This window comes from Cervus elaphus, chromosome 14 (assembly GCF_910594005.1).
Source record: "Cervus elaphus chromosome 14, mCerEla1.1, whole genome shotgun sequence".
Classification (NCBI taxonomy): domain Eukaryota; kingdom Metazoa; phylum Chordata; class Mammalia; order Artiodactyla; family Cervidae; genus Cervus; species Cervus elaphus.
This window is the reverse complement of record NC_057828.1, coordinates 10,791,312-10,935,490: the sequence shown is the minus strand read 5'-3', so window position 1 is coordinate 10,935,490 and position 144,179 is coordinate 10,791,312. Positions and strand designations below refer to the sequence as shown.

General features: G+C 37.7%; 1 long non-coding RNA gene across 1 annotated transcript; it reads right to left on the bottom strand.

The window, feature by feature from the left end:
* Nucleotides 1–56,683: 56,683 nt before the first annotated feature.
* LOC122707927 lies at nucleotides 56,684–119,380 on the bottom strand. Its single transcript, XR_006344960.1, has 4 exons — nucleotides 119,241–119,380; nucleotides 108,717–108,867; nucleotides 89,088–89,123; nucleotides 56,684–56,814 (listed from the first exon to the last, which is right to left on the bottom strand). It is a non-coding gene; the product is annotated as an uncharacterized LOC122707927 (long non-coding RNA).
* Between the last annotated feature and the right edge of the window lie 24,799 nt (nucleotides 119,381–144,179).

Sequence of the window (144,179 nt, the reverse complement as noted above, 5' to 3'; positions counted from 1 at the left end):
TCATCTTGGGGGCTCATCCAGGATCTTCAGGACAAGGTAGGTAAAGACACTCAGGGCTCTAGCTGGTAACTTCTTTTACTCTACAGATGCTTCTCCTTTTACTCTACTAACTGTAAGGTGTGTTTGTGTGAATTAAAGTTGCAAGTTTGAGATGTGCTCTCTGCAAAGCAAGTGATGAGCCCAGCTTTGAGGTTTTGTGGTGCCTTGTAATGACTGAAGGCAACCCAAAAGTGGGAGCCTTGTCAGGGGTTTATACCAACCTACCAATGTCAAGAGACACCCAATATCCCTGTGAGCAGAGTGGCCAGAAATGGGTGAAGCATGTGAACTAAATGTTCCTTTTTTGGTCATCTTTTCCTGGTCTCTTTAACCATTCCATAACTGCCTGGGGAGTTAGAATTACTAACCTAATTGTCAGGTCATAGACTTTCAAGGGATTTGTGATTCATGCCATTGCTGTGCACTTCTACTTAGACCCCAAGCTTGGTAGTCACAGGGAACCCAGACTTGATGGAGCACGTTTGGGAATGAAGAAAAACTCTAGCTCTAGAAGCACATTTGGGATCGAGGTAGAACTCTAGCTTCAGCAGTGTCTGTCTTAGCTACTTCCACATTGGGTCAGAGTCCCAAAAGTGAATCCTTGTCATAGCTGTGCCTCCAAACTAAATGGATGGAAACACTGCTGGTGAGCCTGAGGGTTCTAAGAACATAGGTCAGGAATCCCAGTTTGGAAGTACAGTGGGATTCTTCCTTTGGTAGTGCTAGCTCTTATTGGACTAGATAAAGCTCTCCAGTGGCTTACTGATGGGGTGATTATGCACCACTTTTACTCCAGTCAGCACTGTACTCAGGAATGTGCATGGGCACGTGGAAGATTGGTGCTTCCCCTAGTAGTCCTAGCTTGTGAAGCATTCTGGGAAACTACTCTGTTACACCCCAGGGGGCATCAGAGGAAAGGGGAAAATCAAACAAACGTTTTGGTGGTGAGTAACTAGAAATCAATTTGGGATGTCGTCAGGTCTACCCCTGTGCATCTCCACCCCACCTTGATAGTAGAACGAGTGCGGAAGGGAATGAATAAGGTGCCTGCATCTGTAAGGGAAAGACTAAGTCCAACCAGGGAAGGAAAGCTTCAGTGGAAAGTCTGTCTCCACCACATCTAGAGCGGGGAGGGACACCTCTGGTGGAAAAAAACAGGGTGCTAAACCGCTTTTTTTCTCTTACAGATGGTGCTGCTGCAGCTAAGTCGCTTCAGTTGTGTCTGACTCTGTGCGACCCCATAGACGGCAGCCCACCACGCTTCACCGTCCCTGGGATTCTCCAGGCAAGGACACTGGAGTGGGTTGCCATTTCCTTCTCCAATGCATGAAAGTGAAAACTGAAAGTGAAGTCGCTCAGTCGTGTCCAACTCTTCGCGACCCCATGGACTGCAGCCTACCAGGCTCCTCCGTCCATGGGATTTTCCAGGCAAGAGTACTGGAGTGGGGTGCTATTGCCTTCTCTGTCTTACAGATGGGAGCTACTCAAAGTTCCAGACCCACACCCTTGGATTGTGTCCTAAAAAAAACTGGGGTAAGTTTGATTCCCAGAGCTTAAAGTAGACACACCTGACTTTGTTTTGCAAACCTGCATGGCCACAATATCCGTTGGATGGTGGCAAACAATGGCCGCTTAAAGATTCTCTTAATTATGATACTGTTTTACCACTAGGCTGCTGCAGTCCATGGGGTCGGAAAGAGTCGGACACGACTGAGCGACTGAACTGAATTGAACTTTACCACTAGACTGGTTCTGTATAAAACAAGGGAAATGGGTAGCAGTGCCATATGTGTTAGTCTTTTTCTCTCTGCAAGATATGCCAGACTTATGTCCTACAGGCACAGATTTGGATGTAAAGCCTTCAGCTTCCTCCTGTCTTCTTACTCTGCCCATGTATCTGGGGCTTCCAACTGAGCAAGCTGAGGGTAAAGACATCCTTCAAGAAGAGTTGCTTAATCGCGAGAGAAGTTCAAACAACCACAGTTCCAATGCAGCCTTAACTACATTGGTTTCAATGGGAACTCAGTCAAATTAGAGAAGGCTCTGACAACCAAAACTAAGGGTAAAATGCAAGACAGAGAAGAAGATGAGACAGAGGATGAGATACAGGATGAGGATGAGAAAAAAAAAAACAGGTTTCTCTAATCTATTCCTGGAAAGTATGCAAGGGTAACTAGAGAGGCTGAGGAACAGCCACACAAGTTACTGCCTCTTCAGGAGGCCCCCACTGGGAAAAATAACCCATCCATAAAAATCCTAAAGCTCTTTTCTTACCCAGAGGTACAAGAGATAAAGAGAGATCTGACAGATTATCTAGAGGATCCAGAAGCCTTTACAAGACTATCTTTATGAGCTTACTTTGAGTGATGCCATGTATGTCTTTGGACAGCTGCTGACTCCTAACTCAAGAACTCGAGTTTTGGGGAAACTACTACTTTTGGAGATGAATGGCTTGAATGTGAGGCAAGGAGAAAGCAGGAGCACAGAATAGCTCTCCTCCCTACTGGGAGCCGAGCAGTCCCCAAAACAGAGCCAGACTAAGATTATCACAAAGAGGACTGGAGACAATAGCAGACCCACTTTGTCAATTACATTATTGAAGGACTTAAAAGAGCTCAGACTAAGCGTCTAAATTATGATAAGTTGGCTGACAGAACAAGGAAAGAAGGAAGTCCCTGGCAGATTCTAAAAAGACTTCAAGAAGGCCTTCGAAAGTTCATTAATATTTCTCCTGAGAGTGCAGAGGGAGAGAAAATCTTAAAAGATAAATTCCTCACACAGTCAGCCCCAGATATCGATCGTAAGTTACAAAAACAGTCATTTGGACCGAACCAGCCTTTAGAAAAACTGCTGCAGCTGACTCAGACAGTATATTACAGTAGAGAATATGAAGAGAAACAAAAACAGAAAAGAACCAAAGAAAAGGCCCAGGCCCTGGTGATGGCAGTGAAAACTGTTATGAATCAGCCTGAGAGAAAAATGCCCAGAGGGACCCAGGTGAAAAGGGATGGGCTTGCAATTACTGTGAAAAGGAGGGGCATCTCAAGCAAGGTTGTTCTCAGATATTTGAGCCACCCCCAGCTCCCTCTCCAGTCTATAAAGTACCACATGGGAGGAGAGACTGCTCTCAACGGCATACGCCCCAGGGGTTGGACTCTCAGGATAATCAGGACTGAAGGTGCCTGGGGGTCCCCACACAAGCTCCCATCCTAACAACACCGGAGGAACACAGTATTAATAACTGTGGGAGGCCAATCAGTCGATTTTCTTTTGAACACTGGGGAAACTTTCTCTGTACTCACTGAAGCCCCTGTTCCACTTTCCTCCTCATCCTCTACTGTAATGGAACTGTCTGGATGAGCCAAAAAAGTATTATTACAGTCATCCTTTAAGCAGCAACTGGGACTCTGCTGTTCTCGCACTAGTTTCTGATTGTGCCTGAGTCTCCCTCATCCCCTTCTGGGGAGGGATATACTGAGCAAAGTCCAGGCCTCTGTTTTAATGAATATGGAGCCTGCTTTTTCTCTCCCATTAACTGAACAAAATGTAAATCCTAGAGTGTGGGCTGATGGAAAACTGTGAGTTGAGCACAAAATGTTATTCCTGTCATTATTAAGCTTAAAGACCCTAACCCATTTCCACATCAAAAGCAGTATCCACTAAAGCCCAATGTTAAGAAAGGTTAAAAACTCATCATTGGAAATTTAAAGAAACAGGGGCTATTAATTCCCTATAACAGTCCAGGCAACAGTCCTATTTTGGGTGTAAAAAAGTCAAATAATAAATGAAGACTAGTTCAAGACTTACAAATAATAAATGAGGCTGTGGTTCCTTTACACCCTGTGGTGCCTAATCCTTATACTTTATTGTCTGAAATTCCTGAACAAGCCAAATATTTTTCAGTTACTGACTTGAAGGCTGCTTTCTTTACTATACCATTGTTGGAGGAAAGCCAATTTTCATTCGCCTTTGAAGATCCTACCCACCAAGCTTCTCAGTTAACCTGGACAGTTTTTCCTCAAGGGTTTTGTGATCACCCTCACTTATTTGGGCAGAGCCTATCACAGGACCTACAAAACTTGAATAGCCCCAAGGCAGTGGTGCTATAAAACGTAGAAGATATTCTGCTCTGTGCTGAAACAGAGGAAACTTGCTCACAAACCTCAGAAGATTTCTCAAACTTTCTCACCAGACGTGGTTATAAGGCATCAAGGGAAAAGGCTCAGCTCTGTCAACAATTTGTTTAATATCTGAGCCTAATCATATCAGAAGGGAAGGGTCATAGGCCCCAAGAGAATTAAACCTATACTAAATCATCCCCTAACTATGACTTTGAGACAAGTGAAAGGATTCTTGGGTATCACAAGTTACTGCCTCATTTGGATTATGGGGAACTTGCCCGGCCTTTATCTAAATGTATAACTGAGACTCAGCAGGCCAAAACCCACAAGCTGGTTTGGTCCCCAGAGACTCAAAAGGCTTTTCAGTCTCTTCAAACTGCTCTTCTGCACGCTCCTGCCTTAAGCCTGCCCGTGGGACCAGAGTTTAATCTGTTTGTTACCAAAAGGGAAGGTATGGCCTTGGGAGTGATGACACAACCCCAAAGCCCTCACCAGCAACCTTTAGCTTACCTAAATAGAGAATTAGATGTAGTTGCCCAGGGGCTGGCCACACTGTTTAAGAGTAACTGCTGCTATTGCTTTGTTAGTGCCTGAAGCTCTAAGTTTACTAATGGGCAAAATCTTCCTGTACTGACTTCTCATAATGTGAGTGGAATCTTAAAGTTAAAGGATGACAGACAGTGGGCTTCTTAAATATTAGTCATTGTGTTAGAAGGATCAATAACTAAGCTCTAAGTTTGTGGAAACTAAATCCTGACACTTTCCTTCTTGAAATGGAAGATAAAACACCCGATTGAAACTGTTCCCAATTTCTAACTCTACACACGCAGCTTGGGAGGATTTAATGGCTACTCCATTAGACAATTCTGACATGGATATGTTTACAGATGGCAGTTCTTTTGTTAGGAATGGGAAGCAGGAAGCAGGTTACACTATGGTTATATCTGAACAGGTTTTAGAGGCAAAGTCTCTTCCCCCCAGTACAAGTGCCCAGTTGGCTGAGCTTGTTGCTTTGACTCAAGCCTTAGAGTTAAGCAAGTAAATATCTACACTGATTCTAAGTATGCTTCTTTGACTTCATATGCTCATGTTGTAATATATCTGAACAGATTTTAGGAAGTCTCTTCTCCCTGGTACAAGTGACCAGTTGGCTGAGCTTGTTGTTTTGACCCAAGCCCTAGAAATAAGCAAAGGGCAGCAAGTAAATATCTACACTGATTCTACAAATGCTTATTTGACTTTACATGTTCATGTTGCAATATGGAATGAAAGCCAATTTAAAACAGCAAAAGGGGAACCTATTAAACATTTCAAAGAGATTGAGAGACCTTTAACTGATGTATATTGTCCTAAAGAAGTAGTTGTTATGCATTTCAAAGGGCATAGTAGGGAGGGGAGTAAAGTGGCCAAGGGAAATCAGTTGGCCAACTTCCAAGCCAGAAAAGTGGCACTTTACAAATCCCCTGTCCTATAAACACATCTAGTCTGGATAGGTCCTGCTGGACAGGAAAAACCACAATATACTGAGCAAGAATTAGGAAGATATGAGAAAAGAGGAGCAAAAATTACTGATAAAGGATGCTTATAGTCTGAGAATGGACGATTAACAATTCCCGAAAATGGTCAAAGGAAATTCTTAAGGGGTTACACCAGAGTTTTCATTTATGTGTTAAGAGCACTTACAGATGGCTTCTGACCTATTTAAGAGTAAAAATGTAATGAAAACTTTAAAGCTCATTATCAAGAGATGTGAGGTTTGTCTGAAAAATAATCCAAAGACTGAAAAGGTAGCAAAAACTGGGTTACAATGAAGTGGAAAGTATCCTTCAGAGAATTGGGAAATTGATTTTACTCATATACCAAAATCAAACTGATTTTCTTACTTACAGGTTTTCGTAGACTCATTTACTTACTGAATGGATTGAGGCTTTTCTCTGCTGTAGTGAACAGGCTCAGAAAGTTATAAAAATTTTAATCCATGAAATTACTCCCAGGTTTGGGCTACCTCAGAGCCTCCAGAGCGACAATGGCTCCTCCTTTAAAGCTGTTGTAACTCAAGGGGTGTCAAAAGCTTTAGGAATAGAATATCACCTGGGGCTCCCAATCTTCAGGAAAGTTAGAAAAGGCTAAAGACATTTATTAAGAGACATCTATATAAACTAATTCAAGAGACTCAGGAAAATTGGCTTAAACTTCTACCCATAGCTTTAATGAGGGCTCAAACTGCCCCTAAAAAGGAGGGACTGTCCTCTGAATGTATCTGTGTAAGACCCTTCTTACACCCAGACACTGTAATAGACCCTGAAGCCTTGGGATTAACTAACTATGTGACTCAGGTTTCAGCCCTTCAACAGACACTAGGAGAACTTCTGGGTGTGACTACTCACCCAGCCTCTGAGTCAAACAAACTGCTGTTTGAGCCAGGAATCGAGGTCCTAATAAAGACACTGGGATCTGGGGGGCAATCACTCAAGCCCCAATGGGAAGGCCATTACCAGGTTACTTTTTCTTCTCCCACAGCTGTCAAGCTGCCAGGAATTGATTCGTGGGTGCACAACACTTGAGTTAAAAAGTGGCACCCTGACTGAAACTAAACAAAGTCATTTTATGTCTTTATCCTCTGTACTTTCACCTTTTACTTTTCAGATGGGCTTGATAATCTATGTGGGCCTGCTTCTGCTGATTCCAAAAGTCTTGAGTCTGCCTTCCTGTTCTGAGCTCATTCATATGCTGCATTCCACAATTGGTCTAATTGCTGAGTCTGTGGAGCACTCCCCTCTTCATCAGTTGAAGGCTTCCCATGGTTGGGTTTTCAACTTCTAGGAAAAGACCTTCTTCATTTCTGTGAATACCTTCAGCAACAACAGCCACATATGATGCCTCTTTTTAATCTGATGATATCTAGCAATCCTAAAATGGACTGGTGTAACACTTTGTACCTTAGCTATGGACACAACGTGACTTTCAACTTTGATTATACATGATCTTAGTTTAATGACTATTTTGCTGCACTTAAGAAGGTAAATCCATCTAGATCTGGTGATTTTCTTCCTGATGTTTATCAAATATGGGATGAGGTCATATAGCTAACTCTTGAAAAGGGACACCTACTATCTAATGCTCCCATATGCTGGGAACAATAGAGCCACCCTCAGAAGTTAGCCGACAACTTAATTACAATGCTAGGAAACAATTGGGATTTATCCTCAAGAAATAGTGTGACTGAGGGATTCAATCACAGTTCCTTTGCCTATCCAGGCACTGACTGAATCCCTCAGTCACACTGGCTTGCTCCAAATGGGACCTACTGGATATGTGGCTCTTACCTATGGGTGTGGCTTCCCCTGGCTGGATAGGAAGATATACCCTATGTCTAGCTTTTACTCATGGCTTCATATTTTCAGAGCTTCCAGAGAAGCCTGCTAATCTTTCACACCTTAAAACTAGTTGGGCAAGGTCTATATTTCACTGGTATGATTATCTGGCCGCAATATTTGTTCCCTCTCTGAGAACCAGAGATGTTATGCTATGAGTTGAATAATTTTACTCAACAAGCTTTACAAGATTCGCAAAAAGCTATTTCAGCCCTTAGTGCTGAACAAATACAAATTAGAAAGTTGGTTTTACAAATCAGATTGCCCTTAGATATTCTAACGGCTGCACAAGGAAGAATTTGTGCCATTATTCATACCCAATGTTGTACATATATACCAGATATGAGCACTAATGTTACTCACTTTACTAAACACATGAACATGATAATTGAGGCTATGGATACTCCTGAAATCTCAGTCACCTCACTTTGGGAAACGTTAACTAGCTCCCCATGGTGGAAAACTATCATAATAATTCTAATTGTTCTGTTTTTACTGTTTTCTCCCTGTATCTGTAACTGTGTAACTGGATTCATTTCTAACCATCTGAAAGTGTTTAAGTTACAAATGGTTGTCCAAGCTCCTACGAGTGCCACAGCCTCTGCCAACTATTACTTGGGGTCCCTATATCAGAGACCCTCACTATGAGGGTTAGAGAATATGTTGCCTCAAAAATTTAGGGACAATGCCCCATCCAAGCACAAAGGAGTTATGAAATGAAAATGATGCCCCTTTCCTTTGGCAACATAATTCTCCTAAAAGTAAAGGGGAGAATGAGAGAGTTAATTCTTAGGTAGGTTGATAAGAAGTCTGGGGACCCAAGGAGGAGAAAGGGGTCTGGGACTCTCAAGGAGAAGATAGGGGACTGGGGTTCTCAAGGAGGAAAAAAGGACAAATACTTATTTTCTACATTCCTTAGTTTTAGTCACATAAAGTCCAGAGCTGATGATTACACACACACACACACACAAACTCAGCTTAAACTCTATACTAAGGATCATGTAACAGCAATGTATCCGGCTTCAGGACATGTTTCTCCTTCTTGAGAACCTTCTGACTGATCCTGTCATCTTAAAATGTATATTGTGAGAGTGAGTCTGGTAAGATCTTTCTATTGTTATTTCTAATCCCATCATTTTAAAATGTTTGTTATGGGAGTGGGTCTGGTGATTTACTGATAACCAACTGAAAAAGTATACAGCTCCCTTGCTGAGACTAGTGAGGGGGCACTCTCCATCCCCTTCTCTGTTCCTTTTCACTGTAATAAAACTTCAGCCACACAAGAGCCCTGAGCAGTCAAGTCTGGTCCCTGATCCTGAAGCTAAATCTTCGTCTTCAGAGATCACGAATCCGACACTGTTCACCATAAGCCATCAGAGCTGACACAGAAATATGCCCACAAATATACATTCAAGTGATCTTTGACAAGGCATCAAGAACACACCCTGTCAAAGGTATGGGGGAGGACAATTTCTTAAAAAAAAAAAGTGTTGGGAAAGCTGGATATTTATATGTAAAAGATTAAATTTGGATGGTTAGCTTAAACTATACACAAAAATCAACTCAAAATGTATTACAGACTTCAATGCAAGTTGCAAAACTCCGAGAAGAAAAATCACAGGGAAGGTTTCTTGACATTAGTCTCAGCAATTATTTCTTGGAAATGACATCAAAAACACAGGCAAGAAATATTAAAATAGGCAAGTAGGACTATATCAAACCAAAAAACTTTTGCACAACATATGGAACAAGAAACACAATGAAAAGGCAATCTACAAAACAGGAGAAAATATTTGCAAATCATGTATTTGATAAGAGTCTAATATCCCTAATATGTAAGAAATTTCTACAACTCAAGAGTAAAGGAAAAATACTATTTGAATACACATTTGTCCAAAAACAACATACAAATGTCCCCAAATGCATGAAAATGTGTTCAACATCACTACTTATCAGAGAAATGCAAATCAAAACCACAATGAGGCATCAATACACATCAATTTGGGGAGGACTAATATTTTCATTATAGAAAATATTTCTATGAATATCATTTCACTGGTTATGTTTTCTTAATGCTGTTAAATGAATTTTTGTAATTTTCTCCATAAAGATATTACTACCTATTGTTACATTCATCCCTAGGTATGTTATATATTTGTATTTGTATTGAAACTATATTTGTATTAACTATAATAAATGTCTTTTTAAAAGTCATGTTTGTAAATATTTGCAGTCAGTGAGTAGATAATTACTTTTATATTTTGCTCCTAATATAAACCTACCTAGTAATTCCTTTTTTTCCTAAGAAAACTTTTTTTTTACTGTCCTATAGTTTTTTTTTAATTAATTTATTTTAAATGGAGTATATTTATTTTACAATATTGTATGGTTTTTGCCATACATCAACATGAATTTTCATGGGTATCCTATGTATATTGATTGGTTTTTATATTATGTCTCCTATACATGAGTTCGTTTTTGTACTTTCAGTCCTTATATCTCCATTCTAGTGTGTGCATGATATGTCACTTCAGTCGTGTCTGACTATTTGTGGCCCTATGCACTGTAGCAGCCAGGCTCCTCTGTCCTTGGGATTTTCCAGGCAAGAATACTGGAGTGGGTTGTCAATCCTTTCTCCAGTGGATCTTCCCAACCCAGGGATCAAACCCATATCTTTCATGTCTCCTGTACTCAGTCGTCTTTATAGTCCATATCTCACATTCGTATATTACTACTGGAAAAACCATAGCTTTGACTATAATGACCTTTGTCAACAAAGGAATGTCTCTGCATTTTAATATGCTAGGATTGGCATTGCCTTTCTTCCAAGGAGGAAGCATCTTTTAATTTCATGGCTGCAGTCACCATCCACAGTGATTTTGGAGCCCCCCAAAATAAAGTTTCCATTGTTTTCCATCTACTTTCCATGAAATGATGGGACTGGATGCCATCCATGATCTATTTTTTTTTCAATGTTTTCTTTTAAGCCAGCTTTTTCCCTCTTCTCTTTCACCTTCATCAAGAGGCTCTTTTTAGTTTCTCTTCACTTTATGCCATCAGGGTGATATCATCTGCTTATCTGAGGTTATTGATATTTCCCCCCGAAATCGTGATTTTAGCTTGATCTACATTCAGCCCATTTCCAGTGATGAAACAGAATTTGATAGTCATAGCAAACACACTCTTCCAGCAACACAAGAGCTAACTCTACACATGAACTTCACCAGATGGTCAACACTGAAATCAGATGATTATATTCTTTGCAGCTGAAAATGGAGAAGCTCTGTAACATCAGCAAAAGCAAGACCGGAGATGACTGTGGCTCAGATCATGAATGTGAGATTGCAAAATTCAGACTTAAATTGAAGAACATAGGGAAAACCACTAGACCATTCAGGTATGACCTTAATCAAACCCTTTATGATAATGCAGTGGAAGTAACAAATAGATTCAAGGGATTAGATCCGATAGACAGAGTACCTGAACAACTATGGATGTAGGTTCTTAACATTATATACAGGAGATGGTGATCAAAACCGACCCAAGAATAATAAATAAAAAAGAGCAAAATAGTTGCCTGAAGAGACCTTACAAATAGCAGAGAGAAGAAAAGAGGCTAAAGCCAAAGGAGAAAAGTAAAGATATACCCATCTGAATGCAGAGTTCCAGAGAATGCAAGGTGATATAAGAAAGTATGTTTAAGTGATCAATGCATAGACAGAGGAAAACAAAAGAAGGGAAAGACTAGACACATCCTCAAGAAAATCAGAGATACCAAGGGAAGAGTTCATGCAAACATAGGCACAATAAAGGACAGTAACGGGATGGATCTAATAGAAGTGGAAGATATCAAGAAGAGGACAAAAAGATACAGAAGAAGTAAACAAAAAATATCTTAATAACCTGGATAATCATGACGGTGTGATCACTCACATAGAGCCAGACATCCTGGAAAGCAAAGTCAAGTGGGCCTCAGGAAGCATCACTACGAACAAAGCAAGTGGAGCTGATGGAGTTCCATCTGAGCTAACTTAAATCCTAAAAGATGCTGCTAACGTGCTGCACTCAACATGACAACAAATTTGGAAAATTCAGCAGTGGTGACAGGACTGGAAAAGATCAGCTTTTTTCGAATACCAAAGAATGTTCAAACTACTGCACAATTGCACTCATTTCACAGGCTAACAAAGCAGAGCTCAAAATCCTTAAAGCTAGGCTTCAACAGTACATGAGCCGAGAACTTCCAGATGTTCAAGCTGGATTTAGAAAAGGCAGAGGAGCCAGTGATCAATTTTCCAAGATCCACTGAGTCATAGAAAAAGCTAGAGAATTCCAGAAAAATATCCACTTTTGATTCATTGACTACACTAAAGCTTTTGACTGTATGGATCACAACAAATGGTGGAAAATTCTTAAAAAGATGGGACTATCAGACGACCTTACCTGCCTCCTGAGAAACCTGTATGCAGCTCAAGTAGTAACAGTTGGAACCGAACATGGAACAATGGACTTATTCCAAGTTGGAAAAGGAATACATCAAAGCTATATATTATCACCCTGCTTATTTAACTTCTATGCACAGTACATCATGGGAAATGCTGGGCTGGATGAAGCACAGCTGGAATCAAGATTGTGGAAAGAAATATCAATAACCTCAGATATGCAGATGACAGCACCCTAATGGCAGAAAGTGAAGAGGAATGAAAAAGCCTCCAGATGAAGGTGAAAGAGGAGTGTAAAAAAGCTGGCTTAAAACTCAACATTCAAAAAACTAACATCATGGCATCTGGTCCCATCACTTCATGGCAAATAGAAGGGAAAAAGTAGAAATAGTGACAGATTTTATTATCTCGGGCTTCAAAATCACTGTTGACGATAACCACAGCCCTGAAATTAAAAGATGCTTGCTCCTTGGGAAAAAAAAACAAACAAAGTATGACCAACCTAGACAGCATATTAAAAAGCAGAGACATTACTTTGCTGACAAGGTCTGTCTAGTCAAAGCTATGGTTTTTCCAGTAGTCATGTATGAAAGTGAAAGTTGGGCCATAAAGAGAGATGAACACCAAAGAACTGATGTTTTTGAACTGTGGTGTTCGACAAGATTCTTAGGAGTCCTTTGGACTGCAAGGAGATCAAAGCAGTCAATCCTAAAGGAAATCAGTCCTGAATATTCATTGGAAGGACTCAATCTGAAGCTGAAACTCCAATACTTTGGCCACCTGATGTGAAGCACTGACTTACTGAAAAGACTCTGATGCTGGGAAAGATTGAAGGCAGGAGGAGAAGGGGATGATAGAGGATGAGATGGTTGGATGGCATCACCAACTCAATGAACACGAGTTTGCACAAACCGCAGGAGATAGAGAAGGACAAGGAAGCCTGGCATGCTGCAGTCCATGGGGTTACAAAGAGCTGGATACTACTGAGAGACTGAACAACAAATCAAACAAGGACATGAAACCTAATTTTCCTTTACAGTCTGTAGACTGTCAGACTATTCTTTATAAACTTGAGAGGAAGTCTATTTTGGTAGCAGGGTGATCCAAGGGCAGCAGTACTTAACATTGAGTGAAAATCTTCAATAACATTTATTGTAGAAAATTTTAGTTGAGATTGTTCATTAAAATAAATACTAAAATAATTTTATATTCAAGTAAATCCCCTTTTCAAATATTATGTTTCTCTTATTTCCTTAGAGTATTAAAGTATAAGGACATGGATATACTACATTTTATCTGTAAACTTTAACAGATTTGTGAAAGCACAATATTATAAACACACAAGAGAACCCCAAAGAGCTTTCTTTCTGATGATCACTGATATGTAATTCAACTGCTTGGAAATCTTTACCAGGTTTTTCTAGGCATTTAAAACAAATATATGGGAATATATTTGATTTGCAATTTGTCTTAGTTTCAGGTGTTCAGCAAACTGATTCTGGTGTACATATATCCATTCTTTTTAGAAGATCCTTTTCCCATAAAGATTGTTACAGAGTGTTGAGTAGTGTTCCTTGTGCTATGTCATAGGTTCTTACATTTTTATTATTATCATGTATTATTATATACCTATTATATATATATAGCAGTGTATACATGTCAATCCCAGTCTCCCAATTTATCCCTCCCTGGTTACTCTTTGCTAACTGTAAGCTTATTTTCTATATCTGTGACTCTTTTTCTGTGTTGTAGATAACTTCACTCATATCCTGATGTTCTACATCTATACACTTTTCTTCTTTTAGTTTTTCATTATATTTCCTTTAATTTCTTAAATGAGAACACTCAACATACCTCATGACCACAGCCTACTCTACTTACTTCATATCATGACTGCTCCCCTTGCTCCTCACACTCCAGACTCAGTGGATATTTTTTCTCAGGTCTTGAATGTGTCAAATTCTTTTCTGCTTTATAGCTTTTAAATAAGTAGTGCTCTCTGCCTGGAATTCTCTTTCCATAAAACTAATATTATTTCTTTCTAGACAGCCTTCAGTTTTTGCATTAAATACATTTTTTTTTAGAGAAAGCCATCTTTGATCTAGCAATCACCCATATTTTCATGAATTTTCCTGTATCATATTAAGAACGATGTTTTTAAATATTTACTTTTGTGATTATTCGTGTAAATTCTGTCTCTTGCATTAGATTTTAAATTTTAAGAGGGAAATCTGAACTTAACTTTCCTCACTGTTGAATTCTTAGACCTAGTACTGTGGCTGTCAGATGGGAAAAATAATTTTTTCTAAATGTGACGCATAGAAGAATCTGTGAATGAGTGCATGGATTAGTGAAGAAGAGAGAGTTCCTAATGACTCCCAGTATTCTGATCTTACTACCTCATCAGTTTTATGCCTACCTGAAACTTCATTATCTATCTATCATATTCGTGCTCAAATACAGGTGAAAAAAATACTTGTGAAACAAACATAACTTTGTTTTGATGGGAGTGAGGCTGATCAAAACTTCAGCAGTTTCTATTTTTCAATCATTCTTACTCTGAAATTTTTTTCTGACTAAGAAATAAGAAGCAATCTACATTGTCCAGAGCAATGTTAAATTTAAGTCATACTTTACTGAGTTTTATAAATCTTAAATTTATAACATATGCCTTACTTACTTAAAATGTACTATGCTCATTTATACATTAGTATAAATATAATACTAATATAAATAATATTATACCATTATAAACGCATTGGACAATTCAGGTTTTGTAATTTTGAAGGTGCAAGTATTATTACAAATAAATGGGTGACGATACAGACAATAGTTGCTTTCATAAGAAAAAGATTGCAAACTTTATTTAAATGAAGTACAGCATTATATGCATCAACAGCTTTTAAAAACAATAACGCTGTGTTAATCAAAGTGACCTTCAATAAGAAAACATAAATGTCTCAACATTTGTGCAGAAAATGGAGCACAGTCCTTTAAGAAACTGAATAAAAGTTTTGGAGTTTGGATAAAATAATTTGGGTAGAAATTTAGGCAGAAAAGATCTCAAACACAATTTCCTCAAAATGTTATTTAATTAGTAAGTGGTCATACTCTCTAAGAAAAAAGTCTGTGTGGGAATTATGTTACTTTGTTTTTAAAGAAATGCATCAGTCATAAAGTTTTCAACCCACTTCAGGTTGGAAATGCCACAAAATTAAAGTTAAGACCATATAATAGCTTGCAGACTTTAAGTCAGTTCTTATAGGTGACTGAAGAACTTTAGTTAGTTCTTTTAGGTAGGTAGGTAGTTCTTTTAGCAAGAGTTTCAAAGGAAAATAATACAACTTTTTTGGAAAGGAGATACATGTAGCTCCTTTGACTATGACGCTAAACACTCACTAAACAAAAATCAATCCGACTACTGGGCATATACCCTGAGAAAACCACAATTCAAAAAGACACAAGTAGCCCAGTGTTCACTGCAGCAATATTTACAACAGCCAGGATATGGAAGCAACCTATATTTCCATTGACAGATGAATAGATAAACAAGATATGGTACATATACATACAATGGACTATTACTCAGCCATAGAAAGGACTAAACTTGAGTCAGCTGCAGTGAGCTGGAAGAATGGAGAGCCTGTTATACGGAGTGAGGTGAGTCACAAACAGAAAAACAAATATTATATATTAATGAACATAGACGGAATCTTAGAAAAATAGTACAGATGAATCTATTACAGAGAAAAATGGAGATGCAGACGCAGAGAACATACTTGTGAACCCAGCAGGAGATGGGGAGTGTAGAACAAATTGAGAAATTAGCACTGACCCATACACACTACGGTGAGTAAAATAGATAATGGGCAAGAAGCTGTTCTACAGCACAGGGGGCCCAGCCTGATGCTCTGTGAGAGCCTACAGGGGTGGGGTGGGGCGGGCTCAGGAGGGAGAGGAGATATATGTATACACACACACACACACACACACACACACACACACACACACACACACACATATATATATATATATATATATATATATATATATATACATATATATCTCAGTTCAGTTGCTCAGTCATGTCTGGCTCTGCGACCCCACAGACTGCAGCATGCCAGGCTTCCCTGTCCACCACCAATTTCCATACCCTATTCAAACCCATGTCCATCGTGCCTGTTATGCCATCCAACCATCTCATTTTCTGTCGTCCGCTTCTCCTCCCGCCTTCATTCTTTCCCAGCATCAGGGTCTTTTCAAATGTGTCGGTTCTTCACATCAGGTGGCCAAAGTATTGGAGCTTCAGTTTCAGCATCAGTCCTCCCAATGAATATTCAGGACTGATTTCCTTTAGGATGGACTGGCTGGATCTCCTTGCAGTCCAACTGACTCTCAAGAGTCTTCTACCAATACCACAGTTCAAAAACATCAATTCTTTGGCACTCAGGTTTCTTTGTAGTTCAACCCTCACATCCATATATGACTATATGACTACTGGAAAAACCATAACCTTGACTAGACGGACCTTTGTTGGCAAAGTAATGTCTCTGCTTTTTAATATGCTGTCTAGGTTGGTCATAACTTTTCTTCCAATAAGTAAGCGTTTTTAATTTTCATGGCTGCAGTTACCATATGCAGTGCTTTTGGAGTTCCCCCACCCCCACCCCAAGATAAATTCTCTTACTGTTTCCACTTTTTCCCCATCTATTTGCCATGAACTGATGGGACCAGATGCCATGATCTTAGTTTTTTGAATGCTGAGTTTTAAGCCAACTTTTTCACTCTCCTCTTTCACTTTCATCAAGAGGCTCTTTGGTTCTTCTTTGCTTTCTGCAATAAGGGTGGGGTCATCTGCGTATCTGACGTTATTGATATTTCTCCCAGCAATCTTGATTGCAGCTTATGCTTCATCCAACCTGGCATTCTGCATGATGTATGCTGCATATAACTTAAATAAGCAGGGTGACAATATACAGCCTTGATGTACTCCTTTCCTGATTTGGAACCAGTCTGTTGTTCCATGTCCAGTTCTAACTGTTGCTTCTTGACCTGCATACAGATTTCTCAGGAGGAGGTCAGGTGGCCTGATATTACCGTCTCTTAAGAATTTTGCACAGTTTGTTGTGATCCACACAGCCAAAGGCTTTGGCATAATCAATAGAGCAAAAGTTTTTCTGGGGCTCTTGCTTTTTTGATGATCCAGAGGATGTTGGCAATTTGATCTCTGGTTCCTCCGCCTTTTCTAAATCCAGCTTGAACATCTGGAAGTTCACAGATCATGCACTGTTGAAACCTGGCTTGGGGAATTTTGTGCTTTATTTTGCTAGCATGTGAGACAACTGCAATTGTGCAGCAGTTTGAGCATCCTTTGGCATTGCCTTTCTTTGGGATTGGAATGAAAACTGACTTTTCCAGTTCTGTGGACAGTGCTGAGTTTTATAAATTTGCCGGCATATTGAAAGCAGCACTTTCACAGCATCATCTTTCAGGATTTGAAATAGCTCAACTGAAATTTCATCAGCTCCACTAGCTTTGTTCATAGTGATGCTTCCTAAGGCCCACTTGACTTCGCATTCCAGGCTGTCTGGCTCTAGCCCAGTGATCACACCATCATGGTTATCTGGGTCATGAAGATCTTTTTTGTACAGCTCTTCTATGTATTCTTGCCACCTCCTTAATATTTTCTGCTTCTTGTTAGGTTCATACCATTTCTGTGCCCATCTTTGCATGAAATGTTCCCTTGGTATCTCTAATTTTCTTTAAGAGATCTCTAGTCTTTCCCATTCTATTGTTTTCCTGTATTTCTTTTCATTGATCTCTGAGGAAAGCTTTCTTCTCTCTCCTTGCTATTCTTTGGAACTCTGCATTCAAATGGGTATATCTTTCCTTTTCTCCTTGGGCTTTAGCTTCTCTTCTTTTCTCATCTATTTGTAAGACCTTCTCAGTCAACCATTTTGTCTTTTTGCAGTTCTTTTTCTTGGAGATGATCTTGATCACTGCTTCCTGCACAGTGTCATGAGCCTCCATCCATAGTGTTCAGGCACTCTGTCTATCAGATCTAACCCCTTGAACTTATTTGTCACTTCTACTGTATAATCATTACAGATTTGATTTAGGTCATACCTGAATGGTATGACCTAAATCATTTACCCTACTTTCTTCAATTTAAGTCTGAATTTGGCAATAAAGAGTTCATGATTTGAGTCATAGTCACCTCCCGATCTTGTTTTTGCTGACTGTATAGAGCTTCTCCATCTTTGCCTCAAAGAATAAAATCAGTCTGATTTCGGTGTTGACCATCTGGTGATGTCCATATGTAGAGTCTTGTGTTGTTGGGAGAGGGTGTTTGCTATAACCATTGCTTTCTCTGGGCAAAACTCTTTTAACCTTTGACCTGCTTAGTTGGTTTTGCCAAGAGTACAACACACACATATATATAATTATGACTGATTTGCTTTGTTGTATGGCAGAGACCAGCACAGCATTTTAAAGCAATTATTCTCCAGTTTAAAAAAAAAAAAGAAAGAAAGAAAAAGTTAATAGAACTTAACTTCTTGATGTTTTCCTAATTGTCCAGATGGGATCATATGCCCTTTTGTGTGTTTCACACACCTTATCCCTACCTCATCCTAGCCCTATCACAGCCCTATGACTACATCCCCTTTCTACTTTTTCTCACATAATAAGCTCAGTATGTCTCGAATACCTCTTTATCCCCAGGCACGCAGTCAGCCATCAATAAATATTTGTCAACTGAACACATGGATGAGCTTTTGGCTGGACATGTTAGAATATCCTAAAGAATTTTTCATTAAGTTTTGAGTCATGCAAAGTTTCAGCAAATCACTACAGGAATAACCTGCTGTTTCTTCTGACATATCTCCATTTGTTTGTTTATTAACCTGACAAATTTTATTAATCATTAAAGACACCTCCAATAGACCTACCCCAGTGCTCCCAAATGTATTCTGTTCCTCATGTACCTTCGCAAAACATTTTCTTCAAAATGGAATCCATAAATGTCTTACTGTGTACTCAACAGGAAGCTAGAAACCCAGGATGAAAGTCTGACAATCTTTCCACTGTAGGAACTTAGTGCCCTATAGTTGTGCTATTATGATATTGTATTTATGTGCATTATATATATATATTTTTTCCCAATGAAGATGAGCAGCTCCAGAATCATATTCTTCATCTTTGGGGTCCTATGTATTATGTTCCTTTCTGTGTATGTTTTCACCATGTTATAGGGCATGAATAGACTCCTAAGTGATTTCTCTTCCTCAATGAAGATATTTTTATTCAGTATCAAAACAATTTTAATCATAGTAACAATGTATCTATATAAAATAAGTTGGTAAAACTGATTTTAGCAGTTAAATATATGAGTCAGGATTCTATACAAAATAGTCTTTGTAGGAATTAAATTATGGAGGTATGTTGAATTTTGTCTAGGATTCTTAAGTGGAAGCAAACAAGAACCTGAGTAACCTTATGGAGTGAGAAAGTGGTCTTAATGGATTTAATTGACTTACACTAGAAGAAATGAAAATTAAGGCATCATTCTTGTCTGAACTGAATTATTTGCAGTTTGAACTGCAGTCTTTATGGCCAGAAAGTCTTAGAGCAGATGGCAAATTTATATACCTTTTGCCCCTATGGAGAAGAAAGAAGGAGAAAATATAGTGCAGGAACTGTGTTTCATGAATAAACACAGAATGCACGGAGCTGGAACCATTTCTAAATGGTGTATAAAACTTACCATCATTTACCCTAAAACCATAAAAACAACATATATTTTTATGCTTTGACAAAATTTTCCATAAACAAGTAAAAGGAAATTGTTCTCTGAAATACTATCAATGGTTTTATCAGAATAACTGGAATAAGGAAACTGTGTATACTTTTTTTTCTAACTAATTTTAAATATATAAGCATGTATATATATAGACATACATATATATATATGTCTATATATATATATATATATGCATTCTGTACATAAGCATGAAATATATTTTCCTGAGCTATTATTTCACCACATCCAAAATGAGAACTATGTTTTGAAAGTGTAATACATGCCAAGAAATTTGCTAAAACCCATGTATATGTATATAATGACTCATTAAATTTTAAGTGAGTATTTTTTGGAGTACAGTTGATTCACAGTGTTACGAGTTTCTGCTCTACAGCAGAGTGACTCAGTTACACATATGCACAGACCTATTCTTTCTCAGAGTCTTTTCCTGCCGGGAGCCATTACGGGAGAGCCCGCCCATGACGAGGTCATGAAGAAAATACCGGACAGGCAAGGCCGTCCGGGACCCCATCCATGACGAGGTCATGAGGAAAAAACCTGACAGGCAAGGCCGTCCAGGATATAAGGGACCCTCCAGGTTGGCTTCGGCCTCTACCCCACCCTGTATCCTCCCCCCTTTTCCGCTGCTGTTCTTGTTTGCCCTGTTGCAGATTCTTGTGTTGCCTGCCAAGAGTTCTCCTGCTCCTCTTTCATTGAATGAGGACCAACTTAAAACCCTAATTAATAAATCTCCTGGACACTGGTACCCTATGAAGGGGCCAGGAATGAAGGAAATGCTTCCATTCTAACCCTTTTGCCGGCATTCTGGCTTGTTTGATAAATGTGTGCTCTCATTGCAAAAAATGTTCATGATTGTTCTAAACATCCTAAGTACAGTACGCTAACAAAAGAAACTATTAAGCATAGGCCCCTTCGCGGGGTGAGAAAATCTCCACAAATATAATCGCCACAAATGTGCCTAGTAGAAAATACTTTAGATAGAGATTAGCTGGCGACTTCTTGCAGGTAGTTAGCTTTTAGACTAAGAGCCTGTTCTGTGCCATATCTGCTGTTTTTGCAATCCTTTGCATTTCTGTTCTGTAAAAATGTAATCCTATCTAGTTCCCTTAGAGATTGACGCCTAATAGAAAGAAAATAGATTAACCACAAAAAAGACAGGGTCGGTTACTGAAGTTGCTTAAAGTTATACCAGGTGCAAGCCATAAATTGTGAACAGGCCTGAAAGCCAAAAGATATTATACATAGCAATTAACCATAAAAAAAGGCCCTAATAGGCCACAGAGCCCTTTGCGGAGTGAGGAAGCCCTATTAGAGAATACAAAAAATATTGTTTTAAAAGTGGTTATTGGATCAACGTTTGATTGATGTTAATGTGCTGAGGTTGTGCAGTGGAAACTATTGTTAATATAGTTGGAGATCTAGAAAAATAAGAGTTTAGCCCTAGTGTAAAAACAATAAGATAATTGTTAATTTTAACCAGGAGTGCTAAACAGGGGCTGCCTCACCAGAGCCACAGAGTCTTTGTGTGTTAAACTTTTTAGATAAATTTGGCTGAGAACTTCTGCAAAAAGAATGACCTTTGTGTTAACAGGATTGTATTTTTACTATGTTACAACCTGCAGTACCATGAGACTGCCACTTTTCTGTTTTCTGCTAAGCTCAAGGCCAGAAGATAATGTACCAAAAAATCTATGGGAAAAGACTCTCATAAACAAAAATATACAGAGAACAGCTGGTTTCGTGAAGGACAAGCTGATGTAATGTTAAACTTAGTCTGTATGCTTATCTCCCCCTTAGAAATGTACCAGCTTAGGGTATAAAGGCTACGGTGAAAAATAAAGCAACTGCCAGACTCTGCTGCACACTCCGGTTTGGTCTCTTTCTTTCTGTTTTTTCTCTCATTCGCCAACACCGTTCATCCTGAGGGTTCCCCTGGATCCTGCTGGGGCTGGACCCCAACATTTTCCCACATAGGTTACAACAGAATATTGACTGGAGGTCTCTGTGCTATATAACAGATCCTGGTTGGTTATCTACTTTTTATACAGTAGTATGTAAATGTTAATCCCAATATCTTTATTCCCCACTCACTTTTCCCTTTAGGTAACCATAAATTTGTTTTCTAAATCTGTGAGTCTGTTTCTGCTTTATAAATTAGTTTATTTGTATCATTTTTTTAGATTCTACATATAAGTGATATCATATGATTATCTGACTTTGTCTGACTTACTTCATTTAGTATGATAATCTTTAGGTCCATCCATGTTGCTGCAAATGGCATAATTTCATCTTTTTTCTTAATGGAATTTTGTTCTTATAATAAATTTATTTCATTAAAATTTTAGACATTTCTAATGTAATATAAGTATTTTAAACTATATTTTTCTCCATGTATTACTGTTTTCATTTTAATTCCATTATAATTTTATTTGAATTATTTAGATATTGGAAATATCACAGCTGTTGCACTGACTTTACCTGAGCACATAACTGAGACAGGTATTACATATGAATGGAGCAAGTCACATGCACTCTTTCCACAGGAATACTGACCAACAGCCCCTTCACTCATTGCAAGCTACATTTAGATTTGCTTGCTAAATGTGAAAGTTAGAGCTGCCTAATCTCTCTGTTAGTTAATATTAAAGCAACTTAGAATTCCAGTAAGGTGACAAAAGACCCTTATTCTAATTAAAGAAATAGTTGAGGGAAGAAATTCAATTCCCACTAATTAACTTTTAAAATGCTCTATCTGGCCAGTTTGTATGGTTTCCCATCTTCTAGAATGGGGGTTGCCCAACCTCCAGGATCTAATGCTTGATGATCTGAGGTGGAGCTGATACAATAATAGAAATAACGTGCACAATAAATGTAATATGCTTGAATCATTTTGAAGCCAGCCCCCTACCCCCTGGTCTGTGAAAAAAATGTCTTCCATGAAACAGGTCTCTGGTGCCATAAAGGTTGGGGATGACTGCCCTAGGAAATATTTGTTCTTGGAGGTTAACAGTAGACTATTCAGAAATAGTATACTGTTAGACTATTTTGATTTTTCCAAGTGTTTTAATTGTATTTATATAGTGAAGACTTACAGGATGGGCAACAAACCAAGGTGAATGGGCATAGAATCACAAATAAAATTAACAGTTAGTGGCCAATAGCAACGGTTACTATACTAAGTCTTATGATCTAACTCCTTATTGATACTAGAAATACCAGAACCCATAGATGAGAGCCTATGACTGAAATCCGCAGGTCTTCTCAGTGAACATGTTTTGGGGTTTCAAACAGGAAATCCACCCGAAGCAGCTACTAAGATCTAATTAAAGATAATGTCTTTCTTGCTCATACTGCACTTTTATCAAAGTCATCCCTAAGGAACACAATGACTTTTAGACTTGGAACTCTGACCTAGTCTTAAGTGGTGTCAGAGAGACCATCAAAAAGACAGTGAACCTTGTAACAAAGTTCGGTCAAGAAGTAGAGTGACTCAGGTATACTCCCCAGGGAAGAAGCTAAGGAGAACTTACTTATCCATCCATAGCATAAAACACAGAGGCCTTATGAGACCACCCTACAGTATCAGCAGTGTAGCATAAAGTACTCGGTCTCTCCCAGCCAAGGCAAGGCAAGCTGTCTGGTTTACCAATGGGAGAGCCTGGAAGGAGTGCTGTGCTGCTATTCGGAAACCAGCAAACATATGCTTTCAGTACAATAAAACCTTAATGGGAAAGGCAGGGCAAGATGCTTTCTAACTGTGGTGCTAGAGAAACTCTTGAGAGTCCCTTGGACAATAAGGAGATCAAACCAGTCAAACCTAAAGGAAATCAATCTTGAATTACTCATTAGAAGGACTGATGCTGAAGATGACACTCCAATACTTTGGCCACATGATGCAAAGAGCTGACTCACTGGAAAAGATGTGACTCATGGGAAAAGACCCTGATGCTGGGACAGACTGAGGGCAGAAGGAGAAGGGGACAACCTTCTCCTTTTGAGTATGAGATGGTTAGATGACATCAATGACTCAATGGACTCGAACTTGAGCAACCTCCAGAGATAGTGGAGGACAGAGAACCTGGCATACTGCAGTCCATGGTGGTAGCAAATATTCAGGCATGACTCAGTAACTGAACAACAATGAAGGTGCAAGGTGACAACTGAATAATTATCAGTGAAATAGGAGGTCTCATCCTTTAGAAAATATTTAGATATTTATAGTCTCAGTCTTTAGCCAATAGCTTTGCTGTACAGTTACATAAATCAGCTCTGTGTGATTGGAGTAAAGGTTATCCCTAAATTGATCTATTATGAAAAAAATATCCTGCTTGGCACACTCAGTTACAGTTAAAAAATCAACACAATATGTTAGATTCAGTTATGGACGTATTTGGGGGAATTTAGAAGTATTCAAGTGGACCACACATATGTCCACCAAAAGGTAACAAGGAAGAGGAGAAGACAAAAGAGAGATGCTGCTGGTAACTGCAAGCTCAGTGGGGACTAGAATCCTCTTTCTATAGCCAGCTTCCTAAATTGATAAGACGAACAAGTATTTGAGTTTTCAGGCGATCCATCGTAGGGCCATAAAGCTGCACATTCCCCTTGTACTGACCAAATGACCAGTGTAACAAAGAACTGCACCCAATGACAATGAGAAATAAATCCTATGAAGGTGGCTGTGGGTAAAATTCTCTAGGGACAAATGCTGGAATAGAGCTGGTAAGTGAATTACATCTGACCTCTTACCAGTAGACTAAGGACACTATAAGCTGGTGTAATACTTATTCTACTCTAGGGTCATTTGTTCAGCAACAGAAGTAACCTACATTTGAAGCTCTGGAAAAGTGACTTCTCTAGCCATTAAGCTCCTCCTTGAAATATTTCTTCTGATTAAAATGTACACAATATACATTAAAGAAGTAATTAGAAGGGAATTTCTGGGTGCTTTGAAAGCACTCTTATACAAGTTAGGGCATAATCATTATCAAGTAATTGAATACATTCAAAAAAGTCGGTATTTTCCCTTATGAATACCTTGAAGTGTAAATCGCTTGGATGAGACAAAAGGAAAAATAAGGTCCTTTTTTTTTCTTTTTTCCAATGAAAGTGATGTTCATCTCTTGGTTATGTATCTTAATGGGGAGGAGCAGCAGTGTGAAACATCCAGGATGCCTGATAATCATAAAGTCACAATGCTTGCAAAAAAAATTAGATGCTATCTATTTGAGTAGCTTCACCTTCTTGGTAATATTTTGCTTCAGTGCACGTTATGATGAGTTTACATTCTCTGTGTACACACCATCTATGTGACAAGGGAACATATCCAGGAAGGTGCAGTACGGTTAGCAGTAGCCTACCAATAGGTAATACACAGAGCAGACAACATGCTTCCTTAACACACAACTGGCACTAAATCTACATGAATCTGCTGATGTGACTGCAGGCCAGGCAAGAATGTTATCTTTATTACTATCAGGTACATGTATCTTCTCTTAACCACATTTAACAGAATCTAAAGCAACTTACCTCTGAAAGCATACTGCAAAATTTTGTTTATTGCTCAAACAGAAATAAAACTTATCTAAGGAAAAGTATCAGGCCAGACATAAAGAGTTTACTGAACTAGGTCATTTAGTTTTCTCTAAGTTTTCTGATTTAGGAAAAAAAGAAAGCAATTTTAGCTAAATTTGGTTGTGACAATGTCCTGCTTTCATTTCTGAAATTAAAAATAATGACTATTTTAGAAAAATTTTAAATGCTAAATTGTTGAAGAAAAATCACAAAAATTCACAGTAACCCCATCAACAGAGAATAGGGTTATTAGTGAAGTCTTATGAAACTATTTTCTTTTATAACAAATTTGGTCTTACTGAGCATTTGGTTTTCTAATTTGTTTTCTTATATGTCATACTCTTTGAACATAGTTTTAATGCTATCATATTATATACCAAAATAAGAAGTTTGCTTGCACATTTCTAAAGAACAAGCAAATATTGTCTAGTAGTTATGAGTTTGAGTTGTAAAAGCAAAATGCCCAGGTTTAAATTCTACTTTTATATCTTCCTGTTATTCATTAATAATTTGTTTCCCAGTTTTGACTTTTCTATGTAAATTATTAAAAAGTTAATAATATATTTCTTTATTATCTGGGGACTATTTATATTTAATTAAATACAAGAGTAGAAGGTAAAATCAAAAAAAGTAGTTAAAATGGAGAGGCATATTCAGTATGGCCCATTAGGAAGCTGAATGGACTCAAAACTAATGTCCTGGTTTTCATTAAAAGAGGAAATTATTTGAATTATAATTTTAAAGGATCATCTTGAAAGAGATGGTAGGGAGGCAAAGGCAAAAACAGGAAAACCACTAGGAAACTGTCACAATTCTAGACACAGTGGAGACGCGCTGTGGAGGCAGAGATGCTGAGCAGTGACTAAGATAGAAATGTATATATATTTGTAAGTAGAACTGACAGAATTTGCCCGGAAATTATAGTGGTGTTGCAAGGGAGAACAAAGAGGAAGTTGAAAACAATTCCAACACTGTTGTTGTGAGCTACTGGAGAAGATACTGTTTGCATTTACTATACTGGAAGAAAGAAAGAGGAAAAAGCAATTTTGGCAGAGACAGATGAGTGTTCTGGACAGATAAGTTCTAGAAGCTTTTCATCTAGGTGGAATTGTGTTGGAGGCAGGTGGACCTTTCACTTTAGAAGACGTCTGAGTAGGAGATATAAATAAGACAGCCGTTACAACAGACAGGTTTTAAATATGAAATCATCAAGCATGGGCGTATAGGGAGATAAGAGTTATGAGTGCTTAAAGCATCTACAGGAAAAGAAGAGTTTTCTAAAAGGCAAGCATTTTGTTGTTCAGTTGCTCAGTCATGTCTGACTCTTTGCAACCCCATAGACTGCAACACTCCAGGCTTCCCTGTCCTTCACTATCTCCTGGAGTTTGCTCAAATTCATGTCCATTGAGTCAATGATGCCATCCAATCATCTCATCCTCTGTTGTCCCCTTCTCCTCCTGCCTTCAGTCTTTCCCAGCATCAGGGTCTTTTCCAATCAGTCAGCTCTACCAGTAAGGTGGTCAAAGAATTGGAGCTTCGACTTCAGAGTCAGTTCTTCCAATGAATATTCAGGATTGATTTCTTTTAGGATTGACGGTTTGATCTTCTTACAGTCCAAGGGACTCTCAAGAGTCTTCTCCAACACCACAGTTCAAAAACATCAATTTCTCAGTACTCAGCTTTCTTCACAATCCAACTCTCACACTCATACACGACTACTGGAGAAACCATAGCTTTGACTGTATGGACCTTTGTTGGCAAAGTAATGTCTCTGCTTTTTAATATGATGTCAAGGTTTGTTACAGCTTTTCTTCGAAGGATCATGAGTCTTTTAATTTTATGGGTGCAGCTACCATCTGCAGTGATTTTGGAGCCAAAGTAAACAAAGTCTGTTACTATTTCCAATTTTTTCTCATCTATCTGCCATGAAGCGATGGGAACAGAGTATTTCAATGAACAGGGGTGACTCAGCTATGATGATGGTGGCAGACAAGACAAATAAATTCAGGACTGGGAACGATCATTGGATTTAACAACATGGAAGTAGTTTATGACTTTTTTTTTTTGGTATAGTGAAACCAAAGTCTATTTTAAAAGAATTTAAGAGAGAATGAAGAGGAGAAATGAGGAAAGAATTTAGAGACAGAAAGCAGAAGGTTATAGGGGCAGAGCAGTGGCATGGTGCCTGGAGGATGATGCCAGGAGTGTTAATAAGACAGGAGAAATTATGCCATTCTTATTGTGCACGATTCTAACAGATCATTCATACTAGAGAGAAAAATTTAATGCCACAGAACATAAATAGAAAGCCTGGAGCCATGTTTATGAGTGTGAGAGCTGACATCTGGAGCAGATGTGAAAAACTTTGTCTTTGATCAAAATATAATCAGTTTATACACAGTAATAGAAACAGGAGAAGCATGTAGGGGCCCAGATCATAGTGTCGGGGAGATGGTCGAAAGAGCTTGGAGAAATTTTTTTTGGATTGTCTACATTTTCTGTTGAGGATGAGGCTAGATGAAAAGCTATCAGATTCAAAGAAAGAGCAGAAATGACAAAATAATAATCCAGGAGATTGGGAGAGTAAGTTGGGAACATGGCAGGATTTCCCAGTAAGGTTAAGATGATGTTTGAGGCTACTGGTCATGAATTTGACCCAATTTAATGTGGCTTTCCTCCAGGAGAAGTAGATATGATGAGGCTTGGGCTTTTAAGTGAGAGAGAAGGATGAGAAGTGAGGGTAAATGTTAGGTCAGTAATTATAACAGCAAACCCTGGCTTCTTAAGTGATTAAGTGAAAAGTGAGAGCCAAAGTGAATTGTGGTTAAGACTGGTGGATTGTCGGTTCAGTTAATTTAAAGATGAGTTGGATTCATTGTGCTAGGAACTAGAAAGATACAGCTGGAAATTCAGGAGTTTATGGTCAGAAATTAGGTGGCTTCACAAGGATACTATTGAGGGTTTACAGTTGAAAGTGACAAGGGGGCCGGCCTGACACAGAAGTGACTCACTGTGATAGTGACTCACAGGAACCAGAGAACAAGAGGCAGGGGGATGCAAACATCTCTGGTATTTCAAAATTTAAGTAGTTTAATACAGAGAAACAGAGACATATCAATATGGATGGGGTTGGGAAAGCAAGCTTAGGGAAATAAAAAAGAGTTCAGAATTCACAGACAATTTTCACCAAAATTCTCAGTTGTCTACAGGATGAAACAGTAATTTTAAGGAAAGGAGCTGGGAGCCTCTGGCAAAATCTTATGTCCTTCAAAGGTCAACCATCTGTCTGTTGCAGCCACAGAAGCTCTATTGCTTCTCTTCCATATTCAGCTTCTCACGTGATTCACTCAGTTTGGCAAAAGGTAGTTCTGAAGCTTCCAGATCCTGTGACACATGAGGAAGTATAAAGAATAATTTGTGCTGAATTGCCACTAGAAAAGTAGGCACAGTTTATCCCTCTGGCTATGCTAGTATCATATTCTTTTTCATTTAACTTTTATTTTATATTGAAATATAGTTGATTTTACAATGCTGTGTTAGTTTCAGGTGTAGAGGAAAGCGATTCAGTTACACATATGCACATATCTGTTCTTTTTCAGATTCTTTTCTCACATAGGTTATTACAGAATATTGAATATAGTTCCCTGTGCTATACAGTAGGTCCTTGTTGGCTGTCTGTTTTATATAGACAGTAGTGTGTATATGCTAATCCCAAACATAATGTATCCCTCCCCCACCATGATTCCTCGCTGGTAACCGTAAGTTTGTTTTCTATGTCTGTGAGTCTGTTTCTGTTTGTAAATAAGTTCATTTGTATCAAATTTTTAGATTCTGCATATAAGCGATACAATATGATATTTATCTTTCTCTGTCTTAACTTCACTTAGTAGGTGAAGACTGATCTGATAATCTTGAACCCATGGTTCCACTGAACACCCCGAGCAGCATCAGCCCATGTGCTGGCCACGGAATGGAGAAACCCACTTGGATCTCCTCCACTTCAAGTGTAAACTTGGCTGCCCAGATGCTGGGAGGCCTTTCACGATTGTCTCAGATGCACTGAGTTGTCTCCCTGATCTGTCTGTTCAGGGGCAGGGCGCTCCCTCAGGTTTATTACCGAAATAGAAAGTCCAGGTAATCCAGAGCCAACCTGCAACATGACATGTCTGATAAGCTGTGCATCCACAGCTCACGTTGGGAGCTATCCACTGACCACAGCAACTCAACTTTTCCTTCCAACACAGTTCTGACCTTTCTCCTCCACAGATGTCATTCAAAGAGCATTTCCTAATACATATTCTGAATATCACATTCTGTAATATTAAACCCAAACTGTGGCATCAAGATTGCAGTGTAGTGCAACTAGCTTTGCTCAAAGGAATCTCTTCAGGCACACTTTTCCTTTTAAATATTGTATAAATGTCAGACTTAGTAGTGTCACTATTCACAAACAATATCCTATGGGAACTAGATATGCGAGGAGAAAAGGGGGGAAAAAAAGCAGGTAATTTTGTATAAGTCAGACTAAATGCTTTTTTTTTTTTTAATTTTATTTTATCACAGCAATGCAACTACAAAGGGTGCTGTTTCCCAGCAGGGTTTGTGACTGTCTTTAATATGCTATCCCATAACTCTGTAATGTCAGTTGATTATTAAAAATGGAACATGCATTTGTATCAGAGACTCTCATGGTCATGAATCAAATGCCTTATTTTTATTATTGTATCTATTATCTATCTACTCACCTATTCATCTGTTTTTGCTGCACAATGAATCCTGAGAATAGAGGTACATGCATAGATAACAGGTTTGGAAGCAAAATTTCCAGCTCCTAGGGCCGCCTTCTCTGACTCAGCCCCTTTCTCTCAGCTTACAGTCCCCTGCTCCATCTTCACAAAGCACAGCCTTCAGTCCCTATGAATGACTCTATAATTATATCATGCCCACCCTGCTAGTCTAAGGTACCAGTAATAGTATCTCCTTCTCCAGAGACTTGACTACATCTGCAAAGTCCCTTTTGTCATGCAAGGTAACATATTCACAGGTTCTCAGGTTTTGAATGTGGACATATTTATGGTGAGGACATTATTCTATTTACTATAGCAGTTCACTCTCACCTGATGTGTACTACTTCCCAAATCCAAAGAGATTCAATTGTCATTGCACCTCATGTTCCTTTGTGAAAAAAATATAAGTATCAATATATAAACTCATTTTTCATTTTGAAGGAATATCTTATTATATCACCAACATCAGAATTCTTAAAAGTGTTTACCAATGAGAAAGTCCCTAGTTTTCATGGGCAGGTACATTTCTTTACAAGGCACCTCTCAAAATTGCATTTCATGATCAACATTCCCAATCAGCATGATTCAGTGCAGGAGGTCGATAAAATAGATCAGTGTAATATACCAAGGATGGTGATACAATCAAAGTTGCTTTGGACTAGATTGTAACCAAAGACTGAGGTTTTCAAAGCACTGAGATAAGACACTGATGTGTATCACTGCAAGTGCTGCTGAAAGGGAACCACTTCAGGACAACTTGCCAATTAGTGTAAGGTGAAAAAAGAGCAAACTCAATGGGGAAAAGGTATGGGAATTTATTGCAATCCACTAACGCATACCCACACCTATTACCAAAGTCCCAATACTTGACAATAAGAACCTTAACATTTATACAAAAGCCATGGAAAGATTATGAATTCAATGTGTGTTATAATTTTATATCCTGTAAATCAAATTATAGATTTGGATTACATCAACCCTTTGATAAAATGTTAGATAAATGTTTCATGGCAATTATGGAATTTCTCTAGTTTTCCAACCAGGTTGTAAACTAAGAAAAGAAAAGCATGAGCTTGTTATTGTCTTTGGGTAAGTGCTCTTGCATATAATGAGAAATGTTAGCCCACCCAGAAGTTCTTGCAGTCATTTCCACAATATTTTACTGCAGGAGCTATTGTTTTCCTAAATCCTTGCTTTTAACAGACACTTTATTACAGGTAAATGTAGATAATCATTTAACGAACTATTTTTTATAACATGTCATGGATTATCAATATACATTCCTGAGCTGATGAAGGGATCGTTATTATCTTCAAATATGAACAGACCAGATATCCTTCTCAGATTACATTGTAAAATATTTTCACAAGGACCACTTCAAGTACAAATAACAGTCAAAAGACTCTAACAGAAAAACATCAGTCACTCTAGATATTTCAGGCTGGAGGGGATTTAATACAGAGAATTAGGGACAAACAAAACTGTTGGAAGAGCTACATCCTTCAAGAAGCCTAAAAGTGCTATAATCACAGGGAGCTTTCATCAACAATCTCAGCTGCTGCAGCCCTGAAGCCAGTGACTCACAGAACTCACAAGAGCAAATTATATTTCTGTAATTTTCTAAACCCCAAGAATCTGGTCAGTGTTGCCAATGGAGCAATAATGGTTCCTGCTTCTTTCCCTTTCCAATCTTACATTTCTTTGGCAGATGTTCAGTTAGACTTATCAAAATAAAAGACTAGAAGGAGGCTGTATTTCATTCTGACAGATAAGCACAGATGTTGAAACTGTACCAGCTACGTGAGGAATAACGTAGGCAAGAGGAACTGTGAGTAAGAGACAAGTAAGTAAGTAAGGTAAGATGTTAGTAAGAGAGAAAGAGATAGATGTGTAAGGAGTATAGCTTTAATTCAGTAAACTGGATTGAGCTTTTTAAAACCAATTTTTTTTTTTTCTTAAAGCTTGTGCTATCATCTCTCTGGGCTTCCCAGGTGTCATGAGTGGTAAAGAATCCGCCTGCTAATGCAGGAGACACAAGAGACATGGATTTGATCCCTGAGTCAGGAGATCCCCTGGAATAGGAAACGACAACCCACTCCAGGATTCTTACCTGGAAAATCCCACAGACAGAGGAGCCCAGTGGACTACAGTCCATGGGGTTGCAGAGTCGGACACAACTGAGCACACACACATATATCATCTCTCTTCATGTGAAATACTGTTTGTTATTTTTCTCTCTATCATGAACACATTTGCTGAGTTTCTGAAAAACCAATAAGTTCTCACTTGTCATATTTGTTCTGATAGAGCTTCATTTACATGTGATTTAATTATATCTTGAATGTTCAAACCCCAAGTATTCTAAAGAAACTTCTGCTAAAATTATATCTACTTAGAGAATTTTTAAACATAAAACTAACAGCCATTTTCTTTCTTGTACTGTTATGCTGTTTTTCTACCCTTTTAAAGCAATTAGGTATTTCCTATTTTTTAAATAAAAATTATGAATTTTTGTAATTCATATAATGAATTAGTAATATAATTTTTAGTATATTTCTATATTTGTTAGCATGCATGTCACATGATATAGCTTAATTTTTGGAGAGCCATATCATATAGTTATTATTACTGTGGGTTTTGGGGTGAAAATGCCCAGAAGTGAATGACAGCTCCCACTGGCACTGCTCATGAGCTCTTGTTCGAATGGTTGTGTGTTCTGTTTTCTCACACATACATTGAAAATACTATCAGTACTTATAGAACTCGCTACGACATTAAAATATTAATAGTTCATAGTACCAAGTATGTAGTAAGATCAAAGCTATCAGCTGTCATACTAACTGTCCTTAAGTGAAAGTGCTAATTGCTCAGTGTGTCTGACTCTCTGGGACCCCACGGACTGTAGCCAGGCTCCTCCATCCATGGGATTTCCCAGGCAAGAATACTGGAGGGGTAGCCACTTCCTTCTCCAGGGGATCTTCCTAACCCAGAGATCCAACCCAGGTCTCTTGCATTGCAGGCAGATTCTTTACCATCTGAGTCAACAGGGAAGCCTCAATAACTGTTCATAACAGCAAACTATTAACAGGTTTTCTTTGCTCTTACCTGTAGAGGCAGGGTTTTAAGATCTGCCTTCAATCCTTTAGGAAGAGAAAATAACTTTTGCCTTTTCTTTTTTCCTGTTCCTCGAGAGTTCACACTTTTTCTTTTCATTTGTTTCCTTTTAAGGCTAATCTTAGAGTTGAATGACTTGTGAGACAAGGAAGTCACACACTATACCCACTGTCACCCATGTCCAGCCATGGCCTTGGCCTCCAGAAATGAACAGGTGAACTGCAAAGTGTCTTATGCCAACAAGGCCAAGGATCTCCTAAGCTAATCGATGATCCTGGAACTACATAGCTTTAAAAATTCCTTTTCAGAAAACTATAGAAGATGGGGAACAAAACACAAAAGTCATGGGGAAAAAACACAAAAAAACAAATACACAATAGCTTCGCTTTAAGTGTATACAGACTATATCTTGATCTTCACATATATGAACTATAAAATAGATGTGAACATATATTTTTTTTCATTTATTTTTATTAGTTGGAGGCTAATTACTTTACAATATTGTAGTGGTTTTTGTCATACATTGACATGTGAACATATATTTTAAAAAATTACTATTTATTTGGCTGCATCAGGTCATGGTTGTGGCATACGAGTTCTTCAATGCATTACACAGGATCTCTCTTGAGGCACACAGGTTTTCTAGTTGGGGCTCACAGGCTTAGTTGCTCTGCAGCATGTGGGATCTTAGTTCCCCGGCCAGGGATCAAACTCATAGCCTCTTCATTGGAAGGCAGATTCTTAACCACTGGGGCCACAAGTGAAGTCCTGATGTGAACATATTAATAATACACTTGCCTACACCTGTGTTCTCTTCTTTGCCAATTTTAGTAACATTATATCCATATTTATTAGGATTTTCTTTCTATTCTAATATTAAACTGTGAAAGTATATCTCCTTCCATACATTCAGTTTCATAAAGTAACTAAATTAATTCAGACAGGTACCTATTGAGGGGAACGCATTTTACTCATTTTTTGGCATATGAAAAGTAATTCTATGGGCATATGACGTTATTCTAGCTTAAGGAAGTAAGGGAAAAAAGGTCAATGACTCTTTACCATGCTAACTGCTACCATATTGGGCAATTTGAAACATGACGGGCCTGGTAGAAACTTAGGAGTATGGCATGAACATGGGAAAGAAAAGGATAGCAAGGAAATACTAGATCAGGAAGCAAAAGCTTAGCCTTAGACAGCAGAGGCTTAAGGAAAAAATAGAGTAAAACCTAAATTGGGGGGGCGGGGGGAAGAGATCTCAGTAAAACAGAAGTGCCCGATCAATCTCCTGCTCACTCTTCCAATGAACCGCATAGTTGGGCTCACCTTCACCTTGCCTGGTTGATATCAACTCTATCAATTTTTCCATTAAAGTCTAACATGAGTACTGTCAATAATGGACTATCTGCTTACTATCTGTACCACCTGTGTACCTGTTTAATGCTTGAAATTGAGGGCTTCCTTAATGGGGCATAAGTACTGAATGTCTCCAAGGGTTGTCACAGATCTAAGATTTAAAAGATTCCCATGCACAAACAAAGGAACTTAAGCAGTTGATTGTTTAGTCACAACAGGTAACAGCACAAGTACTGCCCTTCAGAGACCCTCATGATTGCTCTCATAATTTGATGGTTCTTGTTTTATATTAATTTACTCAGTTAAGTTCAGTCACTCAGTCATGTCCAACTCTTTGCTACCTGATGGACTGCAACACGCCGGGCCTCTCTGTCCATCACCAACTCCTGGAGCTTGCTCAAACTCTTGCCCATTGAGTCGCTGATGCCATCCAACCATCTCGTCCTCTCTTGTCCCCTTCTTCTCCTGCCTTCAATCTTCCAGCATCAGGGTCTTTTCCAATGAGTCAAGTTTTTGCATCAGGTAGCCAAAGTATTGGAGTTTCAGCTTCAGCATCAGTCCTTCCAATGAATATTTAGGACTGATTTCCTTGAAGATTGACTGGTTTGATCTGCTTGCAGTCCAAGGGATTCTCAAGAGTCTTCTCCAACACCACAGTTCAAAAGCATCAATTCTTTCTCAGCTTTCTTTATGGTCCAACTTTCACATCCATACATGACTATTGGAAAAACCACAGCTTTGACTAGATGGATTTATTCAGACCAGGACTTTAAGACTCTGGACTATCCCTGGAGTCCCTATCATGTAAATGTCTGAAGGCAGGTATGACATTAAGCCAATGCCAGATGATTATGAAGTCCCTCAGATCTAATTCTCACAAGACAAGGTTCTCTGGCTTCCTTTGACTGGCTTTCTCTATTAATCAATGGGATATGTAATTTAAATTTTTTTTGGCTACACCCCACAGCATGTGTGATCTTAGTCCCCTGAGCAGGGATCAAACCCATGTCTTGTGCAGTGGAAGCATAAAGTCCTAACAACTGAACTACCAGGGAAGTCCCTTTCTTTCTCATTTACTAGTTCATTAAATATGCTGTAGCATAAATTATCTTTCCAGTTACCCATTTGCTCTGTTCTAAATGAACTGAGTGTGCTGAAGTACACTCGCTTCTTGACATTCTTTTGAAAAAGGTATTTTGTCTCATTTTAAAATGTCTTGCAAAATTTCATAAATACCCTCATTAGTGCTCTCATGATTTGATGGTCTTTGTTTTGTATTAATTTACTCAATAAATATTTATTCAATTCATATTACATACTTAATAAGATGTGATCCTGCCCTTAAGACTCACATTGTCACTGAATGAATGCAGTTCTCAGGGGAAGGGTATGGACACATAAAGAAGAAAAGAATGGTTTCTTCCTATTTGGTTGGGAAGGAGAGGGAGGGAAGGCTCAGGTGGTGATGTTTATGTTCATCTTCAAAAATGAGTATGTGCTCGCCCAGCAAATGAGGCATAAAAGATGAGGCGTAAGAAGCAGTGTGAACAAAGGCATGGAGAAGGGAATGTTTCATGAAACAACAGTGTTTGTTCTGTTCAGATAAGCACCAGAAGGTTTTCATAAATCAAATAAGGAAATAACTAAGAAAAGGGTCTGTGCTCTCATATGAGATTCTAGAGAAAGGAGACAGGAGGGATGGTAAAGGGGCTGAAGCTGATTATAAAGTCTGTAAGGAGTTATTAAAAATAGTAAGCAGAGTGGATAATATGATCAGATGAAATTTTAATGTGTGGGCTAAGAATATATAACAGAAAATTCATAAAAAACATATATTTATGGGGTTTTGGTACTTTAAATCTGTGGGAAAAGAAAACTGTTTAAGAAGGCTGAATAGTCTAGGGTCATTCTGCTAGGGTTAGGATCCTGATTCTACCAATTAACATATATATGAATTGTGCAAAATCAATAACCATTTGGTGCCTTACTTGTACCTTCATCTGTATGCTGTGCTTAATCCTTAAATCAACCCCAAGAAAGTGGAATTATATTGAAAGCTTCTGGCACAATTAAGGGTTGTCCAATACTAGTGATTGCTATGATAATCACATACTGGCTATCCATTTAAAAATATTTAGATTAATATTTCACACCATTCATAAGAATGTATTTCAGGTGGATCAAAAACTTTTTTTTAATTATGGAAGTATTAGGACAAAAAACTTATAGACATAAGTTTATAACTTTTGGACAAAGAAAGTCTTTAAATAATTATGCAGGAAACATCAAATAAAAATGTGTAAGTTTGAGAATACTACAATTAAGGATTTCTGTGCAAGATATCCCGTGCTGTAAATGAAGACAAACGACAGACCAGATTTTCCAATACATGTAAGAAGTGGTGGCAAGGTTGTGGGGAGGTAGGTATTTATGTACAGCTCACAGGAGGACAAATAGGTGTAGTCCTTTTTGACAGCAGTGTGGCAGGACTCCTTAAAATAAAAACGAGAGACAAATTCTGTGAACCCATTTCTATTTCTTGGTTATTTATAGGCATCACACAGGTAACTTACTTTAAAATATCTCAGCGTAAAAAGTGATATAAATGTGTAAAGAAGCATTCACACCTATGCTTAAGGAAGTATAGAGAAGGATGTTCAAAGCACTGTTGTTGGTTAAGAGAAAATAAATTTTAACTGCCTAATTGTCCACCAATGGGGTTTTAACTAGACTATGTCTAACCTATGGAATATTATGAACATTTTAAGAGAATGATATAGAGCTAGATTATCTATATAAGAATAAAACTCCATGACATATTGTAAAAAGAAACAAAAATTTTAAAACAGGTAGAGTGTGAGATCTGTTTTAAATCAGAGAAGCATATAACCTTATTTACATAGGAATATGCATATATTAATGCATAGAAGGAGGTTTGAAAACAGTATCTTCCCTTTCCACCCTTGTCTGGCTTTTATTTGCTTTAATTGTAAAACCAAGCCTAATCCTTACTAATACAGGATATATGGTTTTCTTAACCCACAAGGAGAAGAAGTGGAAAAAGAGAAACCCAATTTTTTTTAAAGCACAATTTTAAAAATATTTTAAATTGCATCATCAGAAATCTTGGAGATCTCAATATTTCAATATTTCACCATATGTACACTTAGAATAAATTAAAAGAAACAAATTAAGGGGATAGAAGAAGAAATAATGGTACATATAAAATAAGATAGTAGGAATAAATTCAAACACAAGTTAAACTTCATTTTTAAAAGACAAATCCTAATATTTGATATTTTGAAAGCCACCTGGTTCCATGGCATTTATAAGACACCTTTAAAATAGAATGATATCACAAGATTCAATAATACCACTCAAAATAAAAAACATATGTCCACAAGACTTCACAAACACAAGTATTTATATTATCTTTCTTCATAACAGACAAAAACTGGAAACAAATGATTAAACTGAGCAATGAAGCCAGAAACAAAAGAATATACACTAGATGATTTACCAGAAAATTTTAATCCATGTGATAGAAAACAGTCAACAATCAACCAGATGGGGATGAGGTGGGTGTGATCTGAGGCAATTTGGATGAGAGATGAAAATGTTCTCTGTTTTGATTGTCCCGGTGGTTACTTGATATATTGATTTTTCAAAACTCCTTGAGGTATACACAAAATCAATGTTTTTGTATCCAAATTTAAATTAGTAAATAAAGAGATGAGAAAAGGAAAAATATATAGAAGTACAGAAAAGAAGTACTTACTTTATTTTTTGGAGGCTAAGTGCAGGCTTTTCTCTGTGGAGGAATCAGAGCATGTTTATTTTTTATTTATATTTTTTAAGTGGGATCTTAAGGAATAGCAAGGCTGAACGAAAGAGAAGAAGAAGCATGTTTCAAACAGAGGAAGCCGTAAGCTAGATTCATGGGACAGATGGCAAAATCCGAGGTTCATTTGAGGAACTGGGAGGAGTTCAACTGGACCAGAGAGAAAGGTGTAACAGAAGAATCAAGTGAGGTTAACGGTCCTGAGCTTTGCATAAGTGAGACTGTCTTTACTTTGCCCTTGAACATGAATGTCATTTTGTTCATAGAATTCTTGTCTCATGTTCGTTTTCCTCATAATATTCTGCAGGTTTGCTAATTACCATTTTGAAGGCAGTGTTGCTGAAATGTCTAAGGTTGCCTGGTGCTTTTTCCTCTGCAGGTAAACAAACTTTGCTCCTTTATTGAATATAGTGCCTATGCCTATTTTGATCTTGTTTCATTAATATTATTTTCCTTGATAGTCAATGAGTCTGAAGAACCCACTATTCATGTTATCACTGATGATTCCTTTACCGCAAATTGTCTCCTTTTGGAAATCTTACCACCAGTACATCGGAACTCCCACACATTCCCCATGTTTCATCTTTTCTAATGACGGTATAGTCTGCATTTCCACTTCTAATGACTTTTGAGGGAAAGTTTGTTATGCCTTTTCTTCTCCCTTAATTTGATCTTGGTCATATTAATAATTTAGTGTTTTTACTCCTTTATTATTGTTTTAAATTCAGAAATCGTTTTCCAGTCTTTCCCTTTTCATTACTATCAGAGCTTATTCCATAAGCACAATGTCCTCTGAAATGTTATAAAGGAATTAATGTAAATTTGTATTTATGTTTTGTATCACTCAGGAGTCTTCAGAGCAAGGGAAACAGCAGGAATAACTAATTAGAGAAATAAAGAAAAAGATGGAAAGAGGGAGAGAGAAAGGAATTTTAAGATAGTGGTTCACGCAACTGTCGTCATTGTAGTGGTTGCTAAGTCATGTCCGAGTTTCTCATAACCACATGGACCGTAGCCCGCCAGGTTCCTCTGTCCATGGAATTTTTCAGGCAAAAATATTGGTTTCCTTTCCAGGTCATATAACTGTGGAGGCAGGCAAATATGAAATCTATGTGTCAGGCTTATACCTGGAGACGCGAGCTAGATTTCTATGTCACAGTCTTATCCCTAATCTTTTCCCCATCTCTGTTTTTGATGGGAATCTTTTAAATCAACTGATTGTATATATTACTCACATCTACAGAGCACCTTCACAGCAGCAACTAGAGGAGTGTTTGACCAAATACCTAGGACCATAGTCTAGCCAACATGACACACAAAACTGACCAACATTATAATTTATACCAATTACTGTCATATTGATATAAAACATTATAGTTACTTATGATATGAGAAGTCTTCTGGGTTTGTGTGCTATTCTACTTTTTACCAAACCATGAGTTCTGATTCTTCCATGCAGGTTCCTTTGGATGACACATACCATCTTTTCATTTGCCCACATGTTTGCTTGGTTTTTTTTTTCTTAATTAATACAAAATTTCTGTGAATGCTTGTCCAGATTTTGAGGTTGAAATGAATTCTGTCATATCAGACCCCTTTGGGTATTCTATCTCAGTTTTCCATTTTACAATCTCTTATAAGCAGTAAAAAATACTACTACTAATAATAATCCTTTTAAAAGACATATGCTTGTAATAACCTCTTTGTAGTCTCTGTCAGGCCGAAAACTCATTTCCAACTTAAAGTGATAACTTTGAGTAAAAAGTGTTTGGATCCTCATTCAGAACTGCCCCATAAAATTGAAGCCTAAAAGTCACCATCACAATCAATCAAAATGATTGATTTGGTAAGCTAGATAAAAGCAATTTTGGAACTTTGTTAAAATAGTTAAAAATAAACTATCATTGACATCTTTTGTAAATGTAAAGAAGTGGCCAGTGGTTATTAATAAAACAAAGAGTGCCATCTACTGACTACAGAATTCTCTGGTGAAAGCTGCCTTCAACATCAACGTAATACCACACAACTTCCCAGTGTGATAGTGCTATCATCATTCATTTGATATTCTGAATTTTCCAAGAATTTTTGCTCATTTTAAAAGCTCACATTTAAATCTCTAGTTCTGCTAACTGAAGTGAAATTTACATGTGCTTGAATCAAATGACTGCCACTTTACAAAATCACTGTCATCAAGAAGCAATTTTTTTAAAGTGCCCCTCTGTGCTCAGAACTATGCAATATAAAAGAAATATGACTATATTCCCCTCACACAAGACTCAGCAACAGTGGTGGAGACTGCAGAAATGTAAGAATAATTAGACTCCATTTCTCCCAATGAAACCCTCCTGAGATAATTAAGGAAATGAAAGCACTGATGTAATTTCCTGATAAAGGAGACACTGAAGCATATTTCACACGGAGGATTAGAGTTAGCACCTATCACTTTTTAATTCAGATATGATTTTATAGAGGAAGTAACATTTAGAGTTTTGAAGACAATCAAAACAAGACAGTAATTGGAGGAGAGTATCATGTACTGCATTTAAATTGCTGTTGTTGTTGCTTAGTTGCTCAGTTGTGTCCTGCTCTTTGCAACCCCGTGGACTGTAGCCCACCAGACTCCTCTGTCCATGGGATTTTGCAGGCAAGAATACTGTAGTGGGTTGCCATTTCCTTCTCCAGGGGATCTTTCTGACCCAGGGATGAAACCCATGTCTCCTGCTTGGCAGGCGGATTCTAAATAGGAGTCAATATTTTAAAAGTGCAGAGGATGAGATGGTTGGATGGCATCACTAACTCAATGGACCTGAGTTTGAGCAAACTTCGGGAGACAGTGAAGGACAGAAGCCTGGCATGCTGCAGTCCACAAGGTCGCAAAGAGTCAGACACAACTTAGCAACTGAACAACAACAATTTAAAAAGTGTAGAAACAAAGCTTCCTTGTGGGGTTCACTAGAGACATTGTGAACTTTCTCTAAAGTAGAGCAGGGATAGTAGGGCTGTGCTTCCAGGGCAGGATTATGGTGTTTAAAGGAATAAATCACTCCAGAAACAGAAACATAGAGTCAAGAAGGTTCATCTCCAGGAGACACTTTTCAGTCTCACCACTGGCTTCAGGATCCCAGGTGGGACTAGGTGAACACATGATCCTACACCTTACACCCCTTTATATGTTAACAGATTAGACACCATGACAAGAAACAAGACTGGGACTTCCCTGGTGGTCCAGGGCTTCATCTTCCAATGCAGGGGTGAGGGTTCGATTCCTGGTCAGGCAGCTAGGATCCCATATGCTTTGTGGCCAAAAAACAAACACATAAAACAGAAGCAATACTGCAACAAATTCAATAAATTCTTAAAAATAAAGAAACTAGTCATGTTCCTACAAAAGTGCAAAATGCTAATAATCTCTTCTGTCAACTCTGACATCCTGGGCTCTCCCCCTGATGAAGGCTTCTCCTGGAACATTGCTAGGCTTTCTCAACAAGAGAGTAATCCTGTGAAAGTCTATAATAAAAACAGAATTAGCAGTACATTCCAACTTCATTTCTTTGTTTACTCATTTCATAGAGTACTTCAAAGCAGAATGGATTTGCATAACACATTCATCTGTATAATAATGTTTTGTCCCAGTTAGAATTTTTTTGTTGTTAAATAAATGAAACAACAGCACATGCTTCCAGTCCCAGGGCCCACCAGAAGGACATACAGTATATAGGGTGTAGGCTCCAGGATGTAACCATCAAACCCAAGGTCAACAAACTCTAGTAAAATCTTATATTCTTCAGTGGATGAAGAAGATAAAACCATAGGAGTTTACAAGAAGAAAGTAGATTAAATTCATAGCTATAGGTTATCTCTTGAAAAAAGACATATATTTCATATGCATTTTGTGATGAGGACAGAACTGGTGAGAAACTGATAAAAATTAATTGTAATTTGGGATCTTATAAAGCAAAACCTTCTCTCTCCATCAACTGGACTTTTACCAAAACACTGCTTACCCTCCCTGTAAGGTAGACATGCCATGTGGACAATTAAAACATAAGATTGCTAGAAAGATTACAGGATGACAATATCCATCTTAATACCAGTAGGGCTTCAGGTCAGTTGGAACAGAGTGGTCCCAACAAATTTTATAGGTAAAATTTAGAACTAATTTTATCCCTTTAAAAATTGTAATGATACTCTAATTCCCTAATCATTCATGGTCAGCCAAGTAACAGCCCACACATAAACTAGGTCATAAACTCTGGCACACATATATATTACCTTATGTGGAAAAAGTGGTTTCAAGAAGTGATTAATTTAAGGAGCTTAAAAGGGACATTGTCTCGAATCATCTGAGTAGGTCCTAAACACAATCTCAAGTGTCCTTATAAGTGGGAAGCAGTTGATACACACAAAGAAGGCAACATGAAAACAGAGATCTGAAGAGGCTGATCTTGAAAATTTGAAGATGCTGACTTTGAAGGCTGAAGTGATTTGGCCACAAACCAAGGAATGGGCTTCCCTGGTGAGTCAGATGGTAAAGAATCTGCCTGCAATGCAGGAGACCCAGGTTCAATCCCTGGGTCAGGAAGATCCCCTGGAGAAGGGAATAGCAGCCCACTCCAACATTCTTGCCTGGGAAATCCCATGGACAGAGGCGTTGGTGGGCTACAGTCCATGGGTGGCAAAGAGTCAGACATGACTGAGTGACTAACACTTTCACTTCTTTCAAGGAATAGTAGAGCCACCAGAAGCTGGGAGAGGCTAACACCTTGATTGGAGTCCAGCAATATTGATTCATATGTGGGGGCTGAGAAACAGTGAGAGAATACATTTCTGTTGTTCTAAGCCTCCAATTTTGTAGTAATCTGAAACAACAGCCATGGGAAACCAACATATTCCAGGTGACTTTGTCTTTCTATAATCCATGTTTCATAATATAGGATATCATTTAAATATCTTCGGCATTATTCAGTTCAGTTCATTTCAGTCGCTCAGTTGTGTCAGACTCTTTGCAACCCCATGAATCGCAGCACACCAGGCCTCCCTGTCCATCACCAACTCCCGGAGTTTACTCAAACTCATGTCCATCGAGTTGGTGATGCCATCCAGCCATCTCATCCTCTGTTGTCCCCTTCTCCTCCTGCCCCCAATCCCTCCCAGCATCAGGGTCTTTTCCAATGAGTCAACTCTTCGCATGATGTGGCCAAAGTATTATTAGCGCCATGCTAAATCTTTCACACAAAGTGTCTCCAATCCTTCTCTTTTTCCAGAAATCATACTGCTCCTTGCCTGCTCTCTGCTCCAGCCATACTTCATGCCTTAACACAGAAAGAGTATTTGAGAGTGGGCTGTGGTGGTTTCCTCTGATTGGAATGCTTCTACTCAGACATCCCAACAATGAACTATCTTAACCTTCAAATCTCAGATCAAATTTGCCTTCTCACTGGATCTACTTCCCAACTAGCCTATTCCACACTGCAGCCTCCTTCCCTAACCAGTAATTGCATCTGTTCTCTATTATTTTAATCTCACTTTAATCTCTAAAATACTGAATGAATTATGTAATTGTTGTTTATATCTTCTTTCTGCTTCCTTGAGGATGTAAGCTTTCTATGGTGAAAGATTTTCTCTGTTTCACTAATGTATTCCCAAAGCATAGAACAATATCCAATATCAATCATATATCAGGCACACAATAATTTTTTTTTCTTGACTGAATAAAGTTAAAGGAATGCATTTAAAAGTTTATCAAAGTAAGTTAAAGAGGTTGCAGTCCTACCAAAATGAATTTTAACTGAGTACAACATGACACATCCAATCTTGTGTTTTTGTCATTTTGATGTGTGTTCTATGCTAGTTAAGGGCTCAAAGGTCATTAACAGGGCCACAGACTGGCAACTATTCTTCTGGTTATCAGGAAGGCTGATAATTCTCTATGTACATAAATCTTCAGTGGAGCTCCACTTAAAACTATCCCATGGGTAAGGGAAAAAATGGCAGGGAATGAGTTTCAGCAATAAATTTGGATCTTAAACCTACCACAGAACCTATCAGATAATTCCCTAAGAAGCAGAAACTCACACCAAATGGGTGTAAAGAATGTCTGAACATTTTCCAAGTAAACTGGATAAGAAATGATAGAGGCAAATTCCCTTTGCAGACTACTTATTTAAAATCTCCCTGATCTAATAAGAAGGAAAATCAAGAGGAATTTCCTATTTCCTTAGGGAGAAGGGCTGAAATGCTGAAAGGGTAAATCATTTTACATTTTTAAAAATTTATTTTATTGAGGTTTAGTTGATTTATAAGGTTAGGTTCATTTCTGCTGTACAGCAAAGTGATTCAGTTATTCATATATAAACAATTTTTCATATTCTTTTTCATTATGCTTTATCATTGGATATTGAATACACTTTCCTGTGCTACACAGTAGGACCTTGTTGTTTTTTCATTCTTTTTATATTTGCATATGCTAACCCCAACCCTGCCCCCATCCTCCCCTTAGCAACCATCAGTCTGTTCTCTGTGTATCTGTGAATCTGTTTTGGTTTCATCAATAAATTCATTTGTGTCATATTTTAGATTCCACATATAAATGGTATCATATGACATTTAAACAATAGATAAAAAACAATTTGCACTATGTTATAAACTTGTGAAGCCTTAAGAAGTTCAGCCTGGGGAGCCTGGGGAGGACCTGGGGAGGACCATTCTCTGAAGAGAAGTGTGGGACCAACACTAACAACCTTCAGGAGAGCAAAAGTCAATGCAGATTCTGAGACTGTGAAACTTCAGTGATTGTCAAGCGGTAGATAAGCAACCCAGGGTACATGGCAGCGAAAGAGAATGTCCTAACTAGTTGAATATTGACGCCAGACAAAATGAAGTTTTCAGTACCATTAGCTAATATCCTTTCTTCCTTGATTGCCTTTTCCAGGGTTATTGAAAACTAAACTTTACAAGTGTTTGGGTTTGGCAATCTGGGGCACATTTTTTCCTTTTGTTCTTTAGATAAGCATGTCTACAATAAACAGATCCAATTAAAGAAAATTTGTGTTCTGCTTTTTTAAAATAGTGACATATTTATTCAAATTAGAATTAACACTGTTAACAGGTTTTGAATATAATTTTAAGAAGAGGTGAGAAATTTATCACCCATTTTATTTTGAAAATGTGTTTTAACTTACATATTTAGAATTTAATGATTAAAGAAGATACTCTCGGGGAAAGTTATGGATCATAGAATCCCAGAAGTAATAAATCACAGAACACTGGGAGTAAAAGAGGGAGGAAAAAGACTTAAAATATGAGAAGACTTTAGTCCCAACTAATCTAAGTAATTTAAATATCCAAACAGGGGGAAAAAAAAAAGAAATTTGGAGATAAGTCTGTTCTCAGTGAATTTGAGGTTCTTGATAACTCACTGCTGAAAGAATTCATTTGAGAGACCAAGTGACAGATAAGAAGTAGATTAATTTAGAGAGAAACACTCCACAGAGTCTGGGCCACCTCAGGAGGTGAGACAGCCCTGAAATATAGTGTGGTTAGTTTTTTGGGAGGATTACTCCAATTGTTTCAGGGGAGGGGTGGGGATTTCCAGGAACTGGGCCACCAACCACTTTTTGACCTTTTATGGTTGGCCTCAGAACTGTCAAGTTACGGGAAGGTGTGTCACTTAGCTTATGCTAATATATTACAATGAACGTATGGAAGGCTCAAAGTTTGCTGGAAGTTGACTCCTCTGCCATCTTGGATATATTTGGTTGTAATCAGATAATATTGTGTCTTCAGCCTATATCATTCTTTCAAAGGTTGTGCTCTGCTCCCTTCCCTCCTGTTTCAATAAATATCCAATATCCAACTAATTATATAACAGTAGGTGGTCTGTGGTATCATCATTATAGATATGTCTATTTGAAACAAATTATTTTAGGTACGATTGAACAGAACTGACTCAATGGGCATGGATTTGAGCAAACTCCAGGAGATAGCAGAAGACAGAAGAACCTGGTATGCTATAGCCCATTGGGTCTCAAAGGGTTAGACATGAATCAGAGACTGAACAATATCAACACAGGATATTAACTCCACAAAGCATAATTATCAGATCACTGGTACAATCTAGAATTTGGGTAGGAAAACAAATAATTCAGATAAAATGTTAATAAATCAAATTGTTTATGCATTTGCTTTTAAAACTAAAGGATGGTAAGATCCTATGCTAAACTGCATTCATTCAGGAGTGCAGTCATTGAGGGCAGGTGAAGTCAGTTGTGTCTGACTCTTTGTGACCTCATGGACTGTAGCCTGTGAGGCTCTTCTGTCTATGGAATTTTCTGGGCAAGAATACTAGAGCGGGTTGCCATTTCCTTCTCGAGGGAATCTTCCCAACCCAGGGATCAAATCTGTCTCCTGCACTGTAGACAGATTCTTTACTGCTGAGCCACTTGGGAAGCCCAGATGGTCACTGAGTGAGGCCCCATAAATATAAATATGAGTGAAAACAATCTCTGTCCTAAGCTGCTCCAGGTCAGGAAGAACAAAGGTACATAGACTGACTAACATCAGAATATAATTCAAATTAAGACAATCATGTTGGGACTTCCTTGGAGGGGAAGACTGGTGGCATCAGTTGTGGTATAGTTACAGCTTCTGGAAGACTAACTGGAGAGATGGTCTTACTGAAAAAAAGAATGCAATTGAGTAATGAGATTTAAAAGTCAATAAAGGTTAAGAGAAAGTATTTCTCTCAAAAATGAGTGTTGCAAAGTTTCTACTGTTAGTCAAACCGTCAGTTCAGTCACTCAGTCGTGTCCAACTCTTTGCGACTCCATGAACCGCAGCACGCCAGGCCTTCCTGTCCATCACCAACTCCCGGAGTCCACCCAAACCCGTGTCCATTGAGTCGGTGATGCCATCCAACAATCTTAAGACCATGCAAATTTTATCTTATGTGCTAAGAAAAACCATTGTCTCTGGCTGAACACTGCTGTATAATGCAGATCAAATCAATTAGGATTTTTTAAATCACATTAAGCCAAAAAGCCATAAAAGAATATGAGATGAAAATTCATAAGCCTGTTGTGTTACTTAAAGGAAATATGCTGAGAAGACTTATACTTGCACTAAGAAGTTGACAGCAATGAAAAGCTATCTAATAGAAGACTCCTTTCTCAATCTCAGTCTTCCCTAATGAAAAATTGTGATATACATGTATTTGCCTATGTATGTATTTTCACAAATGAAACAACTTCTAATCAAGGACTTACTGGTTGCTACTTATTCTGAATCCTTTTAAGAGTGGTTCTGATTTTATTTTTTTAATTTAAAAAAATTTTAGCTTTTTAAAAAAAATCCAACAATGAAGTTTTTAAAAATTCAATAATGAAAATTAGTTCATAATTTAAAAACTCTAGAAGAAAAACTGTGAGTAGTTTTCTTGTTGTCTAGCCGCTTCAGTTGTGTTGGACTCCTTTGCAACTCTGACTAAAGCCTGATGGGCTCCTCTGTCCATGGGATTGCCAGGCAAGAATACTGGAGTGGGTAGTCATTTCCTTCTCCAGGGGATCTTCCTGACCCAGGGATTGAACCCATGTCTTCTGCACTGGCAGGCATATTCTTTACCACTGACCCACCAACCTAAATTGAAATGAGATGAAGGTCCTAAAAATTACATAGTCAGAATGAGACTATGAAAAATGAAAAATAATAGTATATTCCACCAACTCTAATTTGTAAGCCTTAAAATAAAGTATCCCTGTATCTGATCTGCAATTTCACTGGTATTTTTGATCAACATTAAAAAATTACTAAGGATTTTCATAGGTTTGCTCTCATACTTAATCCCCCAATAGAATTTTATCCACCATAATTGATTACTTAATTCATCTTCCTAAAAAGAGGAACTTGAGTAATGCCATCTCACTATTACTCACCTCAAAATCTCTTTAGAGCCCAGGGAGCTACAAGGAAATATTTAATGATAGAAAAAAAGAATAACAGGAAGAAAGAAGGAAGGGAAGGAGGAAGGAAAAGAGGGGGGATAAAAAGAGGAAAAAGTCTTAAGACTGAGGAAGTTAAAGTCTTACATAATATGGTGTAGAGGAAATTTCAATAAATGAGGAAAAGCACCAAAAGCCAAACTTCATAGTTCACATTTTAATGAAGGAATAACCTTGACTATATACATTATTCTAGATATACATATATTTTTTCTGTAGGTTGGTATTTTTATATTTTCACTGTATTTTCACATTTTTATTTTTTAAACATAATTTTAGGTGCAGTAGTTAATTTTCTTATTTATGTCACTGCACAGAAAGACAAATATTCATAATGTTAGGGTACAAATGGTTATACATTATAGAAATGAATTAATAACTGGGAAGACCCCCAGGAGAAGGGCATGGCAACCCACTCCAATATTCTTGCCTGGAGAATCCCATGAACAGAGGAGCCTGGCGGGCTACAATTCATGGGGTCACAAAGAGTAAGACATGACTAAAGTGACGTAGCATACATGCATGATGAGAAGAGTAATCATATTTCTGAAATGAGGTTAGAAGCTGCAAAATGAGAATTAGTTTCTAAATCATTCACTAATTAAATAAACAGATTTTTCCACACATCATAATTTCAACCCCAACTAATAAAATGTGTAGAAAGTAAAAATGAAAATTAGCATTCCAATGGTAGGCATAAAAGAAACTGAATCAGTTCAAACCAAGAGCAAACTAACAGTATTTTCAAAATCATAAAATATATTGTCTTTATACTGTAATTCACAGATTATCTAAATTATAGCTATATTTATTCCATTGTTCCCATCCTAAGATCCTTTTGGCAGTTTACTTTACTGGAGATATCATCTACATCTTTAAATATATGTTTTAAATACAATTTATACAGTCATCCAGGAATAGGAATAGCAGTTGCAAACCTATTATTAACACTAAATATGTTTTAATGTGGTCCATTACCAGAGCAAGTGTGCCATGTGTCACACTGTGAGTTATTAATATAATAATAAAACCTTCTCTCCTTATTTCACTCTTCAGGGCAATTATTCTCACAAAGTTGCTTTTATCTGTTGAAATAAGCTGAAAATATTAGATAAAAAATAAACTAATTCAAGCAAAATGGCAAACACATTTATTAATTATAAGCAAAACTGAAAGTTGTTCTCTATCATACTAAGAAATATCAGGCAAGACTGAATTTCACTTATGTGAGAAGACTGTGTAATTGTAGAGAAATAATTTATATGTGTATTTGTGTAAAGATGTAATTTTATTCATCAGACTTATAAGAAGTGCTGTGTTGCTGGGAGCATGAGTTCAATAAACTGCTATGATAAACAGCTAGGTGAGAAGTACATTATCAAGGGCCTACTCAAGAAAAAAGAAAAAAAAAAACCTCTATTAAAATGTTACATAAAACAAAAAGAGAAATATCTTTCTCCAAAAAGTGAAGGGAGGAAACTGTAGGAGGGAGCACCCAAATTACTGATACTGAATTTTTCATTGATTTTGAGACAAATTCAAGACAGACTGAACTTGATTTAAGAAAATACAGAAATATAATATTTCTAGAACCTAGAAAGTCATGAACCTGACCATGTTTGTTATATTTACATAATAAACTTAATTTAGGTGATTCATAGCTTCTTTTTGTTAATTATAAAAATGGTAAATGCCATAGTCTCTTCTATTTATTGCTTACTTATTCATCAATTTATATTCATCCTCCCAAGAACTTTTTAAAAAATCAAGTATGCTATAAAAACACTGCTTAACATTTAAATATAAACAAACTTTACTAAAATATGTCTATGGAAACATCAGAAGACAAATACTGTACTTAAATTATCTCATAATACCACTGAGAAATATTACAAAGAAAAAGACTTCAAGTTCATTGACAATCTTCCCATTTAAAAGTAGGGTCTATTGTTACCATCTTTCTAAATTCCATATATATGCGTTAGTATACTGTATTGGTCTATATGAAAAACAGAAAAAGAGACACAGATGTACAGAACAGACTTTTGGACTCTGTGGGAGAAGGCGAGGGTGGGATGTTTTGAGAGAACAGCATCAAAACATGTATATTATCAAGGGTGAAACAGATCACCAGCCCAGGTTGGATGCATGAGACAAGTGCTTGGGCCTGGTGCACTGGGAAGACCCAGAGGGATTGGGTGGGGAAGGAGGTGGGAGGGGGGATCGGGATGGTGAACACATGTAAATCCATGGCTGATTCATGTCAATGTTTGGCAAAAACCACTACAATATTGTGAAGTAATTAGCCTCCAACTAATAAAAATAAATGGGAAAAAATAAAAAATAAATAAAAGTAGGGTTTATACCCATCCCTTTTATTCTGACTGCTTCAGTCTATAGCACACAGAGGAATGGTAAGAAGCTATGTGACTTGCAAAGTTAGGTCGTAACAAGCCAGTCATCTTCCACAAGCTTCTCCTTGAACACTTGATTTTTGGAAGCCCCCTACTTGCACACTCCTACTGAGAACCCAGATGACATGCTCTGAGACACACAAGCTACATGGAGAGTTCACAGGTAGATACTCAGATCAATACATCCAGCCCAGCAAGTCCAACAGCCCAGCCCAAAGACTTGTGATTAAGAAGCTATCTTGGAAGTCTTTCCAGCTGAGGACCCAGATACTGTGCAGCAGAAAAGATGCATCCTCATTATGTCATAGCCTGATCCTGACAGAACCCATGAGCAAAGTAATTGATTCTTCTTTAAACCTTCACTCTGGGACAGCATATATTAATAACATAGCACATTTACTATGAAGGATAGGAATAAAAGAAATTAAACTAGTTTAAACCAAGAACAGGCTACAAACATTTGCAAAATTACACACACACACAGACATATATGGAGGCTTCTATATTGCAATCCATTAATTTTCCAAATATAGCCATATTTAATCCCCTGTTCCCACATTCTTCAATCAGGTTAACCCAGAGAGAAAGAGTACACTGTATTCAACAGTGTCTAAATTTTTATTAATGTAAGGCTTGATTCATTTTCAATTTTTTACAGTTAAATTTACCTCTTTTTGTAAACCTTAAAATTTCTTTATAAGAGAAGTAAATAAAGTGTCTTATAAAGGGCATTTAAGCTAGTTATTTAATAGTCTAAGCTTCATTCAATGAATATTTAAGAGCCCACTAAAAGCATTCCGTAACAAGTTAGAAATAAAATAAATATAAAATTATAATGGTTATGAATGTGGAAGTGACGTCCAACTGACCTCCAACTCTGGGAACGTGGAAAATCTCAGCATCTAGGTAACTAGACTAACAGAGGGGCATGGAAATAAAAGCTACAAGTTCAATTTAGAGATAGCAAATTAAGCAGCCCTATAAAGTTGAAGAAAAGACAGCGTTTAGGGGCTTTTTTGGTGTGACATGTTTCCAACATTATTTACATTGCACCACATATAGTAATTCAATGAGCCTATCAGCTGTACCGCCTATCAGCTATCAAACATATACAAAAAGGATAATTTTATTACTCCTAATAATTTGTAAAGGAAAAACAGAAAAATGAGAATGATGTGACTTGTAAAACTTACATTATAATGGCTCAGAAGCAACGTTTTGCCTTTATTTTTTCTTTCACATTTAAGATAAATAGGCTATACTAAAAATCCATTTTAAGAATCACTATAAGATCATTCCTCTATGCAAAGAATACATTGAGTCATTGTAATATGATAACTTGATAGGAGAATGAATTGTATACATTAACATAACTAATATATCTGAATTCATAAGATTTTAACATATAGCCAAGAAAAACTCAGAATAGATTCACAGAATAGGCTACTTTAAATATTTAAGACAATAACAAAAGCTTTATGGATCACTGTTATTTATTATTAAATAACTTATTAAAATATGTAATATTTTCATCCCTTCTCTTTTCTCCAAATCATTTTTCCTTAGAATAGATAATCTGAATAAACCATGGCTTACATTGTCCAATATTTATGCAGGGGCTAAATCCAAAATTGGCAGGGTTAAAAGCAAATGTATGACCATATTATAAATGTATATAAGCAGAGCAGTGCTTAGCTACACACAGTACATCCAACAAAAAGTATCATGATCATTCTCTACGGGTATCTCCTTCATACCCTCTCTCTCTCTCTCAAAGTCACTCAGTCATGTCTGACTCCTTGCGAACCCATGGACTGTAGACTACCAGGCTCCTCTGTCCATGGAATTCTCCAGGCAAGAATCCTGGAATGGGTTGCCATGCCCTTCTCCAGGGGATTTTCCCGACCTGGGGATCATACCTGGGTCTCCTGCACTCCAGGCAGATTCATTACCATCTCAGCCAACAGAGGAGTCCATACCCTGCCACCCATCAATTCCACTATGTCACTAGATTTAAAAAAATCACACTCTTAAGTCCTGCATTTAAGCTGCTTTCTCTCTGCCAAGCTATTGTATCATGCAATCCCCTGAAAATATTCTAAATTTTCCTATAAAAAGATATTCTGGACTTGGTAATAAAGTAAAAATCACAAGAAAAAGAAAAATTTTTATAGTAGATTGCTTATTTTTTGAAGAAAAGCAGTATTCTATAAGGCTCCAAACACTAGTGATGACACCCTCAATGATTTGACATTACTTGATTCCAAGAATTCAAGTAGGGGATTGATTGCATGAGTATAGGTTATTGAAAGTCAGTGGGAGGCTATTCACTAACCTTGGTGGGAGAAAATTAACTTGCAGAAATGTTGTCAGATTGAATGTGTTTCTGTAGCACTACAGAATAATCCCTATAGTGTTTTATAATTCTAGAAATTTTATATAATTTTATAATTGAATAAAACAGGATAATTAGCTAAAAAATGTCAGGTGACTTCTTATGAAGGGTGGGTATTTTCATATCAATGTAAAAAAACATTGCTAGACATTTAGATTCACTCATCAGAGAACATACTGCCATTTACATGGACCTATACTCTCTACAGCTTCTAGGAAAGCCTCCAAATTTAAAGGCAAAGATAAAAAGGAGTAAAAATGTAACATCCTTCAAACTCATGATTTATATTCTCACTGTGTCTTGAAACAAATTGAAATCATTATTTGCACACCTAAAGCAAATAATAACAATAATAATCTGTTCCTTAGATTTTATCAAATCTCAACAATTTAAATCCAGTCTGATATGATTTATATCCAAGTGATATGACTTCATTACTGGAAACACACAATTCTGAGTGAACATACAGAGCTACTTGTAATTGATCTATCAAGATTTAATATTCCTGATGTTTGAATAATGACTTCCTTTGGAGAATTTATAAAGTTTGCACCTTTTTTTCCCATTGTTTCTTTCATCAATCACAGAACTACAAATAATTGGATGTCTTTTTGAGGACAGAGGCAATGGGATAAAGCATAACTGTTAATAATTTTAAAACTTTTTCATTTTAAAAATTAAATTACATTTTAAGCAACATATTAAAATTTCCTAGTTTGAAACTCAATTTCGAAGTATCCGTGTTATACCTCTCAGTTGAGTATATATAAGAAATCATAATAACAATTCAATTTAGCACAAATGGCAGCATTTGAAAACATCCAGCCAGTCTCTTATTAGATTTTAATGATGTTGAATTATTATGTAACAAATATTTTTGTATTTTTTGTTTCCAAGATGCAGTTGAAAAATTGTGTTTTTACATAAATATGCTGAAAAAAAAACTGACTTCAATTAAATCATAAATATCTGCTGACAGAATTTATGTAAACAGATTAAGAATAAAAAAGAAACTCAACAATTTTTAAAAGAATATTTACTTTTACAGACTAAACTTGTATTAGTCCACTTTACTGAGAAGGTAGCTAAAATCTTTTCCATGTACAGTCATTTGTAAAATCATTTTAATGTTTGCTTTACAACCTTAAATCTCTGTAGTCCAAATTCAGAATAACATTTAAATATAATTAGTTCAGCTTGTATTGCTAATGAGCTACCATATGAAAAGTGGGAAAATAAACTGTAGATTTATTTATCTACAATTGACCCTGGTTGTATTAAGTAAATGGATGTTTAAATATATGATTCTTAAGACATTGTGCTATTTTGAAGATTTCCCTCATTAAAACTTCTGCTTATGCATTTATATGACTTTAATTTACTTAATATATTGGTCCCTAAAAATTAAACAATTCATATTACTGTAATGAGCAACATGTCACTAAAATATTATCTTTGGTTATATTTGGCTACAGAGACAGCTCATTGTTGAATTCAGTGAAAATAATTTCTCTACACCCTAAAATTTATCTGATAGTAATGACTGATTTTCTATTCATTCAACATCTAATAAACAAGCCAAAAAATTATAGTATTTATTATTTATGCACACAATAAATGCAGGTTACTTATCAAGGTAAAATTCACATAACTTAAAATTAGCCATTTTAAAGCATATTGCTCATTGGCATTTGGTACAATGTTATTCAAACACTATTGATTTTCACTACCTTTATACATACACATACATATTGCATTCGTATACTGCTAAAAGCTAACTTAATTCAGAAAGATTTTAAAAATCTTTCAATTTTTATGATTCCACTCAATTTGTCACATGGGTATACGTTGCCTTAAGTTGTCTCTGTTCAATTAATGGGTGGGTGTCTCACTTTCTTAATCAGGTTGCAAAACACTTCAAGGCAAAATAAAAATGGGTTGGATTTTTCTGTATTCACATAAAGCAAAGTTTTTCATAGTGGTAGGGTGATCCTCTGGAATGTATCTAGATGCTCCTAGGGGTCAGTATCTGGCCCTTAGTGGAACACTGCTAAAAATCAAACTTTTGCAGGATCACTTAATTCTTACATTTTAAATCAAATGCCAACTTGAACACAGATACTGGGTAGCAGTGTTCTTTAATACTGTCATCTCCCAGGAGATCTGAAGGTACAGGTGTGCAATACATTAGACAGTGGCTAAATTAAAAAGAAGTGTAGAATTTCACTACTTTACTTTGTAATTTTTTTGGAGTAAAGACATTTCAAAGCCCATAAGAAATAATTGTCATTGTTGTTTAGTTGCAGTCATGCCCGACTCTGCAAACCCATGGACTGCAGACCACCAGGCTCCTCTTCCCATGGGATTTCCCAGGCAAGAACATTGGAATGGGTTGCCATTTCCTTCTTCAGGGGATCTTCCTAACCCAGGAATTGAATCTGCATCTCCTGCACCGGTAGGTGAATTCTTTACAGATAAACATCATGCAGATGTTAACATCTTATACCAACTAGCAGAAAGGTTAAGTCCCCAGTGCACTGGAGCCTACCTTGCTGAACTAGAGTCTTAACTTAGTCTTGATAGTTATATGGCCTCTAAGAAACTCTTGAACCTTCAAAAAATTCAGTAAAATGGGAAAAATTGCAAAATTCATACACCATAGGCTCATTGTGAGAACTGAGTGAATCTATTTAAAACTGAGAAAGGTTACATTACAAATCCTAGAAGCTCAGTTTGTTGGAAGGCAGACCTGAATTTTGTTAATCTTGCCACAACTATATAGAAATGCATAAGATATTCTCTTAAAAATGAAAAAGGAGGGTTCAAGGAATTTGGTTTGAAGTTCAAATGAGCTAAGGGGAACAATTACAGTCTATCTATAACTAAGAAAATTGTTTAAAAAGTTTAAGATAAATATCCCAGAGATAAATCAGAGTAACAAAATAAGAAACAACTCAAAATTAGGTCTAGATTCAAACACAAAGTACTAGGAAAAAAATCACCAGCAATTTGAGGATTTAGATATATTATAAAAAATTAGGGCAAACACTTTTTTCTACTCTACTCTTAAAATTTGACATACCCTTTTTAAGATTAAAAATACTATAATTTTACAGATCAGGTTTAATAGATTTACATTAATTAGAGACACTACGACAATACTTAACAACATTCTAGAAAATTGCTGCATTAAACTATCTTCTCATTTATTTATAGGACATGCCTCCCATGTGACCCTAGCAAGGATCTCAGGGGATAAAAGGAAGAGAGATGGCTCTTTTTTTCCTCTCTGTCACATTATTTCACCTTCCTTTGGGAGAAGATGTTGATGCAGTTTTTGAAAACGAAGGTCCAGGTCCTATATTACATTAATGAAATAAACACCATTTAAAAATGGAAAGACTCCGAGCAGGAACAAGATGGCGAAGGAGTAGGTGGACATGGAGTACATCTCTCTCCCTGGATATATCAGAATACATCTTCAGAAACAGAGAAGTGCTTGCAGAACACCAGCTGAGAGTGGGCAGGAGTATCCGACCACTGGAAAAGAATATATAGAACCATGCAAAAGTCGGTAAGATGAAGGAACTAAGGGGAGTGTTAGTAGGACTGGACCTGCGCTCAGCAGGTGGGGGAACTGAAGCAGGGGTCCGATCCCCACATCAGAGCAATTGGCTGGGTCAGAGGAGAAACATTTGAGGCTGAGAGTGAAGCAGCTGCTCTGTGGCAGCCTAAACGGAATGAGAATCAGACAGTCCTTGCCGCAGCCATACATACCCCAGACAGGGATGAAGGTCCCCTAGAAGGTGTAGTGGCTGGGAGCTAGAGCACAGGAATTGTGGAGCAATCCCAGGGCAAGAGCTACTGTTGACTGCAGAGAGAGACAGACTGAAGGGACGTGAGGGAGGATACTGTGGTGGGAAACGCCTGTGGAGGAAAGCCAGGCAGCCCTGGAAGCAAAGTGATACCTCTGAGTATCACCTTGGGGTGGAGCCATCACTTTATGTCTCTCTCCCCGCCCCCTCAGCATTGGTAGCTGAACAATAGAGAGGCTGGTCCAGCAAGCACCTGACATGCTGGATGAGTAGAACCCCACCCAGCGGGCCGTTTAAGTGCGTGATATGCCAGGACAATCCAGTACAACCCCACCCAGGTGCCCCATTAAGTGCCTGACACACCAAACAACAGAGTAGGACCCCAGCCAGGGGCCTCCTTATGTGTCTGATGTGACGAACAGCAGAGAAGGACCCCAGGAAAAGTAGTCCTCTCAGCGCATGAAAAGGCAGAACAATGGAGAAAGTCTAGCTAAAGAGGTCTTCTGATCACCAGCTGACAGAGGCTTGGAAAAAAGCCTGATGGGGCCGTAACTCCTGTGGCTGAGGCAGTCCGTGTCCCTGCACTTTGGCACTTCCAAGGTCCCCGCGACCCAAGCAGCTGTGCCCCCTTCACGCTCAACCCTCGCTGGGGCAGAGCTGCCACAGGCAAAAAAAGTCTTGTGTCTAAGTATGCTGGGTCGCTTTGGTCATATCCAACTCTTTGAGACACTGTGGACTATGGCCTAGTCCATAGCCTTGACTATGACAGGCTTCCCTGTCAGTGGGGTTCTCCAGGCAAGAATACTGGAGTGGGTTGCCATATCCTTCTAGAGCTCTATACTTCCTCTGTCCTAGCCGCCAACTTAACCTAAGTACCAGGCGCTGCTATGGCCCCAGCATCCGAGAGTATGCACCACCTCCACACCTAGCCATCACTGGGTCAGTCAGAAGTCCTCCAGGGCAGCCTCAGGAGAAAGCCCTAGTGGACGACCCACACGCAGAGGTGGAGATAAAACCACAATGGAAACCCAGGGGCAGTGTGGCTAAGGAAGAGGACCCAAAACCTTCCCACCAGCTGTATAAGCTGCATATTAAATCCACATGATCAACTAGGCAGACACTGTGTCTATGGAATACATAAAAGGACATTGAGAGCTCCCGCAAAAGAAAGCAGACTAGTTATGGTAGCTGTGGACACTGGAGGTGAGAATACACAGGAGTAGGACCAGATTAGAGTGAGCAGCCTCCAAGAAGGTCCAGAGACCAGTGCAGTGTTGGAGGGCATCTTAGGGAGGCAAGAAAGACTGTGGGGGAAAGGACGCTGACAGCAGAGACTCAAGAAAAACATTCACTATTCTTGTATTTTGACTTGTTCTGTAGTTTCTTATGGACTTTTTTTTTTTCTTTTCTTTGTTCTTTCCTTTTCCCCCCAACTCTGCTGTAGCTGTCAATTTTACTAGCACTATGAAATCGAATTAAACTTTCCATATTTTTTTAATCACACTTTTCATTGCTGTTATAAACCTCTGCCCTACATTGGACTTTTGTAATTCTGTGGAATTTTCCTTTATTTTTATCTTTTTTTTAATTTTAAATTATTTAAACTTATTATTTTTTCTACATTTATTCCTTTGTTATTTTTCTTACTATTCTTTCCCCCTTGCAGTTAATCTTTAATATATATAGATCTTTTTTTATATACCTATATCTAACTTTGCATTTCTATTCTTTCTTTCCTTTATTTTTCTCACCATATTTGTTAGCTTTGTTTTCATTGCTTAATTCCTTAGTTGCCAACTTGCTTTTAGTTCTGTTTTCCAGTTTGTACTTTAGTTACTTTTGTTCTTAACCAGTGGATATCATTTATGGCTTCCTTTGCTCACTGAGTTCAATCTATTGTACTTTATATTTGTTGGACTGTTTTGATTTTGCTTATGGGTATATATGTATATGTGTATATTATGTTACTTTAATTATTATTTGACTGATTTTGTAATTGCCATTCATCTGGGTTTTGTCTTTCAGTTCAGTTCAGTTGCTCAGTCGTGTCCGACTCTTTGCGATTCCATGAACCGCAGCATGCCAGGCCTCACTGTCCATCATCAACTCCCGCAGTTTACCCAAACTCATGTCCATCGAGTTGGTGATGCCATCAAACCATCTCATCCTCTGTCGTCCCCTTCTCCTCCTGCCCTCAATCCCTCCTAGCATCAGGGTCTTTTCAAATGAGTCAGTTCTTCGCATCAGGTGGCCAAAGTATTGAAGTTTCAGCTTCAAAATCAGTCCTTCCAATGAACACCCAAGACTGATCTCCTTCAGGACGGACTGGCTGGACCTCCTTGCAGTCCAAGGGACTCTCAAGAGTCTTCTCCAACACCACAGTTCAAAAGCATCAATTCTTCAGCGCTCAACTTTCTTTATAGTCCAACTCTCACATCCATGCATGACTACTGGAAAAACGATAACCTTCTCTAGACGGACCTTTGTTGGCAAAGTAATCTATCTGCTTTTTAATATGCTGCCTAGGTTGTTCATAACTTTCCTTCCAAGGAGTAAGCATTTTTTTTAATTTCATGGCTGCAGTCACCATCTATAGTGATTTTGGAGCCCAAAAATATAAAGTCTATCACTCCTTCCCCATCTATTTGCCATGAAGTGATGGGACTGAATGCCATAATCTTAGTTTTCTGAATGTTGAGCTTTAAGTCAATTTTTCACTCTCCTCCTTCACTGTCATCAAGAGTCTCTTTAGTTCTTTGCTTTCTGCCATATGGGTGGTGTCATCTGCATATCTGAGGTTATTGATATTTCTTCTGGCAATCGTGATCCCAGCTTGTGCTTCATCCAGTCCAGCCTTTCTCATGATGTACTCTGCATATAAGTTAAATAAGCAGGGTGACAATATACAGCCTTCACGTCCTCCTTTTCCTATTTGGAACCAGTCTGTTGTTTTCAATTTCTCATTTTGGGGCATTTGTTTCAATCCCACTTAATGCAATAACAAACCACCTGTGGAATCTCTGATGTTGGCCAGAGATCAAGCCCTGAACCTTTTGAGTGGGAGCTCTGACCCCAAGACCCCAGACTACAGAGAACTCCTAACCCTAGGGAGTATCAAATAGAACTACCACAAAGGCAACCACTCGTATACAAGACCTGGCATCACCCAACTGCCAGTAGCACCCTGTGCAGGATGCATCATCCAAACAAGACAAAAATACAAACCCAATCAGCAGCAGACAGGATTACCACCTCACTCAGCCTTGCCCATCAGAGGAAAAACAAACAAAAAACAAAACAAACAAACAAACAAAAAAATAACCTCACCTCCCTCCACCAGGACGCAAGCACAAATCTCACCCTACACAAAGCTTACACAAACCACTAGACCAAACAGAAACAAAAAAGGGCAGAAACAAAAAAGAAGAAAGAATTCAACCCCAATGGCTGGGAAGAGAAGACAGCAAACCCAATAAGTTAAAAAAAAAATAATGAAAAGGCAGAGAAATACTGCACAAAAGAAAGAATAAACTAGAAACACAGCAGTCCAAATAAACAAAGAGGAAACAGGCAAATACCTGAAAAAGAATTCAGATAATGATAGAAAAGATGATCAAAATCCTTGAAAACAGAATGGAGAAAATGCAAGAATCAATTAACAAACACCTAGAAGAATTAAAGAATAAACATACAGAGACAAAAAACACAATTATTGAAATTAAACATACTCTAGAAGATCTGAAGCAGAAGAATGGATCAATGAGCTGGAAGATAAAATGGTAGAAATAACTGCTGCAGGGATGAATAAAGTAAAAAGAATGAAAAGAACTGAGGACAGTCTCAGACACCTCTGGGACAATATAAAACACACCAACATTTGAAGAGATTATAGTTGAAAATTTCCCCAACATGGAAAAGGAAACAGTTAATTAAGTCCAAGAAGCACAGAGAGTCCTATATAAGATAAACCCAAGGAGAAATACACAAAGACACATACTAATCAAACTAACAGAGATTAAACACAAAGAAAGAATACTAAAAGCAGTAAGGGGAAAGCAACAAGTAAAACACAAGGGAAACCCCATATGCTTAACAGCTGATCTTTCAGCAGAAACTTTGAAGTCCAGGAGGGAATGGTAGGATATATTTAAAGTACTGAAAGGGTAAATCACAACTAAGATTACTTTACCTGGAAAGGATCTCATTCAAAATTGATGGAGAAGTCAAAAGCTTTATAGAGAAGCAAAACTTACAAGAATTCAGTACCACCAAAACAGCTTTACAACAAATGTTAAAGGATGTGCCTTAGCTGGTAAAGAATCCGCCTGCAATATGGGAGACCTGGGTTCGATCCCTGGTTTAGGAAGATCACTTGGAGAAGGGACAGGCCAACCATTGCAGTATTCTGACTTGGAGAATTTCATGGACTGTATAGTCCACAGGGTCGCAAAGAGTTGGACACGACTGGCCTACTTTCACTTTTATAGTCAGGAAATATAACAGAAAAAAATATCTTCAAAAGCAAACCCAAATTAAGAAAATGGCAATAGGAACATATATATCAATAATTGCTTTACATGTAAATGGATTAAATGCTCCAACCAAAAGACAGACTGGCTGAATGCATACAAAAACAAGACACATATATTAGTGCTGTCTATAAGAAAGCAAATTCAGACCTGAAGACTTATATACAGACTGAAAGTAAGAGGACAGAAAAATATATTCCATGCAAATGGAAATCAAAAGAAAGCTGGAGTAGCAATCCTCATATCAGACAAAACAGACCTTAATATAAGATTACAAGAGATAAGGAAGGATACTACATAATGATCAAAGGATCAATCCAAGAGTAAGACATAACAACTGTAAATATCTATGCACCCAACATAAGAGCATTTCAATAAATAAGACAAACACTAACACACATAAAAGGAGAAATTGTCAGAAACACAATAATAGTAGGACACTTTAACACCACACTAATCATCAAAACAGCAAATAGGTAAGGAAACACGAGTCTTAAATGATACATTATGTGAGAACAATCACACTGATATCTTCAAGACATTCCATCTAAATGCAAAGGAATACACATTTTTCTCAAGCATACATGAAACATTCTCCAGAATAGACACATCATGGGTCACAAATCAAACCTCAGTAAAATTAAAAATACTTGAAATCGTATCAAGCATTTTTTTCTTACCACAGTGCTATGAGACTAGAAATCAATTACAAGAAAAAAAAATACAGGAAAATTAAACACTATGTTTCTAAACAACGAGCAGGTTACTGAAGAAATCAAAAGGGGAATAAAATTCCTAGAGAAGATGGTAGAGGAATAGGACAGGGAGACCACTTTCTCCCCCACAAATTCATTGAAAGAATATTTGAACGCTGTGCAAATTCCACAAAACAACTTCTGAATGCTGGCAGAGGACATCAGGCACCCAGAAAGGCAGCCCATTGTCTTTGAAATGAGGTAGCACAAAATACAAAACATAGAGAGAGACAAAAGAGGTAGGGACAGAGATCTGTCTCAGGAAGTGAGTCTTAAAAAAGAGAGGTTTCCTAACACCAGGAAACCCTCTCTCTGGCGGGTCTGTGTCGAGACTTGGAATCTCAGAGGGCAACGTAACCAGGAGGAAAAATAAATAAATAAATAAATAAAACCCACAGATTACACGCCTAACGGCAACTCCCAGCAGAGAAGCAGCCCAGACGCTCCCATCCGCCAATAGCAAGTGGGGACTGGGCAAGGAGGCACCGACTGCATTGCTTAGGGTAAGGACCGGGCCTGAATGCCCCGAGGGTAATCTGAGGGAACTAACTTGAGATAGCAACCCAGACTGTGGGATAGCTATCCCAGGAAAAGCCCTAACCTAAACACTGCCAGGCCTGTTCACAGAACAAAGGACTGAGCAGAGCTGGCCGGCTGCGGACCAGCCCATCCCCCACTGGAGACAGGCAGGCGAGGGCAGCCAGAGCCGGAAGGGGGCAATCATGGCCCCAGAGAGGCAACCTCTACCAAACTGCAAGCAGGCTTCATTGCTAACCAAGACTCCTTGGGATTCTGGATGGTCAACATCTGCCAGGAGGGTTGCAGCCAGAGGTCAGCTCCCCAGAAGAGACACATGGCACACCTGAGAAGGCGTGCCCGCTGTACACCCAGAAAATGGCGAGGCTGACGGGGGAGGCGATAAGACACAGCCTTCAACTGGGGGCGACTGCACGCACTAAGCACCTGGTCACCTGAGCTGTTCAGACCCGGGAAGGGCACAAAAAGCAGGCCCAGCCAAGTCTGTGCCTTTGTGGAATACCCGAGAACCTGAACCGAGTGGCTTAGACGTGGGACGAGCACACAACCCAGGGCCCGCCTCAGACGGTTCCCGGCAGAGCAACCTAGAGCCTGAGCAGTGTAGACTGGGAAAGCACACACGCCGTGAGCGGGGGCAAACAGCATGGTTCAGACACTGCAAGCACTCCCCACACACGCCAGTGATATTTTTTTGCAGTGTTCCTCCCTCCCCACAGCACAACTGAACAAGTGAGCCTAAAAAAGTGACCACCATCACTCCCTTGTGTCAGGGCAGAAATTGGCCACTGAAGAGACCAGCAAACAGAAGAAGCTAAAATAAACAAACGGAACCCCTTTGGAAGTGACAGGCGCAATAGATTAAAATCCTCTAGTTAGCACCAACTACATAGGAAGGGGCCTATAGATCTTGAGAAGTATAAGCCAGAACAAGGAACTATCTTACAATGAACTGACCCCCACTGTCCACAACAGCTCCAGAGAAAGTCCTAGATATATTTTCACTATTATCATTTTTTTATTTTTTTAAAGTCCTCTATTACTCCTTTAATTTTCATTTTTATGACCTACTATTACCTTGCCAAAAAAAAATACTATTTTTAAAGCAAATTTCAAATACATATATATTTTATAATTTTTGTGACTTTGTGTTTTTAATATTGTATTTTTGAGAATTTAACCTCTACTCTAGATTTCTAATCTTTGCTTTTTGGTAGTTGTTATCAACTTTGGACCATTAAGAACACAATCTTCAGTACCATTTTTACTTGGGAGCGAGATTAGTGGCTCGATTGCTCTCTCCCCCTTTTGATTCTCCTTTTTCTCCACCACGTTGCCTCTATCTCCTCCCTCCCCCTTCTCTTCTTTACCCAAGTCTGCGAATCTCTTTGTGTGTTCCAGGCTGTGGAGAACACTTAGGGAACTGATCACTGATTGAATCTGTCTCTCCCCTTTTGATTCCCCCTTTTATCCTCATGGCCACCTCTGTCTCCTACCTCCTCTTCTCTTCTCTGTGTAACTCTGTGAACATCTCTGGGGGACCCAGACTGTGAAGAGCACATAGGGAAGTGATTACTGGCAAGCTTGCTTCTCCCCTTTAGATTTCCCCTGTTTTCCTCCTGGACACCTCTATCTCCTTCCTCCCTCTCCTCTTCTCCACGTAACTCTGTGTACCTCTCTGAGTGCCCCTCACTGTGGAGAAACTTTTCATCATTAACCTAAATGTTTTATCATCGGTGCTGTATAGATGGAAAACTCTTGAGGGTACTGTAAGAATAAGGCTGAAAACCAGAGGCAGGAGGCTTAAGTCCAAATCCTGAGAACACCAGAGAACTCCTGAATCCAGGGAACATTAATCGATAGGAGCTCATCAAAAGCCTCCATATCTACATTGAAACCAAGAACCACCCAAGGGCCAACAAGTTCCAGAGCAAGACATACCACGCAAATTCTCCAGCAACACAGGAACATAACCCTAAGCCTCAATATACAGGCTGCCCAAAGTCACACCAAACCCACTGATATCTCAAAACACACTACTGGACACTTCAGTGCACTCCACAGAGAAGAATTCAGCTCCACCCACCAGAACACCGACGCAAGGTTCCCTAACCAGGAAACCTTGACAAGCCACCTGTCCAACCCCACCCACAGAGAGGAACCTCCACAATAAAGAGAAACCACAAACTGCCAGAACACAGAAAGGCCACCCCAAACACAGTGATACAAACAAGATGAAAAGGCAGAGAAATACCCAGAAGGTAAAGGAACAGGATGAATGCCCACCAAACCAAACAAAAGGGGAAGAGACCAAACCAAACAAAAGGGGAAGAGATAGGGAATCTACCTATAAAGAATTTCGAATAATGATAGTGAAAATGATCCAAAATCTTGAAAACAAAATGCAGTTACAGATAAATACCCTGGAGACAAGGATTGAGATGGTGCAAGAAAAGTTTAACAAGGACCTAGAAGAAATAAAAAAGAGTCAATATATAATGACTAATGCAATAAATGAGTTAAAAAACACTCTGGAGGGAACCAGCAGTAGAATAATGGAGGCAGAAGACAGGATAAGTGAGGTAGAAGATAGCATGGTAGAAATAAATGAAACAGAGAGAAAAAAAGAAAAAAGAATTAAAAGAAATAAGGACAACCTCAGAGACCTCTGGAACAATGTAAAACATCCCAACATTTGAATCATAGGAGTCCCAGAAGAAGAAGACAAAAAGAAAGGCCATAAGAAAATACTTGAGGAGATAATAGATGAAAACCTCCCTAAAATGGGGAAGGAAACAGTCACCCAAGTCCAAGAAACCCAGAGAGTCCCAAACAGGATAAACCCAAGGTGAAACACCCCAAGACACATATTAATCAAATTAACAAAGATCAAACCCAAAGGACAGATATTAAAAGCAGCGAGGGAAAAACAACAAATAACACACAAGGGGATTCCCATAAGGATAACATCTGATCTTTCAATAGAAACTCTTCAGCCCAGAAGGGAAAGGCAGGACATACTTAAAGTGATGAAAGAAAAAAAAAAAAAAACCTACAGCCCAGATTACTGTACCCAGCAAGGATCTCATTCCAATATGAAGGAGAAATCAAAAGCTTTACAGACAAGCAAAAGCTGAGAGAATTCAGCACCACCAAACCAGCTCTCCAACAAATGATAAAGGATTTTCCCTAGGTAGGAAACACAGAAAGGGTGTACAAACTCAAACCCAAAACAACAAAGTAAATGGCAATGGGATCATACTTATCAATAATTACCTTAAATGCAAATGGGTTGAATGCCTAAACCAAAAGACAAAGACTGGCTTAATGGATACAAAAACAAGACCCCTATATATATGTTGTCCACAAGAAACCCACCTCGAAACAAGGGGCAGACTACAGACTGAAAGTGAAGGGCTGGAAAAAGATATTCCACACAAATAGAGACCAAAAGAAAGCAGGAGTAGCAATACTCATATCAGATAAAATAGACTTTAAAACAAAGGCTGTGAAAAGAGACAAAGAAAGACACTACATAATGATCAAAGGATTAATCCAAGAAGATATAACAATTATAAATATATATGGACCCATCAAAGAAGAACCACAATATGTAAGACAAATGCTAACAAGTATGAAAGGGGAAATTAACAATAATACAATAATAATGGGAGACTTTAATACCCCATTCACACCTATGGATAGATCAACTAAACAGAAAATTAACAAGGAAACACAAACTTTAAATGATACAATAGCCCAGTTAGACCTAATTGATATCTATAGGAAATTTCACCCCAAAACAATGAATTTCACCTTTTTCTCAAGTGCACATGGAACCTTCTCCAGGATAGAGCACATTCTGGGCCATAAATCTAGCTTTGGTAAATTGAAAAAAATTGAAATCATTCCAAGCATCTTTTCTGACCATAATGCTGAAAAATTAGATGTCAATTACAGGAGAAAACCTATTAAAAATTTCAACATATGGAGGCTGAACAACACGCTTCTGAATAACCAACAAATCACAGAAGAAATAAAAAAAGAAATCAAAATATGCATAGAAACAAATGAAAATTAAAACGCAACAGACCCAAAATCTATGGGACACTGTAAATGCAGTATTAAGGGGAAGGTTGATAGCAATACAGGGTTACCTCAAAAAACAAGATAAAAGTCAAATAAATAACCTAACTCTACACCTAAAGCAAAGAAAAGGAAGAAATGAAGAACACCAGGATTAGGAGAAGGAAAGAAATCTTAAAAATTTGTGCAGAAATAAATGTAAAAAAAAAAAAAAAAAAAAAAGACCATAGCAAAAATCAACAAAACCAAAAGCTGGTTCTTTGAGAAGATAAATGAAATTGACAAATCATTAGCCAGACTCATCAAGAAACAAAGGGAGAAGAATCAAATCAAAAAAATTAGAAATGAAAATGGAGAGATCACAACAGACAACACTGAAATACAAAGGATCATAAGGGACTATTAATCAGCAACTATATGCCAATAAAATGGACAACTTGGAAGAAATGGATAAATTCTTAGATAAGTACAACTTTCCAAAACTGAACCAGGAAGAAATTGAAAATCTCAACAGATCATTCACAAGCATAGAAATTGAAACTGTAATCAGAAATCTTCCCAAACATATATATTATCATATGTGAAACAAATCGCCAGTCCAGGTTTGATGCATGAGACAGGGTGCTTGGGGCTGGTGCACTGGGATGACCCAGAGTGATGGGATAGGGAGGGAGGTGGGAGGGGGGTTCAGGATGGGGAACACATGTACACCCATGGCAGATTCATGTCAATGTATGGCCAAATCACTACAATATTGTAAAGTAATTAGCCTCTAATTAAAATAAATACATTTATATTAAAAAAATAAAAAGTACAACATTTTGATTTAAAAAGAAAAATTCCTAGAAACAAATGACAATGAAAAGATGACAACTTAAAACCTATGGAATGCAGCCAAAGCAATTCTAAGAGGAAAGTTTAAAGCAATACAATCCTACCTCAAGAAACAAGAAAAACATCAAATACACGATCTAACTTTATACCAAAAACAACTGGAAAAAAAAGAAAAAAAAAACCTCAGAGTTAGTAGAAGGAAAGAAATCATAAAGTTCAGAGCAATAATAAGTGGAAAAGCAATGAAAGAAACAACAGCAAAGATTAATAAAACTAAAAGCTGGTTCTTTGAGAAGATAAACAAAATTGACAAACCACTAGCCAGACTCATGAAGAAAAACAGAGAGAAGAATCAAATCAACAAAATTGGAAATGAAAAAGGAGAAATTACAACAAACAGTGCAGAAATAGAAAGGAATATAAAAGACTATTATAAACAACTATATGGCAATAAAATGGATAATCTGGAAGAAATAGATTCTCAGAAAAGTTCCATCTTCCAAGATTGAATCAGGAAGAAATAGAAATTGTGAATAACCCAATTATAAGCACTGAAATTGAAGCTGCAATCAAAATTCTCCCAATAAAGCAAAAGCCCAGGAGCATATGGCTTCACAGGAGAATTCTTCCAAACATTTAGAGAAGGACTAATGCCTATCCTTCTAAAACTCTTTCAAACAACTGCAGAGGAAGGAACACTTGCAAACTCATTCTACAAGGCCATCATCACCCTGATACCAAAAACAGACAAAGACAACACAAAAAAGGAAAACTAAGGCCAATATCACTGATGAACATACACGTAAAAATCCTCAACAAAATTTTAGCAAAGAGAATTCAACAACACATTAAAAAGCTCACACACCAAGATCAAGTTGGGTTTATTCCAGGGATGCAAAGATTCTTCTATATACACAAATCAATCTATGTGATATACCATACTAGCAAATTAAAAGATAAAAACCACATGAAAATCTCAATAGATGCAGAAAAACCCTTTCACAAAATTTAGCACTCATTTATGATTAAAACTCTTCAAAAAATGGGCATAGAAGAAACCTACCTCAACATAGTAAAGACCATGTATGATAAATACACAGCAAACATTATTTTCAATGGTGAAAAACTGAAAGCATTCCCCCTAAGATCAGGAACAAGATAAGGGTGTCATTTTTGCCACTATTATTCAACATAGTTTTGGAAGTCCTAGCTTCAGCATTCAGAAAAGAACAAGAAATAAAAATAATCCAGATCAGAAAAGAAGAAATAAACCTCTCACTGGCAGCAGATGACATGATGCTATACATAGAAAGACCTAAAGGTACTATCAGAAAATTATTAGAACTAATCAGTGAATCTAGCAAAGTCACAGGATACAAATCAATACACAGAAATTGCTTGCATTTCTATATACTAACAATGAAATATCAGAAAGAGAAATTAAGGAATCAATGCCATTCACCATGGCAAGAAAAAGAATAAAATATCTAGGGGTAAACTTATCTAAGGAGAAAAAAATAACTGTATAGAGAAAATTATGAGACACTGATGAAAGAAATCAAAGATGACATAAACAGAGAGATATTCGATGTTACTGGGTGGGAAGAACCAATATTGTGGGAATGACTGTACTACCAAAAGCAATATACAGATTCAAAGCGATCCCTATAAAATTACCAATGGCATTTTTCACAGAACTAAAAAAAAAAAAAAAAAAAAATCACAATTCATATGGAAACACAAAAGACTCCAAATAGCCAAAGCAGTCTTGAAAAAGAAGGAAGCAGGAGGAGTCAACCTTCCTAATTTCAGATTATACTACAAAGCTACATTCATCAAGAGAATATGGTGCTGGCAGAAAAAGAGAAATATACACCAACAGAACTGGATAAAAAGTACAAAAATAAACCCATGAACCTTATTTCTGACAAAGGAGGCAAGAATATACAATGGGGCAAAGACAGCCGCTGTAATAAGTAGTGCTGCGAAAACTGGACAGCTACACATAAAAGGAGGAAATTAAAACACTTCCTAACATCATACCCGTTTGAATTCAGAGTTCCAAAGAATAGCAAGGAGAGATAAGAAAGCCTTCTTCAGTGATCAGTGCAAAGAAACAGAAGATAATAATAGAATGGAAAAGACTAGAGATTTCTTCAAGAAAAATAGACATACCAAGGGAACATTACACGCAAAGATGGGCTCAATAAAGGACATAACAGAAGCAGAAGATATTAAGAAGAGGTGGCAAGACTACACAGAAGAACTGTACAAAAATGATCTTCACGACCCAGATAATCACGATGGTGTGATCACTCACCTAGAGCCAGACATCCTGGAATGTGAAGTCAAGTGGGCCTTAGGAAGCATCACAACGAACAAAGCTAGTGGAGGTGATGGAATTCCAGTTGAGCTATTTCAAATCCTAAAAGATGATGCTGTGAAAGTGTTGCACTCAATATGCCAGCAAACATGGAAAACTCAGCGGTGGGCACAGGACTGGAAAAGGTCATGATTTATTCCAATCCCAAAGAAAGGCAATGCCAAAGAATGCTCAAACTGCACAATTGCACTCATTGCACACCCTAGTAAAGTAATGCTCAAAATTCTCTAAGCCAGGCTTCAGCAATATGTGAACTGTGAACTTCCAGATGATCAAGCTGGTTTTAGAAAAGGCAGAAGAACCAGAGATCAAATTGCCAACATCTGCTGTATCACTGAAAAAGCAAGAGAATTCCAGAAAACACACACACACACAAAACTTCTCTCTCTGTTTTATTGACTATACAAACGCCTTTGACTGTGTGGATCACAATAAACTCTGGAAAATTCTGAAAGAGATGGGAATACCAGACCACCTAACCTGCATCTTGAGAAATCTGTATGCAAGTCAGGAAGCAACAGTTAGAACTGGACACTGGACATGGAAAAACAGACTGGTTTCAAATAGGAAAAGGAGTACGTCAAGGCTGTATATTGTCACCCTGCTTATTTAACTTATATGCAGAGTACATCATGAGAAATGCTGGGCTGGATAAAGCACAAGCTGGAATCAAGTTTGCCAGGAGAAATATCAAAAACCTCAGATAGGCAGATGACACCACCCTTATGGCAGAAAGCGAAGAAGAACTAAAGAGCCTCTTGATGAAAGTGAAAGAGAAGAGTGAAAGAGTTGAGTTAATGTTGAGTTAAAGCTCAACATTCAGAAAACTAAGATCATGGCATCTAGTCTCATCACTTCATGGCAAACAGATGGGAAAACAGTGGCAGACTTTATTTCTTCGGGCTCCAAAATCACTGCAGATGGTGATTGCAGACATGGAATTAAAAGATGCTTACTCTTTGGAAGGAAAGTTAAGACCAACCTAGACATCATAGTAAAAAGCAGAGACATTACTTTGCCAACAAAGGTCCATATAGTCAAGGCTATGGTTTTTCCAGTAGTCATGTATGGATGTGAGAGTTGGACTATAAAGAAAGCCGAGTGCCAAAGAATTGATGCTTTTGAACTGTGGTGTTGGAGAAGACCCTTGAGAGTCCCTTGGACTGCAAGGAGATCCAACCAGCCCATCTTAAAGATCAGTCCTGAGTGTTCATTGGAAGGACTGATGTTGATGCAGAAACTCCAATACTTTGGTCACCTGATGCGAAGAACTGACTCATTTGAAAAGTCCCTGATGCTGTGAAAGATTGAGGGCAGGAAGGGAAGGGGAAGACAGAGAATGAGATGTTTGGATGGCATCACTGACTTGATGGACATGAATTTGGGTAAACTCCGGGAGTTGGTGATGGACAGGGAGGCCTGGTGTCTGTGGTCCATAGGGTCGCAAAGAGTTGGACACAACTGAGCGACTGAACTGAACTGAGCTAACACCATACACAAAGATAAATTCAAAATGGATTAAAGACCTATATGTAAGACCAGAAACTATAGAACTCTTAAGAGGAAAACCAAGGCAGAACACTCAATGACATTAAAAAAAAAAAAAAAAAGCAAGATCCTCTATTACCCACATCCTAAAGTAATGGAAATAAAAACAAAAGTAAGTAAATGGGATATGATTAAACTTAAAAGCTTTTGCACAGCAAAGGAAACTAAAAGCAGGTTAAAGACAACCCTCAGAATGGGAGGAAATAATCGCAAACAACTGACAAGGGATTAATTTCCAAAATATACAAGCAGCTCATACAACTCAATACCAGAAAAACAAATAACACCATCACAAAGTGGGGAAATGATCTAAACAGACATTTCTCCAAAGAAGACACAGATGGCTAACAAACATGAAAAAATATTCAACATTGTTCATTACCAGAGAAACACAAATCAAAACTACAATGAGATATCACCTCACGTTGGTCAGAATGGACATCATCAAAAAGTCTACAAACAATAAATTCTGGAAAGGATGTGGAGAAAAGGGAATGCTCTTGCACTTTTGGTGGGACTGTAAATTGAAACAGCCACTATGGGAGATGGTATGTAGATTCCTTAAAAAAAACGAGGAATAAAACCACCATATGACCCAGCAATCCCACTCCTAGGTGTATACCCAGAGGAAACCACAATTGAAAAAGACACACGTATCCCATTGCTCCTTGCAGCAGTATTTACAACAGCTAGAACATGGAAGCAACCTAGATGTCTACCAACAGATGAATGTATAAAGAAGTTGTAGTACATATACACAGTGGAATAGTACTCAGCCATTAAAAGGAACACATTTTAATCAGTTCTAATGAGGTGGAGGAACCTAGAATCTATTATACAGAGTGAAGTTAAGTCAGAAAGAGAAAAGAAATATCATATACTAACGCATGTATATGGAATATAGAAATATGGTACTGAAGAATTTATTTGTAGGGAATAATGGAAAAACAGGCAGAGAACAGATTTATGGACATGGGGAGAGGGGAGGAGAGGACGAGATGTATGGAGAGAATAACATGGAAACTTATATTACCATGTATAAAATAGTCAATGGGATTTTGCTGTCTGGCTCAGGAAACTCAAATAGGGACTCTGTATCAACCTAGAGGGGTGGGATGGGGAGGGAGAGGGGAGGGAGGTTCAAGAGGGAGGGGACATATGCCTGATTCATGCTGAGGTTTGACAGAAAACAACAAAATTCTGTAAAGCAATTACCCTTCAATTAAAAACTAAATAATTTTTTTTTAAAAAGTGGAAAGACTCTATTTATTACCAGAAGCATGTACAAGTCATTCACTTGGAGAAAAGCATAATATAAATAGTCAGTTTGCCTTCAGCATTTGTTTAGATCAAATTGGAATGATGTCTTAGAAAACTAAAAATCTTTTAATGCATAGAAATGGCTACAGAGGATCTATTTTTCTTTCCATAAAAACTAAGCTGTATGTTGCCTTGAAGAAAAGAAAATAATGAATTTGGAAAGTGACACTAATATTTTAAATATTGCCAGGCTTGGTGATTTGTTTTTTTATTTGCTATGTTCTAGCGAAACTTGGAAGAAACTGGAAATGAATACTGATTAGAAATTTAATCAAAGACTAATGAAGGCTTTTTTGCCCTTTATAGACCAATGATATTACATTTTTTCCCCAAAGTTCATGCTTCCTAACAAAAATGAAACTAGGACTGTGATGCAAATTCACAAATGGCCATGGATTTGTAAATGTGCCTAAAATGTGCCAAGAGACTCTGATGTGAACATATTTCAAAATAAGTTTAGATCATATAATAGTTTGCAATACAGAAGATTAACTAGTTGGTAAAAGTCAATGATGTAATTCTAAGATCTAATTAATGAATTTACAATTTTCTGTCTCACTCATGTTCCCACCCTACCTGACATTCAGCCTAGTGGCAGACAGGCAACAGACTAGTCACAATAGTATGTGTACTGACTATGAAAGAAATGTTTTGAAAGTTATAAGGACTCTATTCAATGAACACTGAACCAACCCTTGTGGGTTGAGGGCAGGTTTTCTAGAGAAAATGACATTTATGTTAGAGCCTTAACATCTAACCTTAAATTTTTCCCCAAGGGAACCAGTCATCATTTGATGCTTTCTAACATATAGTCACATTTAATAAAATAGAACTTTAATATGTCAGAGTCTCAATAAATGTTTGACGACTTATTTTTTTCCAACAAATTTCAACCTATTTTGTGCTATTTTTAAAACTGCTTTTGTCAGTGCAACACATCTACACTATTTTAAAAATTATAAAATATTGGCAGCTATATAATGAAAAGTCTACCCCATATCCTAAGAGCAAACTTCAAAAGCAATCATCTCAAACATTTTAACCATTTCTTCACTTCCCTACCTACAAATTCTCAACATTACTTTTATCCTGAGCTCTCTCTTGACTTTTCCATTTTGGACACTATTGTATTCTCTCTATAGAAGATGAAAATTCAGCAATTTTTTCGACACTCCCTTCCCCACATTCACATATAAACAGAACATACTCTCACACACATACTCACAAAAGCATTTTCTTACCTTATTTCCTTACTATGGTTATATCACAATGGCATCACTATTTGTATTATAATGACAATGGTAAATCCTGTAGTAAAGTTCCATTTTCCATTATATTATCATTTTCTACCCAGGATGAATAATTGCTTAAATATTTAAATCTGATTACTCATTAAAATGGGGCTTCGCTGGTGGCTCAGTGGATAGTCTGCCTACAGTGCAGGAGACCCAGGTTCAATTCCTGGGTCAGGAAGATCCCCTGGAGAAGGTAACGGCAACCCACTCTAGTATTCTTGCCTGGAGAATCCCACAGACAGAGGAGCCTGGCGGGCTACAGTCTATGGGACGGCAAAAGTCGGACACGACTGAGTGACTAAGCACACAACACAGTTGTTAATATGGGGCTTCGCTGGTGGCTCAGTGGTAAAGAAGCCGCCTGCCAATGCAGGAGACATGGGTTCAATCCCTGAGCTGGGAAGATCCCCTGGTGATGGAAATGGCAACTCACTCCAGTATTCTTGCCTGGGAAATCCCATGGAAAGAGGAGCCTGGAAAGCTACAGTCCCTGGTGTTGCAAAAGAATCAGACATGACTTAGTCACTAAACAACAATTCTGATAAGTATTCATCCAGTATTTATCTTACTATTCATTTTTTTAGCATTTCTCCACTTCTCTTTACCCTTGTAAAATTGGACTCTTTTAACTATTTTACTTTTATTTTTTTTCTGAAAATTTAGAATGACATGGAGATAAACATATGTATTCAATTTACCATGTTTAATCAGATATATGCCATTATGTACTTGTATAATCTTTAGGTTAAATACATACATGTTACATACACACATATATACAAACATATGTTTGTGGATGGATTTCGTTATGTAAAATATTTCAATGTTGAGTCAGTCCTAAGTCATTACACTGTTATCTATCACAAATCAGCAACAGCACTGACCTTACATCAACACAATTCATCTGAATGTTAGAGTCTGCCTTTCTTGGCCACTAGCGTTTCCCTGGGGCTTGACTCAATATTGTTTGGTGAATATAGATGCCTGACTAACAAGCTTATGTACCATCCAGAAGTCTCCAGTCACTGGATTCTGTGGCTTCTACCTTTGTAAGTATTATGGTGTGATTTTTTTTTTTTTTTAACAGAATAGAATTGCTATAAACCAATTCAGTAAAGCCTATTGAAAGTCAGAATTTCTCTTGATACTGCAAGTATTTATTGTCTAATTTAGTTTCAACTTATCATTATACTATGGATAGGCAAGATGAATAGGCAAGACAGCAGAGCAGAAGGATATGCACACATATTTACCATCTTGGATACGAAAAATGATGGAGTAGAAGGACGTGCACACATCTTCTTCTGTGAGAACTCCAAAACTGCAACTCACTGATGAACAACCATCAGTAGGAGAATGTTGGATCCCACCAAAAAAAGATATGCCAGGTCCAACGGCAAGGAATAGCCCCAGCAAGAAGGTAGGAGGGGCGAAACTGCATTTAGAATCAAATCCCATACCTGCCAGAGACACTTGGAAGGCTCAAACAAAACCTTGTGTGCACAAGGACCCAGAGACACCACAGAGATTTAGCCAGACCAGCCTTTGAACATCTGAGTGTCTCCTGTGGAGGCATGGGTCAGCAGGCTTCAACAGTATGTGAATCGAGAACTTCCAGATAGTCAAGCTGGATTTAGAAAAGGCAGAGGGACCAGAGATCAAATTGCCAACACCTTGGGTCACAGAAAAACCAAGAGTTCCAGAAAAATATCTACTTCTGCTTTATTGACTATGCCAAAGCCTTTGACTGTGTGGATCAAAATAAACTCTGAAACATTCTTAAAGAGATGGGAATACCAGAGCACCTTACCTACCTCCTGAGAAATCTGTATGCAGGTCAAGAAGAAACAGAACCAGAGAAGGAACAATGGACTGGTTCCAAATTGAGAAAGGAGTAGGTCAAAGCTGTCATACTGTCACCCTGCTTATTTAACTTCTATGCAGAGTACATCCTGTGAAATGCTGGGCTGGAGGAAGCACAAGCTGGAATCAAGTTTGCCAGGAGAAATATCAATAACCTTAGATATACAGACTATACTACCCTGATGGCAGAAAGCGAAGAAGAACTAAAAAGCCTCTTGATGAAAGTGAAAGAAGAGAGTGAAAAAGTTGTCTTAAAACTCAACATTCAAAAAACTGAGATCATAGCATTCTGTCCTATCACTTCATGGCAAATAGAAGGGGAAACAATGGAAACAGTGATTGACTTTATTTTTTCGGGCTCCAAAATTACTGCAGATGGTGCTTGCAGTCAGGAAATTAAAAGATGCTTGCTCCTTGGAAGAAAAGCCATAACCAACCCAGACATCATATATAAAAGCAGAGACATTACTTTCCCAACAAAGGTCCATCTAGTCAAAGCTATGGTTTCTCCAGTAATCATGCATCTATGTGAGAGTTAGACTATAAAGTAAGTTGAGTGCTGAAGAATTGATGCTTTTGAACTGTGGTGTTGGAGAAGACTCTTGAGAGTCCCTTGGACTGCAAGGAGATCAAACCAGTCAATCCTAAAGAAAATCAGTCCTGAATATTCATTAGAAGGACTGATGCTGAAGCTGAAACTCTAATACTTTGGCCACCTGATGCTAAGAACTGACTCCTTAGAAAGAACCCTGATGCTGGGAAAGACTGAAGGCAGGAGGAGAACGGGACAACAGAAGATGAGATGGTTGGATGGCATCCCTGACTTGATGGACCTGAATCTGAGCAAGCTTGGGGAGTTAGTGATGGATAGGGAAGCCTGGCGTGCTGCTTTCCATGGGGTCGCAAAGAGTCAGACATAATTAAACAACTGAAATGAACTTGAACTATTATTATACACCAAGCTTTGTGATCTACCCTGTACTCTACCTTCAAGTCCAAAAGTTAAAAAGAGCTTTGCATTAGCATATTTATACTATCATATATAAAATAATCAATGAGGGCCTATTGTACATCACAGAGCACTATACACAATATTTTATAGTAACTTATAAGGGAAAAGGATCTAAAAAATATAGATATAGATACTGGTAAACTGAGTCACTGCTCTATATACCTGAATCTAGAACAACATAGTAAATCAAGAATACTTCAGTAAAAATAAGAAAATGTAATATGTATTTTCAGGCTTGCTTGGTGGCTCTGATCGTAAAGAATCTGACTGCAACGCAGAAGACAGGTTTGTTCCCTGGGTTGGACGATCCCCTGGTGAAGGGAATGACTATCCACTCCAGTATTCTTGCCTGCAGAATCCATGGACAGAGGAACTTGGCAGGCCCATGGGGTCACAAAGAGTCAGACACGAGTGAGCAACTAAGCACATAACACAAAACATATTTTTTTAAAAACAAAACCAAAAATAGCTACTTTATATGATTCATGAAGTCTCATTGCTTTCAGCAGAGTGGGCACAGAATTTGAAACCCTGATTATATATAGACTCTCTTGTGCTCTCTAGACTTACTATAATGTTACTTATCAAGTCCGGTCTGACACATCATCCTATATACCTTGAGCCTATTTCTGAAAACTGTGCTGACGATGCTGGCTCTTGTCTTCAGACAGTTTAAGACTAGATTCCAGCTTGCCATCATCTACCAGGTGACCTCACCTGAACTGCTCTGCCAAGGCCAGACCTCACTTCCATCTTCCCCCTGCCTGCCCAGTAAACAGTAACGTCCTCTAAATCTTCCCCATGTGAGTTCATGTGGTGCCTGCTCAGGGCAGATAGTATTTCATCTAGAATAACTGCCATCCTTTCCTTGTTGGGCTTTAGACTTGACATATCACTTCATTTCTTTCATATCCTTATTTGTGTATTTTACACACATGTTTCAAACAGTTCTAGTCATCTCTAGTCAGATTTTGTTTACCTAAGTCTATGATTAGATGTTTGTGGATTACAGTGATATACAGAGGGCATCGTTATGTCTTTCTAGCAAATAAACTACTTTTATAAGAAATTCTACATTTCTGCTGTGAAAAATAAAATTTATATGATTTCTGTTCCTTTTAACTCCAAATTCTAATTTTTCCTGAGGAAACAGCATCAGCTTTTAATATATTCTGAAAGGCAATGCATACATTTTTTGTGTTTCTGAAAGTAAATAGAATATGGGGGAAGCCTGAATGTAACAGAATTCTGCTTCTGCCTTTAACTGGGGGTGTAACCTTATTCAGGTTACATGAGTTTCTACTTTCCCACCTGAAAAACCAATATTTGCATAGTAACTATCCCTTAGGGATTCTTAACAGATACATATATTAATGTATACAAAGCATGTATAAAATATCCAGTACATAGTATACATTATAGAAGTATTTCTTGTCTTTCTTTGGGGGGAGGGGGCTATCTTTGGAATGAGAGTGATTTTATAAATATGTATAGTTTTTAATTGAATATATAAAACAAATCATTTAGCAGTGGAAAGAACCAACCACCCAATCTGTATAACATCAAAGTTTACTTAACTACATCTCTGAAAAATAAAATGGGCTTCCCTCATAACTCAGTCGGTAAAGAATCTGCCTGAAATGCAGGAGACCCAGGTTCAATTCCTGGGTCTGAAAGATCCCCTGGAGAAGAAATGGCAACCTGCTCCAGTATTCTTGCCTGGAAAATCCCATGGACAGAGGAGCCTGGTGGTCTACAGCCCATGGGGTCGCAAGATCGGACACAACTTAGTGACTAAACCACCACCACCTGAGAAATGAAAGGCTTCTTCAGTGGCTCAGTGGTTAAAGAATCTGCTGGCAATGCCCAAGGTATAGGAGATGTGTGTTTGATCTTTAGGTCAGGAAGATTCCCCTGGAGGAGGACATGGCAACCCACTCCAGTATTCTTGTCTGGAGAATCCCATGGATTGAAGAGCCTGGCAGACTACAGTCCATATGGTTGCAATGAGTCAGACATCCCTGAAGTGACTGAGCATGCACGCCTGCACTGACAAATGAACTTCTACCTAACTCTTCAAATATGGCACGGGCATTCAATTTTATACAACTCCCACTAAATCACTGCACAGTTTGATTTTCTGGAAAATTCTCTTATGTTAGATAAATGTGTTTCACTGTAACTTCCTCCATAATTGCTATCAGTATTTAGATATGGGCGGGGGGGCATTCCCATTACCTCCCTGTCATGAATGTCTCAAGCCCAACAGAGTACCTGTCTCTTGACACACTGGCTGCACAGTATCCTTAAGTTAGCTGGATTTGGTAACTCACTGGCAACAAAAAATTCTTGATCAATATAGGGATATTTATCTTTTAATCACCACACTTCATATATTTTTCTTGACCAACCAGAAAAGCCTCTGTTTTAATGTAGCCTCCAATGCATGTTTTACCATTTTAATTCACAGGAAGTTGTGGTCAAAGATCCTGTTCAAATGAAAATTAATTAGCCTCGGGATCTCCCTGGTAATTCAGTAGTTGAGACTTCACTTTTCAATACAGGAGGTGCAGCTTCAATCACTGGTTGGGGAGCTAAGGTCATATACACCTCATGGCCAAAAAAAAAGAAAACCCAGAAAACAAACAGAAGCAATACTGTAACAGACTCAATAAAGACTTAAAAAAAAAAAAAAAAGGTCCATACCAAAAAAGTCTTCAAATTAGAAAATATCTGCCCTATTTTCAACCTCCTGTAGTCTGTAAGCCCAAGGAAGCCATCAATGAAGTGACCAACAACAGACATTGCTGTATTTATTTATTTATTTATTTTATTCGTGTCCAACTCTTTTTTTTTTCCCATTTATTTTTATTAGTTGGAGGCTAATTACTTTACAATATTGTAGTGGTTTTTGCCATACATTGACATGAATCAGCCATGGGGGAACATGTGTTCCCCATCCTGATCCTCCCTCCCACCTCCCTCCCCACCCCTCTGGGTCTTCCCATTGCACCAGCCCTGAGCACTTGTCTCATGCATCCAACCTGGGCTGGTGATCTGTTTCACCCTTGATAGTATACTTGTTTCAATGCTATTCTCTCAGAACATCCCACCCTCACCTTCTCCCACAGAATCCAAAAGTCTGTTCTGTACATCTGTGTCTCTTTTTCTGTTTTGCATATAGGGTTCTGAATCAGTAAACCTATGGGTCACTTGAAGTAGAGGAATATCTCAAGAAAAACCATTACACACTGATCACACAAGCAAAAATTCTTTTGGAGAAGATCAAGAACATATTGTGAGGGAAAATGAATAACAATGGTCCTTGAGAATTTAGCCAAAACGGGTCCTTTATTATCTCAAAGAGCACATCTCATTTTATGTCTAATTAGGTCACTCTAAACTATGTTGCTATGAAAAGAAAATCATTAGCAAATATTACCAGAACAGAATGCTTCAATTTAAGGGTATTTAACACCACTCTTCTGAGAGCAAACTTAATTCCTTTTGATTAACTTAGTGACTCCTTCACTGCTAATAATACTGTGGGTTTGTTGTTTTATATTATTGCAGCTCATGACTTTCTTTACTTAGATAAAGATGATTTAAAGGGCTCCAAAGGCTTACAATAGAAAGTCAAGTCACATTTCATTTCGTTGTAAAATTAATGCATTCAAAAACCATGCATTTCTAATTAAAATTGAGAGACAGTAAGTGCAAAAATGGCCACACTCATAATTCCAACTATCATCTACTTTTATTGTCTAAATTGGTTCCATTAAAACTTGGTCATCTCAGGGGATATAAACAAATATCAAGGATTTTTTGCAGTATATATGTTCATTTTTTACAAGGTCATAGATCTGGCTCCATCTCAAAATATTTGGACATTATGTTTGTCAATTTGCAAATGCTGTATGGAAATTCAATAGGCATTTGAGTTTTCTTATTTAAGGGTTTTTAATTTTAAAGCTCTCACTGGGGCTAATTTGAATGCATCTAACTGTGAAAACAATGTTATAACATTATTCTTTCATAGTGAGCCAATTCAGGGGATCCAGGTTTCTGAACTACTGAAAGGTTCTTCAAAAGAGATTTAATGTTTTTGCTTTGTTTCAGAAAAAGCCTCAATATAACACCAAGCACCTTACCTCGATTCAAGTTGAATATCTCTGCTTGATGATTAGGTAAGCCATAACAAATACCACTTCCTATTTCTATGTTTCACCTGCTATTTCTACCATATTTTATTCATTTTTCCTCGGTAAAAATTATTCCCCAGGAGTGAGTGAGTTACAAGATTCTAAAGATAAAAAGAACATTGTCAGTTTAGGAATGATGTAATTATAGAAAAGAGACATTATGTTTGTCAAATCATTGCTTAGAACACATTCATACACTATTATAAAATGTAGGTACTGTAAGCATAATAAAAAGGTAAAACAAGTTTTAACTTCATGAAGTAGCACAAAATAAGATTTGGGCTTAAGGACTCTATTTAAGACACACATTTCATAGCCTGTATTTCACTGGCATTTTGTAGAGATCACCTATCTTTCTCATCTTATTTTATACTATTTGTCTTTTGGATATTTATGAATGTGTTATTACATCTTATGACCATGTCATGCAACCATGTTATTGCTAACACTCGTGAATTGACTGCTGAAATACCAATGAGTATTATTATATAAGACTAAAGCATATGATATTTATTTTTTCTAAGAAGTATTTTGGACTCCTATATCCCCCCCTTAAGCAAAGTTTTTTCTGTATAATAACTACCATTGGTTTCTACCCTGCATATTATATTGTGGTGGTGTTAGCTGCTCAGTCATGTCTGACTCTTTGTGACCCCATGAGCTGTGGCATGCCAGGCTTCCCTGTCCTTCACTATCTCTCAGAGTTTGCTCAAACTCATGCCCACTGAATCAGTGATGCCATCCAACCATCTCATCCTCTGTCAACATTAATGTTATTATATGGCTAATATAATATTCTGGGTTAGCTATGAGCACGGATCATTTGATTAAGTTAGCATTTTTGAAATGGTATTGGTATTTTTAGATGGCAGACACACTAAAACCATAATCACAGAAAACTAGCCAATCTGATCACAGGACCACAGTTCTGTCTAACTCAATGAAACTAAACCATGCCGTGTGGGGCCACCCAAGACAGTTGGGTCAGGGTGGAGAGGTCTGAAAGAATGTGGTCCACTGGAGAAGGCAAACCATTTCAGTATTCTTGCCTTGAGAACCCCATGAACAGTATGAGAAGGCAAAATGATAGGATACTGAAAGAAGAACTCCCCAGGTCGATAGGTGCCCAATATGCTAATGGAGATCAATGGAGAAATAACTCCAGAAAGAATGAAGGGATGGAGTCAAGGCAAAAACAATACCCAGTTATGGATGTGACTGGTGATAGAAGCAAGGTCCAATGCTGTAAAGAGCAATATTGCATAGAAACCTGGAATGTTAGGTCCATGAATCAAGGCAAATTGAAAGTGGTCAAACAGGAGATGGCAAGATTGAATGTCAACATTCTAGGAATCAGCAAACTAAAATGGACTGGAATGGGTGAATTTAACTCAGATGACCATTACATCAGCTACTGCGGGCAGGAATCCCTTAGAAGAAATGGAGTAGCCATCATGGTCAACAAAAGAGTCTGAAATGCAGTATTTGGATGCAATCTCAAAAACGACAGAATGATCTCTGTTCGTTTCCAAGGCAAACCATTCAATATCATGGTAATCCAAGTCTATGCCCCAACCAGTAACGCTGAAGAAGCTGAAGTTGAACAGTTCTATGAAGACCTACAAGACCTTTTAGAACTAACACCCAAAAAAGATGTCCTTTTCATTATAGGGGACTGGAATGCAAAAGTAGGAAGTCAAGAAACACCTGGAGTAACAGGCAAATTTGGCCTTGGAGTACGGAATGAAACAGGGCAAAGGCTAATAGAGTTTTGCCAAGAGAACACACTGGTCATAGCAAACACCCTCTGCCAACAACACAAGAGAAGACTCTACACGTGGACATCACCAGATGGTCAACACCGAAATCAGACTGATTATATTCTTTGCAGCCAAAGATGGAGAAGTTTTATTCAGTCAGCAAAAACAAGACCAGGAGCTGACTGTGGCTCAGATCATGAACTCCTTATTGGCAAATTCAGACTTAAACTGAAGAAAGTAGGGAAAACCACTAGACCATTCAGGTATGACCTAAATCAAATCCCTTATGAATATACAGTGGAAGTGAGAAATAGATTTAAGGGACTATATCTGATAGACAGAGAGCCTGATGAACTATGGACGGAGGTTCGTGACATTGTACAGGAGACAGGGATCAAGACCATCCCCATGGAAAAGAAATGCAAAAAGGCAAAATGGTTGTCTGAGGCAGGCTTACAAATAGCTTTGAGAAGAAGAGAAGTGAAAAGCAAGGGAGAAAAGGAAAGATATTCCCATTTGAATGCAGAATTCCAAAGAATAGCCAGGAGAGATAAGAAAGCCTTCCTCAGGGATCAATGCAAAGAAATAGAGGAAAACAACAGAATGGGAAAGATTAGAGAACTCTTCAAGAAAATTAGAGATATCAAGGGAACATTTCAGGTAAAGATGGGCTCGATAAAGGACAGAAATGGTATGGACCTAACAGAAGCAGAAGATATTAAGAGGTGGCAAGAATACACAGAAGAACTATACAAAAAAGATCTTCATGACCCAGATAATCACAATGGTGTGATCACTGACCTAGAGCCAGACATCCAGGAATGTGAAGTCAAGTGGGCCTTAGAAAGCATCACTACAAACAAAGTTAGTGGATGTGATGGAAATCCAGGTGAGCTATATCAAATCCTGAAAGATGATGCTGTGAAAGTGATGCACTCAATATGCCAGCAAATTTGGAAAACTCAGCAGTGGCCACAGAACTGGAAAAAGGTCCATTTTCATTCCAATCCCTAAGAAAGGCAATCCCAAAGAATGCTCAAACTACCGCACAATTGCACTCATCTCTCACGCTAGTAAAGTAATGCTCAAAATTCTCCAAGCCAGGCTTCAGCAATACGTGAACAGAGAACTTCCAGATGTTCAAGCTGGCTTTAGAAAAGGCAGAGGAACCAGATGTCAAATTGCCATTATCTGCTGGATCATCAAAAAAGCAAGAGAGTTCCAGAAAAACATCTATTTCTGCTTTATTGACTACCCCAAAGCCTTCGACTGTGTGGATCACAATAAACTCTGGAAAATTCTGAAGGAGATGGGAATACCAGACCACCTGACCTGCCTCTAGAGAAATCTGTATGCAGGTCATGAAGCAACAGTTAGAACTGGACATGGAACAACAGACTGGTTCCAAATAGGAAAAGGAGTACGTCAAGGCTGTATGTGGTCTGCTTATTTAACTCATATGCAGAGTATATCATGAGAAACGCTGGGCTGGAAGAAGCACAAGCTGGAATCAAGACTATCAGGAGAAATATCAATAACCTCAGATATGCAGATGACAGCACCCTTATGGCAGAAAGTAAAGAAAAACTAAAGAGCCACTTGATGAAAGTGGAAGAGGAGCGAAAAAGTTGGCTTAAAGCTCAACATTCAGAAAACTAGTATCATGGCATCTGGTCCCATCATTTCAAGGCAAATAGATGGGGAAACAGTGGAAACAATGGCAGATTTTATTTTTCTGGGCTCTAAAATCACTGCAGATGGTGATTGCAGCCATGAAATTAAAAGATGCTTACTCCTTGGAATGGCAACCCACTCCAGTAGTCTTGCCTAGAGAATCCTGTGGATGGAGGAGCCTGGTGGGCTGCCGTCTGTGGGGTCACACAGTCGGACACGACTGAAGCGACTTAGCAGACTCCTTGGAAGTAAAGTTATGACCAACATAGACAGCATATTAAAAAGCAAAGACATTACTTTGCTAACAAAGTTCCATCTAGTCAAGGCTATGGTTTTTCCAGTTGTCATGTATGGATGTGAGAGGTGGACTATAAAGAAAGCTGAGCGCCAAAGAATTGATGCTTTTGAACTGCGGTGTTGGAGAAGACTCTTGAGAGTCCCTTGGACTGCAAGGAGATCCAACCATTCAATTGTAAAGGGAATCAGTCCTGAATATTCATTGGAAGAACCGATGATGAAACTGAAACGCCAATACTTCGGCCACCTGATGTGAAGAGTTGATTCATTTGAAAAGACCCCGATGCTGGGAAAGACTGAAGTCAGGAGGAGAAGGGAATGACAGAGGATGCGACGGTTGCGTGGCATCACAGACTCAATGGACATGAGTCTGAGTAAGCTCCAGGAGTCAGTGATGTACAGGGAGGCCTGACGTGCATGGGGTCGCAAAGAGTTGCACACGACTGAGTGACTGAATGGAACTGATGTGTAATATCCTGAAGTAGCAAACAACTCTAATGGCCATCAACACTAATATGAATAAATGAATGGGATTACTAATAAATAACTACATTCATAAGAACAAAAACAAGACTTCAAAAATGTAAATTTGAACAAAAACCAGCATAATAGAATGATTTTTTATTATTTGATTTATACAAATTTCAGGAACATATAATATAGTGGGCTAAAGGTCAGAGCAGCCTTTACTTTTATAAAATAAATGAAAAGCTCATAAATTGAAGGGGGCATGAGAATTTCTTCTAACTTTCTGGAAATACTTTGTTGAACTGGTGGTACTTACATGGTTGTGTTCATGGGTGTGTACTGAAAGTTTACTTAACTGTACGCTCATGATTCATGTACTTCTGTAGGTAAATTAAATTTCAATTATATATATATGTTTTTTTTTCCATTTATTTTTATTAGTTGGAGGCTAATTACTTTACAATATTGTAGTGGTTTTTGCCATACACTGACATGAATCAATCATGGATTTACATGTGTTCCTTATCCTGATCCCCCCTCCCACCTCCCTTCCTATCCCATCCCTCTGGATCATCCCAGTACACCAGCCCTGAGCACATGTCTCATGCATCCAACCTGGACTGGCGATCTGTTTCACACTTGATAATATACATGTTTCGATGCTGTTCTCTCAGATCATCCCACCCTCGCCTTCTCCCATAGAGTCCAAAGTCTGTTCTATACATCCATGTCTCTTTTTCTGTCTTGCATATAGGGTTATCATTAACATCTTTCTAAATTCCATATATATGTGTTAGTGTGCTAGATTGGTGTTTATCTTTCTGGCTTACTTCACTCTGTATAATGGGCTCCAGTTTTATCCATCTCATTAGAACTGATTCATATGAATTCTTTTTAATGGCTGAGTAATATTCCATTGTGTATATGTACCACAGCTTTCTTATCCATTATCTGCTTTTGGGCATCTAGGTTGCTTCCATGTCCTGGCTATTATAAACAGTGCTGCGATAAACATTGGGGTACATGTGTCTCTATCACATCTGGTTTCCTCGGTGTATATGCCGAGGAGTGGGATTTCTGGGTCATATGGCAGTTCTATTTCCAGGTTTTTAAGGAATCTCCACAGTGTTCTCCATAGTGGCTGTACTAGTGTGCATTGCCATCGACAGGGTAAGAGGGTTCCCTTTTCTCCACAACCTCTCCAGCATTTATTGCCTGTAGACTTTTGGATAGCAGCCATTCTAACTGGCATGTAATGGTACCTCACTGTGGTTTTGATTTGCATTTCTCTGATAATGAGTGATATTGAGCATATTTTCATGTGTTTGTTAGCCATCTGTATGTCTTCTTTGGAGAAATGTATGTTTAGATCTTTGGCCCATTTTTTTACTGGGTCATTTATTTTTGTGGAATTGAGCTGTAGGAGTTGCTTATATATTTTTGAGATTAATCCTTTGTCTGTTTCTTCATTTGCTATCATTTTCTCCCATTCTGAAGGCTATCTTTTCACCTTGCTTATAGTTTCCTTTGTTGTGCAAAAGCTTTTAAGTTTAATTAGGTCCCATTTGTTTATTTTTGCTTTTATTTCCAATATTCTGGGAGGTAGGTCCATAGTTTCGGTAGTTTTGGCCACAGCAATCAGAGCAGAAAAAGAAATAAAAGGGATCCAGACAGGAATAGAAGAAGTGAAACTCTCACTGTTTGCAGGTGACATGATCCTCTACATAGAAAACCCTAAAGACTCTACCAGAAAATTACTAGAGCTAATCAATGAATATAGTAAAGTTGCAGGATTATAAAATTAACACACAGAAATCCCTTGCATTCCTATACACTAACAATGAGAAAACAGAAAGAGAAATTAAGGAAACAATACCACTCACCACTGCAACAAAAAGAATGAAATACTTAGGAGTATATCCACCTAAAGAAACAAAAGACCTATACATAGAAAACTATAAAACACTGATGAAAGAAATCAAAGGGGACATAAACAGATGGAGAAATATATTGTGTTCATGGATTGGAAGAATCAATATTGTGAAAATGAGTATACTACCCAATCTATAGATTCAATGCAATCCCTATCAAGCTACCAACGGTATTCTTCACAGAACTAGAACAAAGAATTTCACAATTTGTATGGAAATCCAAAAAGCTCGAATAGCCAAAGCAATCTTGAGAAAGAAGAATGGAACTGGAGGAATCAATCTGCCTGACTTCAGGCTCTACTACCAAGTCACAGTCATCAAGACAGTATGGTACTGGCACAAAGACAGAAATATAGATCAATGGAACAAAATAGAAAGCCCAGAGATAAATCCATGTACCTATGGACACCTTATCTTCAACAAAGGAAGCAAGAATATACAATTGAAAAAAGACAACCTCTTTAACAAGTGGTGCTGGGAAAACTGGTCAACCACTTGTAAAAGAATGAAACTAGAACACTTTCTAACACCATACACAAAAATAAACTCAAAATGGATTAAAGATCTAAATGTAAGACCAGAAACTATAAAACTCCTAGAGGAGAACATAGGCAAAACACTCTCTGACATAAATCACAGCAATTATATATTTTAAAATTATGAATGCTGTTTATGTAGATGGTTTTAAGAATATGTCTTAGGTTTTTGAAGAGTAATCTTACAAAAGTCCAACTTTTTAAGAACAATTTTTTCTAGCTTCTTAAACTGTTTTGTGTCCTGGAATATGAGAATGATCACAATTTTTCATTTTATGTATAATTCATTCAAAATTACTACATTCAATGTAAGTGAAGAAGAAGTGCAAAACATCATTTTATATGTGAAACACCATTGGGTGACTAGCCCTATATGCATCTTATATCACATAATCATATTTTATATTTTGGGATGGATATAGAAGAGCTCAAACAGACAACAAAAATGCTTTCACAGTGAATACCTGACTGACTGTAGCCGTTAATCTATTCCACAGTGTAGTTTCGAATGTCATATTAAGTTGTAAGTTATTATTCCTATAAAACTGTAAGCTGCTACAACACCAAAACTACTGGTGAATAACTGATCAGGATACAATAATTTATTTACAAATTTAAGAATATTTTCTGTGCTTTCATGCCTGCTGATACAGCACATTCGATCTTAGCAAACTGTCTTGTAAAACATCTTCTAAGGTTCTGAAATAAATTCTAAATATCATTGGAAATAAAACAGCAAAATAGGAACAGAGCCAGTAAGTTTCCTTTAAAAAAGAAACGTCAGGTTTCACGTTAGAAAAATAAAAGTTCTAGCTAAATGGCAACTCACAGCAGTCATTATCATATAACTCTGGATGCAATATGGAAATGCAGGCTAAAATATTCCTGGTCACTGAGTAATGCCATAGGCCTTGTATGAGAAGCAGCAGGAAAGCAAGAGGATGAGCCTGAGGTCACAGTCTGTCACTCACCAGATGTGTTGCCGTGAGACCATTTAGCTTCTATATCTAAAAAAAAGAAAGAATAATTTTGAACTCCAAGGTGTTTGATAAGCATGCTTTAAAATTGTTGCTTTCTTTCTCTAAGGCACTTCCAGAAGCAGACAGAAAACTATGTGACTTGATTAAAGATCTCTAATGATTTTTGAAATGTCTTTACATTTTATTAACTGATAGATTAAAATATAGTTATGTGTCTGATTCTTGAAATGCTCTATTTTTGTTTCTGGCTACCCTAATTATAAGTATTATTCTGTGCAAATAATACATGTTCCATGCAAATGACACATTTATTTACTTCCCCAGTTTCTTATTATTACTTTGATTTAAGCATGTCTTGTCTGAATATATCCCCCTGCATAAATGATAATTTTATTATCAAATTGTAGCTCCAATTATAAGTGGTATTAAATTTATTCATCCATAGACTTCTTTTGCTACAAGTACATTAATCAGTATAATAAATGCAAAACTGTAAATATGCAAGAGAAAAATGAAAGGAAGATGCTTGAGTAATTATATTATACAGTATTAACTATTTCATACTTTTGTATATTAACCAAGAATAACAATTAATGGAAAACCTTCTGGGAGAAAATATGATTTTCTGTAGCAAGCTACAGATGCTTGCTCCTTGGAAGAAAAGGCTATGACAAACTTACACGGTGTACTAAAAAGCAGAGACATCAGTTTACCAACAAATTTCCCTATATTCGAAGCTATGGTGTTTTCAGTACTCATGCATGGATGTGAGAACTGGATCATAAAGAAGGCTGGGTACCAATGAACTGACACTTTTGAATTCTGATGCTGGAGAAGACCCTTTTGAGAGTCCCTTGGACAGTAAGGAGATCAAACCACTCAATCCTAAAGGAAATCAACCCTAAATATTCATAGGAAGGACTGATGCTGAAGCTGAAACTCCAGTATTTTGGCCACCTGATGCGAAGAGTTGACTCATTAGAAAAGACCCTGATGCTGGGAAAGAATGAGGGCGGGAGCAGAAAGGGATGACAGAGGATGAGGTGGTTAGATAGCATCACCGACTCAATGGACATGAGTTTGAGCAAACTCTGGGAAATAGTGAAGGACAGGGAAGCCTGGCATGCTGCACTTCATGGGGTCACAAAGAGTCAAACAGGACTTAGTGACTGAACAACATTCCTTCAGTAAAACATTTACTGACCACCTACTTCGTGATAGTAACTGCAACCTATAAAGTAGGAATATAAAAGGAACTAGAGATAAGAATCTGTTTTAACAAAACTTAAATTTGTGGGAAGGAGAGAAAGGGCAAATTGTAAGCAAATGAACAGATGACCTATATTCAGACAGTGATAAATGTCATCAAGAAAATGAAACTGAATGACCGAAGATGGTGATATCCAGCAGGACCCTGGGGGGCTCTTCAGCACAAAACCTTTCTGTGTTCCCATTTCTTGATTTCAGGAAATAGGCTTCATTTAGCCTCCATAACCTTCCTCAGTTCCAAAGGGGAGATCCAAGCAGTTGTTCATTAGGTAAGGAGGCGATAGAGACAAAGGAGAAAGTGACAGTCAAGAGAAATAACAGTGCAGCCTTGGGGCAGCATCCTGGCTCCCTACCAAGGGATACATACAACAATACCTGAGCTGTTTTACAGACATCAAGACCCCTACCAGGTGGGAGAAGTTAACTGTATGCTGCCCAAAAGCACATAGACCCCAGATTGGTTAGAACAAGTAGATTGATGATGTTGACTCCCACTTACCTCACCACCAATTAATCAGAAGAATGTCCACAAGTTGATCATGGCCTGTTTGAACCATGATTATAAGACTTCTCACTATCCCTTCCAAGTCGGGACACACAGTTTTGAGGGCGTTAATCCAGCGTGGCCCCCTTTGCTTGGCAAAGCAATAAAACTATTCTTTTCTACTTCAATCGACAATCTGTCTCTGAGATTGAATTAGATGCTGCGGTACAGAGGCTGAACTTCCAGTTCAATGGTAAGCAGAGAAATAAACTAGAGTGGTGGCTTACCTAGGTCGCTTATCCTAGGTAAGATATCCTAGGCATATCTTGGTTGAGCTATGCCAGACCTAAAAGATTGATGTAGATTTGAGAATTAGAGAAAAGCATGACATGAAATCAGTTGTATTGGTCTTAACTTAGTTTTACTATTCAGTCCAGTTCAGTTCAGTTGCTCAGTCGTGTCCGACTCTTTGAGACCCCATGAGTCACAGCACACCAGGCCTCCCTGTCCACCACCAACTCCCGGAGTTTACTCAGACCTATGTCCATCGAGTCGGTGATGCCATCCAACAATCTCATCCTCTGTTGCCCCCTTCTCCCCCTGCCCCCAATCCCTCCCAGCATCAGGGCCTTTTCCAATGAGTCAGCTCTTCGCATCAAGTGGCCAAAGAATGGGAATTTCAGCTTCAGCATCAGACATTCCAATGAACACCCAGGACTGATCTCCTTTAGGAGGGCCTGGTTGGATCTCCTTGCAGTCCAAGGGACTCTCAAGAGTCTTCTCCAACACCACAGTTCAAAAGCATCAATTCTTTGGTGCTCAGCTTTCTTTATAGTCCAACTCTCACATTCTTACATGACCACTGGAAAAACCACAGCCTTTATTAGGTGGACCTTTGTTGGCAAAGTAATGTCTCTGCTTTATAATATGCTGTCTAGGTTGGTCATAACTTTCCTTCCAAGGAGTAAGCGTCTTTTAATTTCATGGTTACAATCACCATTTGCAGTGATTTTGGAGCCCAGAAAAATAAAGTCAGCCACTGTTTCCATTGTTTCCCCATCTATTTGCCATGAAGTGATGGGACCAGATGCCATGATCTTAGTTTTCTGAATGTTGAGCTTTAAGCCAACTTATTCACTCTCCTCTTTCACTTTCATCCAGAGGCTCTTTAGTTCTTCTTCACTTTCTGCCATAAGGGTGGTATCATCTGCATATCTGAGGTAATTGATATTAGTAGTCTGTTCTTTATGTCTGCTAATTATTCAATTTCCATATTTGAATTATCACATTGGCATTAAAAAGGAGATGCACTATCAGGTCACATCGGGAAGCACTGAGTCCAGCCGGGAAAGATGAGATAATCCTTCTCTAGAAATGACAGAATGGTCCCTCCCACTGGAAATGGAGAGAATACGGAGAGAATGTGGTAAAGCCAAGTTTCATTTTGGAAAGAAAGGTGATATTCTATTACCAATGGAATAGATATGCAGATGAAGGACATGGGAATAATTAACGATGCTCCTAATATTAAGTGATTTAGTATCAAAGTAGAAGATGGTGCCATTTACTAAAATGTGGGTAACTTGGGGTACACAGATATAGAGCAGGTTACATGGAGAATGCAAAGCTACCTTATTAAGCTTAGATGCCTGGAGAACATATCCAATTTGAGATACCTGTATTCTATTCATGTGCCTGAAATTTAGGAATTTTCATCACAAAAATGATATTTAATATTCATGAGGCTAGAGATCACCAAAATATGGCATATTAAAAATATAGTGGGCAAAAGAACTAAACAGATATTTCTCCAAAGAAGACATATGGATGGCTAATAAACACATGAAAATATGTTCAGTATCACTCATTATTCAGTTCAGTTCAGTCTCTCAGTTGTGTCTGACTCTTTGCAACCCCATGAATCACAGCACACCAGGCCTCCCTGTCCATCACCAACACCCGGAGTTCACTCAAACTCATGTCCATCGAGTCAGTGATGCCATCCAGCCATCTCATTCTCTGTCATCCCCTTCTCCTCCTGCCCCCAATCCTTCCCAGTATCAGGGTCTTTTCCAATGAGTCAACTCTTCGCATAAGGTGGCGAAAGTACTGGAGTTTCAGCTTCAGCATCAGTCCTTCCAATGAACACTCAGGACTGATCTGCTTTAGGATGGACTGGTTGTATCTCCTTGCAGTACAAGGGACTCTCAAGAGTCTTCTCCAACACCATAGTTCAAAAGTATAAAGTTTCCGGCACTCAGCTTTCTTCACAGTCCAACTCTCACATCCATACATGACCACTGGATAAACCTTAGCCTTGACCAGAGGGACCTTTGTTGGCAAAGTAATATCTCTGCTTTTTAACATGCTATCTAGGTTGGTCATAACTTTCCTTCCAAGCAGTAAGGGTCTTTTAATTTCATGGCTGCAGTCACCATCTGCAGTGATTTTGGAGCCCAAAATAATAAAGTCTGACACTGCTTCCACTGTCTCCCCATCTATTTCCCAAGAGGTGATGGGACCTCAAAACCACAATGAAATATCATGTCATGCCTTCAGAATGGCTGCCATCAAAAAGTCTACAAACAATAAATGCTGGAGAGGGTGTGGAGAAAAGGGAACCCTCTTACACTGCTGGTGGGAATGCAAACTAGAACAGCCACTATGGAGAACAGTGTGGTGATTCCTTAAAAAAACTGGAAATAAACTGCCATACGACCCAGTAATCCCACTGCTGGCCATATACACTAAGGAAACCAGAATTGAAAGATACATGTGTACCCCAATGTTCATCACAGCACTGTTTACAATAGCTAGGACATGGAAGCAACCTAGATGTCCATCAGCAGATGAATGGATAAGGAATTTTTGGTACATACACACAATGGAATATTACTCAGCTATAAAAAGGAATACATCAGAGTTAGTTCTAGTGAGGTAGATGAAATAAGTCAGAAAAAGAAACACCAATGCAGTATATTAATGCATATATGTAGAATTCAGAAAGACAGTAATGATAATCCTATATGCAAGGCAGCAAAAGAGACACATATGTAAAGAACAGACCTTTGGAATATGTGGTGAAGGCTACTGAGAGAATAGCATTGAAACACATATATTACCATATGTAAAATAGATGACCAGAGCAAGTTTGATGCATGAAGCAGGGCACTCAAAGCCAGTGCTCTGGGACAACGCAGAGGGATGAGGTAAAGGGGGAAGTGGGGGGAGGGTTCAGGATGAGGGGTGACACATGCACCCGTGGCTGTTTCAAATCAATATATGGCAAAAACCATCACACACACTGTAAAGTAATTATCCTCCGATTAAATAAATAAATTTTTTAAAAAAGAAAAATATATGTATTTGGTTTTATTAATGTGAAGCTTAACTATATGATTTGCAAGTATGTTTGCCAGTGTGTAAATTTAAGCCTGAAACTCATTTCTATTAAAAGTGAAAATGGAAAACTTGAAAAAGTTTGTAGGAGTGGTGAAATAAATGATTAATTTTTCAAAATAAATAAATACAAATATAAATATAGCAGAGAGAGACTTAAATCAAGCTCTCTGGATTCCTGCATTAAAAATACACGTGAGGAGAAAGCACCACTAAAGGGATGCTGACAGCAAGTGAGAAAATTATTTCATATCTGCGAGCAAGGCAAGTTTGTGTTTCAGGGAGACTGCTAAATACTGAGATCAGACAACAACATTTAATGTGAATTCACTATGACTTAAAGAGAACAGTTCCAGGGAACTATTATTCTCTGCTTATTCTCACTCAGTATGTATTTGAAAAAACCTGTAAGGTGCTATCTATAAGTAGTTAGCATCTTTGCCTTATCTGTGCATAATGTTCTTTCAATTTGTTTTTGACAAAGTCATGAACTTGGAATTGCTTTGTGGCATTTTAATTTATTGTGATGCAATGAGGTTTTTTTTTTTAATGTTCATTTATTTAATATGGGGTGTTACTAGCTTTGCATGAAAGAAAGCACATTTCTACAAGTTACAACTGAAATGCAATTGGAGTGAACTGGCTAGAGAATAGGTGGTAAGGACCGGAGTCAATATCATAGAATACACTTTCAAAAATGCTCACTGTGAAAGAGAGGAAAAAGTAGGGTGATAAACATGAGCAAAGACAGATTTAAGATTTTATAAATGCCTTTTTTGCTTGATTTTTTAGGGCTATATTTCTTTTACTTTTATGTTAATGAAGATGATTTAGTACCACAGGAGAAATTTAGGATCCTGTATGAAGGTTATTTCAGGAATGAATTCCTTAAGAGGCCTAGAGGTTATGAGAATTTGAGAAAAAATGGAGGATCTGGACAAGACTTTGATAGGAACAGGAATTATCTTTTTTTCCTTTTAAGAAGCTCAAAGGCAGGAATTACAAGTGGAGAAGAAAGTAGTGTAGGATTGCAAATATGAAGCATTTTAGGAGTCTTGCTTATGTTCATTTTTTAAATGAACTATGAGGCAAATCTTGGGGAAGAAGAAGATTCAATTATTCAAAGTGTATAAAAAGGAAAGAGGGTCTGAACTATTCTCGTTAGCTAACAACATAAATTTTCTTAAAAATGAAGAAAGACTTAAAGTGACATGTTTTATTTATTTGATTATTTTATACTCCAACCATATTTAAAGGATTTAACTATAAATATTCATGATTTCTGGAATTCTGAGAAATCTAATGCATATTTCACCACAGAAAATTATTATTAACCTAAGATTTTGAAGTGAGTTTACTTCTTTTTGAATATAATATAAAGACTTAGGTTGAGTTTGCCTAACCCCAGCTATATTTAAAGTGAGATGTTTAAAATTTCTTTAAAATTAAGTACAGACAGGTTTTAATTCAGCAATTTTCTCCCATGAAAGGAACAATGTGATTTTGTATCTTCCTGGACTGGATTCATGTTGGGTCAGAGCTTGACTGCCTCTGCCCTCACCTCTAGGCAGGCATAGGCTCCCAGAGATTTCATATATTTTAGTCTAATATTTTGCCTTTCAAGTATACATTAATTTTGAAAATATATACACTGGTCTAATACTAAACTGACCTCTTTCTTGCTTTTCAATATCCTCTACTCTCTTTTTCTAATATCAGTCTACCTAAACTAAGTTATAAACTTTATACATAATGATGTTAATCACATAATTATTTTAATAACTGTGTGGAAATGCATTCAATCAACTAGAAGGAAGTGATAAAGTAAATCATGAAGGAATGCAATCTCATGTAGTCACTGAAATATGATATTTATGAAAAGTTCTAATAAAAAGATTTGTGTTACAATGTTAAATGAAAAAACATGAATTACACTGAATTACTTTTCATATTATCTACTTTATTGCAAAAATTTTAAGCTAGCTTACAAAATCCTATACTATTCAACATGACAAAAATATGTTATACTGGGTAAATGACTGAAAAGGAAAAATTATTAGGGAAAATAAAGTGAAACATTATTCAACGTTACTTCTGAAAATCTGCCAAAGGATGTTTTACACACTTACTGTATTTGGACACAAAATTTACTGTAAGCATCCTCAAAACCAGCTTTTCCTAATAATAAAAACCAAGTTCAGTTATATGATTTAGAGTATCTGCAAGAAAAGGCAAACCGGCTGTTCTAGGAAGAGCCAGCTAAACTTGACATATCACCTACTAGAATTTTCTATGCTGTCTCAGACTCCTCAGCACTTTATGAGCAAATTTAGTTCTCTTCAGCAGGAAGGGAGATGAAACAGAAGAGAAACATTCAACCAGTTTTCTTAAAAACACCACTGTTATAAATGGACAAATAAAAAGAGTTGAATTATTCTCTGGCTCATCGAGAGACAATCCCAAAGATCCCAACTCATTTATTTGCAATTAAGTGAAAATTCCCCCTGCTGTTGCTGTTAATGATGGTGATTAATTATTGTGTCTACACTATTGTTTAAGCAGAAAGAATAAGCCACTGATATGCTGGCCTATAATCATATTCTCTCCCTGATGTGGGAGGGACACGGCCCCACAATTCTGTGATTCCAAATCCTTGGGGCCAGATATATGTTTGAATCTATTTTTAAAACAGTTTGATAAGTATTACATTACACAGATTGCAAGCTACGTTACACCTCATAAACAAACCTATTAATAATTTGGAGGGAAGCAACTGCATATTCTCACTTGGTCAGATGAAAAAATGACTATGAATAACATTAACAGCCTGACAATTTAAAGCATGATTTGCTACCAAATACATTTATAAATGCTTATAATAAAAACAAACTCAGTTTTTACCTTTTTTTTTTTTGGTTGTTTTTAGGAATGGTTGGACGCAGAATCTTGACATGAGCATTCTGTGTGGGGTTGTTGTGAAGGTTAAATGTGGGGATTTAAAACATTTGATTGACACTTGCTGAACGCTCATATACATTACTTATTTTGCCTGCCTTTCTGGCAGACCCTAGGTCCTACCCAGCTTGCTGTTTTATAGGCCTGTGTTGTTGCAAACAGGGAGTGTAAGACAAGTATACATGCATACGCAGCTGTTTTTCTATCATCTATCATTCATCTATTATCTACCCACATACATACATAAAATATAAACATTTGATAGAATCTGTTCCCCATCTCTCTCCGTCTTTCTGCATGTTTTAGGTATCTTTAGAAACTCTTCTATTCCAGGAATAAAACTTTTGATAAACTACTTGTAACAGATTATTAGATTTCTAACTCCCAATGATAGCATTTATTTCTTACTATTTTAATTTAATCACAAGATTTCCAGCTGACCTGCACTAGAAACACAGTTATAAAACTAGAGTGGGATGAACTGAGAGTGTAGCACTGGCACATTTACACTCCCATGTGTAAACAGAGAGCTAGTGGGATGCTGCCATAGGGCACAGAGAGCGCAGCTCAGCGCTCTGTGATGGCCTGGAGGGTGGGATGGGGGCGGGCAGAGGCTCACGAGGGAGAGAATATATGTATACTTGACAACTCATTCACTTCACTGTACACGAGAAATTAACACAACGTTATAAAGCAATTACACTCCAATACAAATAAAAAGTAAAATTAATTAGTCACCATTATCAACCTCAAGTGGTGCTTCTCAATGAATGGAGTGTTAGTCACTCAGTTGTGCTCGACTCTTTGCAACCCCATGGACTGCAGTCCACCAGGCTCCTCTGTCCATGGGATTTTCCAGGTAAGAGTACTGGAGTGGGTTGTCATTTCCTTCTCCAGGGGATCTTCCAGGCCCAGGGACTGAACTCAGGTCTCCTGCACTGCAGGCAGATTCTTTACTGACTGAACTATGAGAGAGGCCCACTTGTCAGTATCTCTATTAAAAATGATTTGACTTCATCAATTATACACATCGATTGAACATCTACCCACAGTAAAAGATCCACTGCTGAGTTTTTGTTGCATTGCTCTCTCTGTAGAGAAATCTAACTGCACATGTTTATGAATTGCTTAAATCATTATTATTCTTTATAAATCCACAGACGTACTAAGATAGATTTGCCAAGGAACAATAGGTCTTCTTTCACTATAATAGAACCCACTCCATTAAGGCAAATGTTCATTAGTAACGTGTTTGTGCCTTGAGTGAGGACTACGTTATGAATCATTATTTCATTTTGGAGCAGACGATGTATGAAAAAATTCCAGGAAAACATCAAGCCGTCATCATTTGGGCTAATCTAAGTGATTCCAGAAAGCACTTTAACATCACAATTTTATACATAATGGACCAAGAAGGGAGAAATCTTATTTCTGATTTGCAAGCTTGCTGTGATCAGCTCCCTGAAGTCGCAGGAACCAAGGAAAATTGGCCAAAAATGACCTTTTGAAGGTGATGAAGTGAGGCTGGTCACCATGAAGGACATTGCCTCCTACAGGGTAATTATTATGATGGCTCTTGCAAAAATAAGCTCTGACGCCACTGGAATAGATGGAACTTTAGACTAACCAGATAATATGTTTAGTGCACCTACTCTTATACAGTTTTAGAAAATAAACATTTGAAACATTGTAAAATTGAATACATTTGTCTCTAAATGTTACTGAAATTATTTTGAAATGGTTTTATGAGTAATGCTGATTTTTTTTTTCTGTTTTCTTTATTGTGATTTACTAAACTGAACTTCACACAACCCCAGAAAGTAAGCACATTGCATATCACTGTATTGCTGTGGAGGGAAAAGAGCTTGGGAAGATTAAATACCTTGCCCAATACCTCAACCAGAATTAAAATTCTAAAGGTCATCTTCATAAATACTAAAGAGTAGATATACTTGCTCATCTCAAAAAAATAAAAATCAAACTTAAAAGTATGGAGCAGATTTTAATAAGCTAGAGACACTTTTTTAAGCCTTTTATTTTATTTTCAGTCATGCAACACAGCATGTGGGGTCTTAGTTCCCTGACCTGGGATTGAATCAATGCCCCGCACCCCACATTGGAAGTTCAGTCTTAACCACTGGACTGTCAGACAAGTCCCGAGAGACTCTTTTTAATACTAGGACAAAGTCTGGGAGTGTAGAATGGAGATCCAATAAGAGTTTAAAAATGGATCAGTAAAATCAAGTCATTGCCTTATTTTAATCTTGACATTACATATACTGATATTTTTATATCTCTTTTATGGTTTCTACTCTTTCCAAAACCAATTTGGCAAAAATAAAAATTAAAAAAATGTGGAAGATGCCAGGAATAAGTAACGGTTATGCTAAATTATAAAACCACATAAATTAGCTTTCACTTCCAGTCTATATGAGCAGAGAACAGATTTAATTAGCTGATAGTGCTTGAAAGCAAATAGATCCTTGTCTGGGGAGAGAAGGAGCATAGGATGGGGAGAAATAAATTTCAAAGGGTATGAGGAAACTCTTGGAGGTGAGAGGCTCAGAATCTTGATTGTGCCAGTACTTTCACAGATGTAAAAGGGAAGAATTTAGACAAAAAATTGGTGGTTATCCTCCATTTAACTGGCATTTGACATACTGAATGCTGATGAGATAACCAAGAAGCTGTGAGTTTGGGAATTTTTATCTTCATGGATACTGAAACCACTGAGTTATCAAAGTAGAAATTATGAAGAATAGATATCTAACCAAGAATTACAATCATAGACTAAGAGGCCAACTTGGGTATTTGAAAAATGCTTTCAATATGAAGAGATACAGGGTGGTTTACACTAATGACAGAAAATACAAACCTGAATGCTTTAAAGAAGACTAGAATAAGGAGGTTCCAGAAGCACCACTGGGGAGCAAAGCACTGAGATACAGATACCAGGAATTTAAAATCAGTGAGGTGAACAGAAAAGTCACAAGAATATGAGCAGGGAGGTGCAGCTGGTACTGTGGAATCACTGAATTTTTTAATGCATTTTTATAGAAAGTCTTGTATATTAAGATAGTTGAAGTGTCTAGTTGAGTTCCTTGGCTTTAAATTGTATTCCCTTAGAAACTATATACCTGAAATTTACTCTCAGATTATGTCTCTTATTATTTTGAGGAAAACAAAATTTTAATTCCATTCTTATGAAAAAAATAATTTTCCAACATAAAAAGTTAACATAACTCCAGGTAACAGTTAGTGTGTTAACTGCTAATATCCACACAGAATTTAATTAGGCTTAATATCTGTATCAATCAAAGTGTGGTTAGCCAGAAGCAATAATATCTACTACTGTGCTCAAAAGAACTGATTTATGGTTCACTGCTGTGCTGTAAGATAATAAATAAAGAGCAAAAGAAGACATCACATTTTAATCCCACTAATCCAAGTTGACAATTTTATTGATAAAGGTAAAGATCAAGTATTCCTATGTAGCAATATTTTCTAAATGACTATATATTTTAGTCATTAAGTATCTAGAGCATAAACGCAAATGAAACTAAAATTAGTTGAACTAGAGAAATGAAAATGAGCACTACAGACAGCACATGAAAAAAATGTGTAAAATTCATTCCAATGATTTGATTCCTAATGTTTGAAACTTCCACCAGTAACTAATTCAAGATGCATGCAGAGAAATACATGTGTTAACTTTTGTACATAATTAGCAACACTGTACATTATGTAGACAAAGGGTGAATATTTACCTTATTCTGTAAATGTTACACTACTGAGTGAATGCTAACATGATAACACAGTTCCCTCCTTAGGCTTTTGAACCTGGAATGTTATTCCCCAGTCTCTGTGCATGACTTGCTTCTCCTTGTCTTTCACCCTAGTTGTATATCTATTATCATCTTAGTACAAATTCAAAGAAAAATACTAATCTGTGAGTTACAGAAATTACTCAAACAATATAGTAAATTCCATCATCAGATATCAGGTTTAAAATTGATTCTTAAATTACAAGCATTGAGGGTTTTTTTTTTTTTTTTTTCTTTTTTCCCTTCTTTGTAATTTTCCTTTCTGTTACTAGGACAACAATACCTGTATTTAGAGGCCTCCACTGGATTGGAAATATGATGATCTAATAGTGGCAGATGGTCTACTTCAAGGATCATTTTGGCAATATGTTAATTCCAGGCAAACTTTCCTCTCCAATTTAGCATCATTTTGAACTTCTGCTGACATTCCTTTAACTGTTCTTTATCAAAGAATTGCTGACAAGTTATGAAATAATTTTTTTTAGTCTGAGAAAAACTTGATTACAAAAATAAGCCACTGCCATCAATAAACCAAGTATTTTATCAACTCAGTTTTCAATACAATGCCTGTCTTCTTATTCTCCTTTTCACTTGTATCATGATTGGTAATGTTTAAACAAGTCAATTTAGAAAGCAGGTCTAATATTGTTACCTGTTGAACTTAACCCTAAAATGAGCCAAAAATTCAGTTTTTCTTCCATGGTAGTATAACTCCGGAAAATACATTAAAGTAGTCCTTTAATTTAATGAGGGTCTTAATGTGAAACTACATGTTGCTGATTGCTGTTTATTAAGTGTAAATGAAATAAATTTCTTTAGATTCAGGGGAATGAGGTCGAAAAAGGTAAATTTTGATTTTTTCCACTTCTAAGAATACTTTACATGTGATTTACTGTATTTAAGTAATTTCTATGATACAGGACCAATGCTACTAGGAAGTGTTATTTCCCGGTTGTACAAAACAGTATTTAAAGTAAAACAACAAAAATCATTTTGATGGGCAATCTTAAGTATTTACTTTGCTTCAAACATTTTTCAGTTATTTTTTTAAAAAATCGGACAAGCAAACATGTCACAGGGCAGGCTACATTCTACCTTAGATATTGTGTAAAAAAAGAAATACTAACCTGGCAGAAACAAAATGCTATGAGGTCACTCTAAGAAAGAAAGAAAAATAATTGTTTAAAAGAACTAAAAAGTTACACAAGTTTAGTGCTTCATATATTTAGAAGTCATTCAAAAACCGATTTTTATTTTGGTATTTTTATTATAGTTTTCCACTGAAAGTAGCTAGATCATTAGAAGAATATAAAGTCAGGACAGAATGAAAGATGGATTATGTTTATAGATTCAATTATGAGCTAAGATACATAGGATTGAAGAGCAAAAATAATGATTACTAAATTTAGCATATGATTTTAGAGTTAAGAGAACTTATTAAATGGTCTTATTTGACATTCAAAATGACCCTGTCTGATGGGCACAGATCTCATTCTCCTTTTACTGATGAAAAAAATAGGCAAGAAATATTGAGCAAATCATCTGAAATCATGTAGCCAATAATTATTAGAGTCTGGACTTGATAACAGGTCTCCTGAGTTTGGATCCAGAGACTTTCATATATGCAAGGGAAAGTTCAGCCACTAAGAATATGAATGCCCAAATAAATACCACTGCAGTTTTGAATGTTATGTATTCAAATTATGGGGCTTCCCTGGTGGCTCAGCAGTAAAGAATCACCTCCCAATGCAGGAGACACGGGTTTGATTCCTGGGTCGGCAAGGTCCCCTGGAGAAAGAAATGGCAACCGACTCCAGGACTCTTGCCTGGGAAACTCCATGGACAGATGAACCTGGCAGGCTACCGTCCACAGGGTCATAAAAGAGTCGGCCATAACTGAGAGGCTAAACAACAACAATTCAAATTGAGTGAATTCGAAATTTTGTTGTTGTTATTGCTTGGTGCTTTGTGTTCATTTTCTTCATTCCAGTAGCAGGTTCTCTTGCAATGTTTGGTCACCATGATTCTTGAAGCATTCAGAAATCATCCTGAGTGTTACCAATAATTTCACTGTGATTATACAAATTACAACTCCTATTTGTTTACATTCTGATTTGAAAAAAAAATTAGGAGGTAATTAATTAATTTTTTCAGGACCCTATAAGCTTTAACTCTACTCTTCTGGTTTATGCCCAGTCTTACCATGGAGAGAAGAGTTCACTTCATTGTCGTTCAGTCATGTCAACTCTTTGTGACCTCACGGACTGCAGCATGCCAGGTTTCCCTGTCCTTCACTATCCTCCAGAATATGCTCAAACTCACGTCCATTGAGTCAATGATGCCATTCAATCATCTTGTCCTTTGTCATCCCCTTATCCTGCCTTCAATCTTTCCCAGCATCATGGTCTTTCCTAATGAGTCAGCTCTTTGCATTAGGTGGCCAAAGTACTGGAACTTCAGCATCAGTCCTTCCAATGAATATTCAGGATTGATTTCCTTTAGGATTGACTGGTGTGATCTCTTTGCAGTCCAAGGGACTCTCAAGAGTCTTCTCTAACACCACAGTTCAAAAGCATCAGTTCTTCAGCACTCAGCCTTCTTCTTTTTTTTTTTTTTTTCATTTATTTTTATTAGTTGGAGGCTAATTACTTTACAATATTGTAGTGGTTTTTGTCATACATTGACATGAATTAGCCATGGATTTACATGTATTCCCCATCCCGATCCCCCCTGCCACTTCCCTCTCCACCCGATTCCTCTGGGTCTTCCCAGTGCACCAGCCCCGAGCACTTGTCTCATGCACCCAACCTGGGCTGGTGATGTGTTTCACCCTAGATAATATACATGTTTCGATGCTGTTCTCTCGAAACATCCCACCCTCGCCTTCTCCCACAGAGTCCAAAATTCTGCCCTGTACATCTGAGTCTCTTTTTCTGTTTTGCATATAGGGTTATCATTACCATCTTTCTAAATTCCATATATATGCGTTAGTATACTGCATTGGTCTTTATCTTTCTGGCTTACTTCACTCTGTATAATGGGCTCCAGTTTCATCCATCTCATTAGAACTGATTCATATGAATTCTTTTTAATGGCTGAGTAATATCCCATGGTGTATACGTACCACAGCTTCCTTATCCATTCGTCTGCTGATGGGCATCTAGGTTGCTTCCATGTCCTGGCTATTGTAAACAGTGCTGCAATGAACATTGGGGTGCACGTGTCTCTTTCAGATCTGTTTTCCTCAGTGTGTATGCCCAGAAGTGGGATTGCTGGGTCATATGGCAGTTCTAAGCCCAGTTTTTTAAGAAATCTCCACACTGTTCTCCATAGCGGCTGTACTAATTTGCATTATGGTCCAACTCTTACATCCATACATGACTACTGGAAAAACCATAGCTTTGACTATATGGACCTTTGTTGGCAAAGCAATGTCTCAGCTTTTTAATATGCTGTCTAGGTTTGTCATGGCTTTTCTTCCAAGGAGCAAGCATCTTTTAATTTCATGGCTGCAGTCACCATTTGCAGTGATTTTGGAGCCCAAGAAAATAAAGTCTGTCACTGTTTCCACTGTTTCCCCATCTATTCGCCAGCAAGTGAGGGGACTGGATGATGTCATGATCTTCATTTTCTGAATGCTGAGTTATTTCAGTTTTCTCACTCTCCTCTTTCAGTGTCATCAAGAGGCTCTTTAATTCCTCTTCTCTTTCTGCCATAGAGTAGTATCATCTGCATATCTGAGGTTATTGATATTTCTCCCAGCAATATTGATCTCTTCATACTGCCAAACAATTCTCCAGACACCAGCTGTGTGTCCTATAATTCAACTCAATTAAAACACAAAATTTACCTGATCTACATGGAGACTGCATCATACTCTAAAAGTTAGAGGATCAGCCCCTTAGGACACTGCCCTCCTCCACATATCTGAGACACCAGTCACAGGCCCAAGGTGTCACCTGTATTTCTACCTGACTGGCTGTAGATCACAGGTTTGCATAAGTCCCTCCTTGAGTTCTAGTACTTGCTAGAGTGGGTGACAGAACTCAGGAAACCCACTTACTCACTTGGCTACCATTTTTCTATAAAAAGATATAACTTGGGATGTGCCAGACATGTAGGGCAAGATATGAGGAGGGCGGGAACTTCCACAACCTCTGAGAGCATCACTCTCCCCATGTGTTCACCAGCCCAGAAGCGCTTACACAGTCATTCTGGATGTTCATAGAGGCTTCCCAACTAGCTATGGTTGAGTAAATCATGGACCTTCAGTGACTACTTCAATTTTTAGCCCCTCTCCCTTCTCCAGATATCCTCAGAGGGGACTAAATGTTCCAATTCTCTAACCACAATGTTGGTTCTCCAGACCACCAGTCTCCACCTTTTGATGCTTTCAAAAGTCACCTCATTAACTTAAACCCAGTTGTGGTAGAAAGGGGCTTGCTATAAATAATAAGACACCATTTCACCTTTGTGGCTCTGGAGTTTTCTAGCAATTGAGGACAAAAGACTAAATATTGTAAGAAAAACGCTACCATTGCTCTTGCTTCTCAAGAACTTACTCTTGTCCCATTATCTCTATGTGGCATGACAAACATTTGTTTTCTAGACACTGGCTTTTCCTATCTCCCTGTAAACTGTTTCCTCCCCTTTATAGTCCCAGATCCCCACAGCTTCTCCTCAGCTCAGGATGGCACACAAGCCTCAGTCACCTGACTGTCTTGAGTCCTCTAAAGTTTTTGTGAGGTTCCATATACACAGAATCACATTTGTTTTTCTTATGTCAACTTAATTATTAGACCAGCCAAATTAACCTTCATGAGAAGAGGAAAACTTTTCCTCTTTAACAGTGCTAATGTAAAATGTCTTAGCTCTGGACACTGCACGATAATTATGTAAGTGGTTATCACTAGCAGAAGTTTGGTAAATGTTACAGAGTAATTGATGTACTATTTCTGGAATCTGCAATGATTTCATAATTATTTCAAAACAAATTTTTAAAAATTTATCAAATGTAAAACAGTATTTCTTTGTCTGGGCTTGCCCTTTTACATAGAACATAAGCCAGCTAAAATGATGTAATCTGAAATGTAACAAATATATCAGCTTAGATGATTATATATGCCAAGTACTACACAAAAAATTAGTTATGTATTATAAAACTTCCTAAGTATTCTTTTATCCATTGATGAATAAAATATTTACTCATAAGCTAAGTCTGAAATAGAATAATTTATTCAATCTTTCTTTAATGAACATTAATTGAAAGCTTATCAAGTGCTTAGAGTTTATTTGATAACCATTACCTGGACTGCTTTTGGAGTGATGGAATGGGTATATAAAGAAACTATAGCAGGGAAATTAGCAAAATGGAGAACTGGAAAGAACAGTCCTAAATTTTCACTATAAGTAGTTATCACAATGGCCACATGGACACCTGAACTGCTATATGTCAACAAAAATCATAAAGATCAGACTCTGCCCACTCATAAGGTATAGTTTGTAAATTTATGGCCTTATTATAAATTACATTGCATTTTTATGCTTGAATTTTTCATATTAGCTTAATGCAAAGTAGGAACATAATAAATATTTTATAACTACATCATCTTATTCTTTTGTGACCCAGTGGACTGTAGCCCACCAAGCTCCTCTGTCCTTGGGATTCTCCAGGCAAGGATACTGGAGTGGGTTGGCATTTCCTCCTTCACCCCTGAAGGAGGGTCTTTTCAACCCAGGGATTGAACCCAGGTCTCCTCCACTGCAGGCAGATTCTTTACATCTGAGCCACTAGGGAATCCCATTCCTTTAATAAGAATACTCAAATGGTCCCAGCTACTATTAAAATCTTACTGGAAGCTTTACCAGTACTTGAGAATGTTATTATTTTCTCTTTGTTGTCTGGATCAACTATTTGCATTTCTAGATTCTTTGATTTTATAAATCTCTCTCCCATCACTTTTGAGATGAAGCTTTTCTAGCTCAGAAAAACTTTTTTTTTGAAATAGATTTATCTGTTTAAAAAATACAATTACAGTAATGAATATATTAGAGAAGTTTTTTTTTTTTTTAATTCAAAATAGTTTAACAGAAGAGAGCTTCTTTTATGTAATGGACTTGATTCTCAAGAACAGTTTTTTTCCAGTAACTGTATAATATTAAACATGCAAAATAAGTACTGCTAAAAATACATGTGATATTTAGGGAAAATGAAACATTTTTGCAAGTATAATTACAGAGAGTGCTTTGTTCCTTTTATGTTTTAGTTTTCCTCTACATGTTTTGCCTTGAGTTAGAAAAAAGGCTTTTGATAATATTCCTTTTGTAGTGTTTTGAAAGCCTTTGGAGAGACAGGAATGTTTCACTTGTGAAATCATTTATAGGGAAACCAGTATGTGGACTGTAACAGCACTGCACCCATTTGCATTTTATTTTTCTGAATAAATCCTGAATTCAGCACAATGTAATTATAGTGACTGCCAAAATGAACACTAACTCAATAGAAATAAGAAAATGGGCTTAGTCTGTCTTGCTTCTGAAAAGTAATTACACAGCAGCATCGAGAAGCTAAGAATCATCTTGTAAAAATTACTAAATAGAAATCCTGGAAAATTCTATGGCAGAACATAAAGGCTATTTTAAATATCTTGCTAAAACAGGTCAACAGAAACTATTCCACATAATGTGTGTGAAATATCTAAATATCTCTGGATTGCTTTTTTCCATTGTGTGCTGGCTTTCTTAGAAGGCCAATTTTGGTCTGACATGGAGAGATAGAAGAAACATTTTTTAAAGTGTTTCTTAGTTTAGAAACCCTGACTCACACCCATTATCTCCATAACTAACCCTAGGATTATAGTTACTGCCTCCTCAAAATTAGTTTTCTCCAGCTATGCAGTTTTGCAGTTTCTAGTGCATAACTCGGTGCTTCTAGCACTGCTACAAAAAACACTCTAGGATCCCTAGGAGCAGTTTTCAGAATTCATGGGAAAGGATCCCTGTTATTTTAGCAATTTATAGGTGAGGTGCAGCCCATGATCTTATGATCTGCCACCTCAGAGGATCAGACATTCTCCCTGCTCTAAGACTCTGATGCTGGGAAAAATTGAGGGTAGGAGAAGGGAGCGACAGAGGATGAAATGGTTGCCTGGCATCACTGACTCAATGGACATGAGACTGAGAAAAGTCTGGGAGATAGTGAAGGACAGGGAAACCTGGCATGCTGCAGTCCAAGCAGTCGCAAAAAGTCAGACACGACTGAGCAACTGAACAACAACTGCTGTGCTTCTTCCTCTCCCTCAAGACAGACAGCCCTCAAGAGAATTCTTCATTCATGGAGCAACACTAGTCTGATAGATCAGATTTATGATTACTTACTACGAAATTAAGTTTATATGTTTACAAGGATAGTTTACTTCAAAAGTTAAATAAAAATATTAATGTAAATATTTCCATACTTTCAAAAATCACTCCAAACACAGTAGAAACCAAACCTTGTTGGGAATTAGACAGAGTTCTCACCAGTCATGTTCCTAACTCAGGGTCCTGACTGCCTAGTGTAGATGTGGATCAAGACACTGGAAGTTTAATTGGCTTTTATTAGCATCATACTCAAATTAAGTCACAAATTCCATACAGACACATACAGAGTTACTTCAGAAGTATATAAAAATGATAGATGCTGATTACCTTCCACAGATCCAAAATACCTTCTCCTAAAACGACTGGAACCAGACTAAAACCACTTTACAACCACTGCCTGTTGGAGCCTGGATGGTTTTGTTTGAGATGACTCAGTTGATGATGCGCTTCCTTGGAGGCTCAGTGGTAAAGAATCTGCCTGTTGATGAAGGAGAAATGGGTTCAGTCTCCAAGGGGGAAGATGCCCTGGGAAAGGAACTGGTTACCCACTCCAGTATCCTTGCCTAAGAAATCCCATGGACAGAGGAGCATGACAGGCTACAGTCCATGGGGTCGTGAAAGAGTCAGATATGACTTAGCGACTAAAGATCAACAGCTGATGATACCTTCAGAAAGGGATAAAAGAAAACAAAAACAAACAAAAACCCTCCATAACTTTCTTTTTGTATTAATTGTTGACCGTTTTAACTATATAACTTAGAATGGACAGAATTCCAACATTCTCTATTTCTTTTTCAGTAATATCATCAAAGAGCTGTATGCCATTCAAGAAAAAAATTGTCTGCCTCATCAATTACTTATAAGAATTGCTGTATGGAATTTTTTTTCTCTAGAAAAGCATTTATGCTATTTAAATTTTTAAATTTATTGACATAAACATATATAATATGCTCTCACAATTTTATAGTTACTCTCTGACTTACTCATTTTGATTTCTAAGGTTATGTGTACTTATAAGTGATCAAATTTGCCAGTATTTCTTTTGTTTCCCAAAAGACTAATATTGAGTTTTACTGAATATGAAAGGTTTTTATTCTATTTAAAATTATTATTTTTTGTCTTTTAGGATTTCCCTTGCCTTGAGTTTATTATATAAAATAGGCTTTCATAGAATAAATCTTGTTTTAGCATTACCCAAATAAGAATTTTATACATTTTCTTTTTTTATTTATGTATTTTCCTGTTATACTATTCATATCACATATAATATTTCTGTTCTTAAAAATAATAATTTAAATTTCCTTCTTATTCAATAATTATTCAGAGTAGTGCATTTTAATTAATGATGAAGCATAATTTTGGCTAGCATTTTGCATTTTTAAAATGTATTAAGTAAAATTAGGCTTTTTCTTTTAAAATTACTTGACAATTCTTTTAAGACTATGTACATGGAAACTACCTACTAGTGTTTCTATACATGTTTCAAAAGAGCGTAAATGCTGAACTTGTGAGTGTATGGTTCCATGTACATTCATTAGATCAAGATTTACAGTTGTGTCAATCAAATTTCTTGTTCCTATTCTTCTGTTATTGTTTTTTCTGTCTTTTCTGAAAGAAGTTCAATGTTTTCAATTTTATAGTGACTTTTTTGCTGTAATACATATCTAGTTACATGTGTAAAAGTCCATGAATATTATGGATTTTATCTCAAAATAACTGTCTTAGTTTGCTTGACTTATCATAATAAAATACCATGGACTGGGCAGATTAAGGGGCTTCTCAGGTGGTACTAGTGGTAAAGAACCTGCCTGCAAATGCCAGAGACATAAGAGACATGCGTTCGATTTCTGGGTCAGGAAGGTCCCCTGGAGGAGGGCATGGCAAATCACTCCAGTATTCTTGCCTGGAGAATCCCACGAACAGAGGAGCCTGATAGGTTACCAGGCTATGGTCCACAGGGTCGCAAAAAGTCAAACATGACTGAAACAACTTAGCATGCATGCATGCACAGGCAGATTAAACAATATAAATTCATCTCTCACACTTCTAGAGGCTGCAAGTCCAAGATCCAAGTGCCATCAAGATAGGGTTCATTCTGAGGCCTCTTCTCTTGGTTTGGAGGCAGTTGCCATCTCATAATGTGGTAACATGACCCCTGCTTTGTGTGTGAGTGGAAGGACAAAGACTATACTCTTTTGGGTCTCTTCTTAGAAGGGAACTAATCCTAAAATCTAGAAGGATCCCACTCTCATGACCTCATAAACTCTAATTACCTCCTAGCAGTCCCATCTCCAAATACCATCACACTGGGGATAGGAGCTTCTACATCTGAACTTGAGAACACAAGAATTTAGTTCATAACAATAATCTGAACTGTCCTTCTCTGTTGTGTTAAAGTTTTTTTTTTCTTAAATTCTTTTTTCTCTGACAACATTAATATAGTTGTTTGCTTCCGAGCCTGAAACCCTTTAACTCTTCATTTTCAACTTTTCTGTGTATCTAATAATATAATTTAGTGAATCATTTGCAAAAATGCATATGGTTGAATTCATTTCCATAAACCTTTTTGCCTTTCACAACAGAAATTTAACATTCAGATTTACTATATTGACTGATTCTTAGATTCATACTTATTGTCTTAATTTATGCTTTATCAATTATATTTGTTTATTCTTATTTTTTCTACCTTTTCTGTATTTATTCTATTAATTCCATGTCTAAACTATAAGACAGCAATATGCATTCAGTTTATTTTTTCCAGGGCTTAGTCTTGATTCACAGACTCCCCTCCTGACTTCTTTTTTTATTGGAATATAAGGGCTTTACAGTGTTGTGTTAGTTTGTGCTGTACAATGAAGTCAATCAACCATATGCATACATATATCCATCCCCTCTTAAGGCTCCCTCCCACTCCAACCCCATCCCATCCCTCTACGTCACCACAGAGCACCAAGCTGACCTTCCTGTGCTTTATAACATGTTCCCACTAGCTATCTATTTTACACATGGTGGTGTATATATATTTATATCAATCCCAATCTCCCAGTTTGTCCCACTCTCCCCTCCCAACCTCTCTGTGTCCATATGTCCATTCTCTACATCTGTCTCTTACCCTGCCTCAGAATTAGGTAATTAAGATGGAAAGACAACCCTCAGAATGGGAGGAAATATTTTCAAACAAAGCAACAAAGGATTAACCTCCAAAATATATAAAACAGCTCATGGAGATCAACATCAAAAAAGCACCCCAATCAAAAAATGGGGGAAAGACCTAAATATACATCTCTCCCTACTGACTTCTTACAAATATTTCTTGCACTTCCTTTTCCTTGATCTCTTAGAGATGTGTGGTTTCCAGAAATTTTTCAAGCCTGGTCCTTCATTTCCTAGGGTTCTATTCTCTGGGTTTCTATGTTATTTCATTTCTCTTTGGTTGTAAAAATAGAGTCAAGGCAAAAGTTTAGTTTATAATTCTGGGACAGTCACAGTACATCAGGAACAGATATGGTTACATAGATGTTACACCTGGTATCAAAAAATATTATATATATTTTTACTCAAAAAAAGAGTTTAAGCCAATTTGGGGGGAAAAAAATGTCATGACTGATCATGTATCCTGGGTACAGCACATAGAAGAACCTGTTAAACGTTTTCAATTTAGCATTTAAGTTTTGCTAAATGTTTGCCATTTTATTGCAGTCTTCCATGACCTCTCATTTTTTAAAACTGCAAAGAAACATAGAGGGCAAGCACACATTTTAGTAGTTTTCTTTGCTGACTTTCATCCAGTTCCTGGAAAAGTGCCTAGCTGATAGTCAGAGCTTAAGAAAAATGATTTAATAAATAAAGTGAAAGTTTTAGAAATACTAAAAAATAGTGAAGCTTAGGTAATTTTTACATATTGAGAAAGAAAGCACATGTCAACTGTGATATCTCAGCATGAAATGCATAATTTCTTTGAGGTATATTTAATGTGATTAATGCAAACATAAATATAATTAGTGGGACTATACTGATTTCTCTGTATTTATAATATAGGTTAAGAAAAAATTATTTGAATGAAATTGATTATTTATGTCCCCTCTGCTTCTTACATGACGTTACACAAGACTTTCCCCTGACATAGAGGAAAGCTAAAAATGCTGAAAATCTAGCATCCTTTTTGGCAATGATAACATAGTTTTGATAAACTTACATATTTTGATAAACTATAGTTTCCATAATATTGTAAGAGTTAAATGCATATTTAAACATGCTATATTTTTTTCTCTTGAGCTTCTTATTTTTAGAATTTTAAATAGAACACAAAATCTGAAAATGGGTCATATTTAGTATTGAAGGCAAAAGAAGAGGGTGATAGAAGATGATAGTTGAGTTGGATAGTATCACCGACTCAATGGACATGAAGTTGAGCAAACTCCAGAAGATAGTGAAGGACAGGGGAGCCTGGCGTGCTGCAGTCCATGGAGTCACAAAGAGTAGGACATAACTTAGTCACTGAGAAACAACAACAAGAAACCTTGATTTATAACAAAACTAAACATGATGTTGAAGCATATTAATAGATTGTTTTAAAGGGGTCTATTGTGTTTTGCTTCAAAGTATTCTAAGATTTCCAGCTTCATGTTAAGGATCCTATTCTCTCTTGGACCAATGTAATCAGGATTTTGCTTATAATACTGCTAGGGAACTTTTTATCATGGCCACCACTGGATTTCATTTGTTAAATTCAATGATCAGTTCTCATGTTACTGTCGACAAAATTTGATATAGGAAATCAGCCCAACTATTTTTCACTTGACCTAATAAACTCAGACTCCTTTGAATGAACCCCTGCTGTTTGCTTCTTCTGGTGTTTTTTCTTCTTCCTCTTCCACCCATCTTCCTAATAGGGGGAGGGTCTAGGTATGTATGTATTTAAGTATGTACTTTCTCTTCTTCTCAATCTACACACACTCCCAGTCTAACGATGAGGAACTCCTTATCTCTAGCATCAACTCACCCCTCAATCCCGTCCAATATATCCCATTTAACTACATACTTAATATCTGATGTTATGTATCTAAAAGATATCTCAAATGTCCAATGTAAAAACTAAACTGATCTTGCTCAAACTTACATGAAGTGGCAACCATTATCATTAATGGTAATACTGTTATGTCATAAGTTCAGGTCAAGAACTCTAGTGTCTTTCTAGACATGTCTTTTTCTCACATCATCCATTCAACCAGTTAGAAATTCCTCAAGAACTCTGTCTTCTGAACATATCTAGCATTTAATCACTTTATCCTACCAAGCCATCTGCTACCAGGGCTTCCCAGGTGGCATGGTGGTAAAGAACCCACAGGAGATGCAAGAGATGCAGGTTCAATCCCTAGTTCAGGAAGATCCCCTGGACTAGGAAATGGCAGCCCTCTCCAGTATTCTTGCCAAGAAAACTCCATGGGCAGAGGAGCTTGGAGGGCTATAGTCCTTGGAGTCATGAAGAGCTGAATACAACTGAGCATCTGCTATCATGACAGCCCAAGCCACCACGATATTTCATCTGGATTACCATAATAGTCTCCTAATTCATTGATGTGTGTCTGCCCATGCTCTCTTATTCTTAAATTCTACAACTAGACTGATTTTTTTTTTGACGTCTAAATTAAACTATACAACTCCTCTCCTCAAAATCCTGTAATATGTCTGTATTCAACAAAAAGTAAGGTCAAAACAGAGTTGGACACCTTAGTGACTAAACAAGAGGAGGAGAAAACATCCGTATGATGGTCTACAAAGTCTTATATAATCTGATCACCTTGTTACTTCCCTAATTCCATCTCTTCTTTCTCAGTCATTGTTCACAAGTTCACAACTCAACAAGTTCACAAGTTTAACAAGCTCACAACTTGTTACGCTAGCCTCTTGCCTGATCTTGAAATACACTAGGGCTTTAGCAATAATTACAAAGCCAAATCCAGTCTCTGTACCCTGACACTGAATGAAATCTCAGAGACAGAGTTTGGACTCGGGCTCTGTTTTGGGTTCTGAGGGTGGGGTGCCTAGGACTTTGAGGGCTTACTCTTTATTGGTGACTTTAAAGCTTAAGGTTGGGAATTAGGGTAAGGAACAGGAAAAGTTGTTGGTTATTTAGATTATCCAGGTTTTTTTTTTTTAATTTTTATTGGAATACAGTATAGTTGACTTACAATTCAGATTTACACATAACATATATATCCACTCTTTTTTAGATTCTTCTTCATATAGGTCATTACAGAATAACAAGTAGAGTTCCCTGTGCTATACAGTAGGTTCTTATAAGCTATGCAGTTTATATATAGTAGTGTGCATATGTCAGTCCCAATCTCCAAATGTATCCTTTCCCTCCTCCCCTTGCTTCTCCCTTGGTAACCGTAAGTTGATTTTCTGCATCTGTGACTCTATTTCTGTTTTGTTAATAAGTTCATTTGTACCATATTTTTTAGATTCCATATATAAGTGATATGATATGGCATTTGTCTTCCTTTGTCTGATTTACTTCACTCATCATGGCTATCTCTAGGTTCAGGGCTTTTTTTAAAGGGACTGTCTTGGGTGAGAGCCTGGTTCCTTATCTAAGTATTCTGCCAGTAGCTGTGTCATGCAGTTGGCTATATGATTATTCAAGATAAATGCCATGAAAATGGATGCCTTGGCAATCAAAAGCTTAATTGTAAGTTACATTACAATTAAATGGTTAATGCTAGGCACTTATACCACATTGCCAATAATATGACTCAATTTTTAAGCAAAAATTAGCATTTTGGAAAACTTGTATCAGTATTCCAGTTTTAATGAAAAAACTGATGAAACTGATTGTGATTTTTTTATGCTGTATAATGAAATAGGTCAATATCAGACATAATCACCACCTTCCTAACGGTCAGTACATGAAGGTGCAAAACCATGCATATGTGAGAGACCCATTCAAAGTGAATGAATCACCAGTGGGTTTTAATATAGGAGAAAATAAAGAATTCACTGACACAGTTACAGATTCCACTTTGCAAGCAAACTTTTCAAAATTAATAGTTATTTAGTTTTGGTGTCATATCTGAGAAACATATCCATCATCATCTGAAAAGATGGTTAAAACATTCTTCTCTACCAACTGGACTACTGAATTAAGTGAGCTTACCTTCATTTTCTTCAAGGAAAATAATATATGTCAATAGACTGAATGAAGAACCTGATAAATAAAGTGCATTGTTTCACATTTTTGAAAATCTATTTTTTGCATATCTTATTGATGTGGAAAGTACAGGTCTTTTTATAAAAAATATGCTAATCCATAATAGGTTACTTACTGGTACTTTTAACCAAATATATTAATTCTATCATTTTTGGAATAAATAAATATTTATTCTGTAAGTCTAATATTTAATATGGCAAATATCAATAGATATTCACACAGAAGCTTTCCATGATCTGCAAACATTTTAAAGAGTGCACAGAAATACACTTTGCACAAAAATGTGTAAATAAATTTTCTTTTTACAGAATGTATGTCACTTCCTAAACTGGACATGGAAGAACAGACTGGTTCCAAATTGGGAAAGGGATACGTCAAGGCTGTATATTGTCACCCTGATATTTAACTTATATGCAGAGTACATCATGAGAAGCACTGGGCTGGATGAAGCACAAGCTGGAATTAAGACTGCCAGGAGAAATATCAATAACCTCAGATATGCAGATGACACCACCTGCAGAAAGCGAAGAAAGAAAGTGAAGAAGAACTAAAGTGCCTCTTAAAAGTGAAATTCTTTGAGAGTGAAAATGTTGGCTTAAAGCTCAACTTTCAAAAAACTAAGATCATGACATCTGGCCCCATCATTTCATGGCAAATAGATGGGGAAACAGTGGAAACAGTGAGAGACAGTATTTTGGGGGGCTAAAAAATCACTGCAGATGGTGGCTGCAGCCATAAAATTTAAAGGTGCTTGCTCCTTGGAAGAAAAGCTATGACCAACTTAGAGAGCATATTAGAAAGTAGAGACATTACTTTGCCAACAAAGGCCCACATAGTCAAAGCTATGGTTGTTCCAATAGTCGTCAAAGCTATGGTTGTTCCAATAGTCACGTATGGATGTTAGAGTTGGACTATAAGGAAAGCTGAGAGCTGAAGAATCGATGCTTTTGAACTGTGGTGTTGGAGAAGAGTCTTGAGAGTCCCTTGGACTGCAAGGAGGTCCAACCAGTCCACCCTAAAGGAAATCAGTCCTGAATATTCATTGGAAGGACTGATGCTGAAGCTGAAGCTCCAATACTTTGGCCACCTGATGCGAAGAACTGACTGATTTGAAAAGACCCTGATGCTGGGAAAGATTGAAGGCGGGAGAAGGGGATGACAGAGGATGAGATATTTGGATGGCATTACTGACTCAAAGGACATGACTCTGAGTAAACTCCAGGAGTTGGCAATAGACAGGGAGGCCTGCATGCTACGGTCCATGAAGTTGCAAAGAGTTGGACACTACTGAGCGACTGAATTGAATGAGCATTGAATTTGTAGCTATTCTTTCTTCAGTTTCTGAACAAAAATAATATTCCCAAGATAAATTTTTATCTTAACCTCAAAAAAATTATGCTTAATACAGCCATGTGTTGTAGGAAACATTTTCTCAAAGTCCTAAAAGCTGCTAATGTGAGGCATTAATCATTTTTCTTATTGAAAATAAATAAGTTGTCTAGTTTCATAAGGAGTTTATGTCTGTAACAACTGCCTCTGGACTCATGAATCATGAAAGGTAAAAACAAGAGAACATATGGTGGCCTTTGCATATTTTCTCCAGAGAGTTCATTCTGAAGTTTTTCAGAATTTGTCTTAAAATCTGACAGTATTGCTCATCTAATTTCCATGGAGAAAGAAAAATATCCCCCTTTTCACTTCTTTTTAGAGACGAGAAAGGAAAATTGCAAGTAAATCTTGGTGTTGTATATATATATCAGTTCACTTCACTTCAGTTGCTCAGTCATGTCCAACTCTGAGACCCCATGGACTGCAGCACACCAGGCTTCCCTGTCTATCAACAACTCCCAGAGCTTGCTCCAATTCATGTCCATCGAGTCGGTGATGTCATTCAAGCATCTCATCCTCTGCCATCCCCTTCTCTTGCCTTCAATCTTTCCCAGCATCAGGGTCTTTTCTAATAAGTCAGCTCTTTGCATCAGGTGGCCACAGTTTTGGAGCTTCAACTTCAGTCATCAGTCCTTCCAGTGAATATTCTAGGTTGATTTCCTTTAGTATACTTTATAATCCAGCTCAGATTATATTTCCTTGAAGCCTACAGATCACTAATCTCTTCCAACAATGGAAGTGATATGATATTTTTATATATTTATTTTGTACATTCATTCATTCAACAAAGCCTCCTACATTCTGGTTACTATTATAGATGGTGGGGACACAGATTGAACAAAATGAAGATGCACTTTAGGCAAATCATAAACAAGTAACCATTTGGGTCAGCCTCTAATGGGTATAAGAGGAAAGCAAGCACGGAGTAAGTGTGTAAGGGGCTTCCCAAGTGGCTCAGTTGTGAAGAATCTGCCTGCCGATGCAGGAGATGTGGGTTCCATCCCCGGGTCTGGAAGACCACTTGGTGAAGGAAATGCTAACCACTCTAGTATTTTTTCCTGGGGAATCCCATGGACAGAAAGTTACAAGCAGATATGACTTAGAGACTAAATGACAACAACAAGTGGATAAGAACAGTATTTTTTGTTGGGTAGCCTATGAAGGCCTTTCTGCTCAGGTGTCTTCTCTCACCTATTTATGCACTTGTCACATACTTGTCACACAGTATTTATGGCTATTTCTTTATACAACCTCCAGAGTTCCAGTTCTGCAGATTGCCTGTACCTGTTCACACACATCTGCAATGCTTCCCTTCACAGAGAGGAGACAGCACTGCTGGATTCTCTTGATTCCTCCTACCATAGCATATATTCAGTTTAGGATAATGATCCTGCTTAAGCTTAGCTCTGGGCTTCCTGGCTTAGCTGGTAAAGAATCTTCCTGCAATGCAGGCGACCCCAGTTTGATTCCTGAGTTAGGAAGATTCCCTGGAGAACCCACAGGTTACTCACTCAAGTATTCATGAGCTTCCCTGGTGGCCCAGATGGTAAGGAATTCTCCTGCAATGCATGCAGGAGACCTCGGTTTGATCCCTGGATTGGGAAGATCTCCTGGAGGAGGGTGTGGCAACCCACTTCAGTATTTTTGCCTGGAAAATCCCCACGGACAGAGGAGTCTAGCAGGCTATAGTCCATGGGATCACAAAGAGTCAGACGGGACTGTGCCACGAAACACAGCACAAGCTTAGCTCTGTTCTTTCCTCCCCTCTTTCTCTTGGGAGCCATCTTCCACAAAGAGCCTGGCAGGTAGAAAGGCTCTAAGCTGTTACTGTCTCGGTGAGTTGGTCCATATCTAGGATCTGTTACTGGGAAGACCATCAGCCCACATACATAAGCCGCAGTCTTAAACGTTGACTTAAGTCGCAGTCTTAAACGTTGACTTAAGTCACAGTCTTAAACATTGACTTCTTCATTTAAAATACAATATTTTATTCCCATTTGCTTAACTCACTTCTTTTATTTCTTTATTCATTTGAAATCCAATGAGGAAAAGGGAGGTCATTTGAAGCACCGTATTTAACAATTATGAAGAAAGGATAGGGGAAAAAAATTATCTAGAAGAAGAAACAGAGATGAATGAGGAAACCATCAAGGAATTTACCCAACAGCAGCTCATTTGACAAAAGGAGAATCAACCATTGAATTAAACACCTCTGGGATAGCGGGTAAAGTGAGATTAAAACTACATACCTGTGGAGCGGCCAACACAGAGTTCCTTTGTGACAGTGGAAGAAATGGTTTTAGTGGATGTGAAAAGCACATGCTGGCTGGTACGAAATGAAGAGCGAAAGGCCGTGAAGCCTGTGCCGACAGCACGTGAGGACGACCGCGTGGTGACGGCGCAGAAGCTGAACGCTGTCTGTGAAATGAAAGTGGAATAGCGCAGGCGGGAGGCTGCTATCGCGAGACCATTAGCGTGGGGATTAAAGGTCGCGAGACCATTAGCGTGAGGATTAAAGGTCGGGAGACCAGCAGCCTGGGGGTTAAAGGTCTTCCTGCTCCGCTGATGATCAGCCTAGCGGTGGTCTTCTTGGCAGGATGCAGCAAAACGTGGAACCGGGCCTTGTTCCACGGCCCCCAGGCCCTTTGGCCTCAGGGCCATTGAGTGAGCTGGGGGCCCAGGACAGGCTGAGGACTGTGTCTCACAGAACTCTGGAGGCCCCGTGAACGCCGGAGCCTCCCTCACCAGCACCCACCGGCCAGGTCCAGACCTGGAAGCAGCTGGGAACCTCACCCCCATCCCCGCTGTGGTCCCTGGAGCCCTCAGCAGCTGGAGGATATCACAGGACCATTAAGGTAAGAGCTTCAACCAACTTCTGTGTCTCCGTCCAAGTGTCCAAACTTGGTCCAGCGTTGATCAGTTGTCCATCCCCAGGAGATGACCGGAGGTTAGGGCTCAGGTGCAAGGACCTTGTACATCATTACTTCAGACCCACCTCTATGGCTGGGACCTCTCTCAAAGAAGGGTGAGTGTTGTGAGCTGGAGATTAACCTGATTGGTATTTACTACAAATGATGCTATCCGGTTTAAATGAATAAGCCTAAGTGGCAGCCAGCTATGAAGCTCCTCTCTGTCTGATATCTTAAAAACAAAAATGAGTTTAAGACCCTTTGCTGAAAGTAGGGAAGCAAGCTTAAAAAAGCAAACCAGAAAAACAGAGTAGAATCACTGGGTGTGGATCAGGGCCTATTTGAATTTCCTGTTATTTCACTGTAATACTCCTCAGCTCTGTAGTTTTTGCCAAGGATTCTCCTTAACTCAATGACCTGTCTTCCTAGACTCACATCCTCTATGAATTATCCTCCACTTCTCCCTAGTTTTACATTTTGCCCTTCGTTGTTGTTGTTCAGTTGCTAAGTTGTGTCCAACGCTTTGCAACCCCATGTACTGCAGTATGCCAGATTCCTCTGTCCTTCACTGTTTCCCCAACTTTGCTCAAATTCACGTCCGTGGAGTCAGTGATGCTATCTAACCATTTCATCCTCTGTCACCACCTTCTTCTCCTGCCCTCAGTCTTTCCCAGCATCAGGGTTTTTTACAATAAGTTGGCTCTTGGCATCAGGTGGCTAAAGTATTGGAGCTTCAGCTTTAGCATAGTTCTTCCAGTGAGTATTCAGGGTTGATCTCCTTTAGGATGGACTGGTTTGATCACCTTGCTGTCCGAGGGACTCTCAAGATTCTTTTCCAGCACCACAGTTTGGAAGCGTCAATTCTTTGGTGCTCAACCTCCTCTTTAATTTCTCCTTTATCTAGCCCTTCCTTAGAAAAACAGCCTTACTACCAATGACACCATTTAATTAGCTGCTACATGTGAAAATATTTAGCAGTGTTCCTGACAAATAATTGCTTAATTCTAGTTAAATATTAGATTGTTTTTCTTTTTTCCTAGAGACAGTTTCCTTTGAGAGTATACTGTCCATATGAAGGAGAGCATCCTTCATACTAATGAAGGACAAATTCTTCAGTAAGTGCTGTGATGCTTCTTAGATATTATACAGAGAGACAGCTGGTAATCATTTATATAGAAATCTGTTTAGACTGACATCTGCCATATTCCCAATAAAAGCAAAGCACTTACCTAAACCTATGCAATGTTTTAGTAAATGCTTTCTTTGAAAGTCTAGAGTACTAAATCTAAATTTAGTACTAAATTTAGCCTTTTGCTAAATTAATAACAACTTGTTGATCAAAGTAGGACTAAGTCAATAATAAGTAAGAGAGAAGAAAATTGTTGATTACCACTTAAAAAAATAAAATTACACTCCAGTTGGCATAAATTTTGTAGCTGGTCAGTGAGCACATTTCCTCTCCTCCTCCCCATGGCCATGCATTCTGGAGACTGGATGTGATGGAAATGATCCATGCCACTGCTGTGTTCCTTAGTAACCCCCAAATTGCTCCTTCATGATCATTTCCCCCACAACAAGCTGGAGGAAGACAAGCAGGACTAGCCTGGAATTCACATGTTGAAAATAATGAATGTGCAAGAAGGGTTCTGGGTCCTTGAAGATCCTCTTAGAGTGGACAGGACTCTACCCAGTGGACAGGACTGTTTGGGACTTCATGTAATTAATAAACAAATTCAGGTGCTCAGTCCACCATTGTCTGGGGGTTTATCTTTTGAGCTGTAAGCATCACCTGCACCAGTAGTTCCATATCCTGTCTTTCCTATTTCCCCAAGCTGAAATATACATGTATGTTCGAGAGTCAGCCTTCCACAGTCTTAGAATGACAGCAGCTGGGTCTATGAGCAGAGTCTCCTGTAACAGTGGCACCACGAACTAATATGGACTGCCCTCCTGCACCTAGACTCCTGTTTGAAGGAAAATAAAATATATATTATCTTTGAGCTGCTATGTTACGGGAGCCCTTTCTTCCAAAGATTCACCCTATACCCTAAATCTGTAGTGCTCATGGCTTTGATTGCAACAGGATTGCCTGTAAGGCATGTTAAAACCTAGGTTTTTGTTAATCATATATGTTAACCCCCAGCTTAAAACAATAAATGCAAAGATAGCATTATTTTATCATAATTGCTGAAATAGATTTATGCATAATAAATGAGGCATGAGAGAATATAAAGCTAAACCTTAGAATACAATTGTGACACTAAACATGCTACACATCAGTTACACTTAGAAGAAGTAGGGCCTGTGCACTGTGATCGAAACACTCGTCAAAGTAGCAAACTTGGCCTTTGTCTCAACTGTTCTACCTTTTCAGTCTAGATAAATTTCACCAGGAATGATAATGACATTAGAATCATGGCTTCTTAATATTTAGATATAAGTATCTTCATTTGACTCCTTGGTCAGTTTTATTTGCTTTAAAGCAGTAGAAATTTTAAGGATGTCTGAGAGCCAAATGTAAACACATTCTCATGTCATTGAAACCAAAGCCAAATTCACAACCTACTGATAATATGTGTAGACTAATATATGGAATAGAGAAAATACTAGAACAAAATGAACCAGGGCATTATTTTTGACCCTGGAATTAAGGGACAAGTCAATTCATAATGTTGGGTTTTCTCCTCTTCATTTACGAAATGGCAGCAGTGCTTTTTTGCTGTCATCTCACTAAGCTGTATTGTGTGTGCGTGTTTAGCCATGTCTGACTCTTTGTGACCCCATGGACTGCAGCCCACCAAGTTCTGTCCATGAGATATTCCTGGCAAGAATACTGGAGTGGGCTGCCATTTCCTTCTCCAAGCTTGTATTAAGTAGGTGGAAAAGTAAAGTTCTCAGCAAACATGTTTATTTGGATAATCAAATTCATAATTTAAGTATGTTAAGCCAATTAATTTATTTTTGAACATTATTTGTTTATCTAGAATAAGAAGCAAGCTAAAGAGGAAAGAAGTTACTTGATTTGTACTTGTATGTGTTCAGATTTACTCTCTTATTACTCTTTCCTTTTCACAACAAAGTGAGCAAAATACTGTTTGCAAACATGGCAAATCGAAGTATCCAAATGAAAACATTTACTCCAAAGGGAATGGTTTTGCCTTACAGACAAATTAAAAACCACCTGTGCCAGCCTTCATGGAAAACATTTTACAGCAACCAGTTTGTCCACAAATGAGTCATTTCAATGAATGCAATACATAATACGGCTGGTGGCATTATTTTGACAGGCTGGGTTTATTAAGGTCATTGAGTTAAAAAAAATAAAATATTATGTGTAAAATAGTTGAAAATTGCTCTAAAAAGTATCTTTTAAATTCAAAAGGAAGAGTTTTTCCTACACAAAGTTGAGTGTCTTGCATTTGCTATTGTAACACAGACATAACACACAGACAATACAGAATAGTGCATAGTAGTTTAGATTAAGAGTTTTATAGTTCAAAGCAGAAAATCCAACAGGAGTGCTATTGGCAACAAGCTATCATTATATAAGATAAATTAATAGAAATATGGCCATGTACTCAACAGTACTGACTGAACTCCAGTGATGAACAAAGCGGTGTCCAGACTGCTAAAACTTCAGTACTGAATAAATCATTGCTTCATGGAGCATACCATCTAATAATGAAGAACAGATACTAAACAACAAATTATGTTACTGACATTCAGTCATAATTTTAATAACTTAATTGTATATTTCCTCAGATGACTTAAATTACTTCATTTTAATTTGAGTCAATTTAAAAGTATGCATTTTTAATTGTGTCATACATGACTATAGTAGTTGGAAATGTAACAGTAAACTGAAAAAAAAAAATCTCTGCTCTAATAAAGTTTCAATTTTCATGAGAGGCTGAGAATCCTAAAATTTTATTTTATGTAGACTATTACTAGGTGCTTCTTCATGGTTCACAGCTTTTATCATGGTGAAGGGTTTTGCATAGCTCAATGAAGCTGTGAGCCATGCCATGCAGGGTCACTGGTGATTAGTGCTGTGAAAGAAGATAAATGAATTTAGGAGAATGAGAGTGTTATAATATTCATGAGCAGATTTAGGGAATTATTTACTGAGATGAGTCAAATATTGAAGGAGCTGTAGGATGCCGAAAATGGGAAGATATTTGGAATGTATTTCCAGGCAGACGAAAGAAGAAGTATTAAAGTCCATAAGGCAGAAGTGTGTTCAGTGAAAATCGAGCAAGTTCAGTAGGGTGAAGAAAGGTATCAGGGGAAGATGAATAGAAGATAGGGAGATAAAGTGTTATGGACTGAATGTGTCCCCACAGATTGATACATTGAACTCCTAACTCCCAATATGATGATACTTAGATATGGGACTTTGACGAAGTAATTAGGGTTCAGTTCAGTTGCTCAGTTGTGTCCTCTACTCTCTGTGACCCCATGCACACACCAGGCTTCCCTGTCAGTCATCATCTGACACTGTATAAATAAGATGCACGTGTGATGCAAATTACTTTAGAAAACCCTAATGATGACAGACTCTGACAAGCATGAGTTTAAAAACAGAATCTGAGGATAATAAATTGGGACATGTTGTTAATGCAGTCAAGAACAAAACCAAGAGGATAAATGAGAGGATTTCAAGAGCAAAGAAATTTTTACTTCCTTTTTCAAATCCAAATTTGGGACAGAGGTCTATTTGCAAAATTCCCATACATTTCAAAAGCATGCTTTTCGACCCATTTTCTATACCTAGAAAAGCATCATTATGGTGTTTGTTTTGTTTTGTTTTTTAAAGGACGCTCTTAGAAAAAGTGGAAAAATCAATATTTGGTGTTTTGTATTAAATTCTGCTTAAAATCAGTTTTAAGCAGTTTGGTATTATGTAGTAATTTAGTTAATTTCCTTCAGTTCAGTTCAGTCACTCAGTCATGTCTGACTCTGCAACCCCATGGACTGCAGCACTCCAGACTTCCCTGTTCATCACTACCTCCTGGAGCTTGCTCAAACCCATGTCCATTGAGTCAGTGATGCCCTCCAAGCATCTCATCCTCTGTCATCCTCTACTCTCCTGCCTTCAGTCTTTTTCAGAATCAGGGTCTTTTCTAATGAGTCACTTCTTCACATCAGGCAGTCAAAGTATTGGAGGTTCAGCCTCGGCATCAGTCCTTCCAATGAATATTCAGAACTGATTTCATTTAGGATTCACTGGGTTGATCTTCTTGCAGTCCAAGGGACTCTCAAGAGCCTTCTCCAACACCATAGTTCAATAGCATCAATTCTTTGGTTCTCAGCTTTCTTTATGGTCCAACTCTCGCATCCATACATGTCTACTGGAAAGACCACAGCTTTGACTATATGGACCCTTGTCAGCAAAGTAATGTCTCAGCTTTTTAATATGCTGTCTAGGTCTGTCTGTCTAATTAGGGTTAGATGATGTCATTAGTCACTCAGTTGTGTCCAACTCTTTGTGACCCCATGGACTATAATCTCTGTCCATGGAATTCTCCAGGCAAGGATGTTGGAGTGGGTAGCCTCTCCCTTCAGGTGATTTTCCCCAACCCAGGAATTGAACCCAAGTCTCCTGCATTGCAGGCAGACTCTTTACCATCAGAGGTCATTAGGCTGGAAAATTCAGGAGTTCAGCATAGGATGGTTTCCAGCTCTAGGCCCACTAGGAACATGTCATCTATATGATGAAGCATTCTTCCTCCAAGACTGGGACTTGTCCCAAGCCATGACCTACCTCCTGATGGCAGACAGTCCAGAAGTTTAGGCATCCTTGTAGAAGAACACTGAAGATGTAACCCACTCCATGTGAAAGCAAGCTATCCTCATCATCCCAGTAAAAGGAATGCTTAAAAGTGCCTTTGGAATGTCAGTTACTAAGTACCTTCAGCTTGGGCCATAGCGCATAGGATTCACAATGTCCAGGAAACACCGCAGGCCACCAACTGCTGAACAATGGTGTTGAGCCATTTGTTATCCAAGGTGATTCACCGGGCACCTGAGGCCCTCCACACAGGTAAAACCGGGCTGCTGAACAGATAAACAGTCTCAGAGAGGGCTTTGTCTTCCTGGGGCTCAGCAGTGAGGACAGCTGTTTATTTCTTCCTCAGGCAGCCAGGTGGAGAAGGAAATGGCAAGCCACTCCAGTATTCTTGCCTGGAAAATTCCATGGACAGAGGAGCCTGGCAGGCTACAGTCCTTGGGGTCACAGAGTTGGACATGACTATGCAACTAAACCAGGCAGCCAGTATTTCTTTTTAGCTATTTATTTTCTTTCTTTCTTTTTTAAAAATTTTATTGGAATATAGTTGCTTTTAGGTTTTACAGGTGGTTCCATGGTAAAGAATCCACCTTCCATGCAGGAGACTTGTGTTCAATCCCTGGGTTGGGAAGATCCCCTCAAAAAGGAAATGGCAACTCACTCCAGTATTCTTGCCTAGAGAATCCCATGGACAGAAGAGCTTGGCAGGTTACAATCCATAGGGCTGCAAAGAGTCTGACTGAATGACTAAAAACAAACAATAGTTGCTTTACAGTGTTGTAGTAGTTTTTTTTACTGTACTTCAGAATGAATTTTATATATGTATACACACACACATACACACACATATATGTGTATACATATATCCTCTCTTTTTCCAATTTCCTTCCCATTTACATCACCTTCAGATGGGTAACAAATGCATGAAAAGATGCTCAACAATCACTAGTTATTAGAGAAATGCAGTCCAAACTTCAGTGAGGTATTACCACACACAGATCACAATGACCAGCCTCAAAAAATCTATGAAAGGTAAATGCTGGACAGGGTGTGGGAAAAAGGGAACCCTCATGTTCCACTGGTGGGAGTGTAAATTGGTACAGACACTTATGGAGAACAGTGTGCAGGTTCCTAAAAAAACTAAAAGAGAACTACCATTAGACCCAGCTATCCCATTACTAGGCATATACCCAGAGAAAACTGCAATTCAAAAAGACAAACTGCCAGCTTTGTTTTTGAGAGCCGACAGCACTGGGTGCAGGTGTAGGTAGCAGAGTGGGTACATGGTCTTCTGTATACCCCACAAGTGTCACCCTGATTTCAGTACTTGCTGACAGGAACTTGGGGCAAAAGTGAGCAGGAGGGCACATAGATAATAGATCTGTTCATTCAATGGCAGGACGTACAGCTTTGGGGATTGGTAGGAGCCCTAGAGGACCCACCTATAGTCAGGCTTGGACAGTGGTCCCAGAGGTGGTAGTCTCAGCCCCCATATCAGAGGCTGTGATTCTTTCCCACTCCCCTTTGGACTCTAACCCTCACATAGACCCTTCTGTTCTCCTGGGAACACATGGACCTTGGCCTAACCTCTAGTACTATTTTGTTTTTTCTGTTTTGTTTTACTCTTTAAAGCCCCAAAGACCTGGGTCAAAGTTGGTGAGGCGCTTGATGCATCTCCAGATTCATGGGATGGATCAAAGGGAATAGCACTCATATTAATCATAGGACGATCATGAGGGCCCTAGCAGTGTTGCCTGTGGTAACCAGGTACATGGACTGAGGAGCTTATCCGTCTCCTCCATTGAGACCTCATGTTTGAATAACCAGACCTAGAGATTCCTTTGGGAAGGTTCTTGCCCAGATGGTCCAGGAGAGGGTACCTAAATATCATTTTTACCTGTTTATGTATATTTTTTGTTGTTAGATTTTCTATTTTGACTGTAGCTGCCTTTTCTGTGTCCATGTTTGTCAGTTAAGATTTGGGTTGTGTTGTGGATAGATAGAACTGACCTCATAAGGAGATTTAATTGGGCTTAATAACCAGTAGGAGCTGCTTGAGCAAATATGGAAATCTGACTATGGCTAATGATCTCATCACCTGCTGTTTGCACTACCTAATTATAGAGTCAGGAGACAACCAAAGTGGCTTTCAGGGTCACTGTGGCCTCAGTGAGGATGGTCTAGAATGTTTTTCAGCGACGGGGTTCTCATCTCAGATGGACAAACTAGTGAGAGCCCAAGTAGTACCCAAAGGAAGAAGAGGGTCTGGAATGCTGTGATCCACATGTTCTTCTCCCTCCTTAGGCAGAGAGCTGATGTCAAGGCACTCTAGAGAAGAGGGTCTATTTCCAGGAGTGGGTTCAAAGTTGAAAAATCAATTAATGAGTCACCAATTTAAAAACAAATTAACCAGCTAAAGACCAGGATCAAGACAAGGATATACACTAGAAATCTACCCAGAGCAATTAGTCAAGAAAATGAATTAAAGGCATCCAGATTGAAAAGGAAGACTGAAAAAATCTATTTTCCTAGACAATAAAATCCTGTATATAGACAACTCTAAGGAATGCTGAAAACAGTTTTGGAACTAATAAACATGTTAGCAGTTTTGCCGGTCCCATGATCAATATACAAAATCAATTGTATTTCCACACACTTGCAATGAAAAATCCAAAATAGAATTAAGAAAGCAATTCTAATTATAATAGCATCAGAAAGAAAAATATAATAAATTTAACCAATAAACTGCAAACATATAAATTGAAGACAATGAAAGAGTTGAAATAAACTAAAAATGTTTCAAATAAATGGAAAATGTTCACTAAATTCAATATAGTACATAAAATTGCAGTACTCACCAAATTTGTCTAAAGATTGAACACAATCTCTATCAGAATCCCAACTGATTCACTGCAGAAATTGATACACACAGTCTAAAATTCATGTAGAGTGGCAGAGGACTTACAAAGCCAAAACAGCCTTAAAAACTAAAAGTTGCTAGACTCATAGCTCCCAGTTTCAGATCTTAATTACAAACCATAGTAATCAAAACAGTGTGGTACTTGCATAATGATAGACACATAGACCAGTGGAATAGAACTGAGAGTTTGGAAATAAAACTTTATATCTGTGGTCAATTGATTTTTAGCAAGGTATCAACACTGTTCAATGGAGAAAGAATAGTCTTTTCAACAACTGATACTGGGACAACTGAATAAGCAAAATAATAAAATTGGACTCTTACCTTATACTATTATCTAGAAGTAGATGTAACATCTAAAAATAAAAACTGAAACTCCAAAACTTTAAGAAGAAAACACAGGGATAAATTTCTGTGACCTCAGATTTCATAGACAATTCTTAGATATGACACCAAAAGTATAAGCAACAAAAGAAAAAAATTTAATTAGATTTCATAAAAAATAAAAACACTTCTGCTTCATGAGAAACTATCAAGTAAAGTGAAAAGATAAATTATTTGAAAATTAAATTTATAATAAGGTACTTTTTATCTAGGCTATACAGAACCATTACAGTTCAATAAGAAGATGACAACACAATTAAGAATGGATGAGGGACCTGAAGAGCTATTTCTATATAGAAGTTATGTGAATGACCAATAAGCACGTAAAAAGATGCTCAACATCATTAACTACCTGGGAAATCCAGACTGAAACCACAATGAGATTTCTTTTACTTTATACTCACTAGTATGGCTATAATCAAAAAGTCAGATTATATAAGTGTTAGCAAGGATGAGAAGTATCAAACTCCTTATAGACTGCTGGTGGGAATATAAAATGGTATCAGTTCATTTCAGTCACTCAGTCGTGTCCGACTCTTTGTGACCCCATGAATTGCAACATGCCAGGCCTCCCTGTCCATCACCAACTCCCAGAGTTTACTCAAACTCATGTCCATCCAGTCGGTGATGCCATCCAGCCATCTCATCCTCTGTTGCCGCCTTCTCCTCCTGCCCCCAATCCCTCCCAGAATCAGGGTCATTTCCAATGAGTCACTCTTCGCATGAGGTGGCCAAAGTACTGGAGTTTCAGCTTCAGCATCAGTCCTTCCAATGAACACCCAGGACTTATGTCCTTCAGGATGGACTGGTTGGATCTCCTTGCAGTCCAAGGGACTCTCAAGATTCTTCTCCAACACCACAGTTCAAAAGCATCAATTTTTCAGCGCTCAGGTTTCTTCACAGTCCAACTCTCACATCCATACATGACCACTGGAAAAACTATAGCCTTGACTAGACAGACCTTTGTTGGCAAATTAATGTCTCTGCTTTTTAATATGCTATCTAGGTTGGTCATCACTTTCCTTCCAAGGAGTGAGCATCTTTTAATTTCATGGCTGCAATCACCATCTGCAGTGATTTTGGAGCCCCCAAAAATAAAGTCTGACACTGCTTCCACTGTTTGCCGATCTATTTGCCATGAAGTGATGGGACCAGATGCCATGATCTTAGTTTTCTGAATGTTGAGCTTTAAGCCAACTTTTTCACTCTCCTCTTTGACTTTCATCAAGAGGCTTTTTAGTTCCTCTTCACTTTCTGCCACAAGGGTGGTATCATCTGCATATCTGAGGTTATTGATATTTTTCCCAGCAATCTTGATTCCAGCTTGTGCTTCGTCCATCCCAGCGTTTCTCATGATGTACTCTGCATATAATTGAATAAGCAGGGTGACAGTATACAGCCTTGACATACTCCTTTTCCTATTTGGAACCAGTCTGTTGGTCCATGTCCAGTTCTAACTGTTGCTTCCTGACCTGCATATAGGTTTCTCAAGAGGTGGGTCAGGTGGTCTGGTATGCCCATCTCTTTCAGAATTTTCCACAGTTTATTGTGATCCACACAGTCAAAGGCTTTGGCATAGTCAATAAAGCAGAAATAGATGTTTTTCTGGAACTCTCTTGCTTTTTCGGTGATCCAGCGGATGTTGGCAATTTGATCTCTGGTTCCTCTGCCTTTTCTAAAACCAGCTTAAACATCTGGAAGTTCACAGTTCACGTATTGCTGAATGCTATAGCCATACTTGAAAACCAATCTGGTGATTTGTGAAACATTACCATATGTTACTTTATTACCCAGAAATTCCACACCCTGGTAGATACCTAAGAGAAACTAAAATGCATTTCCACACAAAAATTAGGAGAATATTTATATCAACCTTATTAATAATAGCCAAAAGATGAAAACAACCTGAGTTCTATCAGCTGACAAATGGATAAATGAAATGCAGTATATCTATACACTGGAATATTATTTAGTCATAAAAAGTGATGGAGCAGTGATACATGGTACAATATTTCTGAATTTTGAAATTATGATGTTAAGTGAAAGCAGCTAGTCACAGAATGCCACATAGTATGTGAATTGTCCAGAATGGGTAAATCTATAGAGACAGAAGGGTTTCCCTGGTGCCTCGGTGGTAAAGAATTCACCTGCAATGCAGGAGACAGAGTTTTGATCCCTGGGTCAGGAAGATCCCTTGGAGAAAGACATGGCAACCTACTCCAGGATTCTTGCCTGGCAAATCCCATGGACAGAGGTGCCTGACAGCTACAGTCCAGAAGGTCACAAAGAGTCAGAGAGGTCTAAAGTGACTAAGCAGAGACGTATTCATGGAGACAGAAAGCAGGTTAAGGGTTTCTCAGGTTTGAGTTGAGGGCTTAATGTGAATATAAGATGGTAATACCTAAAAAAAAAAAAAAAAAAAAAAACTACTAAAAAAAAAAATGGTAGTATCTAAAGTGTTCATGGTTTCTTTTTGTGGTGATGGAGACTATACAGTTGAGAAGAAGGATGGTTGTGTATTTCTGCCTGTGTAGTAAACAGTAGGTTATACCCGCTAGGTAGGTAAACTGTGTTATATGAATTACATTTCAATGAAGCCACTATAAAGAAAAGTAAAACATTTGGTGAAGAATTGAAGATAGAAAAAAATGTTTTGAGAAATGTTATAATAAAGAGGAATGTAATGGGGCCAGAACTAGATGAAATAACATGGTCAGGGGAAGTTTTGGGGGTTTTGTTTGTTTATTTTTTTTAAATAAGGAAGCACAACATGGAGAGAAAGGAGCAAGAAATTTATGGAGGATGTTTAGGTGCTGAAAAGAGCATGTGAGACAATTTAACAAAGACAGCGGCTTTACGACAAATATTCTGTTAGAAAACTTAATTACTTCTGCTTAAATGAACATCCATTTTGACCCTAAGTAACTTGAACTAATCAAGCCAAGTTTACTACTAATTATTTATAAAACTGGATTTTTTTTATTTTTTTAGTCTTAAAATCAGTTCCCATTCTATTCCATAATCTGAGATTTGGATAATGCTATTTAGATTATTTTTACAAATTCTGATCACTCTTTTGGGTCCCCAATTTCATGTTTTATATATATATATATATATAATATATATATATATATATAAAACTCTTAATACATCTAGTTATATATGCTCTAATACATCTAGAGTTATATAAATTCTACTATATATGTGTGTGTGTATATATATGTATATACATATATATTCTTTATATCACACAACTCTGTTGTGACTGTGTTTGTTCTTTTGCTTATAATTATTTCAGTTAGGTATAGCATAGGTTTAGGCTTTAAATAATAACTCCAGGTTTTCTGCTGCTATAATCTTGTTTACTTCATTAATCTCAGTCTCATTTTTCATACCTATACTTAATTGTAAGCACACTAACCTGTATCTTGATTAAAGTATCTTCATTAAAATGATACATAGAAAGAACCTCTGCCCTTTGCCCACTGTTTAAGATGCTTCACAGTTTTGATATCTTTTGTCACATTTTGTGCTTAATATCACATGAAAAATTTTTCTTCGCATGTTTCTGCTCAGTAATTTCAGTCAAAATCAATAATTATCTGATAAAAATACACTAATCTAGATATGGTACCCTCATTTTAAATCAAATTATAGCTTTGAACTTATCAGTGGAGAAATATCAGTTCCATAAGTCATTCAGTATCTTTACATATTATTTTTGGTTGAGAAAGAAAACTTTAAGTAATTTGTCATTCCCTGAGAGGTGTAATTATTTAACTCATTAGCAGGAGTCAAACTGACTGCTAAATTTTGGTGATTCATATCAAATAACGAAAATTTGAATAGTTTTCTAGTAACTTCTTTCATAATGTCAACTTTGAAAACCAAGAGATGATACAGAACAAAGTTTGTAACACTAATGGATCTTCTTCTTGATGCAAAAAGGGTAACCTAAAACACTTCTTATTAAAAAAATTCAGTTCATGCCAGCAGGCTTGAAAACCTGGTGCAATCTGACTTTTACAAAAACACTAATATTGAAGCTGTTATTAATCTCTCATCTAGATGACAGAAATCCAGAAGTCCTTGAAATATGTTTTCACCTTTAAAAGTGCTACTTTTAAAGCTACTCCTTTTTTTTTTTTCCAAAATGTACTTCGTGTTTCCAAAATCAAATGAAAACCTCAGTTCACTTTTTTCAAGTCTAAAGGCTAATTAAAGGTATGTTAAATATATATTAATATTAAATATTGAGCACAATTTTGGGCATAAATAATCAGTTAATAATATATACTTGTGTTTGCACTTATAGGAATATGTAAGTTGTTAATATTTACTTTAACTCTTCCTTTTAGTTTCTGAGAATATACATTATACATACATATACATATACACTCATTTATACACTGAATGTATTATATCATTTTGATTGGCCATAAGACACATAATTTCCCACATTGTCTCCTTCCTGATATTTTAATGCTTTAGTAGTAAAGGACCCACCTGCCAATGCAGAAGACATAAGAGACACAGGTTAGATCGGGGAGAACCCCTGGAGGAGGGCATGGCAACCACTCCGGTATTCTGATCTCCTTTAGGATGGACTGGTTGGATCTCCTTGCAGTCCAAGGGACTCTCAAGAGTTTTCTCCAACGCCATAGTTCAAAAGAATCAATTTTTCGGCGCTCAGCTTTCTTCATAGTCCATCTCTCACATCCATACATGACCATTGGAAAAACCATAGCCATGACTAGACGGACCTTTGTTGGCAAAATAACAATGGAATATTACTCAGAAATTAAAAAGAAATAAATAATGCCTTTTGCATCATGGATGGACCTAGAGATTGTCTTACTGACTGAAGTAAGTTAGAAAGAGAAGTAGAAATACCATATGATATCCCTTATATGTAGAATCTTAAAATAAATGATACAAATGAACTAATTTACAAAGCAGTTAAAGACTCACAGGCTTGCAGAAAGAATTTGTGGTTGCCAGGGAGGGAAGGATGGGGGAAAGGTATAGTCAGAGTTTGGGATTGACATGTGCACACTACTACATTTAAAATGAGTAAGCCTCAAGGACGTACTGTATAACACAATGAATTCTACCCAATGCTCTGTAACAGCCTATATAGGAAAACACTGACAAAGAGTAAATGTGTGTATAACTGAGTCACTGCTATACACCTGAAACTAACACAGTGTTGTTCATCAGCTATACTCCAAAGTAAAATAAAATTTAAAAAAAAAAACGATGTTTAGGATCAGCAAATTCTGCCTTCCAAATACATCTCTGAACCTATCGTCTTTCATTCCTGCTGCCACTTTATTAATTTAGTTCTCTTCCAACATAGTTCACTTTTAGAAAGGCCACTGTCATAGTGTTCCTTCTGAAATTTATTCTTTAATCCTTCCTTCATATTGCTTCAAAAGTGATCATTTGGAGGAAAAATAAATCCTGATTATTTTTCTCTCTTAATGGAACCCCCTTCATAGCTCCCTGTTCCCTTCCAGAACAAGTCTAAACAACCTAGCATGTTTCTTGATAAGTTTGATGATTATAATACAGTATTGTTGCCTATATAACTATACTATGCGTTACATCTCTAGGACTGACTTACTACTCATTGCAAGTTTATATCCTTAAGCAACATTTGTCCTATCTCCCCTACCCCATCTCCTAGTAACCACCATTTTGCTCTCTTGTTTTACTAGTGTGGCATTTTTATATTCCACATATAAGTGGTATCATACATGATTTGTCTTTCTCTATCTGACTAGGTCTTAATTATTCCAGCCACTAAAAACAAATGAAAATTTTATGACATGATAATGAAGCTGATTATTGCTATGATGTCAATCATATTATAATAAATATGTATCAAATCAATGTGTTTTACAGTTTGAATTTGAATTTACACAATGTTATATGTCAAATACATTTCACTTTTAAACAATAAATAAACACCCTAACATGGCCTTGATTACATCACCAAGGTTATCTCCAGCTATACCTTCCATTCACATTGAATTATTCAACAGTTCTAATCTTTTCTAACTGCCAGCTGCTATCTCCTGCCCTTTTCTAATGGTCATTACCTTTTATTTCCTTCCTGGAAAATTCCCATTCATCTTCAAAATGAAGGTCATAAATGACGAAAGAAGATGTTCTCTGATGCTCTTACTGTTGTACTAAAGAAATTCTATTGTTTGTTTGCATATCTGTCTTTGCAGCTAGTCTGTGGGTGTCTTGAGGGGGAAAAAAATGTTTCCTCATTCATCTCTATGTCTGCATTTCTGTGCACAAGGCCCAGAACTTAATTGGAGCTTCATCCATGTTTACTAAATGAACAGTGAGAAAACAGTGAATAAATACACAAATAAACTAAAAACTGAATAGATACATAGCTTTTCAAAATTAAAATTAAGAATAACTCTATTCCTTGTAAACCTGATTTTGTTATATAATGAATATGATACATCCTAGGTGTTAGCGTCACTGGTGTTTTCAGCCTGTAACTAATATACATTTATCTGTCTTTTTCCTGTTCTGTACTAAGTTTCACTGTTATTAGAAAAACATGATTGAAAATATCAAAGAGAGGAGGACATTAGAAAGCAAATTCTGGCTGTCCAGTGGTTAAGACTTTGCCTTCTAATGCAAGGGGTGCAGGTTTGATCCCTGGTTGGGGAGCTAATATCCACATGCCTGGAGGCCAAAAAACCAAAACATAAAACAGAAGTAATGTTGTTACAAATCCAATAAAGACTTAAAAAAAAAAGTTAAATGTTCTGAAACAGAATATTTTAAGGTAAATTGTAGTTGCCTAGAAAGATTTATTAATGAATGAGATTTAGGGAGTCTGTGGACTTTCTGAAATTGTACACAGAAGGTGAACTGCATGTGAGAGGAAAGAATCCAAAGACAAAGCAAAATAAGGAATGGTGTCACAAATGATGCTTTTAAGTATGGCTCTAGAAATTCTGCTACTAAAACAAATCAATAAACTAAAACAGAAAACTTCACCAAAATCTGCTCTAATTATTTGAAACTAAAGAGGAAAACACTCCAAAACTTACTTGACTAATATAATTGATTTTCGCATTGCTGTAAATAGGACTCCCGTGGACATCTCTTGATCTGAGGCCTTAATGCAGTTGCCATTCAATACTGGCATGTTAGAGTTGGTTGAATCCTCACCTGGTCTGCTCATCCAACGAAAATTATTCCCATTGCTAGGAGACTAGAAGATCATCTGTTAATAATTGCATCCAGGAGGCCTCTCCGTGTGACTTGGGTTTCTCACTGCATGATGACTGGGTTCAGAATATGATAAAAGCACCGCATGCGCAATTGTCTCAGGACAGGATACAGAAGTTGCCCATCCAGTTAAGGATACACCTGAAATAAGCAAAGCATCCTTCTCTACTCTATTCTTGTTCAAGGCAGTCACAGGACCCTCTAATAGTTTTTCTTTTTTTCTTTTTTCATAAGACATAGCTTCTTATCTCTTGGTAGAGGAGGGGCAACATCACATTGCAGAGCAAAGTGTGAGGTGGAAGATGTTGCCTTGGCAATCCGTGGAAAGGAAAATCTGCCATGATGTTTACCAAGAAGAAAGAGTTTAGGAAAAGTAATTGAGGACTTTAGGAAAGCTTACTAATGTCTTACAGAGGTTATTTACACTGAGACAGATGCAAAGGAAGAGGAAGGCAAAATAATGAGGAATTCAATGTGAAGTGAGAAGAGGATCAAAATATTCAAGGCCTTATAAGCACCACTAAGGATCTTGCATCTTATCAAAAATTAATGGTAATATATTTTAAGAGTTTTAATCAGGTTGATGAAATTGATAGGTATATTTCCAATAATCACACTAAGTATCTTATGTTGTCATTTTGGCAAACTATGTTAGAGTAGTATTAAAATTATGACCCTTTTACAGATTAGGAAATTGAGGCTCAGTTACACTAAAAACAAAACAAAAATTGCTCAAAGTTATACATTTAGCAGAGGTCAGAGCTGGAACATGAGTGAGTCCTGAACATGGGATCACTTAGTGACCAGGTTAGAATTGTTGCACACACAGTCAAATTTATGTTCCCTAACCACACCCCAAACTGAAACAAAGATGAAGTCTTATTAATAAGAAAAGGAAATGCTGAGATGGTGAATGTCTCTTGCTCTTAGATGGGGAAATAACATAAGCAAAAGTTAAAACCTTAATAGCTCCTCTGGTTCATACATTATTTCCTAGAATAAACTTTTATAACCTGAGGAAACTATTCAAAACCCTCATTAAGATCTCCAGCATCTCACCGTGGTAGATGTGTAAAAGCAAATTGACCTGAGGTAGGAGTGAGTGCTTTCTTGAATAGAATAGTACTTTGCTCCAGGCATAAGTACTTCTGTACGTCAAGTGTTGAATGAGTGGAAGATAACAGGGTACCCTTGGTGGCCGCACAACTTGGAGAAAAACAGTGAAAGGAACTCTCCTGTCTTTGTGAAAGTGCCAGCAGGAATCCACCAGCAGTGAGAGCTGCTAAATTTAGGTATAGAGATAACAGGAGACCAGTCTGAACTCACTTGGAAATGTGGTTAATTTATGAAGACAGAAGCCTTGACTTTAGTGCACAGCAACAGAGATCATACAAGTCACCACGGAACAAGTGCCCTAGAAACGTCAGGGCAGGGAGAGTAAAACATGCACTGCCCTTGACTGGCGATTTCTCAACACAGACACTCTCTGGATTGTTTGCTTTAGTGTTTGTGATGGTGGATCGTAGCCTCTGTGCACTGGTGCCTAATCAAATCTCAGAGGTAGAAGATGGGTGAAGTCTAGAAAAATAGCTTTATTTCTTTACCAGGCAAAAGAGAGCACAGTGGGCTAAGGTCCTCAAAACTGTGTGTCTCAACCCAGAGGGATTTGGTGAGAAGTTTCATAGCAATGGTTCAAGTGTGGAGTTGCTGATAGGAATCAGAGGGTGCAAGGTCTGGCCTCATCTGGTCTTCCGATGAGCTTCTGTGGTTCTCCAGATTATCAAATTGTGACCTTCTCTCTGGAATGAAGACTGCTTCGTCAAGTAGTTAACATCGTCCGTTTGTTGGGGTTTTAGTTCCGCAGAAGAGCACAAAGATGTTGTGTGTCCCTTGAGGAGGAACTAGCCCTGTCCCAAGACTGCACTCTTGTTTCCTGGGTGCTCCTTGTCTCTGCATTCCCTCTCTTACCAGACTAGCAGCTATTTGAACCTGCACTTTGGAACTCAGGAAAGGTCACTGAGGCTGGAGACTCTTCCCTACAAACAAGAAACTGGGTACAAAAAGGCTTCTGTGCTTGGGAGCCCCACAGCATTCAACTCGGTTTCAGTAGGGGGAAGGTATCCTCTAACCCTCAATTCACCAGCACTCACGTCAGACACTCACTGTGGGGCCACCGTTAGGTCTGAGAAGAGGAAATGTCACAGGAAATATCTCAAAGCAAAAGCCCAGGTAACCTGAGATATTCTGTCATAATTCATGCTTGAGGAGCTGCCCTGTGTCTTAATGGAGAAGGCAATGGTACCCCACTCCAGTACTCTTGCCTGGAAAATCCCATGGACGAAGGAGCCTGGTGGGCTGCTGTCCATGGGGTCACTGAGAGTCGGATACAACTGAGTGACTTCACTTTCAGTTTTCACTTTGATGCATTGGAGAAGGAAATGGCAACCCACTCCAGTGTTCTTGCTGGAGAATCCCAGGGACGGGGGAGCCTGGTGGGCTGCTGTCTATGGGGTCGCACAGAGTCGGACACGACTGAAGCAACTTAGCAGCAGTAGCCTCTGTCTTAAAAAATAGGATCTATCACCTTTAGATGAGTTTGAATTCTAAATTAGTGAGAGGAAGGCACAGGCTCTAGCTTTCACAATCTGTCTGAGAGCAAAGCACAACTAATGGCAAGTTAGCATGCAGTATCTCTGTTGCTTCTTTCTTTTTCACTCATTTTCTACTCTCTGAATAGAACTCCAACTTCATCATTGAGATTTTTAAGAAATTCAAATCATCCACAGAAAAGTATAACTTCTTGGGAAAAATATTATGAACTAGTTTATCACATTTGAGCAGTCAAATCATTTAATGTAAATTGCCATTTAAAGATTGGTCACCAAAAAAATGGCGAGTGTCTATTTCAGTATGCAGAAATTCACTGGTGTTTTTCACATCACCATTTTTTTAATTAATAATGTTCTTAAAGTCATGCAGTTATTGGAAACAGTAAAACCGCAAAGAAGGAATTTCTCAGGGAACTGAATCTGACTAATCAGGGACCCCAGACATGAATGCTGGCCCAGGAACCATCTCCAGGCTTCATGGGGAGGGAGCAGGAAGGTGACGGTGACTGTGTTTGCTTTGTCAGCATCAAAATATGTCCTGGTTTGTGTGCTTTGTTTCCAGATAAGGAAACCCAACCTTGAGGGCACACAATGATTTCTCAAGTTCCCTCAGCAGCCAGTGGTGATGGTGTCTTTTTTTCATATTTCACTAATCATCAGTCAAGCTTGGCGTTGGGTAGGACTTGTGATACATGTGAGTCCTTGACCCTCTTGTACTCATGCAGAGGTTTTTGTCTGTAAACATGAGCAGAACTCGGGAGGTAGTTACAGTAAATGAAGGCCCATCCTTAAATGAGCCCAGCTCCTTTCCCGAAATAGAGATGCACAGGTAGCCTACATAAGGACTACTGAATCGGAATGTTAGTGATGTGACAAACCATAGGTGTTCTGGTAAAATTCCCTTAGATGACACTGAAGGTTAAATGCGTGGTTAGAATTACAGCTTTAAGGTGTCAAGAGGTTGAGAATTTAACTTCAGCAATCAAATATAAGCACATTAATGGGCTCTGCTCTTTTTTGTTCATTTGTTTTTTATTTATAATACATCATGTTAGTGAGTTTTAGTGAGTGTATGGGGGATATGATTTTATAAGTGGTAATGTGAAATTATAAAGTTATTGTAGAAGATATTGTGGCATTATGCATCAAAATGCTTAAACTATTTATATAACACTTTGACCCATTAATATTACTCTGACAAGTATATTACTAGGTTTCAGCCATACAAGCAATACCAAATTGTTTGTCAGTAATAACAGTAGGGTAAATCATCTATGTTTAGTCAAGGCCACCATCCTTCCTATATAGAATACTTACAGTTCCTTTCCATAAGAGCAGATGTTGTATATTATTTATTTTTGTAATCCTTTGTGGTTCCTGGAAACGAGGTATTTCCTGAGTGAGCGAAAATAAAAACTACATCTAACTGCTTAGGTTAGTAAAGTTATACGTCAAATTGGTTTACATATTTTCTTTCACAGAGGTTTATCATGTATATTTTATTTTTTAATTAAAAAAATTAGACCCCCTCTTAAAAAATGAATACCTGCAGTGATTTTGAAATAAATTAGTAGTTTATATTTTCTTTCTTGCATATATTACTTGTACATATGTGTGTCTAATTATAGGTTCTCGTCGAAACCTGAATGTCATATGCTAAGGAAGTTGTTAGTCTCCAGGCAATCAATCAATTGAGCCAACTTTTCTGTTGTAATATTTGTTTTTTAATTAGCCTGATGGATATATTGTCAGCAACCTCTTGCCTCTCGGCAATGGCTTAGTGAGTTCATTTGGTTTTTATCGTACAAGTTAAAAGTGCCCAAAATTACTTAGGGATTAATTAGTTCTTATTTTTAATTAAAATGTTGCTGTTGATTTTTGGGATAGTGCTGGAGAGTTCTTAGCTGCTTGAGACCATATCCGGAATGTGGATGGAATTAAATTTGCCCAGAGGAGTGCAATTTGGGCACCTATGTGTCTTTTTGATGGTTTGAGTTTGTAAGCAATGAGACAAAAAAGAGGATAAAGACAAAAATAGCCCTGCCAAGTCTTCTGTTTTAATTATCTTTATATCCAGATCAGATGTTTATTTATAATGATTTTCTAGACATTTTCAAATGAACATAAAAGCATGTAATGTAGCAAGAAGTATAAAATCCCTATATTGTGCTGAGGTAGGAAATAATCCCAAAACACACACACACAGTGTTAGAGTCCAGGTTGGCTCTGCTTGCCACATGAGAGGCCAGTGAATCCGAGGGAGGAAGTGTTGAAGCAAGGAACAGGACTTTATTCAGAAAGCCAGCTGATAGTGAAGATGATAGACTAATGTCTCCAAATAACCATCTTGTCAGAGTCTGGATGCCAGGTTCTTCCATGGATCAAAGATGAGGGAGGTAAAACAAAGTATAAAGGTCTTTAATCTTGCAAGTATCTCCAAGAATGGCAAGCCTCTGGCAGGGGGCTGTGTTAATTTCTTCCTTCCTGCCATGTACAGGAGGATGAGTTTCTGAACAAAGGCACTTTAGTTTTATAGCCAGGCAGAGGGGCAAGATTCTCTGAGGCAGGCCATTATGTGTGATTATAATCACAAAGGCGGCCAAAGAAACACATCCAGCTAGCACTGAAGAGTCAAAATAGACTCTTCCAGGTTAGGTCGCAACAATATACATGCAGCTGTCTCAGAGTTGAGTGCTGGCTGACACGTTACCTGAAATTGAATGTCATTTTTGTGGCTACTTTAAACAGAAATGGATCAGGAGGCCACATGTCAGGGAGGCAGCTTTCATCTCTGCAGAAGAGAATTCTCCCAACATGCAAAGCTGTAGAGAAAGGTAATGTGCATTGTTGGGACATGACCACTGCTGACTGGAAGTTTGTATAATTCATTTCTTTATTAATGTGCAGTAAATTTCACTCTGAGTGGTTTTCAGCTGTTTGTTTTGCCAAATGTAGTATTGCTTTGTTATTTTTTAGACATTGTAACACTTACGCAGTGGTATAACCCTGAGTTAACTTTTGTTATTCTCTGATGACTAATGACATGGAAGTTGAGCACATTTTCAGGTCTTTATTTACTGTTCATAAATCTTCTTTGATGGAGTTTCTATTCAAATGCTGTGCACACTTTTTTATTAGGTTGTTTGCTTTCTTATTGTTGAGTTTTGAGAATTATTTAAGTATTCTGGATACATTTTACAAGTCTTTTCTCAGATATGTCTATTACAAATATTTCTCCCAGTCTGATGTTTGTTCTTAATGGTACACTTCACAGAGCTGAATTTTTCTTTCTGATAAAGCCAAATTTATTGCTTTTTTCTTCCATAGATGGTGGTTTAATTGATGTATCCAAAACCTTTTTACCTATCCCAGAGTCGCAAAGATTTTTCTTCAATGTTTTCTACCAGAAGTTTTATAAATTAATGTTTATACTTAGGTTTGTGATCCAAATTTAATTTTTGAATAGACTCAAAGTTCATTTTTTTAGTCATGTAGACATTTCATCTTATAGCACTATTTTTTAATTTAATTAATTTATTTTAATTGGAGGCTAATTGCTTTACAATATTGTGGTGGTTTTTTTCCATACATCAACATGAATCAGCCAAGGGTGCACATGTGTCCACCCATCCTGAAACCCCCTCCCAACTCCCTCCCTACCCCATCCCTCTGGGTTGTCTCAGGCACTAGCTTTGAGTGCCCTGCTTCATGCATTGAAAGACATTTCTTAATTCTTCTGATTTGTCTTAATACCTTTGTCAAAAATCAGCTGATTATATTTCTGTGGGCTGTTTCTGGATGCTCTACTGTTTCACTGACATATGTGTTTATTCCTTGATAATTCATACTATCTTACTGCAGCTTCGTAGCTCTTAAATCAGGCAGTGTGAATCCTCTTTTCTTTTTAAATAAATTCTCTTGGTTAGTCTTGTTTCTTTGTCTTTCCATCTACATTTTAGAATTAGCTTGTTGTGGCCTACAAAAAGATTCTGCTATATTTTATTAGAACTGCATTGAATCTATAGATTTATTTAAAGAAAATTGACATCTTGTTAGTATAGTCTCATTCAATGTATGAACACAGCCCAACTCTCTATTAAATAGAGTTCTTTGATTTCATTCATAAATTTTTTGTAGTTCTCAGTGTACAAATCTTGTGCATATTTGATTAATTTTTTTTACCTGTTTACTTCATTTTTGGTGCTACAATAAGTGATAATATTTCTTAAAATAACAAATGTCCACTGCTGGTATATAGAAATGAGTGGATGTTATATTTTGCAACCTTACTGATTTACTTATTAGTCCTGGAATTATCTGCATTCCAAATTATTGCATTTTCTATGTAAAAAATTCTGTTCACTGTAAATATTTAGTTTTACTTCTTCCTTTGTATCCTATATGTATCTTTTATTTTTTCTTGTGATATTTTGCTGGTTTTAAATTTCAGTATGCTATTTAACAAGAGTGCTGGGACAGAATATCTGTACTTTGTCCCTAATCTTTGGAGAAAGCAATATGTCTTTCACTACTAATTAAATTATCTGTAAACATTTTATAGATATTCTTATAATGTTAAGGAATTTTTCTTCTATCCCTTCCCTCTTGTCAGTGGTTATAATGAAAGTTATTGAATATTGTCAAATACAATTCCTGTATCTATTAGGATAAAATTTTTCTTCTTTACCAATTTGGTGACTTACAGTAATTAATTTTTCAGTGTTGAACCAGACTTGCTTTCCTGAGGTAACTCTCAGTCCTAAACAAAATGAGTCTAAGATTTTATGAAGAAAATTATTCCAAAATAGAGACAAAAGTCAAAGATCTACTCCAATTTGAACAGTTGTGATAATGGACAGTATAACCAAAAAATGAAAAAAAAAATTTTAAATAAGAAGATATGCAAAGGACAGCCAGAAAAAAGTTTCATTTCTTATCTCTTGAAATCTTTAGTTTTTTTCACACCATATATCTTCTAACTCTACATATAAAATTAAATCATATTAACTACTCTCATACATATCTCAACCACACATACACACATGCATGCACAAAACCCTAAAATGGACATATTTCTAAATATGAGAGGCATTTATTTTGTTTCTGCACAGAATTGAAGCCGCTATTATTGCTGGTAGCCAGAGCTCTCCTGATTGGTGCTACAGTATCTCAGTGTTCAACAATGAGCTCTGTCATAATAAGTGCTTGGCTTCTGGGTCAGTGTGTCTTTCAGCCTCAGGCTGGCAAACAGCATGAAAGGGCACATGTGGAAGGTCGTTATGGGACAGGTCTGAGTGAGGCCGGGGTTCTGA